Source organism: Mustela erminea, chromosome 19 (genome assembly GCF_009829155.1).
Source record: "Mustela erminea isolate mMusErm1 chromosome 19, mMusErm1.Pri, whole genome shotgun sequence".
NCBI lineage: Eukaryota > Metazoa > Chordata > Mammalia > Carnivora > Mustelidae > Mustela > Mustela erminea.
This window is the reverse complement of record NC_045632.1, coordinates 276020-397915: the sequence shown is the minus strand read 5'-3', so window position 1 is coordinate 397915 and position 121896 is coordinate 276020. Positions and strand designations below refer to the sequence as shown.

The following is a 121896-nucleotide window of genomic DNA, read 5'->3' as shown; positions in this document are numbered from 1 at the left end:
CGTGCCCCCCACCCTTAGTAAAGAGACCTTAGAAAAGTCTCGCTCCGCCAAGTGCGAACACCCACAAAGCAGCTCTCCACAGAACGTAGTGTGAGGGGAATCTGGTGTGAAGCCCCACGAAGCGCCGTATTTTCCCATCTCGTGGCCCGAGCTGCCAGAAAACTGCACCGCTCTAATTGCCAAAGTCTTGGAAGACAAGACTTGTCCCCCCGGGTCCCCAAGCCCCGGGCCCCGCGCGTTCACTACTCCACGGCAGGGCGCGCCTCCCCACACGCGCACGTTCTCTCCCCTCCCGGTGGCAACAGGGCTTTCCGCGGGGCCGCGCCGGACTTTCGGAGGCTGTTGATTGGTCATAGCCCCGGCCACCCTACAGCCAATCAAGCGGGGGAAAGGTGACATCACTCGTTCTCCTCCCCTCCCCCCCCGCCCCGCAAACTTCCCTACTCCCGGCTCCCGACAGCAACAACCACGTGGGGGAGGGGTAACAGAGTAGAACTCGGTGAGGTCATTGCACCGCCCCGGCCGCCGCTGATTGGCTGCGGGGCTTGCGGGTGGCGGTTGGCTGCTACTCGCACCTCCCCCTCGTGCCGCTACCGCCGCCACTGAGAGGAGCCACTAGCGACGCCAGAGCCGGGAATCCGGGTGAGTCGGGGCCCTGGGTCTAAGATGCTCCCGGTGTGCAGGGAGACTTAGAGGAACTGCCCTGTCCGACTTTTTCTCCTCGCCCGGGTTCTTTGGTGCTACAGCACTCTGTCACATGGGAGTTGTAGTCTGCTTTGTACTATTGACTATGGGCCGGAGACGTAAGAAGACTACCATTCCCAGCAAGAATTGCGACTAGCTGGTCAACAAACGCCCAGGCCACGCCTCCTCAGCCTGCTTATTGGACAGCCTATCCCTTAGCCCTTCCTTCTTGCACTTCATTGGTTACTGTCCCTCACAGAGGCTGGGTTCCGGCGTAGACTGCAGGGCGACTGGCTACTGTATTCGTCATTCTGCACTAAGACGGCTTGCGATTGGTCTTGGCTGATGCCCATCACTTATTGTGGGGCAGGGCCCTAGGCAGATCAGGCGGTCGTAGGCTCAGGTTGGTGTCGGTCCCAGAGGGAGGCCGGTCTTGGACTTTGGCCCCGCCCCCTGGCGCTGCCGGGTGGGCGGAATTGGTCATGGCGAATGTCGCTCGTCGTGGAGAGGCGGAGCCGACCAGGCTGCGGATATCTATTGGTCTAGGACGGCGCCGGTCAGCGGGGTTGTGGCCGGTGATTGGCTGGCTGCTCCAGCTGTTGCAGGTCCATTCACCATTTTGTGTGTTGGAGTAAAAAAAAAAAGGGAGAATCGAGAGGGAGAGCTGGAGGGGGGGCGGGGAGGGACCGGACCGGACCGAGCCGGGGCCAAGGCCCCCCGCCCCGAAACCCTGCCGAGCCCGAGGTGAGGGGCGGGGCCAGGGCTGACACGGGCAGGGGGGATTTGGGGTGCTGGGGGCCGAGAGGGGACAGGTGGCAGGGACGGGGAGGGGGTACAGGGGAAAAAAGGGGGGTTGGATGGTGGGAAAGGAGGATAGAGTGGATGAAGTGGTGGGGAGGAACAGTGACAGAAAAGGGGTGACGGAGAGGGGATAGTGGGCAGAGAATGGGTAACAGGAATGGAGGGGTGACAGGACTAGATCAGGGTGACAGGGAGAGGGAGGGGACAGAGTTGGAGGGGTGACAAGGAGAGGTGATGGAGAGAAAAGGTGATAGGTCCAGAGATGGCTGACAGGAGAGTGACTTGGAGGAAGGGGTGACAGAGATAGATGAGGGTGACAAGGATGGGGTGGCTGAGGAGGGGGGTGCCTAGGGCCTGTGAGGAGAGAGGCAGAGGTAGAGGTGGTGACAGGACGGGAGAGAGAGTGCCAGAGAAGCTGGTGCCAGGAGGGCTTATGGGAGCAGAGGATGAGACCCTGAAGAACCAGGGCCTGGGCTGGCCTAGGCTTCGGGAGTTCCTGCTTAGATTCTGAAGGAGGTGAGGAACCACAGGGCCTTGGGTGGGAGTTATCCAAAAAGTGGGGTGGACAGGAAGAGAGTAGGCCCAGGGGGAAAAAAAAAGGCTTGGCTTTTGGGGTGAAGAGGCAGGACTAGGTGGCAGGGTCCAGGGGTGCCAGGCAATATGGTTGTAGGCCCTGGGAGGGGTTATGCAAAGGTTTGTGTTTGGGCAGGACTGGGGCCGGATCTCGGTCCCCAGGACAGTGGCCCAGCGGGTCAGTGGGGAGAAGGTGGTGGCAGCTGCCCAACTCCTGGACACTTGGATCCCTGCCCCAGTGTGAGAAGCCCCGGGCCCTACAGCTCTGCCCGTGAGGACCCCAGGATTGGCCCAGAGAAGGAGCAGCCTTGGATTGTATGGTCCTCAGGAGGAGCAGGCCTCGAGTAGGAGAACACAAGATCAGGGGTCCTGGGGGAGCCGGCAGACTGAGTCAGGGGTATCTCTGATTGTGTTTGGGTTAGGGCCCGGGGTACCCCCACCCTCCCATAGGCCCCCTTTTGGCTTCTCAGCTTCTCTTAGTCACTTCAGAGTAAAGTTTTTTCCCTTTTCTTTTCTCAGGGCAGCTTGAAAGGGGGCGGGCAGTAATGACTGTTCAGGAAGTGGGTGAGGTTGGCCTGCTGGGCTGGGCTTGCCCTGCTTTCTTTGACCTTCTCCCTCTTACCCCCACCTGGAGTCAGAAGTTATATTTGGGGGCCCCCTGGCCCCAGCCAGCTCAGCCACCCTGTCAGAGGCAGCCCAGTGGTGGTGGTGGTGGTGGGGGGGATGCATGCAGGCCAGAAGGGGGGCTGGGCTTGCTGGTCTCACGCTGGGTGCTGTGGAGGGGAGGGGCAGGCTCCCATCCAGTGGGACAGCGAAACCCTGGGGTGTAGCTCTGTGTCCCACTGTGTGATGACGTGTGTGTGCCTCTGTGTGTGTTTTTGTGCGCGTGCGCGTGCGTGTGCTCATGCACGGCCCCGTGGCAGCACGGGTATAAGCTCTTGCCCCAGACGTGCCCCTGCCTGCTCCGTGCCAGGATCTGGGGAGATGGCTATACCTGGCAGGCCTGGGTGCAGAGAAGCGTGGGCAGCCGTCCCTCAGGACTTTCAGCTGCCCACTCCTTCCCACGATGGCTGGCCATGCCAGGCAGCCCAGAGGGCTGGGGGTGGGGGTGGAGAGAGGCTCACATCACAGCCCAGTCACCTCCTTTTTTGTGACTGTGTTCGCATGTGTGTGTATGTGTATGAGTGTGTGTGCTGTCTGGACAGTGACAGTGCAAGGAAGCGTGTCCCCTGGATCATGTGACAGGCGGCACACTGAAATGGTTAGGAGCACAGACTTCTGAAGCAGCCAGATTGCCTGGGTTCAGACCCTAGTTCTGCCATTTCCTGGCTGGATGAATTTGAACAAGTTGCTTGTGTTCTCTGTGCCTCAGTTTCCTCAAGTAGGGCTGTTGGTCATACCTGCCTCTCAGGAATATTGTCAGGATGAAATGGGTTAATAAAATCAAGTTCGGCCCATGGCTTGGCACAAAGCGAGTGCTCTACAGGCATGAACCATTACTACCTTTTTGTGCCCCGTCGGGCAGTTGCACATACCTGCTGTGGCCTGTGTAGAGGGAACAGATATATGTCAGTGTCCCCAACGAGCCAGAGTACATAACTCAGGGGACATGGGTGCCAGTCTGTGTCCAGGTGTCAGTCAGGGGCCCCCATGAGTGGAAGACAGCCAAGAGAAGGGCTTCAGGTATCAGGGACCTAACTAGGGCCTCAACAAGTGGGAAGTCTTGGGGGACACTGGCTCTGGGAGGTTCCTGAGTTGCTCCCGATGATCTCTGTCTGCCCTCCCACCTGCAGGTGGACAAAAGATGAAGCCAATGAAGAAGGCATGTGTCGGCCTCCCAGGTTCTAGCAGTGGCGGCAAGTCCCCACCGGCCACCCGGGCCAAGGCCCTGAGACGGCGAGGGGCTGGGGAGGGCGAAAAGCCAGAGGAGGAAGATGAAGAGGTACAGCAACAGCAGCCCCAGCAGCCTCCGGGGCCAGAAGAGGTTGAGGAGGGTGAGGAGGAGGAGTCCGAGCGGGGCTCTGGGGCTGAGGGGCTGACCCCGGAGCCACACCCCGATGACCCGGCGGCCCCAGGCCCTGCTGAGGACCCTAAGGTAGAGGGGGAGGCAAGTCGCTGGGAACCCTCCCTCAGCCGTAAGACGGCCACATTCAAGTCTCGAGCGCCCAAGAAGAAGTATGTGGAGGAGCATGGAGCCGGCAGTGGTAGCGGTGGGCTGGCCGGGGCCCCTGAGGAGCGGGCACGAACCCCTGAGGAGGCCGGCGCCCTGGGGGTCCCTCCACGGCCACCCACCTCCACCCGTTCCTCTTCCACCGACACAGCCAGCGAGCACTCAGCTGACCTGGAGGATGAGCCCGCCGAAGCCTGTGGGCCAGGCCCCTGGCCCCCAAGTGGCACCAGCGGCGGATACGACCTGCGGCAGCTGAGGTCCCAGCGGGTGCTGGCTCGGCGTGGAGACGGCCTCTTCTTGCCGGCCGTGGTGCGCCAGGTGCGCCGAAGCCAGGACCTGGGCGTGCAGTTCCCCGGGGACCGGGCACTGACATTCTACGAGGGGGCACCTGGCAGTGGTGTCCATGTGGTTTTGGATGCTACGCCGCCGCCAGCTGCCCTCGCGGTGGGCACAGCTGTTTGCACCTGCGTAGAGCCTGGTGTGGCTGCCTACCGTGAGGGTGTGGTGGTGGAGGTGGCCACCAAGCCTGCTGCCTACAAGGTCCGCCTCAGTCCTGGCCCCAGCTCCCAGCCTGGCCAACCAGCCGCCGTCCCACAGCCCCCACAGCTGCCACACCATGAACCTGAGGAGGCCGTGTGGGTGGCCCGTTCCAGCTTGCGCCTGCTGCGGCCCCCCTGGGAGCCTGAGGCCCTGCCAAGGAAGCCCCCTGCGGGCCCTGAGGAGGAGCAGGCTGAGCCAGGGGGTGCCCTGGCCCCCTGCCCTGCTGCCCTGGACCCCAAGCAGCCTGAGGATGCCGAGGTGTCTAAGATCAGCTTTGGTGGCAACCTGGGGACTTGCGAGGAGGGTGAGGAAAAGCACCCGCCAGCCCTGGGCACCCCAGCCCTGCTCCCGCTGCCTCCGCCCCAGCTCCTGTCACCGCCACCAAAGTCCCCAGCTTTTGTGGGCCCGGGCCGCCCTGGGGAGCAGCCATCACCCTGCCAGGAGGGGAGCCAGGGCGGCAGCCGGAGCAGCAGTGTGGCCTCCCTGGAGAAGGGGGCAGCGCCAGCCGCCCGGGCACGCACACCGCTGACAGCCGCACAGCAGAAGTATAAGAAGGGTGATGTGGTCTGCACACCCAACGGGATCCGCAAGAAGTTCAATGGCAAGCAGTGGCGCCGGCTGTGCTCCCGAGATGGCTGCATGAAGGAGTCGCAGCGGCGGGGCTACTGCTCGCGCCACCTGTCCATGCGAACCAAGGAGATGGAGGGCCTGGCGGACAGTGGCCCAGCTGGGGCTGGGCGGCCAGCAGGCGTGGCGGCGCGGGAGGGCAGCACCGAGTTTGACTGGGGTGACGAAACATCACGGGACAGCGAGGCCAGCAGCGTGGCAGCCCGCGGGGACTCGCGCCCACGCCTGGTGGCTCCTGCTGACCTGTCCCGCTTTGAGTTTGATGAATGTGAGGCAGCCGTGATGCTGGTGTCGCTGGGCAGCTCTCGCTCTGGCACACCCTCCTTCTCTCCTGTGTCTACGCAGTCACCCTTCTCACCTGCCCCATCGCCCTCCCCGTCGCCGCTCTTTGGCTTCCGCCCAGCCAACTTCAGCCCCATCAACGCCTCACCAGTCATCCAGCGCACTGCCGTCCGCAGCCGCCACCTGAGCGCCAGCACCCCGAAGGGAGGCGTGCTGACCCCACCAGACCTGGGTCCCCACCCGCCGCCACCTGCCCCTAGAGAGCGCCATTCTTCTGGCATCCTACCCACCTTCCAGACCAACCTGACCTTCACCGTGCCCATCAGTCCCGGGCGGAGGAAGACAGAGCTGCTCCCCCATCCGGGGGCTCTGGGGGCCCCTGGCGCAGGGGGTGGAGGAGCCACCCCGGACTTCCCCAAGAGTGACAGCCTAGACTCTGGTGTGGACTCGGTGTCCCACACACCTACACCCTCCACGCCGGCTGGCTTCCGGGCTGTGTCGCCTGCCGTGCCCTTCTCCCGTTCCCGCCAGCCCTCGCCGTTGCTGCTGTTGCCCCCACCTGCTGGCCTGACCTCGGATCCCGGGCCCTCTGTGCGCAGGGTTCCTGCTGTGCAGCGGGACTCCCCCGTCATTGTTCGCAACCCCGATGTGCCATTGCCCTCCAAATTCCCTGGGGAGGTGAGCACTGCTGGCGAGGCGCGGGTAGCAGGACCTGGGCGGGGCTGCCGAGAGACCCCAGTGCCCCCTGGGGTGGCCAGTGGGAAGCCTGGCCTGCCCCCACCTCTGCCAGCCCCTGTGCCCATCACCGTGCCTCCAGCCGCGCCGACTGCTGTGGCCCAGCCGATGCCCACCTTCGGCCTGGCTTCTTCACCCTTCCAGCCGGTGGCCTTCCACCCCTCACCTGCTGCGCTATTGCCCGTCCTGGTCCCTAGCAGCTACACCAGCCATCCTGCCCCCAAAAAGGAAGTCATCATGGGCCGACCTGGGACAGGTAAGAGATGCCAGTGCAATGGCTGGGTGAGGGCTTAATGGGGAAGGGGCTACTCGAAAACTGGCTCTCGAGAGGTGAGCCCCCCACCTGGGGAAGAGCTCAAGGGGAGATTAGCCTCCTCTCTGCAGAGTAACTCTGCAGGAATTCACATCCAGGCAAGGGACTGGGCTTGGAAGGCTCAGGGCACGGTTTCTGGAGGCCTTCTGTTTGGAATGCACTCCCAAGGGCTCGAGCAGTCAGCAAACCTTTCCAGAGCTTTTGGGAGCCAGGCCCCCACGATTCTCATCGGGTAACAGAGGAACAGAGTTGATAATCGCGATGACAGCTGTCATGTCTGGAGGACTGGTGGGGACATCATCATCATAATAAGCATTGCCTGTGAGTTATCTTGCGAACCCTCAGACACACCCCGTACTGTACCTGGGATTGTTTTCAGCCCTTTGGAAATACTCGCTCATTTTGTCTTCACGAGCCTAACAGGCAGTGGGGGTGGGGGAAGTAGGATTAGGCTCATTTAGAGGCATCTGAGGCCAGGTTATTTCCTTGCCCTGGATCCCACAGTTAGTAAGTCCTGGGCCCAGCCTGCACAGCCAGGCAGGCCAGCTGGCTGGTCCCCACTGGGCCACAGTGCCGGGTTATAGATGGGAAGATGGAGGTTCCAAGGTGCCTTCTGCCTCGGGGTAGCAGGATCAGGACCGGAGTGCTCACCTCATACCTGTGCCCTGGAAATATCACAGGTGCAGTCAGTGCATGAGTGGAGCTGGGGGTGTGCTAGGCAGGCCTCCAGGTGTGAAATCCAGTCTGGCTGCCCTCAGGAGAGGGCATGTAAGCCAAGAGTTGAAGGATGAGTTGGAACCAGCAACCGTGGGCTGGAAGAGCCTCCTAGGAGACCAGAAGGAGCACAGGCGAGCAAAGCCACTGTGGCCAGAGCGCTGAGGCCAGAGCCCGGGAGAGCCAGTGGCCAGGCTAGATTGGGCCTTGTCAGAGCAACCGTCAGGGAGGGTAACCAGTCACCAGCCTGTTCCCGAGCATCTTTTTTTTTTTTTTAAAGATTTTATTTATTTATTTGACAGAGAGAGAGATCACAAGTAGGCAGAGAGGCAGGCAGAGAAAGAGAGGGCGAAGCAGGTTCCCTGCCGAGCAGAGAGCCCGATGCGGGGCTCGATCCCAGGACCCTGGGATCATGACCCGAGCCGAAGGCAGAGGCTCAATCCACCGAGCCACCCAGGCGCCCCCGAGCATCTTTTTTTTATTTATTTCTTAATCCACTGTTGACTGGAGTGGCCTGGTCGTGTGGTAGTTGGTACTGAGGACACAGCCCTGCTCTTACAGGGCACACAGCCCTGGAACAGACAGATCTGTCACCGGACAGTGAGCAGCCAGAGCGGTCAGAGCTGGGATGGGGGAAGCCCAGGAGGCCGTGGGAAGTCAGGAGGGCTTCTTGGAGAAGGGGCCAGGGTGTCTAAAGTGAGATATGCAGGGTGTGCAGAAGCGAGTCTGGCAAGGCCGGCAGGAGGACCAGGAGGCAGAGGGAAGAGTTTGGGCAAAGGCCTCGAGGCCAAAGTAAGTATTTAAAGGAAGTGGAATCTGCAAAACCAAAGGCTCTAAGGGATGGTGAATGCAGGAATGCATGGCTCTGTCCAGGAGCAAGGGTCAGATCCCCGAGGGCCCTCAGGAGACTTGGGAGCTTTATCTTGGTGGCATTAGGGAGCCAAGATAGGCTTTGAGCTGATCATCTGACCACACCTCTACTGTGGAGGGTGAGTTCCAGGGCCAGAGAGCAGAGACAAGGAGAGCAGGGAGGAAGGGGGCTGTGGTGGGATCTGGGACTGGGGCAGAGAGGCTGATGTGGCTGGGATCCCAGGCCCTGACCTCATGGAGCTCCAGCCCAGACCCAGAGCCCAGGGACACAGGCCCCGTGCTTGCCCCTCAGACTTATATGCTGAGGTTGCGAGTTGTGTTTTTTTGCCCTGCCCCCAGCATTTTTTACATTTGTTAGTGTAGTTGATAGGAGCCCATTGCCACAGAAACGGGCACAGCGGGGATTTCTGTCTTTAGCCAGATGAAGAAAGTGAAGCAGAAGGACTCTATCTAGAACTATCCTCTTCTCCCCCCCACCCCACATGCCCACAGCCCCCGACATTGCCTTCATAGCATTGTATCACGTGACCCTCACTGCTGGCATTTGGAGGGGGATGGCACTGATGCAGGGCACCCGAGGCCCACCAGGGCAGACCCAACAGGGGTACCTGTCACCATTTTCCAGATGAGGAAAAGCGACAGAAGAAGAGTCTTCTTTTTTTTGTTGTTTAAATATTTTATTTATTTATTTGACAGAGAGAGATCACAAGTAGGCAGAGAGGCAGGCAGAGAGAAAGGGAAGCAGGCTCCCTGCTGAGCAGGGAGCCCGATGCGGGACTCGATCCCAGGACCCTGAGATCATGACCTGAGCCGAAGGCAGCGCTTAACCCACTGAACCACCCAGGCGCCCATTTTTTTTTTTTTTTTTTTAAAGATTTTATAGAAGAAGAGTCTTGATTGAGATCACCTGGCCAGGGAAGGTCAGGACTGGGTCTTGAACCGGGTCTCCCAATCTCCAGATCATAGGATGCTCACTGCCAGAAGCTCCGGCAGTCCTAATTTCTTGAGCACCACCCATGTGTGCGCCTGCGTGGTACTCGGCTCTCTAAGTACCGCCTAAGCGTTTACTCACCAAATCCTCACAACACCCCAGGAGGCCAGCACCATTAGTACTTCCAGTGTTGAGGAAGAAACCACGCCCCAAGCGGTTAAGTGACTTGCCCAAAGTCACCCCGCTAGGCAGAAGGATAGTCAGGATTTGAACCCAGGCTGTTTAGCCCCAGGCCCTTGAGTCCTGCCACTAACAATGATAACAGTAATAGTAACCAGCCTTTCATTAAACATTTACCACGTGCCCAGCCCCAGGCGATCTCATCGAATCCACCCGATGCTGTGCAGGAGGGATTACCAGCCTGGTTTAGCAGCTGGGCTGAGGTTCAGGGAAGGGAGGCTGCAGGCTGTCTAGTCGTCAGAACTTGTCCAGGGCCTGTCCTGGCAGTTCTGAGCAGCGCCTCCCTAACAACACCCATGCCGAGGTATCCAGGCTGCCCTCAGGTTCCCAGCCAGTGGGTCCTCTTGTTCTTCCCCAGAGGCCTCCCCAAGCCCTTGGGAGGTAAGCACCTTGGGGCCTTCTGCCTCTGAGGCCCAGGTGGGGCAGACTATGCCAGGTGGCATAATGAGGCCGTGGTCCTATCCCTTTCTGCCTGCTCATGCCAAGGCCTGACCCTCACCCAGGGCAGCAGGTGTGAGGGGGCGGTCTGGGACAGCGTGCCTGCTCCTGTCTCCCGCCAGGCATTTGCTTCCTCTGGGGGACGTGCCGGGGCAGGCGGCCGGCATTCTCCACATTCTGTGCATGGCCGGGCCAGCCAGCTGCCACTGCCACCTCCCTCTGACTCTTCCCGCCTGCTCCCCAGGAGAGGAAGCCGCCCCAGGGCCTACAGCCCCAGCCCAGGAGGCCAGATGTCTCAGCCCCATTCCTGGCACGGCCTCCTTTCCAGCTCCCAGCTTCCGCCTGGCTTCCCTGTACTGACAGGCAGTGCCCCCTCTCCTGGGCCTCTGTCTGCCTGCCTTTGAGCCACTGTGTGTCTGTCTTTCTCCCTTGGGTCCCTACATCTGTCTGTCTGGGTCTCTATTCCTGGGCTTGAGTTTCTCTCTCTGGTCTTGTCTGTCTCTTTCTCTCTCTCTCTGCCTCTCTGTATCTTTTTTGGTTTGTCCTTCCCTAGACAGCAGTCCTTTTCTGAGCTTTCTTTCATTCCACCTTTCTTCTGTTTTGGGCTCCTATCTTGGGATCCTGTGTCTCTGGACCTCCCTCCCCTGACCCTCCTCCCCCTCCTCAGACAAACTTGTTGCCCCTCTCCCAGCCTGTGCCCATCAGGCGCTCCACCCCTTTGAGTCTGTGGACAGTTGCTAAGCACTAGGTCCCTCACTCCCTTCTTGGGGAGTGGTGGGAGGTTGTACTGGCCTGGGAGCCCCTTCCTGTTTCTTGACAGATTAATGGCCCACCACTGTCTCTGAAACGTGGTGAGAGGTGTCAGGAGCCATCTACATCCAAGCACCTGTTCCCAAGACAGGCAGGAAGGCGGGGGCTGCATGGGCCAAGCTAGGAGATCCGGCTGTAGGGGAACAACAGGAAAGCAGCTCCTGTGCCCACCCACCTGCTAGAGGGTATGACCCAGATCACCCCGACCCCCCCCTCAATGCCTTGCAGGAGACACATTTGGTGCCAGCTCCATTTAACAGAGTCCCACATGTAGTAAGACCTCAGACACTATGCTTGGCCAGGTGGGGAAAATAAGGACCAGAGAGGGGCCTAGGTTCTCTTGACTCCCCAAATCCATATTCTGCCCAGCAGAGTTTCTGTTTTGTCTCAAACAGGGAACCCCTTCTCTCCGACCAGAAGTCCCTCATCTCTCCCAGGCCCAGGCTGAGCAGCCCTGGGGGATGTGGGTGGGGAAGGCAGACATGGAAGCAGGCAGAGGCAAGGATGAGCAGAGGGAGGTATAGAGTCTGGGGAAGCCAGAGGACAGAGACAAGTCGGTGGCTCGATGCAGGGTGATGAGGGAGGTACGGGTGTGCTTCTTAGTGGAAGTGACATTTGAGCTAAAGCTTGAGGAATGAGTGGATTTCAGGAGAGTGAAAGGCGTGTTCCTGGCAGAGGCAGCCATAGGAAGGAAGGCCAGGAGGGGTCAAAGTGCGTGACATCTCTGTGTCTAGTGGAAGCTGGAGCTGACACTAGAGCCCAGGATTGGCAGAAGGGTGCCAAGGAGCACAGATCTAGGAAAGCCAGCTCGAATGCTGGTAGGTCGGTGAAGAGGCAAAAGTTTAGACCGGAGAGGGAAAAGGTTTGATTTGGATGTTAGAGATCCCTGGAGACTGTCCTGGAGAGGAAGGAGGCCTAGGCTGGGAAGAAGAGGATGACCTGCCAGGAGAAAAGAGAAGGGGCGTTTTTGAGATAGCGGTAGTCAATCTTAGAGACTTCCCTAAAAACCCCAGCAGCGGGAGCTGTAAGGGGTAGGCTGCCTCCTGGCGGCGGTGGCAGCGGTGAACGCCGGGGGGGGGGGGGGTCGCGGGCGCGCGCATGCGCGGGGCGGGGGGGGGCCGGCCCGGAGCCCCCGGCGCCCCGGCATTAATGGCTCCATTAGTGGCCGGGAGGGAGGCGCATTAGCGGCGGCGACGGCGTCTGGCTCCCATTACCACCGGCGGCAGCGGCTGCACCACAGGCGGCTGGACCTTTGCCCGCCGCGCCGCCTCCTCCGCCCGCACCCCGTCCCCTGTTCCCGCTCCCCACGGGGGCCTGGGCCAGGGAACCCCTGTCTCCCTGTTTCCGCAGCAAAGCTTATTGAGACCAGGCACACCTGGGTTCAAATCCCGACCGTGCCACCACCTGACTGCAAGATCCTAAACCCCTTTGAACCTTTTTCTTGCGAAGCAGCCGGGGAAACAGGGTGCACCCGGACTTTGCAGATCCAGACCGGTACCCTGAGGGCCGCGCCCCGGCCGGGTCCGCAAGGAGGGGCACGGATTCCCGCGCCCCAGGGGTAGGCCCCGGGCGTCGGGCCTCCGTCTTTTCCATTGGCTGCCTACGCGTCTGCCGACGCTGATTGGCCGAGACCACCCCCCTCCGTTGCGCCATTAACCCTTAAGCGGCCGCGCCCTTGGGGTGGGTGCCCCCCCCGCCCCCCGCAGACAGCTCGGGTGCCAGCTGGCCAGTGCCCCGCCGCGGCCTGCGTGGGTGTCAGGCCGGCCGGGCGCCCGCCCGCCCTCCCAGCACAAAGCGGCTTTGTGGGGCCCGCCGGGGGCTGGCTGGGGGCCAGGCGGCGAGTGGAAAATCTCGTGAGCGCGGGGAGGGGAGGAGAACGCAGGGCGGCGCCCCCTCCTCCGCCCGGGTTGGGGTGCCTCCCTCAGTCCGCGCGGACCAGCCCTCTCAAGCCTGGGTGTCTGTACACTCCCCTACACCTCCGCCCCTTTCCACCCCCAAACCCACATCCCCCCCTCCCCCGTCCTATCACAATCCGTCTCCCAATCCCTGGGGACCCTCCCCCACACCTCTCGCCTGCCTCTTTCCCTCCTAGTCCCCCTGCCTACCCCAGCCCCGCTCACACTGACTCACCCCAGCGCTATTTTTAGGCCCCTATCCCTCCCGAGCGGCACCAGCCCAATCCTGGGCTCGTTCCCCAGGCAACCCTGGCCGTCGCCGACACCGCCCGGGGTGGGTGGGTAGGTGGGTGTGTATGTGGAGAGCGGGTGAGGGGAGCTGGGGACACAGGGGTGGTGAGCCAAGGCGGGGACCCAGGCCTGTAGAGCAGGGTGGGGAGCTGCGGGGGACAGGGGCGCGGTGCCTCTGGGGCTCAATAAATGGGCCCGTGAGTTCAGAGTGTGTTTGCTTGTCCCTCAGTCTATCAGCATCCCTGGCTGTAAGCCCCAGACCTCTGGGCAGGCCTCAGCCTGTGCCACCCTGGGTGGCAGTTGGTGTCTCTGTCTGGGCTCCCTGTCCCTGGACTAGGGTGTGGGGTAGTGCTGCGGGGGATGTTTGGCGCCAAACCTTTTGTGAAATTGGTGGTGGGTGGTGTAGGGGGTACCTGCTTTGAGTGAAGGATGGTGTTGCACCTCCTCTCAGATGGGGCTGGGGCCTTGGTTTGGGAAACCCCCTCAGCCTTTCCCAATTAGGGAGGCCCCAGTTAGGGTTGAGGATGGCTGGAGAGATGGAGCTGTCTTGGGTTAGGACCTGCTCCCTCTTCTCCACTTCTAATCACCCCCACCCAGGGTTCCTCCACGCTGAACAATGGAAGCTAAGTATAGGGCTGGCCCAGTGCCCAGGGCAGGGGGGCCCTTCCCGCCCGGATTCCGGCCCCTCCCTGCCAGGCTGGGTCCCCACTTGGCTGTTCCCTACCCTGTAAGGGGCCTCTTCCCATCTCTCCTATGTGGGCACTCTGTCTTCTACCAGATGTGCAACCCTCTCAGATGTGTGGGGCCCTCTTTCCCTGCTAAGAAAGGCCTTGCTCTTTTTCTCACCCTACAGAAGTAGGGGAACTGGGGCCAGTGTTTCTCCGAGCTCTGTCCTGGGCTGCATTGCAGTAGGGAAGGGGTTAATTTTCAGTAGGTGACTCACCGGTGGGGAGAGAAGGGAGAGAAGGGGGCAGCGGTGGGGAGATAGCGGGCCACATTGATTTCAGCCTTGATTTCTGCCTCACGTTGCAGTCCCTGGGGCAGTGAGGTAATGGAGGGTCTGAGTCTGGGGCTGCATAGGGAGGAGGGGGCAGTCACCTAATAGTCCCTCCAGTGGCCCCCTCCAGGCTCACAGCCAAGTGTCTGGCCCTGCAGTCTCTGGAGGTCAGAGGGCTACAGACCTTCCCTTCCCCTCTGGGCCCAGATTACTGGTTTCTGTACCCTTTCCATGCCTTTGGCTCTATCAGTGGACGGAACAGGCTGGGAAAGGGATTTGTTTGTGCTTGTCGCTGACTCCACCTGTGTAGGAGCCCACTCTTTGTCCATCGGAGGTTGTGCAACTTTTAAAAGCTGCCTGGGTGTGACCCCAGGCCTCTGCCTCTACTGGATGTGACCCCCAGGCCCATCTTGAGTGATCCAGAGCCTCTGCCTCTCTTCCTGGTGGACCCTAGACTCTTGCATATGTCTCTGTGGGTACTCTCTGGCCTTTCTGTAGTTCTCTTTGTATCCTTGTCTGACCATATTCCTGGAGGTCTGGGAGTGTCTGCCTGGGTCCACCTCGAGGTTAAATTTTCAGTAGTGGAAAGAGCAGCTGAGTTGGAGCACTGGGCTGTTAGGTTCTGGAGGGATGATCTTGCACAATTTATTCAGTTTCTCTGAGCCTCATTTTTTCATCTGAACAATGGACATAATAAAGTGTACCTCCCTAGCGGATGTGAGGATTCAATGAGCAGTATAATACATTCAAGCTCCCAGCACACTGAAGCCCCAGTGTTCACTTCCTTTCTTCCTCCTGGCCCCTTTCTGGAAGGGTAGCTTCCAGCCTAGAGTGGCAGGGCCAGCCCATGGTAGTGCTCTGTGCCCCCACCCCTGCTTGCCTCCTACTGCCTTACTGTGAGGTGGAGGGTCCCAGGTGGCTGCTGAGTGTCAGGCCAGTGAGTAACCATGGTGCTCTGTATCCCTGGGGGGCCAGGGTATTGAAGTAGTGCTTACTGGGCTAAGTTTAGGTAGTGTGGGGGGGGTCAGTACAATGGCATCTGTGAGAGTTAGCCTGTACTGGGGACGGGAGTTGGCCAGGAAGGCCACATGAGGGTGTGTGAAGATGGAAGAGTGTGTGTGGTTGTGTGGGAGGGATGTGGGGTGTGTAGTGTGTGTGATGGACAAGCAGCACTTGTGATTAGATGTGTGAGATAATGCTGCCCGTTTGATATGTTTTTTGTATGATTCATGTGGGCTGGCAGTGAGAATGTGCGTTGGTGAGCATGTATGACAAGGCGTGTATGAAATGGGTGATATGGAGGATGGGTGAGAACGAGTGTGTGATGATGGCTGGAGAGTGAGGGACCCGGAGTGTGGGAGGTTGTACAGACATGTGAGCAGGTGTTCAAGGTGTGTGACTTCGTGTGTGACAGTGTGAGTGTAAGGCCAAGGGTACATAGTACCGTGGGATGTGTATGAAATAATGGGTGTGGTAGGAAAACTCTGTCTATGAAAGGGTGTGTGTGTGTGTGTGTGTGTGTGTGTGTGTGTGTGAGTGTGTGGTGGGGGAAGAGTCTGCTGGTGTTGAGTTGGTAAGGGCTCCCGGTGGCTCGCGTAGCCCTACCGCGCAGTTCTTCTGGCCTGCGGAGCCGTGAGCGCTCAGGCGGGCGTGAGGGAGGCGGGCCAAGCCGCGCGTGAGCGTGTTCTTCGCGTGGACTGGACACACGTAGCGCCACACACAACCCCGGGGCCTCCGCAGCGCGGTGCCGTGAACCGCCCCCCTGGCTCGCTGCCTTTACTGCAGTGCGCCCTCCCTGCCACCCTCCTCCCGCGGTCCCGCCCCGGGCCGGCTTGGGGCCAACCGGAGCCCGCCCCGCCCTTTCCTTATTTGCATATGACTGACGTTCCCCCGGGGCGGCCAATGGGGGCGGGCGCGGCGGGGCCTGACCCGCGCGCGGCGGCGGCAGCCAATGGGCTCACGCGCGGGGGGCCGGGCTTGCGCGGAAGGCCGCGGGGGAAGCGGGGAAGGGGCGGGGGGAGGTGCGGCGGGGGGAGGGGAGCGCGTAGTAGTGGCGGGGCGGGGAGGCGGCGGTGGCTCTGCGCGGGGCTCGCTCGGAGCGCACGGACGCACGCACGCTGGTCCGTCTGGCCGCTCGGAGCCGAAGGTCGACCCGGCGCTGAGCCGCGGGCCCGGAGCCCGGAAAGGCGGGGCGGCAGCACCGGCAGCCGGGGCGCGCGGGGCCAGAGCCGTTACCCGCCGGAGCTGCGAGGGAGGGAGGGAGCGAGCCAGCGAGAGGAGAAGGGAGGGGGCCACCCCCGCGCACGCGCGCCGCGCCCCGCCCCGCCTGCCCCGCCTGCCCCGCCCGCCGGGCACCAAGCGGGAGGAGGGAGAGGGAGGGGGCGGCGCCGATGGCCCCTGTGCCGCGCGCCCCGTGACGGCCCCCGCGCGCGCCAGGGGGCGGGGCGGGGCCGGCGCGCTCTGACCTCCCCCGCCCCCCGGGCGGCGGGAGGCAGGCGGCGCTGTGCGCAGGCGCGCCCGGCAGAGACCCCCCCCCGAGGGGGGCGGCCGGAGGGGGGCGGCGTGGGGGGGCATGCGGCGACGGCCTCCAGCTCCCCCCGGGCCCGAGCGGCAACGGCCGAGGAGCCGGCGGCGGGCGGAGTGGCGGCGGCCACTGAGGAGGCTCGAGCCCCGGCCGGGCCCCCCCGCGCCGGACCATGTACTCAGCCCACAGGCCCCTGGTGCCCGCGTCCGGCGCGGCCTCCCGTGGCCTCGGCATGTTCGGTCAGTAGAGCCTGGGTCCTGGGACTGCAGGGGTCAGGGTGTCGGGGTGCTAAGTGCGGCGTAATGGTGATAGGGGTCTAGTACGAGAGTGATAGAGGCGGAGTACAGGGGTGACGGGAAAGTTACAGAGCTCAGCTGGGCCAAGCGGTTAGTGACAGCAGGTGGGAGTGTAGCGGGAGTGATGGGAGTGAGGCGAGGGGAGTAGCTGGGGACAGCTGTAGTGTTTGGGTAATGGGGTGGCACGGTCCGTTGTCGTTGGAGGTGAGGGGTGCAGAGTAACTGGGTTGGGAGCGTGGATCAGGATAGGGGCAGCATGAGACCTGCTGGTCTTAGGTGTGGAAGAGAGGGGGAAGGGAATGTGATGGAGTAGTGGGGCTAAGAACAGGGTTTGGGAAGTGAGTGAGGCACTGCTTGCTTAGAGCAGAGTGATGGGCTGGAGTGTGTGTGGTGTGCTTTGGAGAGGCAGAAGGAGGGATCCAAGAACCTGGACCATAGTACACTGAAGAGGACTTGAGGGGCAGGACTAAAGGACTCTTCCCCCATTGTCTGCTGGTCCCCTTCTTCCGCACCCAGCAGATGAGGAGGCCCAATGAGAAAGATCTTGGTGAAGAAAGGGACAGGTTGAGGTCCTTGGGGTTGGAGGGCCGAGCAGGCTTTTGTGGTCCCCAGTGCCCCAGGGATTGGGGACAGGGTTCTTAGAGTGTCTTGAGACCCCCTCTAGTGTTGGCTTCCTTATCCCTCCTCTGTTGACTTGACGTCTACTTTTTCTTTTGTCAGCCCCTTGCAGAATGAGGTCTCGAGGCTAGCGTCCTCTATAGAGCTTTCTTAGTCCAGGCTTTTGAAGGCATAGAGGGGTCATCCCAGGTCAGATTGATCCAGATCAGGGGGAGGCCAGGAATGATGGAGACCAAGGCTAGGGCGTTTCCCTTCTCTCTTCATCGTCTTCCCTCACAGGGGCCTCCTCAGCTGGTTCCACTTCCCCCAGGGAGCCAGCAATGAGAGGACAGCCCACTCCTAACCTAGGCCTGCTCCAGGAGTCCTGCCAGGGATGGGTACCAACCCAGGGCTTAACCCTGCTACCACCCAGCTCCTGGGGCAGAAGGTGGGACCCCTGGAACTGCTCTTCTGGGAGGGAAATGGTTTCCTGTGAAAATTCTCAAGAAAACACCTGGCACTTTTGTCTTCCTTGGGCACAGACTTGTAGCAGTTCTCTTGTCTGCCTCATTGTCTGTGCCTTTTCTTCCAAGGGGTTTACCACACCCTCCCCTTTTTGGGTAAAGACGCTGGACGCTGCACCCAAGATAAGCTCAGAGCTTGAGAGGGAGGGGGGCTGGGAGACCTCTTTGTGGGCAGTAGATTCTGTTAAGGGACAGGGGAGACACTGGAGCCATCTGTGCCCAGCCCGGGAAAGGCAGGTCTGGCTCCTTGGGGTATGTGCTATGGGGAGAGAGGCAAGGAGAAAGACTTAAGACCCCACACCTTGTGGGTAATGGAGAGGAAAGAGAAGGGGAAACCAAGCATGGTCTCCTCAAGAGAGAAAAAGGGAGTAGGAGGTGAAGATGAGGGGCTATGTCAGTTAGGGTGGTGGGAATGTGGCATGACTGGGGAGAGTTCCTAGCCCTGCTCAGGTTTTGGGGCCTTGGGAGTATGAGATGGCAGTTGAACATGGCCTGGTTTGTGACAGGAGCCAGTCATTCCTCTGGCCTGGTCCCTGGTGGCAGGGCTGGTGGAGGTGGGGGGAGGGAATGGGGCGTGAGGCCTATTTCCCTTCCCAGCTTCTGTTTTCTTTCGTATAAACCTTGGAATCGTACAGAGAGGAGTTTTTCCTGAGTGATGTTGCACTCATGAGCCCACAGGGCTCTGGGATAGTGGAAGGGGGTGTGAAGGAGGCGTGGAGCCACCTCATCCAGGGTGGAAATGAGCTTGCGTTGGGGTTCAAGGCCAAGGTTTCCTGCTGCACAGCTTAGCTGGCTTCTTCCCACAGTGTGGACAAATGTGGAACCTCGCTCTGTTGCCGTGTTCCCCTGGCACTCCTTAGTCCCTTTTCTGGCCCCCAGCCAGCCCGACCCCTCTGTGCAGCCAAGTGAGGCCCAGCAACCTGCCAGCCACCCAGTGGCCTCCATCCAGAGCAAAGGTGAGGAGTGGGGGGCTGCAGAACACATGGGGATAGCGTCCAGGGAGCCCAGGAGCCCTCTGACCTGCCTCTCTGCCCCTAGAACCTGCTGAGTCGGCGGCTGTGGCTCATGAGCAGCCACCAGGTGGGACAGGGAGTGCTGACCCTGGGCGGCCCCCTGGAGCCACCTGCCCTGAGAGCCCAGGGCCTGGACCCCCCCACACTTTGGGGGTGGTGGAACCTGGAAAGGGTCCCCCTCCCACCACTGAGGAGGAGGCCCCTGGCCCTCCAGGAGAGCCCCGGCTGGACAGCGAGACGGAGAGTGACCATGATGATGCGTGAGTGCCACGAGACTTGGGAAGTGGGAAGGGATGGTGACCAGAGATGGGGCCCTCACTGTCCCTGCCACTCCCGCCACAGCTTCCTCTCCATCATGTCTCCCGAGATCCAGTTGCCCCTGCCACCCGGGAAACGCCGGACCCAGTCCCTTAGTGCCCTGCCAAAGGAACGAGACTCCTCTTCGGAGAAGGATGGACGCAGCCCCAACAAGGTACCTCATCTCTATACCTGTCCCCAGCTTGCCCTCTGGCTGCCCAAGTCTGTTTTGTGGTTCTAACATCTCACTTGGGCCTCTGTGTGCTGCAGCGGGAGAAGGACCATATTCGGCGGCCCATGAACGCCTTCATGATCTTCAGCAAGCGGCACCGGGCCCTGGTCCACCAGCGTCACCCCAACCAGGACAACCGGACCGTCAGCAAGATTCTGGGCGAGTGGTGGTACGCTCTGGGGCCCAAGGAGAAGCAGAAGTACCATGACCTGGCCTTCCAGGTAATGCCTCTTCCGCTTGGCTCCTCCCCAGCTTCCTCTGGTGGGGTAAGTGAGTGGAGGGTCCCTCCTTTCTCTCCCGCCAGGTGAAAGAGGCCCACTTCAAGGCTCACCCAGACTGGAAGTGGTGCAACAAGGACCGGAAGAAGTCCAGCTCAGAGGCTAAGCCTGCGAGCCTGGGGCTAGCAGGAGGACACAAGGAGACTCGGGAGCGGAGCATGTCGGAGACGGGGACTGCCGCTGCCCCTGGAGGTTGGTTGGCTCCTTGGTTGACTTGTCCTGCCCCCTCCTTCCCTGAGAGGTGCCAGCTACCCCTTTGTTTGCTCAGCCCCTACCCCAGAACCCTATGTGCTGTCATTTCATTTGAAGACCCTTACCCATAAGGGAACTGGTAGTTTTCTCAAATAAAAGAGCCAGGGAGGTCCAGACAGATAGAGTTTCCAGACAGTCTTTTCATTATCAGTTGTCATTTACTGAGCATTTACTACATGCCAGGCACCAAGGGGAGTATAAGCTCTATTTCTGAAAGTCATACCCTCGTTTTCCAGATGAGAAGACGGACTCAGGGCGCCTGGGGGGCTCAGTTAAACGGCTGCCTTTGGCTCAGGTCATGATCCCAGGGTCCTGGGATTGAGCCCCACATCGGGCTCCCTCCTCAGTGGGGAGCCTGCATCTCCCTTCCTCTGTGCCTGCTGCTTGTCCTGCTTGTGTTGTCTCTGACAGATACAGTCTTAAAAAAAAAAAAAAGGAAAGTGAGACTTAGGCAGAGTCATTTGTTGGAATTTGTACAAGACTGGTAAATGGTAGAGCCAAAGCTTAAACCCCAGTTTGGTTGATTTCCAGAACCACAGTTGGAAGCCCCTCGTTGGCTGCTTTTGCTGACAGAGTGTCTCACCTGCGTAGTACTGTTCTGAGGCATGTTTTTAGAGTGACCTGTGGGTTCGGGCCTGCAGTTCTCTGAAGGTGGGGTTGCTTCCTCTCTGAGATCTGGGGATGGAGACTCAGGTCCATGGTTATTAGCAAGCGAGCATCACACGACCTTCAGAGAAGGCCTGCTTCCTGAGGAACAGTCCATTAGAAAATGCCAGGCTGGTGGCTCCCAGGTAGCCCAGGATTTTCAAACTTCTTTTGCTCAGGACCTAGAGATATGTGTGGACAGCCTGGGTGCCGCTAAAAGACTTCTTGACTCTGTGACACCTCTCTCCTTATATTGTGCAGTGTCCTCGGAGCTCCTCTCCGTCGCAGCCCAGACACTCCTGAGCTCGGATACCAAGGCTCCAGGGAGTGGTTCCTGTGGGACAGAGCGTCTGCACACAGTGGGGGGACCTGGCTCGGCCCGGCCCCGAGCCTTCTCCCACAGTGGGGTCCATAGCCTGGATGGTGGGGAAGTAGATAGCCAGGCACTACAGGAACTGACTCAGGTCTGGGGGCAGGGGAGCTGGGAAGGGAGGGCTGCCCCCAGGTGATGGCCCCCACTGAACTCTCCTGGTGCCCGCCCTGCAGATGGTATCCGGCCCTGCATCCTATTCTGGTCCAAAGCCTTCCACCCAGTTTGGGGCTCCAGGCCCCTTCTCAGCCTCTGGTGAGGGAGGTGCCCTGGCGGCTGGCGGGCGACCCCCGCTGCTGCCCACCCGGACCTCCCGTTCCCAGCGTGCAGCCAGTGAGGACATGACCAGTGACGAGGAACGCATGGTCATCTGTGAGGAGGAGGGAGACGATGATGTCATTGGTGAGCAGTTGCAGGGCCTAGAATCCTGCCCAGAGAACAACAGGCTAAGGTTTGGGGGGGTGGGCAAAGAGTTGATCTAGGTCTCAGGCTCTTCTTTCTTGTCTTGCATGTTTGTTTATGACTGCAGGCATGTTCAGCTCAGGCCCAACTGAGTAAGCCCAGCCTTGCCCTTGGGAAGCTCCTGGCCAGGCAGGAAACCAGGAGGACAGGGGTGTGGATGGTCATGCCATAGGGCACAGTGTTAGGTGGTGGTACCTGCATGCTCTTAGGCTCCCCCGGTGGGCAGGTGGGCACACCCTAGGTAGAGGAACAACGTTCTTGAACAATAGTTACTGCTGGCAAAAAGGGGTTGAGGTAAGGGCCTGGGCTCCCTGCTGTTCCTCCTGGACAGTCTTACACCCAGCACTTCTGCCAATACTCTTCGCTCCCTCAGCTGATGATGGCTTCGGCGCCACTGACATTGACCTTAAGTGCAAGGAGCGGGTGACTGATAGCGAGAGCGGAGACAGCTCTGGGGAGGACCCAGAGGGCAGCAAGGTGAGAGTTGGGGAATTGCTTCTGTCTCGTCACGGTCCCAGGAAGGGGAGGTGTGTGCTCTTGTGTGCATCACTACAGAGAGATTAAGGCCCAAAGAGGGCAAGCTCCTCACCCCATGGTGAATTGGGTCACAGACTGGGTGAACTGAGGCCTTCAGCCGGCCTTGCTGCCAGGCAGGAGAGGGATGGTCAGGTTGTGGGTGTCCGGGCTCCCTTGATGTGGTCGTGTCCCCTCCTTCCACCTAGGGTTTTGGCCGGAAGGTGTTCTCGCCTGTGATTCGTTCCTCCTTTACCCACTGCCGCCCACCGTTGGACCCTGAGCCCCCAGGGCCCCCGGATCCATCACCTCCAGCCTTTGGCAAAGGCTACGGGCCCACCCCTTCGTCGTCCTCGTCCTCACCTGCCTCCTCCTCAGTCTCAGCCGCCACCTCCTTCCCACTGGGCTCAGGGACCTTCAAGGCCCAGGAGTCAGGTCAGGGCAGCACGGCAGGCCCACTACGACCCCCACCTCCTGGGGCTGGGGGCCCAGGGACACCTTCCAAGGCCACCCGGTTCCTCCCATCGGATCCTGCCGCCTTCCGGCGCAAGAGACCTGAAAGTGTGGGAGGCCTGGAGCCACCAGGCCCCTCAGTCATTGCAGCACCTCCCGGCGGGGGAGGAAGTGTCCTGCAGACGCTGGTCCTGCCCCCAAATAAGGAGGAACGGGAAGGCAGCGGAACCCGTATGCCCTCGGCCCCAGCCCCGTCACTGGCCTATGGGGCCCCAACAGCCCCCCTGTCCCGCCCAGCTGCTACCATGGTCACCAATGTGGTGCGGCCTGTCAGTAGCACTCCTGTGCCCATTGCCTCTAAGCCCTTCCCTACCTCTGGCCGGGCTGAGGCATCTCCAAATGACACTGTGGGTGCCAGGTCTGAGCCGGTCACGGGGTCCCGGGCACCAGGGAGCTCCCCGCTGGGTGTAAGCTTAGTGTACTCGGACAAGAAGTCGGCAGCAGCCTCCTCGCCAGCCCCGCACCTGGTGGCTGGGCCCCTCCTCGGTACTGTGGGAAAGGCCCCTGCCACAGTCACCAACCTGCTGGTGGGCACACCGGGTTATGGTGCCCCAGCGCCCCCTGCTGTTCAGTTCATAGCCCAGGGGGCCCCTGGCAGTGGAGCCACCACAGGCTCTGGAGCAGGCGCTGGGAGTGGCCCCAATGGGCCAGTGCCCCTGGGCATCTTGCAGCCGGGCACCTTGGGCAAGGCTGGGGGAATCACCCAGGTGCAGTACATCCTACCCACGCTGCCCCAGCAGCTTCAGGTGGCACCTGCCCCGGCACCAGCCCCTGGGACCAAGGCAGCAGCTCCTGGCGGCCCCGCACCAACCACCAGCATCCGTTTCACCCTCCCCCCGGGCACCTCCACCAACGGCAAAGTTCTGGCGGCCACCGCACCCACCCCTGGCATCCCCATCCTGCAGTCCGTACCCTCTGCCCCGCCCCCCAAAGGTGAGGCTTGGGCTGAGTGGGGAAGGAGAGGGGCCCCAGGCCTTTGTAGCTGTCTGGCAACTTCTCTCTCCCTTTGCAGCCCAGTCGGTGTCTCCTGTACAGGCTCCGCCCCCGGGTGGCTCAGCTCAGCTGCTGCCCGGGAAGGTACTGGTGCCCCTGGCGGCCCCTAGCATGTCCGTGCGGGGTGGAGGGGCTGGCCAGCCACTGCCCCTGGTGAGCCCGCCTTTCTCAGTACCTTTGCAGAATGGGGCCCAGCCACCCAGCAAGGTAAGGGCATCCTGGCTCCTCCTGTTCCTGTCTCCTCCCCTCCTGGGTGTTGGTTTCTGTGCCATGGTGTCTGTGTCTTTCCTTTGATCTCTCGTGCTTTTTTCCCTTTTCATATGTCTTTCTTGAACTGTCTCTAGGACTGTGAGTGCGTTTTTCTGCGTACTTCGGTGTCTGTGTGCATCTGGATTCTGCTCTCAGTGTCTGTACCTTGTTCCTTTGTGTTTCACATGCCTTGCTGTTTTCTTTGTTCCTTTCTGTCTTAATTCTAAATTTTGTGTTCCCTGTCTTTGCTGAGACCCACCTTTCTAGGCCTGGGTCACCCTCCCATCCCATTTCCAAATCCCCAGCTCACCCCAGCCTGTGGGTGCCCTTGCCCACAGATCATCCAGCTGACTCCGGTGCCTGTGAGCACACCCAGTGGCCTGGTGCCGCCCCTCAGCCCAGCCACACTCTCCGGACCCACCTCCCAGCCTCAGAAGGTCCTGCTGCCCTCCTCTACCAGGTAATGGCAGCTGAGCCCTCACCTGGAGGCCAGGCCAGAGAAGGGTCTGGCGGGGGTGGGCAGCTCACCTTACTGCTCCCCCTTCCTCTCCTTGTGGCAGAATCACCTACGTGCAGTCGGCGGGTGGGCACGCCTTGCCCTTGGGCACCAGCCCTACGTCCAGCCAGGCTGGAACAGTCACCTCGTATGGGCCCACGAGCTCGGTAGCCCTAGGCTTCACCTCGCTGGGGCCCAGTGGACCTGCCTTTGTGCAGCCCCTGCTTTCAGGTGAGGGGCAGTGTGGCAGGTAGAGCTGGGGACCCAGGGTGGTGCGGAGGCAGCCCAGGCCCTAACTGGGGCCCCTGCCTCTCCTGTGTCTCCGTCCCTGCAGGCCAAGCTCCATTGCTGGCTCCTGGCCAGGTGGGCGTGTCGCCAGTGCCCAGCCCCCAGCTGCCGCCAGCCTGCACAGCCCCCGGAGGTCCCGTCATCACTGCATTTTACCCTGGCAGCCCTGCACCCACCTCCTCTGCACCCCTAGCCCAGCCATCCCAGGCTCCCCCAGGTCTGGTCTACACCGTGGCCACTAGCACCCCACCTGCTGCCACCATCCTGCCGAAGGGCCCACCAGCCCCTGCCACTGCCACCCCGGCCCCTACCAGCCCTTTCCCTAATGCTTCAGGTGGGTGTTGGGCCAGCCCAGGGTGGGGTGAGTTGGGGGACTCAGGAGAAGGGCTCCAGACAAGCCTGGCTCAGCAAATGCTTTTTTTCCCCACCAGCAGGCTCCATGACCTACAGCTTAGTGGCCCCCAAGGCCCAGCGGCCCACCCCCAAGGCCCCCCAGAAAGTGAAGGCTGCCATTGCCAGCATTCCCGTGGGTTCCTTTGAGGCAGGTGCCCCTGGGCGGTCAGGCCCTGCAGCTCGGCAGCCCTTGGAGCCTGGCCCAGCCCGGGAGCCCCCTCCCCCTGAGTCTGAGCTTGAGGGGCAGCCTACGACACCGGCCCCTCCACCACCCCCAGAGACCTGGGCTCCCATGGCCCGGAGCAGCCCCCCGCCTCCCCCGCCTGCTGAGGAGCGGACAAGCAGCAAGGGCCCTGAGACTGTGGTGAGTGCTCAGCAGGCCCCAGGGGCTCCTGTTGCTGCCTGGCTCTGCGTTTCAGCCCATCATCTGCTTTTCTGCTCCATTTCGGTTCCCTGCACACCTGTATGACCCATGTTCTTGTTTTCCCCCGGGGGTGGGGGTTGTGGTGGAGCTGGGCCTCCTATGTTCCTTTTGCTTGTCTGTATGACGGAGTCTTCTCCAAGACTGTATGTCTGGGTCAGTCAGCGTCCTACCTCTTTGTTGTTCTGAGTTTTGCACCACTGAGTCTGAATCCAGTATTCTCCATCTCTCTGCTATCCCTACCCCAGGCCAGCAAATTCCCCAGCTCTTCGTCTTCAGACTGGCGAGTCCCTGGGCTGGGTCTGGAGACCCGTGGGGAGCCTCCCACCCCTCCCAGCCCAGCGCCAGCTCCGGCTTCAGCCCCTGGCGGCAGCGGCAGCAGCAGCAGCGAGGGCAGCAGTGGGAGGGCAGCCGGGGACACCCCTGAGCGCAAGGAGGCCGCTGGTACCGGCAAGAAGGTGAAGGTGCGGCCCCCGCCCCTGAAGAAGACCTTTGACTCTGTGGACAAGTGAGCATGGGCTGGGGTCTGCGGCAGCGTGTGCGGGGCTGGCAAGAGTGGGGGGCAGCTGCAGCCTGGGACGGTGGAGGTGACCCTGCTGGCTCTCCAGCAGGGTCCTGTCAGAGGTGGACTTCGAAGAGCGCTTTGCTGAGCTGCCTGAGTTCCGGCCTGAGGAGGTGCTGCCTTCGCCCACCCTGCAGTCTCTGGCCACCTCGCCCCGGGCCATCCTGGGCTCCTACCGCAAGAAGAGGAAGAACTCCACCGGTAGGCGAGTGCGGGCCACCAGGGGAAGGCGGGGGACAGATGGGGGCCACCTCTGCTGAGCCTGCTTCTGTTGGACCAGACCTGGACTCGGCCCCCGAAGACCCCACCTCGCCGAAACGCAAGATGAGGAGACGCTCCAGCTGCAGCTCAGAGCCCAACACCCCCAAGAGTGCCAAGTGCGAGGGGGACATCTTTACCTTCGACCGTACAGGTGCCGGTACCGAGGCAGGCAGAGCTATGGGGGACCCAGCACCTGCAGGAAGGGTGGGGTCTTGGAGATGGGGTTACAGAGGAGAGGTGGGGTGGATGTCGCTGAGAGGAAGGATGGCGGGTCAAGGATGGATTGGGGGGGTTCTGGAGTCTGATAGGGTCCAGAGGCAGGTGCCCTCTCTGAACTCTGCTAGGGAAGAGAATTTGGTGAGGGCTGGGTGGACACTTCAGGCGGGGCAGGGGCTGGCTGCCGCAGTCCCCAAGACCCTGCTGCCTGCTCCACTCCCAGGTACAGAAGCGGAGGATGTGCTCGGGGAGCTGGAATATGAGAAGGTGCCATACTCTTCCCTGCGGCGTACCCTGGACCAGCGCCGGGCCCTGGTCATGCAGCTCTTCCAGGACCATGGCTTCTTCCCATCAGGTGAGTGTGGCTCCGCGTCTTGGCGGGCACTTGCAGAGGTCCTGCCTGCTCCTCTCACCCTGGCCTCCCCATCCCCCACTGTCCTTCTGTCCCCAGCCCAGGCCACGGCAGCTTTCCAGGCCCGCTACGCAGACATCTTCCCCTCCAAGGTGTGTCTGCAGTTGAAGATCCGTGAGGTGCGCCAGAAGATCATGCAGGCGGCCACTCCCACGGAGCAGCCCCCTGGAGCTGAGGCCTCCCTTCCTGGACCGCCCCCCACTGGCACTGCTGCTGCCCCTGTTCCCACTCCCAGCCCTGCTGGGGGCCCTGACCCCACCTCACCTGGCTCGGACTCTGGCACAGCTCCAGCTGCCCCGCCACTGCCTCCGCCTCCAGAGCCGGGTCCTGGACAGCCTGGCTGGGAGGGCCCCCCCCAGCCATCCCCCCCGCCCCCCGGCCCCTCCACAGCTGCCACAGGCAGGTGAGGGCTCCGAGAAGACCCCAGGACCCACAGTACGCCCCTCAGGATATGGACAGTATGTAGGTGGCAGGAATCGGGGGGGCAGGATGGTTCCCTCCTCCCCAATAAAGCCATTTCGTCCTTTTTAGTTTTGGGCGGAATGAGGCCTGCTCCTCTTGTCTATCCCCTTCTCCCCACAGCTTTCTCCCTGTGATGGGGGGCAGCTGAGGGGAAGCAGGGGCACAGTCTCCCTCCACCGAGCCCGTGTATATAACCTGGAGTGTGTTACCTTCAGACCTTTTCACTTGTACTTTATGCAAAATGGCTCATGTGAGGGCTACAAGCTGGTGGGTAGTGTGGGCCTTGGGCCACAGGGAGGTGCCTGTGGAGTAGGGGGAGTTCATGCACCCCTTTTTTCCCCAGAGGGGCTGGACTCAGGTTAGTTTGGGGTGGGGGCTCCTGCACTTTGCCACAGGCCTGGGGAGGGTTCTCTCCCCACCCCCTCTGCCCTCCCAACTTGGGTTGTACTTTCTAAGAAGGTGATTCCCCCTACCCTTGTCCCCATCCCCAGAACAAAACATGTTGATCATGTGCAATATTTCTTACTGTGCCGAGAAGCCGAAATGACCGAAATTAAAGCTGTTTAACACACCTGTGTGGCTGCCCACTCTACAGGGAGAAGGGGTATGGGTTGTACTGGTCCTGCCTTCAGATGGGCAAGAAGCTATACACTAGCTGTCTGCTCCCCCCCCCAACACAGCCCTCACTGCAGGGAGCAATGCCAGGTCGTACCCTGTGGGCCAAGGACCCCGGCTCACTGTGGACTGAGCAGCCTTTCCGGCCCTGGTGCTTGAGGATCACTGTGGCTACTCTGTGTCTTACGCAGACATCCGATAGGAGGGCGTTTGGAGAAGGTGTGAGATGAGGCTCTTACAATGTGGGCAGTTCACCCTGGAAGCCGAAGCTGGACCTGGGGCAGGGTACAGTGTTGTTCTCGGTGCCTCTTGCTGCCCCCTGCTGCCCCCACATGGCCCGAGCCAGCACTGCAGCCAGGCAGCAGGAGCCTTTCTGGGGCTACACCCTGCAGGGCCAGCCTGTGGACTGTGCCTCCCTGGCAAGGTGAAAACCCATGCCCTGTGTGTAGGGAGGGCCACCTGCAATGGGGGGGTCAGGAGGCTTCTGCAGGAAGTGGCATCTAAGCTGAGACCAGAGCACCAGAAGTTCCAGCCTGGGGGAGATCTGCTGTAAAGAGGGGAGGACAGCTTTGGCTGGGCTTTGACTGCTGGGTCACTAGGTTTCCAGAATTCTTACTTAACCTTGACTATATAGGGTAGAGTGGGCAAACTGACTTCACCCAGTGTGTTACTGATGGGTGGGGCCTGCGTTTAGCGTTACTGGTAGTAGAAACCTGCCAGACTCCACAAGAACCAGAGGGCCTAGATGGATCGGCCGATCCCTGCTTTGGGCAGAAACAAAATACCCTCCAGAGCTCCAGGGTCACAGAGGTCGAGGTCGAGGTCGAGGGACCTAGAAGGGCTGTCCCATAAAGGAAGAAACAGGAGACTGAGGAACGAAAATTTAATGTTGGAGAGGGAGAATGCTTAGGGTGTGGCCTCTGGCAGGGCGACCCCCTGGCCCTGATCTTGGGCCAGCAGATGCAGAAGCAGGGAGTGCAGGGCTCGACAGACAGGTGTGTAGCCCAGGCGGCTCAGGTGCAGGTAATCGTACATGTCATGGTGACTTATGGTACCGTCTGAGTGCACAAAGCCGGGGTCGGCATCCAGGAAGTGGGCTCGTGGGTGGCCAGCCAGTGCTGCTCGGACCAGCTCGTTCACCCGTCGGTTTTTCTCACGGAGTGGGTTAGGGTGCTGGCCCCTCGGAAGCAGGCCCTGAGGAAGGGCACCAAGAGTTGTGAGGAGACATCCTACCGGCATCTGTGCTCTGGGCCAAACAGTTCCCCCTCACCACAGAGTCCCCAGCAGTGCAATACACTAGTGATGGGAAAGTGGGGGATTAGCGGGATGATTCCCAATACTGCATCTTAGACCCCAATTCAGCAAGAACCTTTTGGGAGTTTGTATCTTTTCCAAGTATCAATCCTAAAAATATCAATAGCGTGGCAAAGGGTCAATCCCTCTTTCTGAGGAGGAAAGGTTCTGGCTAGAAGTGATGGAGCCTGGATTTGCCCTGGGAATGTCTGACAACTTCTGGCTAATTGTTTTCGGTTTGGCAACACCACCAGAACCTTCAGCAGTTTCTTGAACAAAAGAGGCTAAGGTCCCTGAACGTGACCTTAACTGCAGCTGCTGGGTCTCTAGCAAGCTTTGATGTGAGCTTCTGCCTGAAAGTCACTGCTCTGCCGCCCTGCTCCCCAGAACCAGCTGCGGTTGCACTTGAGGGGGTCCTGGGCCACTGCCATTCTCTTTTCCCTGACACCCCACCCCCCCACCTCTCACCAGCACCACGACGCGGGCCTGGGGCTGCCGCTGGTTCACCAGGTCCACAATGGCCTTGATGCCACCAGTCACTTGCTCTGCTGTGTGCCCATGGTTGTTGGTACCCACCCAAACCACCACAATCTGTGGAAAGAGGCAGGAAGCAGAGGTAAAGGGGGAGGCTTATAGGGGGCTTTCGCTGCCTACCCAAGCTCTGCTCACCTTGGGTCGGATGTGTTCCAGCTCCCCATTCTCCAGCCGCCAAAGCACATGTTGCGTGCTATCACTGCCAATGCCAAAGTTAAGTGCGTGCAGAGGAGAAAAGAGTTCCCGCCAGATCTGTGGGAAGAAGTGGTGTGGGCACAGGGGCGACAGCAGCAGGGACCACCGCACTCTGTCCGAGTGTGCATCAAATGTCAGCAAGGAAGAGCCGGCCCTGCCTTATGGAAGCAGTTTGGTCAAAACCTCACCTGATGCAAACTTAGTCTAGTCTCCCTTTCCTGGAGACTCATAGAAGCAAGACTCGCTTTATGGAAACCCATTCAGCTTGAGTCATGCACTCAACTACTAGCCTTACAGCTGATGAAAACCATTACAGTTTGACCTCACTTAGTGGAAAGGTAACACAACTGAGCCCGCTTTGTGGAGAGCTATTCCAGTTGACTTTCATTTCGCAGAAACACTAGGGCTTTGTGGATAACCATTCTTTGTGAATATCCATTCGGGCTGTGCACTCTCTTAAGCAAACAATAAAGTCTCACCTCAGGCAATCTTGCAAGAAAGCCTCCATCTGACAAAGACAGGTCACCAGTTCCTCATCGGTACAATGTTGCACCTTACACCAAGATTTTGGGTGTGGGATGCTGCCTGAGGCTATTTTGGGTACCTCAGACTCTCTGATCCAGGTGTGTCTGTGAGGGCACAGGCCGGGGTGGGGCAGGGGGACCGGGACGGGTCTCACCTCGCACTGGTGCATTAGCTGGACCAACGAGTCCCCGATAAAGACGACTTCGGGTTCTTTATCTTTGCTGTCGGCCACGAAGCGATGGTGCTATGGGGAGGTACAGGGGAGAGTCCGTGGCACGCGCGCTTCTGGGCCCGCCTCGTTCCGCTTCCTTAGGCAGCACCACCCCGATTGCCCGGTTTCCTAATCACGTACAGAGAGCGGCGCCCAACAGCTGCTCTCCCGAGGCCCTTCCCGGACTCCTGAGTACGCAGGCCGGGTCGCTCACCAGGGACATCCAGCGTCCGTCGCCCTGCACGTCCTGCACCGGCGTGGGCTTGCTGGCCGGGTTCTCCCCTCCGCTCATCTTGGCGCCGCGGCTCCTGCAGGATGGGCGAGCGGGGCCGACCCGGGAGAGTGGGCCGAGGAGCTCTGCCACGCCCACCCCTCCCTTCCCGGCAACAATGGCCGGTCCCGACGCCCGCAGTCCAGCGAGCACGACGCCGGACCCCGGGCGCCGCCTCCTCTGCAGGAGCGGAAACCTTCACTTGGAAGGGGAGGTAGTGTCGGGAGCCCACGCTTCCCCCGCGGCGGTCGTGCAGTGGACTCGTCCAGCGCTTCCAGCCCAGGCCACTCTTTCTCGGGCGGCGGCCGCTGGAGCACCCGGGCGCCTGGGGACGGAGGCGAGAACAGGGAGCACCCGCGGGGGCAGGGAGAAACCACCGCACCTGCGTCAGGGGGAGGGGCGAGCTACCTGAAAGGCCGAGAATTGGCGGGGGTGGGGTGGGGTGGAATCTAGACTCTTTCCTTGAGGGTAGAAACCGTTTGCTATAGGGCGAGAAATGTGCGGAAGGGATCACCAGCTGTGGGTGTGTGTGAGAAAAAGAAAGAGAGAGAGAGATCACCAGCTGTGTGTGTGTGTGAGAGATCACCAGCTCTGTGTCTCATTCACGTGGTGGTTGGGGGAGGGGAGTGAGTGGACGAGTCCATTCCTGCATCCCTTGAGGGGGTGACTCGTACGCACCTGGCTAGGAGGGGACGCTCCCATTTTCTACTTATGTGGGGAGAAAAAAGGAAGATGGCAAAATGGGCAGAGCCTCACTTGTAAGGCTAAGGCACCACCAGGGTTTTAGTGAGCTTATATGTTCGTGTCCCCATCCCAGACCCCCTCTCAAAAACACCAGTTTTTGTGGCATAAAATCTAAACTACATATCTTTGCATTACATACACCACAGGTGCTGCAAAGAGGGCAGCAGAAGCTTCAGAAAGAGAAGGGAAACTAGAGATGCCACAAGGCCCAGGTCCAGCCTGGCGCCCCTCCCGCCCAGCTCATCTTGCAGATTCGTGGCCTCCGTTCCCCTCCCTAAACCCACAGATGTGTCTGGGCTCTGAAACCTACATCCATAGCCAAAGCCACCTAAAGTCGCCCCCCAACGCCCCATATTAATCTCAAGTCTTCCCAGTTCTTCCTGTTCTCAGGGACCAGGTTGGGGGGGGGATCCCCCACCATCCTAAACTTCCTAGTTATATTCCTGTAGCTCTGCTCCCAGATGGAACCTTTCCATCTGTTGATTCTTTCTAGGTAGGTTGATACTGAGATAGTCCTATTTATCATGTTAATGTTTTGCCTCCATCCATTAGCCTAAACAGGGTCTGACTCATAGTACCAAGAACTTGGATGAATATTAAATGAATGGGTCAGATCCTGGCCTCATCCCAGCGTGTTGGGGAAGAGAGATGAGACACAGCTGGGAGAAGGATCAAGGTTGTGATTAAGAGAAGTAGAGGAGGAGGAGGAGGAAGAGAAGGACTCTGAGTGTGAGAGGTTTCCTAGTTGTATTTGAGTTAGGCCTTGAAAAGTCAGGAAGACTGGGTAAGCAGTATTACATGGGTAATATAGCTTATTAGGGCATGGGAAATACTTTGGCCATAGCTTGATTTTAAAGACTTGGGGATGTGTTTCAGGAGGGCGGGGGTGGCACCTGGGTGGCTCAGTCAGTTAAGCTGCCAACTCTTGATTTCAGTTCAGGTCATGATCTCAGGGTCCTGAGCGTCCTGCTCTGTGCTCAGCAGGGAGCCTGTTTGAGGATTCTCTCTCCCTCTCCTTCTGCCCCACCCTTGTTCAAGCTCGCTTTCTCTTTAGATAAATACAACTTAAAAAAAAAAATAATAATTTGAGGGCATGAGCTGGGGTAAGGGCATAGGGAGAGGGACAAGCAAGCTCTCCACTGAGCAGGGAGCCCAATGCGGATCACAATTCCAGGACCCTGAGATCATGACCTGAGCTGAAGGCAGACACTCAACCAACTGAGCCACCCAGACGCCCCATGATAAATACATCTTTAAAAAAAAAAAAAAAAAAGTCTGAGGGAGCAAGTGTAGATAGATAAATTGGAAAGGTGGAGAAGGGCTTTTGGAAGCAAAGCTTAGCAATAAACAGCTTTGAGGCACTTATTTCATTCAAATCGAGAACTGTTTCAAGTTAGGTATATTGGCTCATTTCGTACAGCCACCACATGAAGAAGGAGGTACTCCATCCAACTCCATTTTACAAATTAGGACACTGAGGGTCTCGGCAGTTACACAGTTTTCCATGTCACACAACTCAAACATGCCAGCTTGGGCATTTGAAGCTGGGTAGCCTAACTGCAGATCCAAGTTCTGAATGACTCCACACTGACTGGGGAAGAATTCTGTGACTGCCTGGTGACCGGCTGCACATAAAGGCTACAATGGCCCCTTTTCCCCTTGTGCCTCGCCTCATCGCACTGTCCAGAGAGAAAAGTCCGCTAATAGACATCTGAACCAATCAGCACTCAGAAAGGGGGAGGGCCCCAGTGGGCCTCACAGCCAATTGGTGGATGGGAGGTGTCTAAGGACAAATGAGAGATGTTTCTGACAGTAAGGCTGGAATGGGTGGGACTATAACCGGCACTGGTGCCTCGTGCCTGGCGGGAGCCAGAAGTCCGCGAGCAGGAAGCTAGAGGGAGTGGGAGGGCACACGCATGCGCGTTGTACGCAGGAGGCCCAGCGTGAGGCCCCGAAGAGACCCCAGTACGTGGTGAGCTAGGGTTACCGCGGAAAAGAAGCCACTGCACCCCACAGCCACGTGGGGTGGGTAGGGGGCAGGGTTCGTTGGTCCAGGAGAAGGTGAGATGCTCCACGTCCTGCCCCCACCAACCGTACCCTCCCTCCCTAACCTCAACTGCCCACCCTGGCCTCGTCTCCTACCCTAGGCCACCTGGCTGGTCCTGTGACTAGGCCCCAGTTCCTGGTAGCTCCGCCGTTGCCCCTTCTGCTTTACCGAGGTCTTCTCAGCCTCTCCAACTTCTTTTCTGCTATTTATCTCTTCTGCCCTTCTCCCTTTGCCATCTCTTTCTGCATTCTCCAGTACCTCCTCTATCCTTGGATTTTTCCTCTGTCCACAATCTCTTCCTGGTTCAGCAGATACCTGTGGTCTCATGATCCCGTCCCCCCCCCCCCATCTTTTAGCTATTTCCTTATGTCCCGGCACCCTGTAACCCTCTCTATTCCCTGACATCCATAGCCAAGGACCTTCCCATTCACCGCGACTCCCTTGACCCCACCCAACCTCTCTGACCAAGCCTTTGCCAGTGGCTCCCTCCCCACTATCTTACTCCCATCTCATCTTTGTAAGTAGTATTTCCACCTCACCCCAAACCATCTCTTCTTCTCACCGTTCACTTTTAGTTCCTGATTACCTGTATACCGATGACCATCCTAGCTTTTTCTTCCAGGACACAATGGACCCCCGGGGGCCAGCCCCCCAGCCTTTCCAGCGGCCTGAGAAACCTGGTCGTGTGCGCCGTCGGAAGACCAGGCGGGAGCGCAATGAGGCCCTGATGGGCAACCGCCGGCCATTGACCCGTCAGGATCCTCCTGTGGCCAGTCAGGATCTCCCTGTGGCCGCTACCGCTCCCAAGCTTGTGGTCATAACCCAGGGCCGGCTGAGCCGGGAGCACTGGGGTCTCTTCAACCATGAAGTGAAATCTCTGGACGTGGCACGGCTGCTTAGCTGTGAGTCCCTGGAGCCAGGCACCCCTTCATTCCCCACCAAACCCTCCCCAAGCCCAAGCCAGGTCCAAGAACCAGCCCTGCAGTCAGGGGGCAAGGAGAACCAGGTTCCTAGAGGCTCGGGCCCAGGCCCACCCAGTCCCCCAGAGATCCTTGGCTTGGGAAAGCTGCTGGAGGAGCTGCAGTGCCAGCTGATTCTGCCACAGGCCTTCCCCAGGAGGAACCTAGTGCAAGAAGCCAGGGATGCCATCGTGGGCACCTTACAGTCCTGCCATGGCTGTGTGCCTGACCTCACCCTGGTGCTCCATGACTTCCATCCACCCTTACCAGGTGAGCCTGCCTCCTGCTCCCTGTATTCCCCTTCCCCTGTCTGCTCTAGCTCAGCTGTCCCCCATGCTTTTTTCCTTTGTGCCAGGGACCAAGCCTGGAGGCCCTGAAAGCCAAAGGATGACACGCTCCTGGATCAGCAGCCCCGAGCAGGCCCTAGGGGAGGGGAGGCAGAGGAGGCAACAGAGGACAAAGGAACTTACCTTTGCCATTTCTCACACCTCCAGCACTCCCATGGTGCACAGGGTGAGCCTGGCACCGCCAAAAGGTCCCTGGCCACCACCCTTGCCCTTGTTGCCTTCACCATCTGGGGCAGCCTGGGGCCCCCCAACAGCCTTTGACCTGCTGAAAAGTATCTGGCTCGTAGCCACACCACCCCCTCCCCGGCCCTGGGGGGTCGGACCACAACAACCCCTGCCTCAGCCACCATCACCCTTGTTGCCTGAAACCTCTGCCCTGGACTGGAGCCCCAGCCCTCCTGCCCCACTGCCCAGCCTCTCCTGGGTAGTGGCTCAGAGCAGCCCAGAGGCCTGGTCCTTTCCACCCATGAGACTGTACTGAGGGGGCTGAGGCTGGGCTGGGGGTACTCCTAATCACCTCAATAAAGTACCTTCTACATGATCCCCTTGCTTTTCAGTGAGTAGCTGACCAAGGATAGCAGTTTTGCTTTGCTCTGAGTTCTGGGTCCAAGATGGAGGGGAAGATGCCATCATTTATCACCTTCCTAGGGTTTGAGGAGCCAGAGTTGGGGAAACCTGGGGCTTTAGTCAGTTCCACACATTCACCCAGTGAAGCCAGCTATATGCCAGGAGTATAAGGAAGGAGTGATGATTCTGCCCCGGTGATGAGGGAGTTGTTCAGAAGGGAGCAGACCTAGACCTTTACAAGTCTTAAGATGAGTAAAAACTTACTAGTAGTGGAGGAAAAGAACATTTCAGGCAATACTAGGAATGCTGTTCTGTGAGATAGTATGTGCATGTAGTCCATATGCCTAGGCTGTCCTGGGACCAAGAGTGAGTCACGTCCAGGCCCTGCTGTTGATGGGCTCCTGGTCCCGCAGGCACAGGGACTGCATTTGCAGGATCACGACAGGAGGGGGAGATGAGGCCTGAACCTGACCCCCAGACTTTTTACTTTGGCTCAAGATACATTTTACATTTTTGAATTAATTGCCTACTATTACAAACCAGTTTGCTTTAAAACAAAAGCAAAACCAAAAAAGCCCAACACATTTCTGGCTTCTCTGGGGGAAAAAAAAAAAAGGAAAGAAAGAAAGAAAAGATCTGGCAGCAGATCTACTATCCCTTCTGGCAACAACTGGCTCAAATGGAAGAGCCGAGGCCGCCTGTTCATGGGGCTCATACCGAAGTGTTTCATGCCCTTATGTTTCCTGCCTGGCACCTGGCTTAGAAAGTTTCATAAAATGATATTTTGAGGAGCAGCACATTTTTTGCAGAGGAGGGGGAGGAACGAAGCTAGAAATGTTTGCTGGAATCTGATCAGGAAAAGGAAGCTGAGGGACTTGGATGCTACTCTGTAAAGCCTTTCCAGGGATCCCGTTGCCCACTGGGAAACCATAAGGTTGGAACCAGCTGGTAGGGGACTGAACTGGGAGATTACAGGACTTGGCTGAGGTCTAATGAGAAAGTGGCAATGTTGGGTTTTGAACCCAGGCAGTTGATTTCAGTCCTCTCTGGGCTTCTCACAACACCACCTCTTCTGAGAGGCAGTGAGCAGGTTTCACACCCTGGTGAGCAGTGACTGGACAGGGTCAGGCAATGAAGTGTAGTGGTTGTGGCCCAGGGTTGTGCCATCTCTGTCTTTTGTGACTCAGAACAAGTGGTTTGCCCTCTCCTGCCTCTTATGTCTCTCTGGGCACTTCACGGAGCCCATGGGATCTTGGGAGGACACAGATGAGGATGGCTGTCATGCCAGCAGGGATGAGCAAAGAGGAGTTTGGGGACTAAATTCGGGGGAGGTCAGGACAGAGTTGGGGTCTGTGGGTTGGGGGTCATACCAAGATGGCAGTCTAGAGGAGGAGGAAGGGCTTGGGGGAATGGGAGTTCAGTGTAGGACACGGGGAGCCAGAGGTGTCAGGGACACTCCCAGAGGGGAGGCTGGGGCGGGGTTGAGAGGCGAGGAAAGGGGCGCCCTCTCTCACACCGATTGAGAAGGCGCCAGATCAGGGCACCCCGGCGTAGGGGGCGGGGAGCGTGGCGCCCGGCGGCCCCTTTAATCGGGGACGCGCGCTGGCCGGCCCGCGCGCTCTCGCTGCCGTCGCCGGGCCGGAGCGGAGCAGGAGCCGGAGCCGAGCTGGGGCCGGGGCCGGGGCCGGTAGCGGGCGGAATGGAGCCCCCGCGCGCGCCCGCTCTGCGCCGCCTGCTGCCGCCGCTGCTGCTCCTGCTGCTGCCACTGCCCCCCCGCGCCCGGGCCAAGTACGTGCGGGGCAACCTCAGCTCCAAGGAGGTGAGCGCGCTGGGCCCTCCCCTGCCACCCGCCGGGCCCCCGGGGACAGGAGGGAAGGGAGGGAGGAGGGTGCCGCCCCGCCCCCTGCCGCCAGTCCCCGGCGGTCCCTGGGAGCCGCGGGGGGGAATGGGGCTGGTGTTGGGGGGCGGATGGGAGGACTGGGTCAGTGATGAGGCTGAGAGGGGCTGTGGGGTCGAGAAGAGACTTGGGGGTTATGGGAGGGACATTGAGGTCAGAGCTGGGCGGGGAGAAGGGACGGGTTGGGAGAGTCAGAGTTTGGGGTGGGGGTTGGGGGGGAAACGCCGAGGTGGTGCTGAAGGGACAGCACTTTTCACTCCACGGAGAGCCTTGAGTTCACACTTCTGCTCAGGGTCGGGAGAGGGCCGTTTGGACTATTCCCCAGGACAAGATGGTCTCTGGGACCCCCGTGGGGGGGACATGTGTGTGCATAACTCCTGGAGGGATGGCAGTCAGATGGTGTCTGGGACTGAACGTGGCTGGGGTGGGTATCTTGCCCCCCAGGGTCTTTCTTAGGGCACTGGGAAAATGGGAGAAGTGTTTTGAGGGGACAAAATAACTTGGGGTGGGGAGGCACCTGAGGCAAGAATCCTGGAAAGAAAAGGCAAAGGGATCACAGAAGAATTTGGGAGATAACTTGGTCCCGTTAATGCTCCTTGGGAAATCAGGTACGCAAGGGTAGGGAAGGAAAGTTGGGGCCCCGCGGAGTGGAGGAGAGTTCTCAGAGGACTCAGCAGGACTGGGCCCCTTTTCCAGGACTGGCTCTTCCTGACAAGATTTTGCTTTCTTTCGGATTATGGCCGACTGGACTTCCGCTTCCGATACCCTGAGGTGAGCCTTCCCTGACTTGTCTTGCTGAGGCTGGAGACTCCCTCTGTCTCCCAAGGCAAGGGCCATCCCAGCTCCCCAGACTCCCCAAACTTGTAAAATCTCTGGGTCTGCAGGCCAAGTGCTGCCAGAACATCCTCCTCTATTTCGATGACCCATCCCAGTGGCCAGCTGTGTACAAGGCAGGGGACAAGGTGAAGGCCGTGAGGGTATATGGGGGTGAGGGGGGAGGGTTGAGGCTGGTCAGGGGGTGACCATGTCCCTGCCTTCTCCAGGACTGCCTGGCCAAGGAGTCCGTGATCAGGCCCGAGAACAACCAGGTCATCAACCTCACCACCCAGTACGCCTGGTCAGGCTGTCAGGTATGGGCCCAGTGGGGTAGTGGGCAGGTGCTGAAGGCTGAGGGCCTGGGGGCTGCACAGAGAGGCTTCACCCTTCTTTCTCTTCCCCAGGTAGTGTCAGAGGAGGGAACCCGTTACCTGAGCTGCTCCAGCGGCCGAAGCTTCCGCTCCGTGCGTGAAAGGTGGTGGTACATCGCACTCAGCAAGTGTGGGGTAAGGGGCCTGGATGGCCACCTGGGCCTCCTCCTCCTTGCCTTGCTGCTGGCCCCCCTACCTGCTCAGGACTCCACACTGTCCACAGGGAGATGGGCTGCAGTTGGAGTATGAGATGGTCCTCACCAATGGCAAGTCCTTCTGGACACGGCATTTCTCGGCTGATGAGTTTGGTGAGCATATGGGGACCCGGAAGCCAGGATCTTTGTGGGACTCTAGAGTTGGGTACCTGCTGACACCCAGTCTGACTGAATCCTTTCTTCCTTCTACCAAATCGGCAGGGATCCTGGAGACAGATGTGACTTTCCTTCTCATCTTCATCCTCATCTTCTTCCTCTCCTGTTACTTTGGATGTGAGTCCAGCACATGGTGGGAGTGGTGGGAGGTTGGGAGTTATGGGGGAAGGGTTGGGGGAGGTGGGCTACTCTCCTTTCCTGTCTGTGAACCCCCTTCCCCTACCTCTTCTAGATTTGCTGAAAGGTCGTCAGTTGCTCCATACAACTTATAAAATGTTCATGGCGGCAGCAGGAGTGGAGGGTGAGGTTTAGAGTAGCCCAACTTTGAGTGCTGTCAGAGGAGGGACTTAGGGTCCAGATACCTGGGTCTGAGAGAGGAGGGGCTGGGGGCCTGGACCCTGGGTCTGAGGGAAGAGGGGATGGGGGCCTGGACTCCTGGGTCTGAAGGAGGAGGGGCTGGGGCCTGGACTCCTAGGTCTGAAGGAAGAGGGTTTGGGGGCCTGGACCCCTGGGTCTGAGGGAGGAGAGGGCTGGGGCCCTGGGTTCCTGGGTCTGGGGGAGGAGGTGGCTGTGGGCCTGAACATCTGGTCCCGGAGACGAGGGGCTGGGCCTTGGACTCCAGAGTCTCCTAGGACATCAGTGGGAAGGAATGGTCTAGAATCCTGATAGGGACGAAGGAGGAATTCTGGCCGTCTAGATTGTAGAACTAGGGAACAGCGATGCCCCAATGCAGTTTTTGTCCTTTCCTCCCTCTGCCCATTCTCCCCTCAGTCCTGAGCCTCCTGTTTTTCTGCATCTACTGGGGCCAGTATGCCACCGACGGCATTGGCAATGAGAGTCTGAAGATCTTGGGTGAGAACGAAGTGGGCCGGGGAAGGCTGCCTGGGCTCTCTCTGAGCCCTGTGTCTGACACACCCTCTCCGCCCTCCTTCCAGCCAAGCTGCTCTTCTCCTCCAGCTTCCTCATCTTCCTGCTGATGCTCATCCTTCTGGGGAAGGGATTCACGGTGACACGGTGCCCAGGCTGGGGCGGGAGGGAGTGCTGGGGGGAGGTGTGGCTGGGCTAGGGAACAGGGCACACGGGTGGATCTGGGGGGTGGCTGCTCGCTTCTCCCTGATAGCCCCCACCCCTGCTGTCTCCCCTCATGGCCGGCCGCCAGGGGCCGCATCAGCCACTCGGGTTCCGTGAAGTTGTCTGTCTACATGACCCTGTACACCCTTACCCACGTGGTGCTGCTCATCTATGAGGCTGAGGTGAGTGCCTCCCGCCACTGCCCAGGCCTTGCCTCCCCACCACACACCCCACCCAAGGCTTTTGGCCACCTCCTCCACCGGTCTGCCAGCCCTTCCCCACATCGCACTCTTGCTGGCTCGCTCTCTCCCACTCTGTGATTCTGCCTGCCCATCTGTCTCTCTGAGTGCCTGCCTCCCCTGTTCACCATCTCAGTGGAGCCTTCTTCCTCCTCCCTCTGTCTCTCACTGTCTGTCACATTTATGCTCAGTGTCATGCCTGAGAGTTCAGGAGTCCCGCACACTGGCTCTCCCACTCCCCAGCTAGCTGACCTTGGATGATTCTTGCCCCCTCTAAGCCTGTTTCCTCTTCTGGAAAGGTAGGAAGATCTTACCTATCTCTGGGGGGCTCCTCTAAAACTTTATATCACCTTGGTTGACTTTGGCCCAAATGTGTCCCTCTTAGCCTCAGTTTCCCCCTCTGTGAAGTGGGGTGATAATAAGACCTGACTCACCGAGTTGAAGCAAATGTAACTCTCACGCATGGCAGGTGCCTCGCCCCTTGTTGGGCCCCTGGTAGCTAATGTATTCTCTTCCTCTACCTGTTTCTGTTTCCATTTTGTGCTCTCCTGCTGCTTCTGTCCTGACCAAGTACCTCTGCCCCCTGGGTGCCCAGGGGTGGGCCTGGGGGTCCCTGTGTAGGAGGGCAGGGGGTCAGGGCTATGACAAACCCTCTTCTTTGGGTCCAGTTCTTTGACCCGGGCCAGGTACTGTACACGTATGAGTCGCCGGCGGGCTATGGGCTCATTGGGCTGCAGGTGGCGGCTTACGTGTGGTTCTCCTACGCCGTGTTCATCTCCTTGCGCCACTTCCCGGAGAAGCAGCCCTTCTATGTGCCCTTCTTTGCTGCCTACACCCTCTGGTGAGACATGCTGGGCCCTCAACCCGTCCCTGTCTCCTGGTCCTGGGGCTTCCTGGAAACCACGGTCCATTTCTCAGGCTCTGTTCAGTGAGGCAGCTGTCCCAGAGTCTGCTGCTGACTCATTTTGTGACCTGGAAAAAAAAAAAAAAAGAGCTTCAGGTTGCCTACTCATAAAGAAAGCATTCTCTTGAGCATGCATCAGGCAGTATGTAAGGGCCTTGTATCTGGCACATAGTTAAGTGTTCAATAAAAGCTAGCTGTAATTTTCTATCATTCAAACATGACAGCAGTACAGTAGGCAAATTCTAAGCCTGACTGCCTGTGTTCAGGTCCCAGTTCTAAAGCTTGTAAACTGTGGGACCTCATGCAAATCAAGTAAGTTCTTTTGCCTCAGTTTCCTTACCTGTTTAATGGGAATGAAAATTGTACTTGCCTCATAGCATCATTGTGAGACTTAATGAATTTATATGTATGATACACAGTGAGTCCTTAATTGTTATGCTCTTTTGTTAATTCATTCACCAAACATCTTTTTCCTCTCAGGCACTGGGGATTTGGGGCAGGGTGGAACTGAGTTAAATTCAACCTAGTCTTTGCCTTCCAGAATCTCCCAGGCCAGTGGGATTCCTGCCCCCTTTTAACCTCTGGCTTCTGAAGGTCACACTGGCTTTTCTCCAGTTTGGGACCCACCTGGGCCCTGTGTGTGTGTGTGTGTGTGTGTGCGCGCGTGTGTGTGGCAGGGGAGCTGGGGCCCTGGGGTGGGGACGAGGGCAGGGGCAGTGTCTCTGCTGACCCAGTGCCTCCCCTTCAGGTTCTTTGCAGTTCCTGTGATGGCCCTGATCGCCAACTTTGGGATCCCCAAGTGGGCCCGGGAGAAGATTGTCAATGGAATTCAGCTGGGGATCCATTTGTATGCCCATGGCGTGTTCCTGGTGAGGAAGGGCATCCAGGTCAGGGTGGGAGCCTGATGGGCAGAGGTTGCATGAGACTGAACCTTCTGTTCTTAGCTCTCCTTCCATTTCCTTCACTTCATCCCTTTAGTCACCCAACAGACATTGAGAGTCTGCTGGATCCCCGCAAAGTCCACCCTCTTTTATTCCTTGCTCCCATCTGGCCTCTTCCCCAACCCTTTCCACCCTGCCGCCCCGTGTTTTTTTCTTAAATAAACTCTACACTCAACATGAGGCTTGAACTCATGACCCTGTGATGAAGAAGCTACATGCTGTACCAACTGAGCCAGTCAGGTGCCCAACAACTCCAACAACCCCACCCTCTTTCTTTGACCCCCTCCCACTCCCATTCCGGACCTGTGACCCCAGATTCTCACATTTCCCTTCTGTATCCTTCTGCCTTTCCCAAATCCCTTGGTCACTACTCCTCCCTTCCCTGTCACCTTCTCTCATCTGCCATTATAGGCCATTGTTCAGGAAGAAGCAGGTGGGATGGGCCAGGCTGGGGTCCCAGGGGCCTAGATCTGAGTGATATCAAGAAGATATCAGCACCAAACCTCTTCTTTCCCCTCGATTATATCCTATCTGGCCTTCTGGGAGACAGTTCATGTATCTATATGTTCAGACATCTTGTTTAATTGTCAAACCAGCCCCAGGACAGGATGGGTAATGGTTGTTGAACCCACTCTACAGAAAGGGGAAGGAACTAAGGCCCAAACAGGGGAGGTGACCTGTGAGGGCTCCATGGCCTTTGGTATTAGGGCAGGGACTTTGAGCCCAATCCTTCTCCAGCAGGGGGAGCCAGACAGGAATACAAACATTGATGAGGGCCCTGGAGCCTGCCTGACTCCAGGTGTCCACAATGTGCTCTGGGTGGGGAATGTACTCAGTCACAGATGGCCCCGTCCCCCATCTTCCACCCCACAGTCTGACTTAAGTTAGAGACTCACCTTCCCAGTACAGCCCTTCTGGAAACTCTGCAGGAAGTCAGAAAGGGACAGAAAGAGAAGTGCTGGGAACCATCACTTGCCGAGCTCTGCATCAGGGGTTTGCGTTTCTGCTGTCTCCTTATCTTTCCAAGTAGGCACTGCAGTCCCTTTCCCCCAGGGAGGCTCAGGTAGTTTTATCAACATGCTCCAGATCCCATACTCAATGAGCTGTGGGACGAGAGGTGGGGTATGGGCCTAAACATGGAAATGCAGCGCCCTTTTAGCTATATTTCACCTTCAGCCAGTTTCTTTCCTAAAAAATGCTCAGTTGAGCACAGGTCCACCTCCCGCATTCCTTGTCCCTACTGAGCACAGCCTTGGTGGGGGTGTGGGGTGGGAAGTCATACTGGGCTCCCATGTGCAATGCTAGAGTCACATCCAGTCTCTGCCCTTGTGACCTACTAGACTAGACACATCTCTACATTCAATCAATATTTACAGAGCGCTTATGAGCCAGGTACTGTTCTAGAAGGTATTGGGGATTCAGCAGGGAACTGAACAAATTCCTGCCTTCATGATGCTAGCATTCTAGAATCTACCCAGTATTGTCCCAATTGATCTTTCTATGTTTATGAAAATATTCTGTACTCTGTGCTGTTCAATGCAGTAGCTACTATCCACATGTGGTTACTAAGCACTTAAATGTAGCTAGTGTGAAGACAAAAATTTTCATTGTTTCCTATTAATTAATTTAAACGTAAATAGCTCCATACAGCCAGTGGCTGTCTTACCGCACAGTGAAGGACGCTGACACTTAACCGACCAGCAATAAGTCAGTGATCAGGGCCCCAATGGAGGAAGCATCACAGGAAAAAGGTGCAAGCCCAGAGTAGGTGCCTAATCAAGGCTGAGGGGCCACAGGGAATCCTGGAGGATGTCAAGTGAGGGGAAATCCTTAGGACCCCATGTTTACGGAGCCGGCCTGAGGCCTGGACAGTGTTTCTCCAACCAGCACTTGGCCTCTCGCCCCAGATCATGACCCGCCCGTCTGCGGCCAACAAGAACTTCCCGTACCACGTGCGCACGTCGCAGATCGCCTCAGCCGGGGCCCCGGGGCCCCAAGGGAGCCAATCCACCGACAAGGCCTTCCCGCAGCACGTCTATGGGAACGTGACGTTCATCAGCGACTCGGTGCCCAACTTCACGGAGCTCTTCTCCATCCCCCCGTCCGCCTCCTCCGTAAGCCCCGCGCTCCCGGCGCACGAGGAGCTGCTGGCGCCGCCCCTGGAGTACCTGACCCCGCTCCCGGCCCCGCCGCCGCCCCCCTCTCCCAGACGCCTCAGCCCACCCCCAGCCTTCCGCACGCCCGGAGCCCCAACACCGCGCCGCGACCGCACCCCGGCGCCCGCGCCCACCCTGCCCGACTGGGTCCTGGCGCTGTTGCGCACGCCCCCGCAGACGCCAGGCGCCGTGCCCCCGCCACCGGCCTTCCGCGGCTCTCCCCCCACTCTCCGGCCGCCGCCGGAGTTCGCCCCGCGCGCTCCGACACCGCCCCTTGAGTACCTGGCCCCACTGCCCAGGCGCCCGGCCATCCGCTCCTTCCCTGATTGACACCTGCGCCCGCACCTCGGGAGGGGGGGCTCCTTTGCGGGGAGGGGGTCGGGACTTCGGGGCCGCATCTGCCCCCCGTGGGTCCCGGACGGCCTCTGACCCTGACCCCCCTCCCAGGCCGGGAAGCAGGTGGAGGAGACGGCGGTGGCGGCGGCGGTGGCCCCGAGGGGCCGCGTGGTGACCATGGCCGAGCCGGGCGCGGCCTCCCCGCCCCTTCCCGCTCGGTTCCCCAAGGCGGCCGACCCGAGCTGGGATGGCCCGACGCCGCCCTACCAGCGGCTCGTGCCCCAGACGGCGGCGCCGCACACCGGCTTCACGGAATACTTCAGCATGCACAGGGCCGGGGGCACCGCACCCCCGGTCTGAGCACCCTTGCCCACCCCCACCCCATGGTCCGCGTGCCGGGCCCCGGCCGGGCTCCGGATCCCCGCTCTATCCGGGCCCCAGGGCGCTGCCATCCCAGGCCTTCCCGACCCTCCCCACCCTGCGCGCCCAGGTAGGGGTGCGTACTGTCCCGCTCCTCCCCGCCCCTCCCCCCGACTTTTGTGCCAAACGGTCCCGCGGGAGCCGCTCTCCCCGTCCCCTCCCTCAGCCCCTGCCCCGAGCGGCGCCGGATTCTGGGCTCCCGCTGTTTCGAGACCTACGGCCCCCTGGCCCCCTCCGAGACCTCTGATCCCGCCGGACCCCGGAACAACAGTGACGATCGCCGGGACCCTGCCCGTGACTCTCCAGGACTCCGCGACCCCCAGCCATTGCTCCTGGGACGGATATTGTGAATCTGGTCTCGACTCTGACACCTTCCCTTGGATCTCTGTAACTTCGGACCAAACTCTGCCCACCCCTATCTCCATCCGGGGGCCCTCCCTTAGGTCCCCGGCAAAAAGACTTTTTCCCTTCTTGCCAAAATAAAGCGGATTCGTTGAGTTTTTAATCTATAAAATGGACTCTTTACATCTTTTTTTTTTAAAGGTTTTATTTATTTATTTGACAGACAGAGATCACAAGTAGGCAGAGAGGCAGAGAGAGAGAGAGAGAGAGGAGGAAGCAGGCTCCCTGCCGAGCAGAGAGCCCGATGCGGGACTCGATCCCGGGACCCCGAGATCATGACCTGAGCCGAAGGCAGCGGCTTAACCCACTGAACCACCCAGGCGCCCCCGACTCTTTACATCTTGATAGTTCTCAGAGGCGGGGCGGAGCAGGAGCCATTCCAGGGCCTGGGCCTCAGTGTGTCCACCCGTGAAATGGCACTTTGGGAGGGCCTGTATAACCTGGCCTCGATACGGGCCCCGAATCTGGGAGCACTGGATATCTGAAGCATCTAACAGAACTCTCCTACTGCGCGGCTCCTCTGTTTTTACCGTTCCTTCTCCAGTCAGAGCTACAGGCGCCCTCCAGTGGCACAAACTTTCCTCAACGACCCGTACCCCGAGGCTGGGTCGTGATTTCAGCACTGCGCATGTGTAATTCTCTCTTCGCAGGCCAAGGCGATCACTACTGCGCACGCGTCTGGGAACAAATGGGCGGGGAAGTTTCCGGAAGTCTCTCTCTGTGGAGGGATGGGGTCGAGAGCTCCGCAGTCCTCCTAGGGCCGCTCTGACCAGCGTCTCTGCGACTTCTCGCCTCCTCTCCATCTTTCCTCCCACAGCGGCCGCTCGGCCCCCGCCCCCTCGTCCTCCCAGCGGGTCTTCTTAGGCCGCTCTAGCCCGAGCAACCCCTCGTCTCTCTGATCTGGTCCATCCGGCTCCGGAGGGAGGCGCGGGTGGGTGAGCGAGGGAGTACGTGTATGGGGTCTAGGCCCGAGCCCCTGGAGACGGGCTCCGGCTCCGACACCCGCTCGCGCCCCGCACCCGGCTCTAGGGGTTTCTCTCGGACCTTCCGGGCCTGGCCCGGCACGACCCGCACCCTCTTTGGAGGCCCCCGCTGGGCTGTAGAGCCCTTCGCCCCCTGGGGACCGATCCGTATATAAGGTCCGTTTCGGCCTGCAGTGGCCCGCGTTTATAACTGCTGGACACCGTTTATGGGGTCAGATAGCCTATGGGGACCCGTGACTATAAGGGACTCCCACGGTCCCTAGGGGTGGGCCCCGTCCGGAACGACGGGGGTCTATAGGGCCTTTCCGTAGCTTCTAGAGCCCGTCTACAGCGGCGGTTCCCTTCGAGGGGTCTGCGACTCCTGGACCTCCGTGGTCTACAAGACCATGTCCCGTCTATAGAGGTCACATTTGTAGGGCCTCCCGCCGCAGGCAGGGTCCTCCCCGGTCTTTAAGGCCTGTCCCAGTCTGTCAGAGTCCGTGCAGGAAGAGGCGATGGCCCCGGGCAAGGCTCCGGCAGTGGCTCTGGCTCTATCTTTGGCCCTGCTGGGGTCGCTGTTCCCTGGGGCCCAGGCAGGGGACTGTAAGGGGCAGCGGCAAGTGCTGCGGGAGGCGCCCGGCTTCGTGACGGATGGTGCGGGCAACTACAGCGTCAATGGCAATTGCGAGTGGCTCATCGAGGGTGAGTGGGGCCGCGTGGGTCACACACCCACCCATTCTCTAATTCATTTGTGCACTCTTTAACCCCACTCACCGCATTCCCACACCCCTGTTCTGGTCCGGGCCCTTTGCTCTGAAGTGCAGCCAACGTGGGCCCTGCCCTGGGACGCCTGGAAGCCTGGTGGGGGAGTTGCCCACAGGCCCAGATGGACAGTTACAAGCCAAGAGCATCAGTGAGAGATATTCCGAATAACTGTTAGCAACTTAGGCTCTTAGCCCAACCACCTGCTTCAAATTTGGGTTCCACTGCAGCTTCCTTTCTGTGAGGTCCAGCTTCCCCTCCTCCCAGGTAGCATTCATACTAGTACTGACTTCATAGGGTTGTTGGAATTCAATGAGATCATTACTTAACGTGCCTGGCACATGGTAAGTACACAGTAAATGGTATTAGGGTAATACTGTTGTTATTTCTAAAGTAGTCCGGTAAAGGCATTTTTTTCCCTAGTCATTTACATGCCAGATATTATATTTGCTACTGGGACATAACAGAGACCAAGGCAACCCTAGCATCCTGTGATGACTTGGGGCTTAAAATCCAGTGGGGAAGACAAACACATGAATAGACAGTAAAAACCTAGAGTGGTTGGAACTGTGATGGAGGAACCAGCTGGCCTGGGGGCTGGGAGAAGAGAGAGGGCTTCCTGGGGGAGGAGATGTCTGAACTGACATCCAAAGGACTGACAGGAATCAGCCAGGAGGATGGAAGAGCATTCCAGAGGGAACAGCCTGTGCAAAGGCCCCATCCTTACGCTTATGGGCTCCTGGTCCAGTGGGGGAAGCAGACCCACCCCCAAGGAGTGGGAACCCTGTCTGATTTAGCTTGGCCTGTAGCTAAGACCAAAAGCATGTGAAAGAGGGAACAGAAGGCCCCCCTAGGCCAGGAGTATAGCCCATGCAAAGGCCTGGTAGCAGGAGGGCTGATGTTTTTGAGGACCTAGAAATCTGTGCTATGACACAGAATACGTATCTGTGCTAGGACACAAATATAGGAAGACAAACCGTGAACCAGAGGGTGGAGGACTGATTTTGAGCTGTATCCTGAGGGCACTAGGGAGGTGTCATGAGAAGTCCAGAGGCAGTGGCTGGAGAAGTCCAGGAAGGCTTCTCGGCAGCAGATGTAGGAGCTGGCATCCAAGGAGTAGTAAGAGTATCCGAGGGGAGGTTCTGGGAAAAAGCAAGAGGAGTGATGTCCCAGATCACGCATAGTCTCCCTTTACAGGCTGCAGAGCTTGGTCTTTATTTGGGGACACTGGGAAGTTGTGGGAGGGTTTTGAACAGGGAAGGGCATGATCTGATTTATGCTTTAGGTCCCCATGGCTGTTGTATGAAATATGGATGAAGCCAGTTTCTTGAGGATGAGTTTGTCTGTCCCCAGCATGGGGTCTATTCCTGTCTGGGGGTGTGGGTGGGCACAGGATAGGAAGTATGGTATGTGTTTGATATACACATCATTCTTTGGCCTTAAGGAGCCCCAGCCTTGTTGGGGATGGTAACGCTGGCTGCAGATGTTATTCCTACAGTGCGCTCAGGGCTTGAGACAGAAGGAGGTAGAGGGGTTGGGTAGATGGGTCTAGGGGGATGAGAGTATTCTCTAGGGAGGTCACAGAAGAGGAGCCCTTGGATAGGGTTCTGAGGCATACATAGGAGTTTGCTGGGTGAGAAAAAGGAACAGCTTCTGCGAAGACAAAGAGAGGCTGATGTGTCTCAGGAGCCATGTCTAGGTTTTTCTGGTCTGATCAGACTGCTGGCTGAGAGGTATGGAGGACGCCCCAAGCAGGGGAAGGAAGGCCTTCAATGTGATGCTGAGCAACTTGGCTTTTTCTCTTGACATTGGTGGGGAGCCACAGAAGGATCTTGAGCAGGATTTAGAGCCACCTGCCTGGTGGGGGCTGGCCTAGAGACTTGGTATGCTCATCCTGCAAGAGAGGAGGAAGTGGAGAGGGGCCGAGAGCAGAGAGGTGTTTAGGAAGTTTCACTAGTGAGATCTGGGGACCACCTGGCTGGACGTTGGAATAGGGAGTCTGGGCGACTTCCAGATCCTCCTTGATCTCCCATGCTTCCTAGTGCCCGTCACCTTTGAGAACCAGCATGTTGCCCCATCTTTTAAAAAATAAGCACTGACCCACTTCCTTTTGTACCACATCCACACTTTATCGTAGGCAGTCCTCATAATATCCTCATGAATAAAGAGGCATTCTGCTTTTGAAAAGCAGGGGTTTGGGGTGCCTGGGTGGTGCACCTGGTTAACCGTCCAGCTCTTGGTTTCAGCTCAGGGTTGTGAGATTGAGCCTCGAGTCAGGCTCCTCACTGAGCTCAGCATGGCATCTACTTTGGGTTTCTCTCTCCCTCCCCCTCTGCCCCTCCCTCCTGCATTCCCCTCACCCCTGTGCGCACATGTTCTCTCTCTCTCAAATAAATAAATCTAAAAAGAAAATGAAAAGCAGGGAGTTTTGGGGTTGAACCTCTGTCCAGGGGTACATGGGGTGGAGTCTGTGTTGGGTGGAAGCAGGAGATCTTGAACTTAGGGAGGACCTTGGAGAAAGCAGATAGTGAGCTGGCTTCTGGCATGCCCTTGACAAAGATGTACTTGTTGTGATTCTGGGAACTGAGCTTTATATTTTGGTTGAGGCTGGCAAGATTCTGGGAGGTCTGGTTGCCTGGTCTGGTGCAGTGGTTCTTCTTCATTCCCCAGACCATGGTTTGGGTCTGTGTGATGTTCCTGGGGATTCTGGAGGGAGAGCTGCTAACTTCAGCCAGCTTTCTTTCTTTCTTTCTTTCTTCTTTTCTTTTTTTTTTTTTTAGATTTTATTTATTTATTTGGCAGAGAGAGAGCACAGCAGGGAGAGAGGCTGAGGGAGAGGAAGAAGTAGGCTCCCTGCAGAGCAGGGGAAGCCCAATATGGGACTCAATCCCAGGACTCTGGGATCATGACCTGAGCCAAAGGCGGTGGCTTAACCAACAGAGCCACCCAGGCGCCCTTCAGTATTCTTTTTTTTGTGTGGTTCTTCAGTCCTTCATCCAGCATTTCCTGAGCCCTCACTCAGTGGCAGGCACTGTGCGGGTTAATGTCAGGGAGGGACCCCAAGATGAGTTAGGCCTAGGCCCTGCCCCATGGGCCTCCTTGGCTGCAGAGGATACAGACGCAGACATAGGTGGTCCTGGCGCAGAGAAATGAAGGTTATAATGGAAAGCGAGAGCCCCCAAGATAGGCACCTAACCTAGCAGTGAGGGGGGGGCATCAGGGAAGGCTTCCTGGAGGAGTTTGCTCTTACCAAGGGAGTAAGTGCTCCAGAGAGAGAGGCTTGTGCAAAGGCCCAGCTCCTGATGGAGTTACAAGGAGTAAACTGACGTGAGACAAATGAGACTTCAGACTCCAGGTTAGGGAGCTGGGCTTTGTTCTGGGGATGGTGGGGAGCCATGGAGGGCTTTATTTTATTTATTTTATTTTATTTTATTTTTTTTTAAAGATTTTATTTATTTATTTGACAGAGAGAGATCACAAGTAGGCAGAGAGAGAGAGGAGGAAGCAGGCTCCCTGCTGAGCAGAGAGCCCGATGTGGGACTGGATCCCAGGACCCTGAGATCATGACCTGAGCCGAAGGCAGCGGCTTAATCCACTGAGCCACCCAGGCGCCCTATTTATTTATTTTTTAAGATGGCATGTGAGCAAGTGCAGGAGAAGGAGGGGTAGAGGGAGAGAGAATCCTTTTTTTTTTTTTTTTTTTTTTTTTTGGTGCCAAAACCAAGAGCAGAACCAGAGAGAGAGAATCTTCAAGCAGCCTCCACGCTTAGCTGAGGTCGTGACCTGAGACACATAACAACTAAGCCATCCAGGTACCCCAGCCATGGAGGGCTTTTGAACAGGGTAGGGCCAGGACCAGATGCCAAGTGGGGACAGTCTCTCAGGGACCCTTGTCAGGGCAAGACGGGAGGCCAGGGAGGAGGCTGAATCAATGAGCCTGGGAAGAGACAGCGAGGCCTGGGAGTCACCATCTTGAATCTTCCCATCAGCCTTGGTGGGTGGGGAGAGTATCTTCATTTTACGTAAAGGAAACCGAGGCTCAGAGAGCCCGTGGAACCAGCCCAAGATCACACGGCTAGTGAGTGGTGTGTGAGCATCTCTAGTACGCAGGGGAGTGTGCTGAGGGACATCGGGGAAGGGGCTGGCCCAGTGTCCCCCAACAGGTCAGGAGTGGAGCAGGAACCCAGGTCTAGTTTCCCGAGCCCCCAGTGTAAGATGTGGGATGGGGGTTATGGAGGGCTAGGCCTCTCCCGTGGTCCTAGCTGGACGTCCGCTGGGACTGCGGTCATCTGAACACTCACCTGGGCCAGATGTCAATGAAAGCTCCCTCGAGGGGCTGGTGGTTGCTGGCTGGGGTTGTCAGGTGGGATGCTGGCCCGCGCCCCTCCCCCCACCCCATGTGGCTTTGGCTTGTCGGAGCTTGACAGCTGTGTTCTGAGAAGGAGCATTCTAGGATGTCCAGGTAGAAGCTGCGAGGCTTCTCTGATCCAGCCGTGCAAGGGCCAGAATGTCCGCTTTGCTGCTGTGTGTCGGTCACGCTAGTCTCTTGGAGGGTCTTCCCAAGGTACAGGGAGCGAGGAATCAGCCCTCCCTTCTTGATGGGAGCGGCCAAGAAGTTTCAGTCAGCCTTAGGACTGTTACAACTCTACTTCCCAGATGGAGAAACAGATTCAGAGAGGTTAGGAGACTTGCCCAAGGCCACACAGCTAGTAGCTAGTAAGTGGCAGAGCCAGGAAGTGAGCCCAGGCAGGCTGGCTCAAGTCTGTGCCTTTAGCTACTACAAGAAACCGAGCGGAGACCTGGGGAGGTGGGGAGAGGAGCTGTGGTACTCCAAGGTTTGGCCCATCCAGGGGGAAGAAACTGGCCTCTTCCCTGCCCCTCAGGCTTAGTGTCGGAGGCTTACAGCTCTGTGTGACCCCCCGGGGTTGGGTTCTTTCTGGGGCCCTTCAGCTTGGCCGCCGGAGTGGTGGGAGGTGTTCAGCCTGGTCTCAGGAGTCCTTTCTGGGGCTGACACTGTAATTCCTTCTCTGGCCCCCATCTCCCTGGCTGTCACTGCTCTGGTTTCCCTGGGCTGTTGAGACCAGGGGGCCCCTCGAAGGCAGAGCTCAGGTCTGACTTATCTTTGGGCCTTCAACATCACCAGGCAGGCCTTGGTATTTTGGGATGGGGTACATGGAGGCACAGGAAGAGGGTCCACATCTGAGCCCAGCACCCTCTACTCTCCCTGCTCAGCCCCAAGCCCCCAGCACCGGATCCTGCTGGACTTCCTTTTCCTGGACACGGAATGCACTTACGACTACCTGTTCGTGTATGATGGGGACTCTCCCCGAGGGCCCCTGCTTGCCAGTCTGAGTGGGAGCACTCGGCCTCCACCCATCGAGGCCTCCTCAGGCAAGGTTGGTGGGGCCGGTTGGTGGGGGTCTCTGGCTGGAGTTCTGGGTGGACTTTGGAGGAAGGGGGTTCGATACACAGAAGAAAACAAAAGAGGGGGAGGGGCAGAGACCCAGCAAGAGAGAGTTGGCAGCAAAGAAGGGTGGAGAGAGACCCAAGAAAGGAGGCGGGGACGCGCCGGGTGGGGTGGGGATGGGAGCAGCCCACCCCCCAGTCCAGTCCCCGGAGCCCCTGCAGCCGTGCCCATCTTGTGCCTGCAGATGCTGCTGCATCTCTTCAGCGACGCCAACTACAACCTTCTGGGATTCAATGCCTCCTTCCGCTTCTCCCTGTGCCCTGGGGGCTGCAGCGGCCGTGGGCAGTGCCGGGCCCCTGGGGTGTGCGCCTGCGAGCCTGGCTGGGGGGGCCCTGACTGCAGCCTGCAGGAGTGTTCAGCCTACTGCGGCAGCCACGGCACCTGCGCCTCGGTGAGCCTGTCCCCAGCTGTGTGTCCCCTGCCCCCAGGTGACCACACCTACTGCTCCATGTGCCCCTGCCTGAAACTCCCTGGCCCCTTCCAGGACAGCCATCCCTGCTTAGGACCCTGCTGTCACCCTCAGGACTCCCCTCTCCTCCCAGACCCCACTCCCATCTGCCCTCCAGCCCCGCCTTGCCTTCATCTGGGACCCCTCCTGTGCCTGCGTCCACCCTTCCTGCCTGTAACCTACCTTTCGCCGGTGAACCTACCTGCCTTCCCCTTGCCCGCCAGACTCCATCATCCCACCCAGTCACTTTTTCTGGCCTTGGGCCCCCAGCCCTGACTTCTGCCTGCTGACCACTGACCTTGTGCCTCAGCCGTGCACACACAGCCTTGGGACTAGATCACATCTTGAGCCCTCCTGCCTTCACCTCCCCAGACTGAGGTCATCCAGCCTAGGCTGACCTTGCCCTCACTGCTGCCTTCTCCTCCAGTCTCTCTTGCTGTCTGTCCTCATTTTCCTCTCCAGGGCCTTCTGTCATTCCCATTCCCTTTTCTTGATGGTCTGTCTGCTTTTTCCTACCTCTCTGCTTCTCTCTGGTTGTGTCTCTATGTTCCTTTCTTCCTCTGTCTGTTGGCCTGTCTCCTTCCTGGCTGTTACTCCATCTCTCCTTTCCTGTCCACCTTTTTCCTTCTCCCTTTTGGTCCCGTGTGCCCCCCCGGCTTCATCTCTCCTCCCCCTTTCTCTCTTTCTTTCTCTCTCCATCCTTGCCTTTGTGTGCCCGTCCCCCTCCAGCCTCTGGGACCATGCCGCTGTGAGCCTGGCTTCCTGGGACGCGCCTGTGACCTGCACCTATGGGAGAACCAGGGGGCTGGCTGGTGGCACAATGTGAGTGCCGAGGACCCCACCTTCTCAGCCCGGATTGGTGCGGCTGGTGCCTTCCTGTCCCCACCAGGGCTGCTGGCCATTTTCGGAGGTGAGCTGATGGGGCATGCATCTGGGGTCTAGCGGCCTGTGGCCAGGGCCTGAGCCCATCTGTCCCTCAACAGGCCAGGACCTCAACAGCGCTCTGGGGGACCTGGTCCTATACAACTTCTCTGCCAACACCTGGGAGCGCTGGGACCTGAGTCCTGCCCCGGTATGAATCCCTGTTGCCCTCCGCCCCCAGGCTGCCTGACTCCCCCTCCCCCCTCAGAGGCGCCTGTCCACTCCGGCAGCCCCAGCTAGGGCACCCTAGAGCGACCCCACCACCCCATACGCCCTCAGCCTTGCTGCTTGCTACAGGCCCACGTCATCCTCCCAGTGCCACTTTTCTACGTTTGGCTTTCTTTTTTGCTTCCTGTATCTCCTTTTTTGCATCTTACTCTTCTGTGAATCTCCTGTCTCTTTCTCTTGGTTTCTCTCTCCATTTTTGTTTCTGCGCATTGGTCTTCTGCTCTCTCTTGGTCTGTGTGTCTCCTCTGGGCTGTCTATCAGTCTGTCTTTCCCTCTGCTTTTCTCTGCCATTTCCCCTATCCCCTATCCCTAACCCCCAGCCTCCTTTTTTTTTTTTTTTTTAAATTTGTTTTTCTTTGCTTGTGTCTGTCTTGCTGGGTCTGTCTTCCTTTCTCTCTTTGTGTATCTCTGTTTTTTTCTGTGTCTCTACATCTCTCTCTCTCTGGTTGGCTTTCTTGTCACTCTGTGTCACCATCCTGTCTCCCGGTCTCTTGCCTACAGGCTGCCCGGCACTCCCACGTGGCTGTGGCCTGGGCCGGCGCCCTGGTGCTCATGGGCGGCGAGCTGGCTGATGGCTCCCTCACCAGTGACGTGTGGGCCTTTAGCCCGCTGGGCGGGGGCCACTGGGAGCTCCTTGCACCACCTGCCTTGGGTTCCTCAGGGCCACCAGGCCTGGCAGGTCACGCAGCTGCCCTGGTGGACGATGTCTGGCTCTATGTGTCCGGTGGCCGCACGCAGCACGACCTCTTCTCCTCTGGCCTCTTCCGTTTCCGCCTCGATGGCACCAGTGGAGGCTACTGGGAGCAGGTGATTCCGGCCGGCGGGCGGCCCCCTGCCGCCACTGGCCACTCCATGGTGTTCCACGCGCCCTCACGCACCTTGCTGGTTCACGGTGGACACCGGCCCTCCACTGCTAGGTGAGTGACCTGCTCTGCAGGGCCAAGCCTGGCCTGGTCACCTGGGTCTTCAGTCTTTAGTGGTGTTTGCCCATTGATGGACTTTCTCAGTCATCCGGGCCTTCCTTCCTTAGGTCATTCCCTAGTTCACTCGTTCTTTTATTTGCTCATCTGCTCACTGACTCTCTAACCCTTCATTCAGTCTCTTGGCCACTTACTTCCCACATTCTCCCACCCATCTGTCCGCTCATCTACGCCCTGCTGGGTCAAGGCCAGCCCTGGCTAGATGATATGCAGAATCCAGAGATGACCAGACCCAGGTCCTGTCCACTGGGAGGCGGGTGAGGACATAAACCTCATCACGCCAGTCTCACCCTGACCCATCATGGGGCTCTTGAGAGCCTGGAGAAGGGAGAGAAGTCCTTCCTGCCCTGAGGCCCTCCTCTGCTCCTACCGATAGGTTCTCTGTGCGGGTGAACTCCACTGAGCTCTTTCACGTGGATCGGCGCGTGTGGACCACCCTGAAGGGCCGGGATGGGCTTCAGGGCCCACGGGAGAGAGCCTTCCACACAGCCAGTGTCCTGGGGAACTACATGGTGGTCTATGGTGAGGAGGCTCCCTGGTCCTGCCTGCCTGCCTGCCAGGGCCCCACGCCCACACTGAGCTGAGGCTCCCTGCCTGAGGCTCCCCACCTTCGCCAGGCTTGCCAGCTGTGCCCCTTTCCTCCTTTCCCAGGGGGCAATGTGCACACCCATTACCAGGAGGAGAAGTGCTATGAAGATGGCCTCTTCTTCTACCACCTTGGCTGTCATCAGTGGGTGTCGGGGGCGGAGCTCGCCCCCCCAGGAACCCCTGAGGGTGAGTGGCCCCCTCTGTTTTCCTGAGAGTCACACCTCCCTGACAGTGAAACTGGGCTTTGGGCAGGAACTATGTTGGTGCTCGTAGGGTGAGCCAGATGTGCTGTTGGAGCTGGGCTCTGGAGGCCAGCCTGTGCTGGGGGCAGCGTGGGGCCTCAGTTGCCATGGAGATGGGAGGCCGCCCCAGAGCATTGGTCTAGGCTCCAGCCAGCTTTTGTCCATTTCCAGCTGCCCCAGGGAACCGTCTATGTTTGACCTTAAAGGTCATAGAGTGGGCAAGTGGCAGAACCAGGATGGCTGGCCCCAGGCAACCATTTGTACAAAAATATCATTTAATCTCTCTGTGCCTCAACTTGCCCATCTGTAAAACGGGAATGACAGTAGCACTTAAACCACTGGGCTGTCGTGAGAGCAGTTGAGATGGCACGAAGAAGGAAGACTGCCTAGCCAAGGGCTCAGTATGTTGACTTTATGAAGGTGCCAAGAAGGGGGTGTGGAAGAACCTTTCAAACTCCTTAAATCAGACTGCTTAGAGAATCAGAAGGAAGCCACAGGTCCTGAGCTCGGAAAGACACTTGTACACACAAACCGGGCATATCATTTCAGGGCGCTGTGGACTTCAGGAGACCCATCTCCTCTCCCTGCTCCACTGGACAGAAGAGCAAGGACAGAGAAAGTCATAAGGAAGGGACATTGACATTTAAGGGGTAGGCTGAGTGAAGGGTTCCCCATGGAACCCTGTTTGACCGTCAGGAATAAAGCCTTGGCCTGGCATTCAAGACCTCGAATCCAAGGCTCTTCTGTTGGTCACCGACCATTTACCCATCATTCAGGACTCTTAGTTCTGAGTGACAGGCTCCAACCCAACCAGCTTGAGCAAAACCAAGTTTCTTAGCTCTCTTGAGTGACAGCTGGCTTCAGTCTGGCCTGGGTCTGGAAGTTCACAGGTTGGCATCAGCTAGTTCTCTTTCAAGTTTGCTTCAGTCTGTGGCAGGTTTGTCTTTTGCAAATGGTCGACAGCAGCCCTGGGCCTATATACTACCCCTTTAAAAGGCCCAGAGGGAGGAAGCACATGCCTTTTCCCCCAAAATCGTAGGAATTAGGTCCTCTTCCTGAATGAGTCCCTGACATGACAGGCCTGGGCTACACCCCAGTGTCGCTAGAGGCTGGGTTAGCTCAACTCGACCTGTGGACTGTGATGGGAGAGGGTGGTTTTCCAGAGGACGATCAGAGGCTGTCCCAGGGTGGGAGGCTGATGCCAGACAAAACCAGGTCAGAGTCCAGCGGCCTTGCCTCATGGCTCCCTGAGGGCAGGAAGATGGTCTATGTCTAGAGGAGGAAACCAAGATAAAGAGAAGTTGCTTCTCCTACTCAGTGCCACACAGCTAGTTGGACCCGTGATTTGAACTCAAGTAAGTGGAAGACCTAGGAATGGAAGCCAGGTTTTTCTGACTCCGAAGATCAGGCTCTGTCATCAAAAGGTGTCCCGGGCAGTGGTGTGGGGACGCGTTCAATAGAAGCAGGAAGTCGGGGGCTGGACTGGGGCATGAGACAGTTGGGACAGTCCTCCTGGCAAGGGAGCCATGAGCTTGGGAGACTGGTTGGAATCTCATGTCCTTGGGTTGGCGGGGGGTGGGGTGTCTGTATTCTAGGCCGAGCAGCACCTCCCAGTGGGCGGTACTCACATGTAGCAGCTGTGCTTGGAGGCAGCGTCCTGTTGGTGGCTGGGGGGTACAGTGGCCGGCCCCGTGGGGACTTGATGGCCTACAAGGTGCCTCCCTTTGTGTTCCAGGCGCCTGCTCCGGACGTGAGCACTGGGGTGATAGGGAGAGGGTGGCTGCTTGGGGTGGGGGGGAACGGGGAGGAGGCATGGTTCCCAGGGAGGTGGGAGCAAGTTGGGGTGGGTGCCTGGGAAAAGGACTGGGGGTCCCTGGGGCTGAGGGCAGAGTGGATAGGGGTCCTTAAGGTGTCAAGCAGTTGGGGTTCCCTGGGATCATCAAGGTGGGTATGAGGGAGCAGGCTCCCAGTCTGAGGAGCGCCCCCCACCCCCGTGTCTCTGCAGTACCACTTAGACTATTGCTCCATGTACACGGACCACAGCGTCTGCTCCCGTGACCCTGAGTGCAGCTGGTGTCAGGGGGCCTGCCAAGCCGCGCCACCTCCTGGGACTCCCTCTGGGGCTGTGAGTGACCATCCCAGTGCTCTTTCTCCTCGCACGGAGACTCGACCCTCAGTGTCTCCCTCTGTCGAAACCCAGTAGAGGACTTTCTTCCATTTGGGAGACTTGTTTTCACACGAAGCTTGGCACTCCTGACCTCTGACCCCTGAACCTCTGGCCCATCCTGATCCTTTTGAACTTACGACCCTGCAGAGCCCCTAGGTCCTGTCCACTCGATCTTTCTCATTCCAGTTCATTTTCAGTTCCCTTCTCCGATTGCCTGCTGCTTTCTACCCTGTGACTCTTGAACCTGCAGCACTTCCCAGGTCCCTGTGAAACCCCCGTGGACAGTAACCCCTGTCCCTCCCTTCCCTGCAGTGTCCAGCTGCCAGCTGCCTGGGCCTGGGTCGCCTTCTGGGTGACTGCCAGGCCTGCCTAGCCTTCAGCAGCCCCACAGCTCCTCCCCGGGGGCCTGGCTCCCTGGGCTGGTGTGTGCATAATGAAAGTTGCCTCCCCCGGCCTGGTGAGTATGCAAGGGTGGTGTGGGATGGAGCGGTGCAGCACCCCACACTGACCGCCATTCCCGCCCTCCTCCTGTCCTCACAGAGCAGGCCCGCTGCCGAGGGGAGCAGATCTCGGGCACCGTGGGCTGGTGGGGGCCTGTGCCTGTCTTTGTCACATCCCTGGAGGCTTGCATCACCCAGAGCTTCCTGCCTGGCCTGCACCTGCTCACTTTCCAGCAGCCACCCAATGCCTCCCAGCCTGACAAGGTGGGGAGCCAGGGGATGGGGCCCAGTGTGTGGTCCTGGGGTTTTCATTGTTCAAATGGTTCTATACCAATCTTGTGGTTGCATAATAAGCCTTTACATTCAAGGGTTTGATCTTCCTTATTGCATAAGAGGGTTTTTTTTTTTTTTTTAAGATTTTGTTTATTTATTTGACAGAGAGAGATCACAAGTAGGCAGAGAGGCAGGCAGAGAGAGAGAGAGAAGAGGAAGCAGGCTCCCTGCTGAGCAGAGAGCCTGATGCAGGGTTGGATCCCAGGACCCTGGGATCATGACCTGAGCCGAAGGCAGATGCTTAACTGACAGAGCCACTCAGGTGCCCCATCATAAGAGTTTTTTAAATTGTGCTAAAACACACATCACATGAAATTTACCATCAGCAACATGAAGCACATTCACAGTATTGTGCGATCATCACCTAGTTCTAGAACATGCTCGTTACCCCATAAAGAAACTCCAGATCCATTAAGTAATCCCTCTCTGTTCCCCCTCTCCTCCAGCCCCTGGCAACTGCTAACCTTTTAGTGATTTGTCGTTGGCAATCCGCTAACTGTGAATTTGCCAACTCTCGTATGTCGTGTAGCTGTCCCCAGCATCCCCCCAACTCGATGTCACCCTGAGTCTCTCCAGAAGATCATCTGGGATTTCTTTTATATCCTTGTAGGTCTACTTATTCAGATACATGCACATGTGACATTTAATTCTTTTTTTAAAAAAATATTTTATTTATTTATTTGATAGAGAGAGCGAGAGAGGGAACACACGTGGGGGAATGGGAGAGGGAGAAGCAGGCTTCCCGCCAAGCAGGGAGCCCGACGTGGGGCTCGATCCTGGGGCCCTGGGATCAGACCTGAGCTGAAGGCAGACACTTAACGACTGAGCCACCCAGGCGCCCCTAACTATTATTATTCTTCTTCCCCCAAAAGTAATATTCCAGTCTCACTACACTGCCACTTCTATTTTTTTTTTTCTTAAAGATTTTATTTATTTACTTGGCAGACAGAGATCACAAGTAAGCAGAGAGCAGACAGACAGAGAGGGGGAAGCAGGCTCCCTGCTGAGCAGAGAGCCTGATGCGGGGCTCAATCCCAGGACTCTGGGACCATGACCTGAGCCAAAGGCGAGGTTTTAACCCACTGAGCCACCCAGGCACTGAGCCACTTCTGTTTTTTAACATGTCCTGGCAAGCTTCTTAGAACTTAGGAAACACCCTCAATTTTTTTTTTTTAAGAGTTTTGTAATACTCCAATTTAGATTCTAGAGCTGTAGTGCTATAGTTTCCTTAAGTAGTCCTTTGTTGACGAATACTTGGCTTATTCCATTCTTTTGTAATTATAAAATGATTATAAAATGCATGCGAATAAATCATGTAGTATGTCTGTCACTTTGAATGTTGGATCTGGATTCTCTCTCTCTTTTTTTTTCAAAAACTCGTGTGCTGGTTTATTATATAACCAAGAACATGTTACATAGGGTGAGGTCTGGAAGGTTCGTGAGCAAAGGAGCTCTGTCCCCATATAGAGCTAGGGTCTGGGAGTTCACAGGAGCTAGGGTGTGACCCCCCTGCTGGCATGGGCTGACATGGGCTGTGTTCACCAACTTGGAAATTTCTCTGAACCCTGTAGTTCAGGGACTTTTTAAAATAGCGTGGACTCTTAAGGGCTTTGGTGGAAAGTGGAAAGGTGGACTGTTGGGGAAGAAGCTCTTGAAAGGTCTGGGGTCTCGGAGTTTGATGAAGGAGGTGATGAGCGGGGGGGCCGGGACCGTGCTATCTATTGTCCAAGTTGGAGTACTGACTCCCGAGTGCCCCTGGCCTCGGTCTCTCATTTGAGGCAAGAGGGAAGGAAGTTGGGGTGCCTGATTTTTTCTGGTTCTGATGTTTGCCTGAGAGGCGTGGCCACCATGGGGCCACTCGGAGAGGCACTCACGCATACCTTTCTCCCCGGCGGGCCCAGGTCTTGATCGTCCGCAGTACAACCATCACCCTGACGCCCAGCCCAGAGACCGATGTGTCCCTGGTCTACCGTGGCTTCATCCACCCCCTGCTGCCCGGAGGGCCTGGAGGGGCGGGGGCTGAGGATGTAGCTGTGTGGGCCCGGGCCCAGCGTCTGCACGTCGTGGCTCGGATGGCCCGGGGCCCTGACACGGAGAACATGGTGAGGGTGCCTGACCATTCAGGGGGCTGTTAGTAGCAAATATGGGGAGTGGGGTATATAGTGCAGGGAGGGGCTGGGGAGAAATCAGAGGCATGGGACATATCCTTAGTGGAGGGAGTGCCCTGGGGCTTTCAGTTATGAATGGAATTGGGAAGGAATTTTGAAGAAGGTGTGGAAGGTCTGAGTTACCAAGTCAGACGCCCCCAAGGAGGCCATGGGTGATGGTAGTGGGATTAGTTGAGGGTTCTCAGAGGTTCTTGGGGGTCTAAGGAACTCTGAAGCCCTCTTCCTCTTCCCAGGACGGAGGTGAGGTGGGTTTGGGGCTCTTGGAGGTTTCAGGGGTTGGGTCAGCTGGAACGTTCTGACCCCCGTTATCTGTCCCTCACCTGTACCCAGGAGGAGGTGGGGCGCTGGGTTGCTCAGCAGGAGAAGGAGACGAGGCGGCTGCAGCGCCCAGGGTCTGCTCGCCTCTTCCCGCTGCCTGGCCGGGACCACAAGTACGCAGTGGAGATCCGGGGCCAGCTCAATGGCTCAGCAGGCCCTGGGCACAGCGAACTCACTCTGCTGTGGGACCGGACTGGCGTGCCAGGTGGCAGCGTGAGTACTTTTGCCCGGGCCTCAGACCCCTGGAGCTTTCTGAACCCCAGGCTGCAAATTCTAACTCTCCTGACCTAACCTCCCACTCCCTGACTCTTGACCTCTGGGCCTCACCTGGAGCCCTCCAGACACCAACCTCTGACCCTCAGACTCTAACCTGATCTCACATTCTGACCCCCCCTGCCCATATCTCTTACTCCACTTGCTCTGACTTCTGCCCTCTGTGCTCTGCTCTCTCATCTGGATGATCTCAAACCCCAATCCCCTTTTGTCTGCTCCTCCTAAAGCCTGACTTTCCATATGCTTGAGTTCTTGACCTTGTCTCTGAACACTTAAGTGTTCAGCGCTCAACCCTGACCCCTACCCCGGCCCTCAGCTCCCGCCCTGGGTGGACCCCTGGCCCTCACGTGAGCCCTTCCCCCAGGAGATCTCCTTCTTCTTCCTGGAGCCCTACCGCTCTTCAGCCTGTTCCTCCTACTCCTCCTGCCTGGGATGCTTGGCAGACCAGGGCTGTGGCTGGTGCCTGAGCAGCGCCTCCTGCCACCTACGCCAGAGCGGGGCCCACTGCGGGGACGACTGGGCCGGCGGGTCCCTGCTGGTGCTGGTGCCTGCCCTCTGCCCGCTCTGCGAGGAGCACCGAGACTGTCATGCCTGCACTCAGGTGCCTGCCAGGCCATGGAGGGGAAGTCTCAGGGTCAAGGCAGCCGAATTAGGCGACCAGGGGTGGGGGCGGGGGTGAGCCCGCTGGAATTGGCACCGGCATCCAAGGGGTCCCTTGTGTACAGTGCGGGGAGACAGGTGGGCCATTGTCCTTGATCTGCAGGTGAGAGCCAGGTGGGGAGCAGAGGAGAGGGGCTAGAGAGTGGGCTCCTGGCAGTCAGGACTCTCGCAGTTGTAAGGGTGAGAAAACCCCAGTTAGCACCTTTTTACCGGAGGGGCCTTTATGGGCTCGGGCCCCAGAGCCCAGAGATAGGTCTTTAGGTGTGTGGTTTAGACAGTGTCGTCGGCGTCCACCTTCTCCATCCTATATCCTCGCTTCCCTTGGATGTTCACTTCTTGGGAGAGGCAAGGGAACCACAAGGGCCTCAGACTTTCATCCCCCTCCTTAGCCCCCCCCCCCAAGTCCCAAGTAAGAGAGAGCACCTTTCTGTCCCCACCCCCCTTACGCCCCCAGCTCAGCGGAAGTCCCAGAAGCAGGTTTTGTTGGCTCTGGTTGGGTCTTGTGCCAGTTCTCAGAACCATCTGGGAGGCTGGGGTAGAGGGGCGGGAGTGTGGCCCCTTATCTACCTCTGGGGCTTAAGGATCCATCAGCTGCAACTGGACCAGACACAGGGGTTCTTTGCCCCAAAAGGAGGTGGATGCTGGGAAGGCAGATCCCATGGATGCCATTGGCTGAAGGAGGAAGTCTGGAGAGACAGGCAGCGGCGGGGGGAAGGTGGCTTGGAGGGGTGGTCTGTGGGGTGGGGCAGGTAAGGGAAGCAGCTGCTTATGGATCCCAAGGTAGATGGCTAAGCTGGGCTCTAACTCCTTCTTTAATTCCCCAGGACCCCTTCTGCGAGTGGCATCAGAGCACCAGCCGCAAAGGGGATGCCGCATGCAGCCGGCGGGGCCGGAGTCGGGGTGCCCTGAAGAGCCCAGAGGAGTGTCCCCCACTCTGCAGCCAGTGAGCCACCTGGGCCCAGGGAGTGGGGATGTAGGGAGCTTGGGGGAGCTGGTGCACAGTTTGACCTGCCCCTGCTCCCCACCCCCAGGCGCCTGACCTGTGACGACTGTCTTGCCAACTCCAGCCAGTGCGCCTGGTGCCAGTCCACGCATACCTGTTTCTTGTTCGCGGCCTACCTGGCCCGCTACCCGCATGGTGGCTGCCGCGGCTGGGATGACAGGTGTGGTCTGGGCAGGGGGGTGAGGCTCACAGAGAGAAGGGCAGGGCGCGGTGGGTAGGGCTCGGACACCCCCACCCACACCTGTCGCCCCACAGTGTGCACTCGGAGCCTCGGTGCCGGAGCTGTGACCGCTTCCTGACCTGCCACGAGTGTCTGCAGAGCCACGAGTGCGGCTGGTGTGGCAATGAGGACAACCCCACGCTGGGCCGGTGAGGCCGGGACCACAAGGCTGGAGGGCTGGTGTGTGGGCAGGGTGTGGGGCTCTCTCCCGCTCTGATTCTAATGGCTGATTTTCTCTGTTTCTTCCCTTTCCCTCTCTTTTCTCCATCTCCACCCTCTCCCTGTCTTTGTGACTGGTTTCTTCTCATCGTTCCTCCTTGTCTTTCTGTTTCTGTCTTTCCTTCTCTCTCCCATTAACTATTTTCCTGTGTGTCTCTCCCATCCCCTGGTTGCTTGTCACAATTCCTCCTGTCGGACTCCTCTGGCTGGGTTTCTTTGTCTCTCCTTCATTTCTGCTGTGTCTTTCTGTCCATATTCATATGCCTGTTTCTCTTTCTCTGATTGGTCCCTTTCTGTCTGTCTCGATCTCTCGATTCTTTATCATCTCCCTGTTCCTCCCTCTCCTCTGTCCCCAACCTCCCACCCCCCCAGGTGCCTCCAGGGAGACTTCTCAGGGCCACTGGGTGGGGGAAACTGCTCCCTGTGGGTGGGGGAAGGCCTGGGGCTGTCGGCGGCCCTCCCTGCCCGCTGGGCGTATGCCCGCTGTCCTGACGTGGATGAGTGTCGCCTCGGCCTGGCGCGGTGCCACCTGCGGGCAAGCTGCCTGAACACACCCCTCAGCTACGAGTGTCATTGCCAGCGAGGCTACCAGGGTGATGGCGTCACCTACTGCAACCGCACGTGAGCTGGGAGGGATTTCCATGGAGATGTCGCCCTGGGGCTGGGGCACGTGTAGACGGAGGGAGGAAGCCATTGTTGTGCTGGGGTGCCTCCCTGGGGAACCAGCATCCCTGTGAGCCAGGGGGCTTTACCTTGGGGGTTAGGCCCTCATTAGAGTGACGGGGTCTCCAGTGTAGCACTAGTTACTGTGGAGACGGGTCACTCCTGGACTGCAAGCCACAGTCTTCTGCGTTGCCATGGAGATGGAGGAGGATCGAGTTGAAAGGGATTTTCACAGAGAGCAGATCCCTGGTGGTGACATGTGGTTACCATAGAGACAGGAGTTACTACGTGGGACGCCCACAGAGTCCCGGACCGGTGGCAGCGGGGAGAACAGGCGATGGCCTGGGATGGCGTTGTTGTGGAGAGGAGGGGGCGGACTGGGGTGGGAGGTGGGTGTGACTTGGGTACTCTGGCCCCAGCTAGCCTTGCCCCCCCCATGCCCTCAGGTGCCTGGAAGACTGTGGCCATGGTGTGTGTAGCGGTCCCCCCGACTTCACCTGCGTGTGTGACCTGGGCTGGACGTCGGACCTGCCCCCGCCCACACCTGCCCCAGGACCTCCTGTGCCCCGTTGCTCCCGGGACTGTGGCTGCAACTTCCACAGCCACTGCCGCAGGCGGGGGCCTGGCTTCTGTGATGAGTGCCAGGGTGAGCGGCCTCCTCCTTGACTCCCGGGGCTGGCCTCAGAGACCCTCCTCAGGGCTCTAGTGTCCTTCCTCTGCCTGGGCTTCTGGGTCCCCCAACCCAGCTAGCGCTCCTCCTGCCCCATGGCCTGCAGACTCCACACGGTTTCAGTGCCACCCATGTCTTTGGTGGGGGCTTGGTCTCCCTTCTGGGGGTGTGCAGTACCTCCCCAGTCTGGGTTCCCCCAGTCACCGTGGTCTGGAGCAGCTGTGTGGGGTCAGGGATCGGCTGAGCATTGTAGGGCTCCTCTTGCCCTTGACCTGACTCCGTGTCCTACCTGCCCCGGGCCTCCACAGACTGGACGTGGGGGGAGCGCTGCGAGCGGTGCCGGCCCGGCAGCTTTGGCAACGCCACGGGCTCGGGTGGCTGCCGGCCGTGCCAGTGCAATGGGCATGGAGACCCGCGCCGTGGCCACTGTGACAACCTCAGCGGGCTCTGCTTCTGCCAGGACCACACTGAAGGTGCCCACTGCCAGCTCTGCTCCCCTGGCTACTATGGGGACCCCCGGTGAGCCAGGGGCCCACCAGGAGGGCCGGGGGAGGATTAGGGATGGGATGGGACAGGACGGGACCCGTCTGATGCTCTTGCTCTCTCCTCCATCTACCCAGGGCTGGTGGCTCCTGTTTCCGGGAGTGTGGGGGTCGTGCCCTCCTCACCAACGTGTCCTCAGTGGCGCTGGGCTCACGCCGGGTTGGGGGGCTGCTGCCTCCAGGGGGCAGGGCAGCGAGAGCCGGGCTGGGTCTGTCCTACTGTGTGTGGGTTGTCTCAGCCACCGAGTTGCTGCAGCCCTGTGCCCCTGGGACCCTCTGTCCCCCACTCACCCTCACCTTCTCCCCTGACAGCAGCACCCCCTGCACGGTGAGTACCGAGGGCACCAGGGTTCAGGCCCATGTCTCCCATGCCCAGTCCGAATCCGCAGATGGACCCTGACCCCGCATCCCTGTTCCTTTATCCTCCAAACTTTAAGCTGTCGTCTTTAGATCACAGACCTTCATTCCGGAGCCCACAGACCCTCCCGTTCCCCAAATCACCTGTTTCCTGGGCCTCCCACGCCCCAGTCCAGGCGTGCTTGGTATTTGCAGTGTGTGGGTCAACTCCGACCGGTAGGTTGTGGCCGCCTGGAGCTATGTGTTGAGAGAGAGGCTCTGTGCGAGAGTGCCTGATCCCTGAGCCGTGTCTGCTGTGAACACAGGAGGGGGATGGTGGCCGCAGTGTGACTCTATGTCCGGAAGTTTCAGACGGCCCATTTTCCTGGGCTCAGAGTGTCTTCCCCTCTTGAGCTCCTCCTCCTCCTCCTCCTCCTCCTGGACCCCACACATCCCTCTTCCTCACCTCTTCCGTCCCCTGAACCTTCATTCTGTGCCCTCCACCTCCAGCTGAGCTACGTCCTGGCCTTTGATGGATTCCCGCGCTTCCTGGACACTGGCGTCGTGCAGTCGGACCGCAGCCTCATCGCTGCCTTCTGCGGCCAGCGGCGGGACAGGCCCCTCACTGTGCAGGCCCTGTCGGGTACGGGGTCTGGGGAAAGTGGGACCCTGTCCGAGGCTGTGTAGCCCTTGCCCCTTACACTGTCTCCCAAGGTAGGCTCAAAGCCCAGCCTGACTCTGCCCCTGACTCCCTGGCTGATGCCGGCCCTTGTCACATCTGGGTGGCAGAGAGGATTGCCCTGGCTGGGCTGCCTGTCTGGGGAGAAGGGCTGAGTGGGACAAGTCTCTGGGGGACACAGAATGTAGTGTGGGAAAGCCCTTGCCCCCTCCTCAGCCTGGTAGTTCTCAGCCAGAGGGATTTTGCCCCTTGGGCCCTTTGGCTCTGTTCTGGGCAGGGGCCAGAGGTGCTGCTCTGCAATCCGCAGTGCCCCAGACACCCCACAGCCAAGACTCACCAGGTCCCATGGCGTTGGCAGCACTGAGGGTTTGGGAAACTGGCTCCAGCTGAGCGAATTGCTATAGAAATGATTCATTACCTGTGGCAGTTGAGGGGCCCAAGTTTGGGAAATGTTTCTGTTCGCCTCATAGATGAGTGAGATCTCCAAGGTTGGGGCAGGTAGTTGGCCGGCTGGCTCGGGATCGCGTGCCACCTCAGTCCCTCCCCAGGGAGCCGCTAGGACTGAGGGGCCCTCCATTTCATTTCATTTCATTCAGCCGTTGGGAGCACCCACAGTGAGGCACGCCTGAGCTGGGTGCCGGGGGTTCAGCAGGGAACAGGGGGATGCAGGCCCTGCCTTCAGGCACCCATGGCAGGGGTGGGGTGCAGTGGGGGACAGACAGCACTGAACAAATTACAGTCAGAACAGGGACGCCTCTGCTAAGGGACAGAGGAAGTGGGAAAGAGCAGCCACCTGGCCGGTCTGGGGAGTTGGGGAGGGCTTTTTCGTAGAGGGATATTTTCCTGGAGGTCTGAAGGGGTCCTTGTGTGCCGGGGTGAGAGGGGGTGACTTCTCCAGGCCAGAAGAGCAGTGGGTGCCCAAGCCCTGAGAGGCTGGAAGGGGGCCTGCTGTGCTGGAGTGCTTAGGGCTGGGACAGTGGGAGTCCTTGAGGTCAGAGGGCCTACAGCCCCCCTCCAGCATCATTTTAATGAGATTGTATATGCATATGCTCTGTCTAATTCCTGCCCCCTTCCCCACTGCTAATCTCTTTGTAGGTAGACCTCGCTTTATGTCTGAGCTGTAGGGAGCTGTGCAGGGTTTCCAGCTTGGTTTTGAGCTGCCGGCATGGGATTGGGATCAGAATTTGATGGGTTGGGTGAGGGAGAGGGTGTGCAGTGTGTGGGGGAACAGTGAAGCATGACACTGATCCTAAATGATAAGGAGTGCCTTGTTGCCCTGCCCGGTGACACCAGATTCTCTCTAACCCCGGGGATAGAGTCGCGTCCTGGAGCCCGGCCCGGCCACAAGCTTCTGGCCCCTCTCCCCGCACAGGGCTGCTGGTGCTGCACTGGGAGGCCAATGGCTCCTCATCATGGGGCTTCAACGCTTCTGTGGGTTCTGCCCGCTGCGGGTCGGGGGGCCCCGGGAGCTGCCCGGTCCCCCAGGAGTGTGTGCCCCAGGATGGAGCCACTGGTGCTGGACTCTGCCGATGTCCCCAGGGCTGGGCTGGCCCCCACTGCCGCATGGCTCTGTGTCCTGAGAACTGTAGTGCCCACAGTGGGGCAGGGACTTGTAACCAGGTATGGGGGGAACGGGCAAGCCACAGGGGGGCGGGGGTGGTACACCGGCTCCCCTGAGCCTCCTTCTGCTGTTCCCCAGAGCCTCGGTGTGTGCATCTGTGCCGAGGGCTTTGGGGGCCCCGACTGTGGCACAAAGCTGGATGGTGGGCAGCTGGTCTGGGAGACCCTCATGGACAGCCGCCTCTCAGCCGTGAGTTGTGGGTGCCACTGCATGGAGGTGCCATGCTGCCTGATTCCTGGATGGTTCTCCCCTTCCCTCCATCCCTGGGACCACCCCTCAGCCCCGACTCCCAGCCTGATCCCACGCGTCCCCCACCTCTGCCCCTAGGACACTGCCAGCCGATTCCTACACCGCCTGGGGCACACCATGGTTGAGGGACCTGAGGCCACCTTGTGGATGTTTGGGGGCCTCGGCCTGCCCCAGGGGCTGCTGGGAAACCTGTACAGGTGAGGACAGCCTCCGGAGGGGGTAGGGGGATGCCTGAACGAGAGGAGGTCACCTCAGGAGATGCTGACATGTGTGTCACATATGAGTTCCCTCGGGTGTAAACAACAAAAACAAAACCAAAAAAACTGGTGTTAACAAAAACCTCTGGGGGCGCCAGGTGGCTCAGTTCGTTGGGCATCTGCTTTCGGCTCAAGTCATGATCCCAGGGTCCTAGGATCAAGCCCCGAATGGGACTCCCTGTTCAATGGGTAGTCTGCTTCTCCCTCTGCCCCCCCCCCCCACCGCTTGTGTGTGCACTCTCTCTGTCATGCGCTTTTCCTCAAATAAGTAGATAAAATATCAAAACAGCAACAACAACAAAATCCTCTACAGGTAAAAGACACCCAAAAGATGCTGGGATGCCTGTCACAGGAGGCTCACCCTTATTTGGGCAGTTGCCACCCCAGGGGAGGGACGTAAGATGGTTGTCACAGGAGGGGCACACTAGGGGATTTGGGGATATACCTGGGGGAGGTGACCCCAGGTCATGAGGGGATGACTGTATGGTGAGCTTCCTTTTCCGCCCCTTGGTGCCAGGTACTCAGTGAGTGAGCGGCGGTGGACACAGATGTTGGCAGGAGCCGAGGATGGGGGCCCGGGCCCCTCACCCCGCTCCTTCCACGCGGCTGCCTACGTGTCTGCTGGGCGTGGTGCTATGTACCTTCTGGGGGGACTCACAGCTGGGGGTGTCACTCGTGATTTCTGGGTGCTCAACCTCACCACCCTGCAGTGGCGGCAGGAGAAGGTGAGCCCCTCTCCCTTCCCCAAGCGTGTCCCCTCCCGCCCCCCCACAAGCTGTCTCTAGCAGGGCCCACCAGAGTTCTCCTGCCCATCTCACCCCGACGGGATGCAGCTTCCCCCAGAAGGTACATGGCACTGAGCAGGCAGAAAAGGCAAGGGGGCCTACCGCACCCCTGCTGGGACCATGGCGAGTTAGAAGCTTGGGGTCTGACAGCTGCGGGCAGCTCACTACCTCCTTATCTGTTCAAGGGGAGTGTGGGGAGTTCTGAGTCTTGTTTCTGCCTGGAAGCTGAGCCCTAACCTCTGGCTCCTTGGTGACCTCTGCCCTTTATCCTCCAGGTGCCCCAGACCGTGGAGCTGCCGGCGGTGGCCGGTCACACCCTCACTGCCCGCCGAGGCCTGTCTCTGCTCCTGGTGGGTGGGTACTCCCCTGAAAATGGCTTCAACCAGCAGCTGTTCGAGTACCAGCTGGTGACTGGCACCTGGGTGTCCGGAGCCCAGAGCGGGACACCCCCAACGGGTAAGGCTGGGGACAAGGAGGGGACAGCACCTTGAATGCCAGGCCATCCAGGCTTTGTGGAGGCTCTCTGACCACTGCCATACCCTGTGGTCCCTGCCCCTTAGACCTTGTTATGTTCCCGTCTTTCCCCCACACCCACCCAGGTTCTCAGACCCACTCTTGGGAAGTTCAGTTTCCTGCAAGAGGCAGCCCACCGCCTGCCCAGTGACAGTGGGTTTCTGCATTCCTCTCTTAGGTCCTAGATCCCTGCCCCTCAGGCATTCCCCTTCTCCCTTCTTTGCTCACTGTATCCCCCAGGACATGCAGGTAACCCCATCTCCCCCTCTTCTCTTGCTGGGAATCGCAAGTGCTGGTCCTTTTGAGCCGAAGCAGGAGGCGGGGGTTGACAAGAGCTCCTGCCTGGTATGGGAGCCTAGGAAGAAGGGGAACCTAGGAAAGTGGGAGGGCAGTCCTAATTACCAGCCCTCCCTGCACTGTCTGCTCACTTGTGCTCCCCAGGTCTCTACGGTCATTCTGCGGTGTACCACGAGGCCACTGACTCCCTCTATGTGTTTGGGGGTTTCCGCTTCCACGTGGAGCTGGCTGCCCCATCCCCTGAGCTCTACTCCCTGCACTGTCCCGATCGCACCTGGAGCCTGCTGGCCCCTTCCCAGGGGGCAAAGGTCAGGAAAAGAGGCATATACAGCTTGATCGAGAGGGCAGGAAGGGCCCCCCACCCCAACCCAGTGCCCCAGGGACTGGCTGAACCCTGGACTGCTAGTCCCCTCCTTTACAGTCCCCTAGACTCAACTGTGCCCCCATCACATCTCCCCTTCTTCCATCACTCACTTGGAGGGAAGCATCCTAGAGCAGGAGGTCAGAGGCCTAGCTTCTGCCCCAACTCTGCCCCACTGTTGGTGTGGCCCTCCAGTTCCCAGCCTCCCCTTCTGTAAAACCTGGGACTGATGCTTCTTGTGGTGGCCGCCTTCAAGGCCAGAGGAGATAGTAGGTGGGAGTACGTGGTCCCTGGATGTACTGGTTAGAGATGATTGAGTGTTCCATCTGTGAACATATTTCCTTTTGGGGACTGGACTATAAGGGAGGCCTGAGCCTCCCCCTAGATGTCCTCAGCCCAGCTGACCAGGTCACATGAGAAATGTGGGATTCATCTCAAGCAGCCTGGGCCAGGTTCCTCGGGGAACAGCACAGGGCATGGGGGTTCCAGGAGTTTGAGAGAGGGAGCTGGCCCTGGGGGCTGCTCTGAAGAATGAAGGAGGTCTTCTGGAGGAAGGAGCTGAGATTTGAGGGAGGTTGGGTTGGGTAGGGCTGGTGGGGGCTGAGGTGTGGGAGGGTGGTGGGTGGGCTGAGAGGTGAGTAGAGGAATGTGGGCTCTGACCGGCCATTTTGCCGGTGTCTCCCCAACAGCCCCGCCCCCGACTTTTCCATGCCTCAGCCCTGCTGGGGGACACCATGGTGGTCCTTGGGGGGCGCTCGGAACCTGATGAGTTCAGCAGCGACATTCTGCTCTACCAGGTCAACTGCAATGCCTGGCTCCTGCCTGACCTGACCCGTAAGTCCAGCGCCCCCCCAGCGGGCCCTGGGGACGTCCCGTAGGAGCTCTGGCCCTGTCCTAGGACCCCACTCATCCGGAGTCCCTCTGGCCCCGTTAGACCCCCCAGAGTTAAGCAAAGCTGCTTAACTCTCTGTTACTTAAATACCCACAGAGATGCCTGCCTTCCTTTTCTTTTCTTGGGAAGTTTGTTTATTGTTTTGATTATAAAAGTAGTAATAGGGGTATCTGGGTGGTTAAGCATCAGCCATTGTCTCAGGTTATGACCCCAGGGTCCTGGGATCAAGCCTTGCATCAGAGCCCTGATCGGCTCCTTACTCAGTGGGGAGTCTGCTTCTCCCTCTACTGCTCCCCCTGCTTGTGTTCCTTCACTGTCAAATAAATAAATAAAATCTTAAACCAAAAAAAAGTAATAACAGTCATTGTATGTAATTGGTGAAATAAAAAGGAAAAAATCCTCATGATCCCACTTTCTGGAGACACCCCTGTTATACTTGGGGGTGTTTCTTTCCAGTCTGTTGTTGAGAGGCCAGAAAGGGGCTTGGACCTTGTCTTTTTTGCTTCCCAGCGTGACTGTGTACGCCTCTGGACCTTTTCCGTTTTGGTTCTCTCTCTGGCCCTCGGTCTCTAATTCCCTTTTGCCCTTAATCTATATTGTTAAATGCTCTGTGACTTTTTCTTTCTTTATTTTCCCCTGGAGCATTTTTAAAAATTATTTTTAATTTTTAAGAAGATTTCATTTATTTTTTTTTGAGAGAGCGTGAGAAAGCACTCTCTCTAAAAAAAATAAATGAAATCTTAAAATTAAAAAAAAATTAAAAATTCTCCAGGGGAAAATAAAGAAATAAATATTTTTAAAATTTTTTTTTTAAAAGATTTTATTTATTTGTCAGAGAGAGAGAGGGAAAGAGAGCGAGCACAGGCAGACAGAGTGGCAGGCAGAGGCAGAGGGAGAAGCAGGCTCCCTGCTGAGCAAGGAGCCCGATGTGGGACTCGATTCCAGGATGCTGGGATCATGACCTGAGCCGAAGGCAGCTGCTTAACCAACTGAGCCACCCAGGCGTCCCTATTTTTTTTAATTTTTAAGAAGATTTATTTTTTTGAGAAAGAGTGAGAAAGAAACTAGGGGCAGCACCAAAGGGAGAGGCAGGCTCCCCACTGAGCAGGGACCCCCGATGCGGGGCTTGATCCCAGGATCCGGGGATCATGACCTGAGCGAAGGCAGAGGCTTAATCCACTGAGCCACCTGGACGTCCCCTTTTCTGGAGGATTTTACAGACTTGAGGTGAACTTCACATAAGAAAAGGAACAGTTGTGAAATTGACGATGCAGCGGCATCTGGCGCCTTCCCCATGTGCGACCTCCTCTGTTGGGTTCCAGAAGCTTGCTCCCTTTCCTTATTCCATTCTTTCCACTTCCTTTTCCTGTTTGTCCCTCACTCTCTTGTCCTGCCATCTGTGTTCTCTTGCCCTGTCTGGCCTTACGTATCTTCTCTGTCTGTCCATCTCTGCGGTCCTCAGTCCGTTGCCCTGCTCGGTGTCCCTCTCTGACCGGCCTCTTCGTGGGGCTCTCTTCCCTAAGTCTCTGAACAGTCTGTCTTTTCCCAGGCCCAGCCTCCGTGGGGCCCCCGATGGAGGAGTCCGTGTCCCATGCTGTGGCGGCAGTAGGGGGCCGTCTGTACCTCTCAGGGGGCTTCGGGGGCGTGGCCTTGGGCCGCCTGCTGGCCCTGACCTTGCCCCCTGACCCTTGCCGCCTGCTGCCCTCACCCGAAGCTTGTAACCAGTCTGAGGCCTGCACCTGGTGCCACGGGGCCTGCTTGTCTGGGGACCAGGCTCATAGGTAACCGTGGTGACCAAACGGCACATGGTGGGCAGTACCCGTGCTCCCCGAAGGGGGTTCCGTGCTAGGTCAGGCTTGCAGTGTGCGGGGGTGCTCAGCAGTGTACTGTCCAGGCAGGACACTAGCTCATGTGGGAGAATGGACAACCACACCACAAGCAGGGTCAGGCTGGGGGACCCTTGAGTGAGAAGCCTTGCTTGTGGGCTGGGGTGTCATCCAGGAATGTTTCCTGGAGGAGCTGGGACCGAACTGGGTCCCAAATGACCAGCGAAGGTTCAGAAGCGGGGCTGTGCCCGGTGTATTTTAGGGACCTTCTATGCTGGGGGAACATGAGACTAGAGCAGTGCATGGGGGCAGCTCAGAAAGGGCTCCCAGAGCCTGGCTATGGTGCTGGTCTTCTGTTTGGGAAGCCAGACATCTCAGGAAGCTGAAAGGGCTGACCTTGGTTCAGCATAAACTCTTTTGGCTACATGATTATCCTGAACTGGTATGAAGCCACTAATGGCCTTGGCTTGTCCCATTAAATGTGTCACTGTGTTTGCTTCTGAATTATTAAAAGATTTGATTTAGGTGCTCCCCCAGATTCCACTAGGAGTGTTACGTAACAGTGGATACACCCACTGCTTTTCTAAAATCTGGAAAGTTCTGAAATGTGTGCCTTCAGGTATTTGGGGTAAGGGATTATGAATCTCCACTGTGGGTGATGGGGAGCCAGGAAAAGTTTGAGCAGGAGAGGGCAGGGGCAGGCCTGGACAGAAAGCCCCCGGGCTGTTGGGAAGGAGCCAGTGGTGAAGGGAGGCTGTGGAAACCTGGGAGGCCAGAGATGAGGAGGAGGAGGAGGCTGGAGAAGAGGCCTGAACTGGGCAAGGGGCTGCAGGAGTGGCGAGTGGGGGACACCTTGGTGGCTGAAGGGGCAGGGGAGTGTAGGATATTGTCTAGTATCCCTGGCCAGAGTGGCGGGGGATGGAAGACCACGGCCAAGTGGGGTGGGGGAGAACAGGTTGGGGAGGCCTGGGCTAAGACCAGTCCAAGATGCATGTGGGGGTACCCTGCGGGACGATGTCCAGGAGGCACCGGGAAGAGGCGAGGGTAGGTGGAGGGGGGATGGGGTCTGTTGGGTGTGCTGAGCCAGGCCTCATGCCTCCCCAGGCTGGGCTGCGGGGGCCCCTCATGCTCCCCCATGCCTCGCTCCCCCGAGGAATGTCGTCGTCTCCGGACCTGCAGTGAGTGCCTGGCCCGCCATCCCCGGACCCTTCAGCCTGGAGATGGAGAGGTGAAGGGGGTTGGTCTCAGGGATTTCAGCTGGGGTTGGGTGGGAAGAGCCGGGTCAGAAGGGGTGCCAGGGACCCTGAGGACCCCAGCGAGCCCATGTTGCCCCCTCCAGGCATCCGCCCCCCGCTGTAAGTGGTGTACCAACTGCCCAGAGGGCGCCTGCATTGGCCGGAACGGGTCCTGCACCTCGGAGAATGACTGTCGGATCAACCAGCGAGAGGTGTTCTGGGCCGGGAACTGCTCAGAGGCGGTGTGCGGGGCGGCAGACTGTGAGCAGTGCACCCGAGAGGGCAAGTGCATGTGGACGAGGCAGTTCAAGAGGACAGGTGAGGCCAGCTAACTCCCCACGAGGACAGGCTGGGGTCCTAGCCTTTGGGGGCCCGAGGAAGGGCAGAGCTGGGGAGAGAGGCTGGTGGCCTGAACCGGGCTCTGACTCCTGTGCCCTCAACCCCAGGGGAGACTCGCCGCATCCTCTCAGTGCAGCCCACATACGACTGGACGTGCTTCAGCCACTCCCTGCTGAACGTGTCCCCAATGCCAGTGGAGTCATCGCCCCCGCTGTCCTGCCCCACCCCCTGTCATCTCCTGCCCAACTGCACATCCTGCCTGGACTCCAAGGGTGCGGATGGGGGCTGGCAGCACTGCGTGTGGAGCAGCAGCCTGCAGCAGGTACCCCTGCCTGTCCCCCTGTGCCTCTGCCCTGCTTCCTTCTCCGCCTCCCTGGCTGTGGTCCCTCTGTGGGGACCTTCTCCTTCCTTGCCTCTCCTCTCCCACCAGCATCTCCTCCTTCCCTCCTGGCCTCTCGAGTCTCCCTGTCATATCTGCTTGGACACCACATCCTTCTGGACCCTGCAGCTGGGTTCACGGTCCCCTCCATCCTTCCTGTGACCGCTCATGCCGTCTCACCTCTCCCTCCCCAACCTCCACGCTTGCCTTCTCTGTCCCTTTCTCTGCTTTTGGAACTTCGGGTTGTAAGAAACAGAGACCCCCCTCGGTTTTATTACACAGAATTGGGGTAGGAAGTCCTGCGGCTCTGACCTTCTGGAGCCCTGAGGTCTCTAATTTCAGCCATTCTCCATTGTCTGCTTTCTGCCCCCAAGTTCTGCCCACTGGGAGGATCCCAGCCTCCACGCTGTGGAACACACCCAGCAGGTCACCAGGGCCAGGCGGGCAGTGCTCCCCCTCGAGGTTCTCTCTGTGACCCCTCTAGTGTGGGTCTTTAACCCATTGAGGCCTCATCCCCACGCCTGAGTCCTTGTGGTGATACGGGTTCTCCCCAAATAGCATGAGGATGCCCGTCATCCATCTCTGTGAGCACTCCCGGGCCCAGAAGTCGATGCCAGGGAGCCTGCTGGCCGGTACATCCCGCCCGCCCAGCCTGTCAGTAAGGCAGGAGCCTCTAGGGCGCTGCACGTGGCAGGGAGGTCACTTCTGTCAGGGCTTTGGACTTCCATGCCGTGTGCCAGCTCTGGAGTGTTGGCTCTGCTTCTCACAACCCCGACAGCACAGATTGGACAAAACAGATGCACAGAGCAGCCCCATAAGGAGTGGGCTCAAGGGCTGCTGTTATTTTAACCCCCGGCAGTCGTTCTTTTGAATGATTTTGGCTTCAGAGCCTGGGATGGGCAACAGAGTACTCCCTTCCCTGGCTTCTTTTCACCAAGTTCTTTTTTTTTTTTTTTTTTTAAAGATTTTATTTATTTATTCATGAGAGAGAGAGAAAGGTAGAGGGAGAAGCAGGCTTCCCACTGAGCAGGGAGCCTGATGTGAGACTCGATCCCAGGACCCTAGGACCATGACCTGAGCAAAGGCAGATGCTCAACTATCTGAGTCACCCAGGTGCCCTTGTCACCAAGTTCTTTTTTTTTTTTTTTAAAGATTTTATTTATTTATTTGACAGACAGAGATCACAAGTAGGCAGAGAGGCAGGCAGAGAGAGAGGAGGAAGCAGGCTCCCAGCTGAGCAGAGAGCCTGATACGGGGCTCGATCCCAGGACTCTGGGATCATGACCTGAGCCGAAGGCAGAGGCTTTAACCCACTGAGCCACCCAGGCACCCCTTCACCAAGTTCTTGACCGAGCCCCTTCCCTGTGCCAGGTGCTTCGCCAGGTTGTAAGCACCTGTCGGGACAAACCAGAACCCCGCTTCCAGGACTTAACGCTCTTGCATCTCTCCCGGGAGCACAAGGAATGCAATTTACGTGTTGGACAGCATCGCCTGTGGCCACTAGGGAGGTCACAGCGAGAAACGCTGTACAGACTGGGGACTTGTGCTCCCCCGGTCCCTCCCCTCCAGATAACCCCACAGATATGGAAGCCTAGCTCTGCTGGTTGGGCAAAGCTTAGCTCACTGCGGGCCGTCAGCGTCTGTGGGCTTTGAGCTCCGGCCGCAGTGGCAGGGCTGTTTATTTGAGGATCGTGTGGTTGCTGAGTGCTGTCGGACAGCTGGGACTAATACCCATCTTCTTATACTTCCGGCCCGAATAGTAAATAAAATGCTCTGACATCCTGTGGTAAGTTCCCAAGAGTCTGACCCTGACCGTGCACCTTGTCTGGGCTCCAGGACGTGCTAAGTGATGGCGCATGAGCTGCTGGGCAGCCCCTGGCCACAGACTCCGCTTCCCAGCTTAGCGCGGGAGGACCCTGGGCCCCAACAGCCAGCTCCACGTTTTTCCTAAGTGGCAGTGGCTTGCAGCCCCGCTCCTGTCGCTAATTTCTGTCTCTGCTGGGGTGGTTGCCTCCCTTTGGTTGTGAGAAACAGCCATGAGACCTAAGCCAGGTGGGGAGACTGACACCCCCAGTCACACCAACATAGTGGTACCTGTTAGAGGTCAGGGTGCAAAGCGCAGCCAGGCCTGACAAGGGACTGGAGACGGAGCCTGGAAAGCTGCCCCCCACGCCCCTGCCTCCGCCGGCTTGGGGTGTGTGATCCTCTCAATGCTTCCTTCTGGATCTGCTCTTTTCCTGCCCCCTTCTTCTTTTCATTTGCTGTGATTTACTCATTCAATCAGCACCTCTAGGCCTCACCTCCAGTTTCAATGATGCCACCAGCCTGACTCCCCTTGTGGACTCCCAGTTACAAATGCTTGACAAAGTGGTGTCCACTCTGGCCCATCGGCTGTGGCCAGAGAGGGGTGAGAGCTCCTAGGGAGGGGTGAGATCTCCTAGGAGGGACTGTGGTCCGGGAGGACACCGAGGATGTCTTTGATCCTCTTTCTCTCCCTCTTTCTTGCCCTGCCCCCCCTTCTCATTTCCCCTCCCCTGTACAGTGTCTGAGCCCCTCCTACCTGCCCCTGCGATGTATGGCTGGAGGCTGTGGCCGCCTGCTCCGTGGACCCGAGAGCTGCTCCCTGGGCTGTGCTCAGGCAACCCAGTGTGCCCTGTGCCTGCAGCGCCCCCACTGTGGCTGGTGTGCCTGGGGGGGCCAGGATGGGGGTGGCCGCTGCCTGGAGGGTGGGCTCAGCGGTCCTCGTGACGGTGAGCTGCGCTAGGGGTCGGGTGAGAGGGACTGCCCTTGGGCTGGGGTCTGGCGTGGAGAACCTGGGGGGCACTGGGGGCTGTCTCGGAGGTGGGGGTCAGGGGAAGGTGGAGCAAAGCCCCAGGAGGCTGGGGGGGGCGTTGCCACAGAGGCACTCAGGCGGAGCTCTGCGTCCCTGCGCCAGGGCTGACCTGTGGGCGGCCTGGGGCCTCCTGGGCCTTCCTGTCCTGCCCTCCTGAGGATGAGTGTGCAAACGGGCACCATGACTGCAACGAGACGCAGAACTGCCACGACCGGCCGCACGGCTATGAGTGCAGCTGCAAGGCGGGCTACACCATGGACAAGTGAGGTGGTGGGGGCGGGGCCTAGGTGACTTTGGGGCAGGGGGTCCTGTGGGAGTGGGAAGGCACAAGGCGTGGAATTCACGCTGGAAGGGGTGAAGGGCCAATGCATGGAGGGGCCACGTTGGTGAGCTGAACACGGCTTGCTCGGAAGAGAGAGGGTGGCAGGCTAGCCCCTGAGGGAGATGGAGGCGACCCCGGAGGGGGAGCGTGGAACAGCCCAGGGATGAGCCACCCGTTGAGGGCCATCTAGTGGGTGGTGGGCCGGCCAGAGGCTTGAGGACCCATGCTGGGCCCTGACCCTCCACCCCCCACCCCTGCAGTGTGACTGGACTTTGCCGCCCCGTGTGCGCGCAGGGCTGTGTGAACGGCTCGTGTGTGGAACCTGATCACTGCCGTTGCCACTTTGGCTTCGTGGGCCGCAACTGCTCCACAGAGTGTCGCTGCAACCGCCACAGCGAGTGTGCAGGGGTGGGGGCCCGCGACCACTGCCTGCTCTGCCGCAACCACACCAAGGTGGGCTGCCCTGGGCCTCAGGCACACCCTGGGACAGAGCCTGGGGGGCTTTTCGCCCACGTGCTAGAGTTGTGAGCCTTACTCTGAGCCCTGTGGAGCCAGCCCAGGGAGGATGTGGGGAGACTTTGGGGACACTGTCTGAAGTTGTGTCAGAGAGGGGCCACCCTGGAATAGTGGACAGAGTTGGTGCTGGACTAGGGAGGCTGGGCCCATGGGGGGAGGACACAGCGTGGTGTAGGGAAGGGCTTTCTGAGCTCAACGCTTCGGGCTGGATGGGCAAGAACACCATCCCCTTCCCTACGCCCCAGGTCGCTGGCACGTGAGGGTGGAGGGCTAACTTGCACCCATGTGGGGTTCAGGCCTGAAACCCTGAGCCTGAGCCCCTGTTGCACTCCCATGGTGCTCCCTGAGGCTGCTTGTTCGCTCCCCAGCACCCCCACCGCCACCACTCACCACCTGCTCTGACCACCCCTTCCCTGGTTTCCAGGGCAGCCACTGTGAGCAGTGCCTCCCCCTGTTCGTGGGTTCAGCCGTTGGGGGTGGGACCTGCCGGCCCTGCCATGCCTTCTGTCGTGGCAACAGCCACGTCTGCGTCTCCAGGAAAGAGCTCGAAATGGCCAGGAGGGAGCCTGAGAAGTACTCACTGGATCCAGAGGAGGTAGAAGCCATGGTCCCAGACTCCTGGGTCTCGGGAAGGAAGGGACTGGCCTACGCCTCTTTGCGATCACCCTGTCTTTCCTTGGCCAGATTGACAACTGGGTGACCGAGGGGCCCAGTGAAGATGAGGCCGTGTGTGTGAACTGTCAGAATAACAGCTACGGGGACAAATGCGAGAGCTGCCTACACGGCTACTTCCTCCTGGATGGGAAGTGCACCAAGTGAGAAGGAGGGGGCCCAGGGACCCTTGCCCTGCCCACGGGGAATGACTCCGGGAGCCACACCCCCTCCCCAGTTCTTTCCTTTGGGCAGAAGCGGACAATATCCCCAGGGAGGCCCCAGGCCGAGGCTGAGATAGAGGCCCTGAGCCAGACCCAGGTGGGAGACCCCCTCACTCAGAGGCTGGTGCTGACATGCAGGCTACCGAGCACCCCCGTGGATGTCGGGGGTAGAGAGCTGCCAAGGGGCAAGGCCTTGGGGTGGCCTCCCACCCCAGGCCTTCCTTCCGAATGCTCAGTCAACCGGAGTCATTCCAACCCCGTTTCAAATCCTCAGCTTACTGCTGACTGGCTCCACAGCCTTGGGCAAATGGCTTGACACCCCTCGCCCCCGGGAACCTCAGTTTCCTCTTCTGGCTTGGAGCTTAGATTCAAGTTCACCTATGCAGTGTCCAGCCTGGAGCCCTGTGGGCCAGGGGAGCTCTGTGACCCCCATCTTCTTCTCTACCTTCCTCAGATGCCAGTGTAACGGCCATGCAGATACGTGTAATGAGCAGGACGGGACAGGCTGCCCGTGTCAGAACAACACAGAGACGGGCACATGCCAGGGCAGTTCTCCCAGCGACCGTCGGGACTGCTACAAGTACCAGGTGAGGCTGGAGAAGTGAGTCCCAGGCCAACGGCCCCACACCCCGAGAGGCCCACTCATTTATCCAACACACATTTACTGAGCACCTACTATGTGCTGGGCCGTGTGGGAGGCACTGGGAAATGCAGTAGGGACCAAAATGGGCAGGGCCTACTGTCCTTGGGAAAGTTACATTCCCATGGAAGAGTCCAGCAACGAATGAACAAGTCAGTCAAATGCAGAGTATGTTAGTGATGAGCAGTAAGGAGAAAGGAGGGCCAGCACTGTGGAGTGGGAATGGAAGATACGATGACCCAGGGAAGGCCTTGGTGAGAAAGTGACACTTGAGAAAAGATCTGATAGAAGTCAGGATACCAGACAAGCAGCCGTGGGGGTTATGGGCGAGCAGAGAGTAATCTGGGCAAGATGATCAGCCAGTGCAAAGGCCCTGTGGTGGGATGTATCTCAGGCTGGTAGGTGAGGCCAGCCCATCCTGTGCTCTGTTTGGGCTTTCTGCAGTCCCATGCGTAAGTCCTGTTTACTGCCTGGGTACAGAGGAACGATCTCAAGTTCAGCGAGGTTAAGTCATTAGTCTGAGGCCACACAGGTAGTGAGGAGTAGAGGCAGATTCAACAGAGCCCTTCATCGCTACTCCTGAGAGTTCCAGAGGCCTCCATATCAGGGTGCTGTGGTCACTGGGGCTGACGGGAGGGATAGCAGCATGGAGCCTAGGGTTCTGGTGGCCTCCACACTGTGTCAGTGAGGCCCCAGGGGAGGTACAGTCACAAGGAAGCTGCTGGGGACTGAGGGAGCCTGGGGCAGTGGCTGCTCCACAATTGGTACAGAACATCAGGACTTGGAGGGTGGCCGGGTGCTGAGCTCAGCCCTGATCGCCACCCGACCACCCCCGTGCCCGCAGTGTGCTAAGTGCCGGGAATCATTCCATGGGAGCCCGCTGGGTGGCCAGCAGTGCTACCGCCTCATCTCTGTGGAGCAGGAGTGCTGCCTTGACCCCACGTCCCAGACCAACTGCTTCCACGAACCCAAGCGCCGGGCTCTGGGCCCCGGCCGCACCGTCCTCTTTGGCGTGCAGCCCAAGTTTACCAATGTGGACATCCGCCTGACACTGGATGTGACCTTCGGTGCCGTGGATCTCTATGTGTCCACTTCCTATGACACCTTCGTGGTCCGCGTGGCTCCCGACACAGGCGTCCACACCGTGCATATCCAGCCACCTCCACCCCCACCGCCTCCCCCACCCCCTGCTGACGGCGGAACCCGGGGGGCTGGGGACCCAGGGGGACCGGGGGCTGGGAGCGGGTCAGGCACTCCGGCCGAGCCACGGGTGCGGGAAGTGTGGCCACGGGGCCTGATCACCTACGTGACCGTGACGGAGCCGTCGGCTGTGCTCGTGGTTCGTGGCGTGCGGGACCGGCTGGTCATCACCTACCCACATGAGCAGCACGCTCTCAAGTCCAGCCGCTTCTACCTGCTCCTGCTGGGCGTGGGGGACCCGAACGGGCCTGGTGCCAATGGCTCGGCTGACTCGCAAGGGCTGCTCTTCTTCCGTCAGGACCAGGCCCACATCGACCTGTTTGTCTTCTTCTCTGTCTTCTTCTCCTGCTTTTTCCTTTTTCTTTCACTCTGTGTTCTCCTCTGGAAGGCCAAACAGGCCCTGGACCAGCGGCAGGAACAGCGCCGGCATCTGCAAGAGATGACCAAGATGGCCAGCCGCCCTTTTGCCAAGGTCACTGTCTGCTTCCCACCCGACCCCACTGCCCTAGCCCCTGCCTGGAAGCCTGCCGGGCTCCCGCCACCCACCTTCCACCGTTCCGAACCCTTCTTGGCACCCCTGCTGCTGACCGGGGCCGGTGGGCCCTGGGGACCCGTGGGAGGAGGCTGCTGCCCTCCAGCCATCCCCGCCGCGACCGCTGGCCTGCGAGCTGGGCCCATCACCCTTGAGCCCACTGAAGATGGCATGGCTGGTGTGGCCACGTTGCTGCTCCAGCTGCCCGGGGGACCCCAGGCACCCAACGGTGCCTGCCTGGGTTCAGCCCTCGTCACGCTGCGACACCGGCTGCACGAGTACTGTGGGGGTGGCGGGGGCGCCGGGGGCAGTGGGCATGGGGGTGCTGCAGGCCGGAAGGGACTGTTGAGCCAGGACAATCTTACCAGCATGTCCCTCTGACCCACAGTGGGGCCCTCAGCTGTGGCAGCTGGGTGCCCTGATAACGCCGCCCTGGACTTGGAGCTCCTCTGGGGGCCCCCAGACACCATGTCCTCAGAGACCTCTGGCTCCCTTCCTCTGGGGCTCCCCAGACAGGGCATTTGACGTTCTGCATTTAACAATTATTTATTGAATACTTACTCTACGCTGTTGAAGGTGCTGGGCAGAACAGAAACTGAGACCTGTTCCCTGACCTTGTGGGGCTTCGGTTCTTGGGGGAAACAATCAGTGCGTGTCCATGCTTGCACATGCGTGCGCACACACATACACACGAGTGTGATCATGTCTGTGAAGGACAGGTGCCAGGAGGGGATCACGGGATGTGGCCGTGAGGGACCGTGGGATAGGTTTGGTAGGGCATTCAGAGAAGCTGGGCCCAAAGACCGAGAGAATCGGCTACGGGGAGAACTCCGGGAAGGAGTTGCAGGTGGTGGGGCCTGGGGACAAGGAAGGCCGGATTAGTTGGCACTGAGACAGGTACCGTCAATGGCTGAGTTGGGGGTGACCTGACCTGACATGTCAGGTCCCAGGTTTATTGTCCGAGGGGCGCCAAATGTGTGGGTCCCCTAAGGGGAGTATGCAGATTTCACTCACTCTCAGGGTTTTGCATAGCTCCAAATGCCATGGTTTCCTCCTGGGTAGGAAGCAGAGTCTTGGGGAGTGGCTGAGATGTCCCCAATATGGAGGGCTTGGGGGTGAGGCCTCTGGGGAGAGAAGACTGAAAATGTAGCCTAGGGTTAGGTTTAGGGACCAGGGGCATGGGAGGCCTGAACAGCCTGCACTGTGGTTGGCTCCCCAGTGGGATAATTTCAGGGCAGCTGTCAGGCGGACCTCAGGCTCTGGGTTTGTAGCAGGGGTGCTGCCGAAGTTCAGGGTGGCATCAGGGGGGCATGCAGGTTCCTCCCAATTGGAGGGTTCCATGAAGCTCCAAATGGCAGGGTTCCCTCCTGGGTGGCAGCAGTAATTCTGAGGTGTGGCTTGGGGATTCTCAATCCGTCTCAATCCGTCCCCACAGGGGATGGAAGCCTGAAAACCCAACCTAGGGTTAGGGTTAAGGCCTTGGGGTATGGGATGCCGGAACATCGGGTACTGAGGCAGGCTTCCTTGAAGGCTGAGTTGAGGGTGATGTTCTGGCGGCCCACCAGGCTCCTAGATTGTGGCCAGAGTTGCACTAAAGGTGAGGGTGCCTTAAAGGTGTATGTAGGTATCTCCCGCTCTGAGGGTACTTTGCCAATCTTAATGGAATGGTTTCCTCCTAGGTGGCAGGCAGAATCCTGGAGCATGGTATTGGGGTCCCCAATCTGGAGGGTGTGGAAGCCAGGCCTCTGGAGATGGAAGCCTTAAATGCCAACCTAAGGTTAAGATTGGGGCCCTGGGGCATGGCAGGCCCAATTTGCTGATACTGATGTGGGCTGACTGGGGGCTGAGTTTAGGGCAGGGATCGGGTGGTTGCGATAGTCTTCGGGTTTGTGGCCGGGGGGCCACTGATGCTGGGGTTATCCTCAGGGGGCCATGCAGGTTTCTCCTGCTGAAAAGGTTCTTCGTATGTACAAGTGGCTCGGATTCCTCCTGTGGCAGGCAGAGTGTGGGAGTGCAGCTCAGTGATCCCAACCTGGAAGGCCTCAGGGCCAGGCCTTTGCAGACGGAAGCCTGGAAACCCGTTCTAGGGTTAGGGTTAGGGCCTCTGGGTATAGCAGGCCCAATTTGCTGGCACTGAGGTGGGCTGTCCTGAGGGCAAAGTTGAGGGCAATGTTCTGGCAGCCACCAGCCTCCCGATTTTGTGGCCAGTTTGGCCACTGAGGTGGGAGTGTCCTCAATGGTGTATTTAGGTTTCTCTCGCACTGTGGGTCCTGCACAGCTCCAAATGGCGTGGTTTTGACAGTGGCAGACGGATTCCTAGATTATGGCTCAGAGGACCCAAATCTGGAGGCCTTGTTAGCCAGGACTCTGGGGACTTAATATCATAAATCAAACATTTTTTTATGGTTGTGGCCTAGAAGCATGGAAGACCCAATAAGTCAGCACTGAACTGGGCACCCCAATGGCTGAGGTGGATGTGGGTTAAGGGGCACATCCAGCCCCGGGGTTATGTCCCAAGGGGTGCCCAATATGGGGGTGGCCTCAGGGAAGTTTGCAAATTTCTCTCACTCTGAGGCTTTTACACAGCTCCAAACACCACAGTTTCTTCATGTATAGGAAGCTGAGTCTTAAGGTGTGGCTGAGGGTTCCCAAATCTAGACAGCTTGGTGGTGAGGCCTCTGGGGACTGAAACCTGAAAACCCAGCTTGGGTTAGGCTTAGGGTCCAGGGCCATGGAGAGCTTGATCTTTCTGCACTGCAACAGTCTCCCCAGGGGGATAAATTGAGGGCAGGTGTCAGGCTGCACATCATGCTCGGAGTTTGTGGCCAGGGTGCAGCTGAAGGTTGGGCTGACCTCAGTGGGCATGCAGGTTTCCCCCATTTGGAGGGTTCTGTGAGATCCAAATGGCATGGTTCCCTTCTGGGAGGCAGCTGTAGTCCTGAGGTGTGGCTCAGAGGTTCTCAATTCGAAGGGCTTGGGGGTCAGGCCTGTGGGGGAAAAAAGCTTGAAAACCCAACCTAGGGTTAGGATTAGGGTCCTGGGGCATGTCAGGCCTGATCTGGTGCTGAGGCAGTTTCTCTTGAGCGCCAAGTTGAGAGTGATGTACCAGTGGCCCATTAGGTCTAGGATTATGGCCATGGGGGTGCCAAAGGTGAGGGTGCCCTAAGGAGGCATGCAGATATCTCCCGCTCTGAGGGTACTGCACTGCTCCAATAGCCATGTTTTTTTCCTGGGTAACAGTTGGAATATTGGAGTATGGCTCCAGGGTCCCCAGTCTGGAGGGCTTGGAAGCCAGGCCTCTGGAGGCAGAAGCCTGATAAACCCAGGATTAGGGTTAGGACCTAGGGGCATGGCAGGCCCAATTTGCCAGCGCTAAAGTGGGTTGACTTGGGGGCTGAGTTTAGCGGACTCAGGTGCCGCAGGAGGCTCCATGTTTGTGGCCAGGAGGGCCACTGATGCTGGGGTGTACTCAGGGGAGAATGCAGGTTTCATCCTCTCTGAGGGTTCCTCTCAGGTCCAAAAGGTTTAGTTTCCTTATGATGGCATTTGGAGTCCTGGGGTGTAGCTCAGAGTTCCCCAACCTGTAGTGGATGAAGGCCAGGCCTCTGGGGACAGAAGTTTGAAAACCCAACCTAGAGATAGGGGTAGGGCCTCCTGGCATGTTAGGCCCAATCTGCTGGCACTGAGGTGGACTAACTTGAGTGCCAAGTTGAAGGGGATGTTCTGGAGGCCAATAGGGCCTGCGTAGGAAGCAGACTAATGGAGTGCGACAAAGGGGCCCCAAATCTGGAGGGCTTGGAGGTGAGGCCTCTGGGGATAGAAGCCTGAAAATGCTGCCTAGGGTTAGGGTTAGGGACCAGGGGCACGGTAGGCCTGATCTGCAGGCGCTGAGGCAGTTTCTCTGGAGCACCAAGTTGAGGGCAGTGTTCCAGCAGCCGATCAGGCTCTGGGATTGTGGGCAGGGAGGCACCGAAGATGAGGGTGTCCTAAGGGGGTATGCGGGTATCTCATGCTCTGAGGGTACTGTGCCACTCCAAACTCAATTTTCTCCTGGGTGGCAGGCAGAATCCTGGAGAGTGGCTCTGGCATCCCTAGTCTGGAGGGCTTAAGGATCTGGCCTCTGGGGATGGAAGCCTGAAAAGCAAACCTAGGGTTAGGACAAGGGCCTAGGGGCATGGAGGCCCAATCTGACAACACTGAAGCAGACTGCCCTGGAAGCTGAATTTAGGTTGGGGCTCAGGTGGTGTGTTACTCTCCGGGTTTGTGGCTAGGGAGACCACCAGTACTGGTGGTGTCCTCAGGGGATGCATGCCTGTATCTCCCATTTATATGTTCTTCACTTGTCCAAATGGCTCTAATTCTTCCTGGGTGGCAGTCAAAGTCCTGGGGTGCAGATCAGGTTTCCTGACCAGGAAGGCCTGGGGGCCAGGCCTCTGGGGATGGAGGCCTGAAAGCCTAACCTAGGCTTAGGGTTAGGGTCTCTGGGCATGACAAGCCCAATCTGCTGGAGCTGAGGCAGTCTCCTCAAGGGCCGAGGTGAGGGTGATGTGCTGGTGGCCGTGAGGCTCCGGGTTTGTGTGTGGGGGTGGTCACTGAAGGTGGGAGTGGCCTCAGGGTTGTATGCAGGTTTCCCCCAGCTCTGAGGGTTCTGCACCGCTCCAAACATGACGGTTTCAACATGCATGTCGGTGGAGTCCTAGGGTATGGCTCAGGGGTCCCCTATCTGGAGGCTGTGATGGCCAGTCCTCTGGGGATTGAACATCATAACAACGTATGTTTAGGGTTAGGGTCTAGGGCCATAGAAGGCCTGATCAGTCAGTGCTGTGGTGGGTACCCTCAATGGCTGAGTTGGGGGTGGGGTCAAAAGGCAGGTCAGGCCCTGGGTTTGTCCCCCAAGGGGTGCCGAATGTAGGGGTGGCCTCAGGTGTCGATGCAGATTTCTCTCACTCTGAGGGTTTTGCACAGCTCCAAATGCTACAGATTCCTCCTGGGTAGGAAGTGGAGTCTTGGGGTGTGGCTGAGGGGTCCCAAATCTAGAGGGCTTGGGGTTAGGCCTCTGGGGACAGAAGCCAGAAAACAACCTAGGCTTAGAGTTAGGGCCCAGGGGCATGCCAGACCCAATCTGCCTGCACTGCAGTTGGCTCCACAGTGGGATGACTTCAACGTGGTGTCAGATGGCACATCAGGCCCCAGGTTTGTGGCCGGGGCACTGCTGAAGGTCAGGTGACCTCAGGGGGTTATTCAGGTTTCTCCCACATGGAGGGTTCTGTGCAGCTACAAACAGGGTGGTTTCCCTCTGGGTGGCAGCTGTAGTCCTGAGGTGTGGCTCAGGGGTTCTCAATCTGCAGGGCTTGGGGGCCAGGCCTGTGGGAACAGAACCCAAGAACCCAACCTAAGGTTAGGGTTAGAGCCTCAGGGTATGGGATGCCAGAACTTCCGGCACTGAGGCAGGCTCCTTCGAGGGCAAAGTTGAGGGCAAATTTCCAGCAGCCTGTCAGGCTAAGGCGTAGTGGCCAGAGGGCACTGAAGTTGAGGATGTCCTAAGGGGGAATGAAGGTATCTCCTGCTCTGAGGGTACTGTGCCACTCCAAATGGCACACTTTGCTCCTGGGTTGCAGGAGGAATCCTGGGGTATGGCTCTGTGGTCCTCAATCTGGAGGGCTTGGGGCCCCGGCCTCTGGGGATGGAAGCCTGAAAAGCCTAACTAGGGTTAGGATTAGTTCCTATGGGCATAGCTGGCCCAATTTGCTGGTACTAAGACAGGCTGCCCTGGGGGCTGAGTTTAGGGTGGGACTCTGGTGGTGCTTTAGGGCTCCAGGTTTGTGGCCACGGAGGCTGCTGATGCTGGGATTGTCCTCAGGTGGGCATGCAGGTTTCTTCTGTGCTGAAGGTTCTTCACATGTCCAAATGGCTCAGTTTCCTCCTGGGTGGCAGTCGGAGTCTTGGGGTGCGGCTCAGGGTTCCTGGCTGGGAAGGCCTGGGGTCCACGTGTCTGGAGACAGAAGCCTGAAAACCCAACCTAGGGTTCGGATAAGTGCCTCTGAGCATGGCAGGCCTGATCTGCTCTTGCTGAGGCGGGCTTCCCTGAGGGCTGAGTTGAGGGCGATATTCTGGTGGCCGTTATCCTCCAATTTTGTGGTTTGGAGGGCTGCAGAAGGTGGGAATGGCCTCAGGGGTGTATGCAGGTTTCTCCCACTCTGTGGATTCTGGACAGCTGCAAATAGAACAGTTTCTACATGTGTAGGAGGCGGAGTCCTAGGGTATGGCCCAGAGGACCCAAATCTGGAGACCTTGTTAGCCAGGACTCAGGGGACTGAATATCATAACCCAACCTATTTTATGGTTATGGCCTAGGGACATGGATAGCCCAATTAGTTGGCATTGAGGCAGGGACCCCCAATGGCTTAGTTGGCTGTGAGTCAGGGGGAATTTCAGGCCCAAGGAGCACCAAATGTGGGGGTGGCCTCAGTGGTCCATGAAGATTTCTCTCACTCTGAGAGTTCTGCGCAATTCCAAACACCACTGTTTCCACCTGGGTAGGAAGCAGAGTCTTGGAGTGTGGCTCAGGGGTCCCAAATCTGGAGGGCTTGGAGGTGAGGCCTCTGGGGACAGAAGCCTGAAAATCCAAACTAGGGTTAGGGTTAGAGACAAGGGGCATGATAGATCTGATCTTCCTGCACTGTGGCAGTCTCTCCAGGTGGAAAAATTGAGGGCGGGTGTCAGATGACACATCAGGCTCTGGATTTGTGGATAGGGGCACCACCAAAAGTCAGTGTCCTCAGGAAGGCATGCATGTTTCTCCCCTTCAATAGCTCTGTGCAGCTCCAAACGGCATGGTTTGCTCCTGGGTGGCAGCTGCCATCCTGAGGTGTGGCTCAGGGGTTCTGAATCTGGAGGGCTTGGGACCAGGCCTCTGGGGATGGAAGACTGGAAACCCAACATAGGGTTAGGGTTAGTGCCTCAGGGCATGGCAGGCCCAATCTGCAGGTGCTGAGGTGGTCTCCCTGAGGGCCGAGTTGAGGGCAGTGTTCCAGAGGCCTGTCAGGCTCTGGGACTATGCCAGGGAGGCAGGTAAGGGTGTCTTAAGGCCATATGCAGGAATCTCCTGCTCTGAGGGTACTGCTCTGCTCCAAACAGCACTCTTTCCTCCTGGATAGCAGGCAGAATCCTTGAGTGTGACTCTCGGGTCCCCAATCTGGAGCACTTGGGGGCCTAGTTTCTGTGGATTGAAGCCTGAAAAGCCAATCTAGGATTAGGATTAGGGCCTAGGGTCAAGGCAGGACCAATCTGCTGGCACTGAGACAGGCTGTCCTGGGGGCTGAGTTTAGGGCAGCACACTGCTGGCGCATTAGGTTTAGGGTTTGTAACCATGATGGCAGCCAATCCTGGGGATATCCTCAGGGAGGAATGCAAGTTTCTCCCACTCTGAAGGTTTTTCGCAGGTCCAAAAGGCTTGGTTTCCTCCTAGGGGGTAGTTGGAGTCCTGGGTGTGACTCAGGGTCCCTAACCTGGAAGGCCTGGGGGCTAGGCCTCAGGGGATGGAAGCCTGAAAACCCAACCTAGGGTTAATATTGGGGCCTAGGGGCCACAACCAAGACTCTCACAGGACAAACAGAGCACAAACCTAGCAGGGAAACATAGAAAGCAAACCCCAAGTTCACAACACTCACACACACACACACATACACACACACACACACACACACATGTGCGCACGCACACACAATGCATACAAAACACACAATGCACACCACACACCCATCCAAAACCATGCACTGCAGACATACACCATTCACACCCATTTCATCGACCTCCAATGCAGCAGTCACCCCCAAAATGCCCCCTACGATTTACACATATAGATCACCTGCATGGAATGGTGATGTTACACGCAAACTCATCAAAGGCACACACAGTCCATATCCTACCAAAACTCACACGCACGACAGACACCACACTCCTACCTCATGGACGACACACTCCCCTCGCCTCAACCTCACAAACACATCACACGTGCACCTCACACACACAGCACGTATGTCAAATGGACACATGGCCAAACACCCACCCAAAGCCTACAGGCATGCACTCCACAAAAACGAAATACGCCACAAGCACACAGGCAGACATCACCCATGCACCACACAACTACATAGGCAGGACACACACAGGGCACCCAAAACGTCCCAGGACACCAAACGTGCATACCACCAAGAAATTCCAGAAATGGAACACACAATACCCAGAAGAGTCACACCATACCTATAACACCAACAGGGGTAAGGCTCCCAGGGACAGGATCCACCCATATACCACACCCACACATAGACCATGAAAAACCATGAACACCACACACAGCACTCAGAGGACACACACACACACACACACACACACACACACACACACACACACACACACACACACACTGGAAGGACAGCAGACATAGGCAACACCTCCCTCACTGGCACAGGACACCTCCAACAGGGGTAAGGCTCCCAGGGACAGGATCCACCCATGTACCACACCCACACATAGACCATGAAAAACCATGAACACCACACACAGCACTCAGGACACACACACACACACACACACACACACACACTGGAAGGACAGCAGACATAGGCAACACCTCCCTCACTGGCACAGGACACCTCCAGCAACCGGCATCCCTACAGAGCCAACACACACCTCATGCCATCCAAACTGTGCCCAGCAAAAACACCCCCCCACACTCCACACTGATACCACTTGTTTAACACACACCCAACCGATTCATACCACTCATCCTTGTCCTGTCTTGCACATGTCCATCACAAACCAGATACACATGACACAGACAACATAGAGAACACACACACACACACAAACCCACATCATGAGACCACACATATGACCCTATGCTCCACACTCACTACACCTATTCCACCCAGAACACACACCACCCATACAAAACACAAACGCACCAGCACACCACCAAGACACTCCACTCCACGATGGGCAATCAAGTCACCTACTCCCCTCACCCACACTCCACAGGCAACCAAGGAATCACGGCACTTGCAGCACCCACGATCCACGCATCCACTGCCTACATATCACAACTCTACCCCTCACCCACACCTCACATCACTACACATGGACCACAGGAATTCCTTATATTCATCACACACACCCCAGACATATGCCAAACACACAGTGAACCCATGCCAAAACTGACACACACAGCCATCGGTTACATGGATCAATGCACACTGCACAGACAGCATAAATTATGTGCATACACTCCATATGCAGTGGTCACATCACAACACCACTTCTATACAAGAAGCTCATAACACTTAGCCCACCTAGAGGCACGCCATGCCCACACCACACAAACACCATACACACATCACGATTCACCACGCACACCAGGCATCTCCCACAAGCATACCACACAGAGACCACATTAATGGGCCCCACAAGCACACCATGCACACACCATAGATACCCCAAACTCAGCCCACCTAGTGCACCCTAATCTACACTGCACACACACCAGAAGAAAAGAACACAAACAACCCACACACAACACATACCCCACTAACACAGTGCATGGATATCATGAATACACAACACCTACCCCCCACCCATAGGCACTGGAGAAACATCAAACATCCACCATACGAAACACATCTCCATCACACACCAACGCCATGTAAAACAAGACACACACCATATCCATCAGACTCGTGAACTGCATGCACTCAACACACCTCTAACAGAGATATACTCACTTATGAAACACAACTATGGAAAACACACAACCACCTCAAGAGTCAACACCTGTCAGATTCAAACCACGCTGAAACAACACTGACCACACAGTCACACACACACACAAACACAGAGTTCTGCTTCCTTCTTGGGTGGCTGGTGTCAGCCTGCTTATGCATAGCCAGGCTGTCTCCTTCCACAGGCTGACTGACATGCCTTCATGAGGAAGAGGAGATTGTTCACACCTGTCCAGAATGCTGCATGGCAGGGCGTGCTCTGAAAGAGCCCTTGCCTGGTAGAGTGCACTGAGTCCCAGTTCCAAACACTTGAGAGTCGCCCCCCAAAGCACCCCAGCTCTCCCTGAGCCACTCCTAATGGTAGTCAGTATGGGAAGGACAGGAAAAGGAGCCAGGGCCAGAAGCATTCATTGTCTTTTGGCAGAAAGGACCCAGGCCACATGTTGACAGGGCTCCCAGGTGTAGCCTCTGGAGGTTCCCTTTGCCCAAACCCACAGCTGATTCTTATTCCTGATATGGGGACCTCGCTAGGAAAGTGTGCTTGCTAGTCCCTTCCTTTTCGACATCATCACACCCTCCTCTGTACTGAAGAAATCTGGCCCTTGGTATCCACTTCCATGCATTGCTTCTCATTGCACACTAGCTTTAGGCCCGAGGCCATTCAAATCCTGTGTCTCAGTCAACTGGGAGTCTGGCCGAGACCTCAGGCCTCTACATTAGGTTGGGCCCCAGGATCTGCTATAATCTCGTCTCAGAAAGACATGGACATGGGGAGGGATAGCGGATTGTCATATGGCAGCAGAGGCTGGGCTGGAGGTTCTCAGAGACACCTGGTCACATTTCTATAGCAAAGGGAAACAGAGTTAATACAATTGTCAGATTGATTTCATTCCCATTGAAATGGACCACATGGGCCCTCCTGTAGCTCTTCTCCCAAGCTTGCTGAATTTTGAACCTTCCTGTGGCTTCCATTCCTGGGATATGGAGCTGTCATTCACACAGCCAGCACTCCTTGGTTGGTGGCAAGTTTCCCTTGTGGTCCTGTGCTCAGAGCAGTCAGGCTCAGATATTGCCAAGGAATCTTGGGCTCCTGCTTTGGATTGCATGCTACGTGGCTGCATGGAGGAAGGACTGGAATGGGTGGTCAGCTGGCTCTATTCTTTGACTCCCTCTGATGCCTCCACTCGGAAGACCAGATGGCGAGGGCGGGCAGAGTATTCTGCCAGTCCTGCTGAGGCCTTTTCCCGAGCATATTCAGGGAATATTGACCGAATGCCCAGTTGCAAACACGGGAACTTCCACAGAGAGTAATCCACCACTGCTTCCCCTGAACGACTGCTATCTCTGGTCACTGGCTTGAAGGGTGGAGAGATATCTAAGGCCAGACAGGTTTCCTCTTCTTCCTAAAGGATGAATGGAAACATCTGGCTGACCAACTCTCTGGTGTAGCCAGAGGGGATTTCCCGTCGCCTGAATCCAGACTTGTGTCTTAGTCCTGAGAAAGCCAACTCGTTGGGAGATTGGGCTAGTGCTTCCATTCTGAACTTTGTTGATTCATTAGAAAGACAGGGTTGGGGTGTGCTCATAACTTGGGGGAGGGCAGAGTGAGAGAATCTCCATGGAGACTCCCCACAGAGCATGCAGCAGGACAAGAACGTTCCATCCCACCACCCATGAAATCATGACCTCAGCTGCAACCAAGAGTCAGATAATTAATGTTCGGGTCTGTAATCAAAGGATTGAGAGTGATAAAAAGCAAAGGTCAAGCAAAGCTTTTTCGTGCCAAGCATTGAGAATCAAACTGACCAGTCAGGGCTGTCTGTTGGAAAGAGGCGACCCCTCCCAGCCTCACAGACTAACTTTTTTTTTTTTTTAAGATTTTATTTATTTATCAGAGAGAGAGAGGGGGAGAGAGCGAGCACAGGCAGACAGAATGGCAGGCAGAGGGAGAAGCAGGCTCCCTGCTGAGCAAGGAGCCCGATGTGGGACTCGATCCCAGGATGCTGGGATCATGACCTGAGCCGAAGGCAGCTGCTTAACCAACTGAGCCACCCAGGTGTCCCCAGACTAACTTTTATAGAGGTAGCTTAGCCAGCCTATACACAGGTGGCCAATGAGATTGCAATACACAGAGAAAACTGCACAGTCATGCTAGGTCTGCCACACAGCAAGAACTGCTAGGTAACACACGGGTGGGCAATTGAATTTCATTTTACCCTAGTAGATATTTGCGCACCCTGCTGATTAGATGTCTTCACCTGGCCTGACCTGCCCTTTGTGTCTAGGCTTTGCAATTAAGTTCCTCTGGGAGGGGTGGGGTCAATCTAAGTTCACTATATAAACATAGAATGACTCCCTCTGGCCAAGCAGGCCCTTATATTCCCCCCTTTTCTTTGGAGATTAGTCAAATCCTTGACTTTTCAGCCAGTTTTATGTTCTTCTGTTGTAAGGGGTTATACTGAGCATGTAAGTCTAACATTTTATTGCTCTAGTTTTCTTCTGTACATATGACACTAGTGCACAGTCAGCTGATGAGTTAGCCATTTACCGCTTTGTATAAACTTCTCCCATTTTTCCTAATTTTGTTCATCTAATTTCCCACCTATACTTTACATAAACAGGTAATGGTAGGAGCAATAATACACTAACAGGTAACAATAGGAGCAACAATAAACTCATAGTATTTTGAGTCTTAACTTTAGTCCACGGTCAGCAGGGTCTATTGGCTGCGGCTTCCATCTTTGGGGGACATCCTTGTCCTCGGCTCGTTTGACATGACCCATGTGAATCCAGGCCCTGATGCCTTCCTCTTTTATTGCCATGGGGGTAGTCAGGATGACAGTAAATGGTCCCTTCCAGCGAGGCTCCAAGTTCCCCACTTGGTGGTGACGTATCCAAACCAAGTCCCCAGGTTGGTAAGGATGTGGTTCCACCTCTGCCTCTGTCTCAGTGTGGGCAGTTCGGATCCCTGCGAGGGTTCTTTTTAAGACAGACTATAATGCCTGCAGTGATTGGAGTACAGACTGATCAGTCATTTTTGCTAAGGCCACCTCTTGTAGCCGAGGGTGGGGGTGTGTGTGTCTCCCGAACATTATTTCAAATGGGGTCACCTTGTTTAAGTTGGGTGTACATCATGCCCTGAGGAGGGTGAAAGGAAGGAGATCCACCCATCCACCGCCAATCTCCAGAATTAGCTTTTTCAAGGTCTCTTTAAGAGTCCTCTTCATTCTCTCTACTTGCCCAGAACTCTGAAGCCGGTAGGCACAATGTAGTTTCAAATTAGTGGCCATGGCCTTGGCCAATGCCTGTGAGACTGAACTCACAAATGCAGGGCCGTTGTCTGACCTGATCGCAAGAGGCAGCCCAAACCTAGGAATTATTTCTTCGAATAGCTTTTTGACTACCACTCCTGCTGTCTCATGTTTGGTGGGAAAAGCCTCTACCGAGCCTGAAAAGGTATCTACAAAACTAACATATACTTGTGCCCATATTTTCCGGGTTTCATTTCTGTAAACTCTATTTCCCAATAAACTTCTGGTTCCTTACGTCTTTCTCTTTTCCCTCTTCCCATTCTAGTTCCTCCCACATTAACTGCCTGGCATTGAGCACATCTATCAACTATATCCTGAACCATATGCCCTAATTTAGAAACCTGGAACTGCTTGCCTATAAGTTCCTTGAGTTGCATGTCCCTAAATGAGTACCCTGATGTATCTGGTCTACTAACTTCTTACCTAATCTTTGAGGAAGAATTAATTTTCCTGTTTTAGTCTTAGCCCAGTCCCCCTTCATAGTCCAATTTAACCCATTTTTTAAAAAAGATTTTATTTATTTATTTGACAGAGAGAGATCACAAGCAGGCAGAGAGGCAGGCAGAGAGAGAGGAGGAAGCAGGCTCCCTGCTGAGCAGAGAGCCCGATGCGGGCCTCGATCCCAGGACCCTGAGATCATGACCTGAGCTGAAGGCAGCGGCTTAACCCACTGAGCCACCCAGGCGCCCCAATTTAACCCATTTTTGTAAATACTTTAAATCTTCTGAATAGTTCGGTTTTTCTGGTGGGACAGGAGCTCAGAGTGTAACCAGCTCCTGCACTGTTTCTTGGGCTGCTTGCTTTGCGGCTCGGTCTGCTAATTGGTTTCCTTTTGAAATCAGATCAGTCCCCTTTTGGTGTCCTGGGCAATGCATAACGGCCACCTCTTTCAAATAGCCTGGAGGAGAGCCAATATTTATCCTCTGTTTTTAATTCCTTTTACTTGTGCTGTTCATAAGCCCCTTTCTTTATAAATAGCCCCATGTATATGGAGAGTAGCAAAGGCATACCTGCTGTCCGTATAGATGTTGGTGGTTTTACCTTTGGCTATCTGCAGTGCCTTGGTGAGTGCAATCAGCTCTGCTTTTTGTGCCAGTGTTCCATGTGGCAGGGCTGCCATCCAAAGTTCCTACTCAGGGGAAAGCACCACAGCCCCCGCATACCTCTTTCCATCCACCTTGTAGCTACTCCCATCTGTGAGCAGAGTCATCTCTGCATCCGGAAGGGGAATGTCTCTGAGGTCCAGCCTTACTCCTGTGACTTGAGTTAGGACCTCCCCGCAATTGTGTGGATGGTCATCCAGGTCCTCTGGCAGCAGTGTGGCTGGATTTAGCACCGCTGGGGGCTGGAAGGTCACTCTTGGCTCGTTGAGGAGGGCCTGATACCCTGTCACTTGGGCGTTCGTCATCCATTGGTCTGGTGGAGTCCGAAGAAGGCCCTTGGTAGCATGGTTGGTGGTCAAGATGAGATTTTGACCCAAAGTCAATTTACTTGCATCCTTGACTAGGAGGGCCGTGACAGCAATTATGGGAAGGCAAGGGGGGAACCCAGCCACTACTGGATCGAGTTTCTTGCTAAGATAGACTACTGGCCTTTGCCAAGGCCTCAGAGTCTAAGTCAAAACTCCTTTGGCCACCCCTGCTTTTTTATCCACATACAAGTGAAAGGGCTTGGTAACATCTGGATGGCCAATGTTGGGGCACTCAGTAAGGCTGTTTGTAATTCACAAAATGCTCCTTCTGCCTCAGCTGTCCACTCTGTCATAGTGGGCCCCCCTTTTGCCAGTTCGTAGAGAGGTCAGGCAATCTCTGCAAACCGAGGTATCCACAGCCTACCATAGCCCACCATCCCAAGAATCTCCCTCACTTGTCGGGATGTGGTGGGGCAGGGGTATCAGGTGATCACCTGTTTCCTGGACTCAGACAGTGAATGAACTCCCTCGTGGAGATCAAAGCCTAGATAAGTGGTGTGGCTCTGACAGAGCTGTGCTTTCCTTGCTGACACCCAATACCCTTTTTCCTACAGAGTCTGTAAGAGAGCTCTTGTCCCCTGAAATCATGACTCATGGTCCTCAGCGGCTATCAGCAAGTCATCAACATACTGTAACAGAGTGAATCCCGGATTGGAGGTTCTGTACTCACACAAATCCTCGTGTAGGGTCTTGTCGAAGATGGTGAATTCTTGAATCCTTGGGGAAGTCTTGTCCTGAGCTGGCCTTGGAATCCTTCCTGTGGGTCGGACCACTCAAAAGCAAAAAGAGGCTGAGTTTCCTTTGCTAAAGATATGCAGAAAAATGCATTCTTGATATCTAAGACAGTATACACAGTTCTTCTGGGGCCCAGGAGGGAGAGTAGGGTATAGGGGTTAGACACCATTGTGTGGATATCTTCAACCTGTTTATTAACTTCCCGCAAGTCGTGAACGGTTCAGCTCTCCCCAGTCTCGGCCTTTTTGATGGGCAGCCAAGGTGTGTTCCATGGAGATTTGCAAGGAACTAGGATCCCGTCTCCTTGGAGGCGGTTAATGTGTTTTCTGATCCCTTCCTTTGCTTCCCGAGGGAGGGAGTACTGCTGGACGCGACAGCCATAGCCATAGCTTTTAATTGTACCACCACTGGAGGCTGTCCCTTGGCCAAGCCAGGGGGCTTCCCTTATGCCCAGACTTCGGGAAACTCAACCTGTAGGGTTTGGAGAAGGCTCCCCCTGCTTTGTCTCCTCTGGTTTTGAGACTGGCTCATAAAGGAGGTATTCATCTACTGCTGCCATAAGCACCTGCACAGTGGGTTTTCCCAAGGTTACAGTCATGTTTCCTTCTGAGAACTGAATGCCAGCCCGTAACTTGCGGAGGAGATCTCTTCCCATCAAGTTATATGGGGCATTAGGGAGGACCAGAAATCGGTGTTTAACTAACCTCCTGAGGCCAAATCTAAAGTCCTCTCTGTTGTCCATTTATGTCTCTCTGTGCCATTTGCTTCTTGTACCCAGACTTCCTCTCCAGATAGTTTTCCCATAGGTTTAAGTAATGATGAAAATTGGGCTCCTGTGTCCACCAAAAAATCTATTGATTTCCCCTCCACTTTAATTTTTACCCGAGGTTCGGGGAGGGGCTCCGAACCATGGCCCCTTCAGTCTCTGGTAGCTAGCATGTCCATCTTCCTTTCAGGGCACTCCCTGGCCCAATGTCCTTTTTCCTTACAGTAAGAGCACTGATCTGAATCTAAGTCTTCCAGCCTGCCTCTTCTGTACTTGGGCTTTTCCTTCCATTTATCATCCCCTATCTGCTTTTCCCTTTTCCGTTGACCTCTTTTCTCCTGTCTACTTCCCGCCTCATGTAATGCCAAAACCTTAACCAGTTTTTTTGTCTGTTTTTCATCCTCTCGTGCATCCCTGTTGTTAAACACCTTTTCTGCTATTCCCACTAACTCAGTCAGATTCTTCCCTTCAAATCTTTCAATTTCTGAAGCTTCCTCCTTATATCTGGGGCTGACTGACTCACTGTCCTCTGATTTTTGGGTACCTTGGGATTGGCCGGACTATACATTTTATAGGCTTCAATAAGCCTTTCTAGGAAAGCTCCTGGAGACTCATTCCTACCTTGAGTCACCGTACTAAGTTTAGATAAATTTATGTGTCTCCTTGCAGATGTGCAGAGACTTCCTAGTAGGGCCTGGTTGTAGAAGTGTAGGCTCTCCTTACCCTCATTGGAGTTTGGTCCCCAGTCGGGGGGTTCCCTTGGGTAGTAGTCCTCCATCCGCTAGGGATCAAGGTCCCCTCCAAGTCTCTCAATTATCACCTTATGGGTCTCTAGAATGATGTGATCCCTCTCTTCAGCGTTAAAGAGAGCCATAAGGAGTTGTGGAATATCCACCCAGGTGGACTGGTGGGTAAGAAAGACAGTCTCCAAGAGACCAAATAAATCCTGAGGGTGGACAGAAAAGGATTTGTGTTGGGCCTTCCAGTTATAGATGTCAGAAGAGGAGAAAGGGATATGGGTTAGGTGGGAGCGACCTCTCCTGTCCGGTGAAACAACCTCAAGGAGAGGCAGCATTGGCGAGGTAAAGGGAGGCAGAGGGGGTTAGGGGAAGGAGAAAAATCAGGGCAGTCTTTCTGCTTGGTGTCCCATAGGTGGACCCTGACCGCGTATGAGGTAGACTGGTAAGGGCGTCTCAAGAGTCAGGTTTAGCGGACAGATTGGTGGGGGGGATTCTACAACCTCCACATCTGACGGAGGTAGAATGGCCTTCTTCCCTGGTTCCCCCTCATCTTTCAGTTCTGGTATTGGTGATCTGATCTGCCTTAGAGGGAGAGAGATGGTTTCATTAGCAAGGGGAAGGTGAGACTGGAGCCATGACGGTGGCTCTTCTTTTTAAATTTATTTTCATCGTAACAGTATTCATTGTCTTTGCACCACACCCAGTGCTCCATGCAATCAGTGCCCTCTCTAATACCCACCACCTGGTTCCCCCAACTTCCCACCCCCCTCCCCTTTAAACCCCTCAGATTGTTTTTCAGAGTCCATAGTCTCTCATGGTTCACCTCCCCTTCCAATTTCCCTCAACTCCTTTCTCCTCTCTAACTCCCATTTGTCCTCTATGCTATTTGTTATGCTCCACAAATAAGTGAAGCCATATGATAATTGACTCTCTCTGCTTGACTTATTTCACTCAGCATAATCTCTTCCAGTCCCGTCCATATTGCTATAAAAGTTGGGTATTTATCCTTTCTGATGGAGGCATAATATTCCATAGTGTATATGGACCACATCTTCTTTATCCATTCATCCGTTGAAGGGCATCTTGGTTCTTTCCGCAGTTTGGCGGACGGTGGTTCTTCTATCAGATATAGCCAGGCCATGATGTATGGTATCTGGTCTCGATAGAGATCAAAGACCTCACTCTGGGTAGTGTAGATCTGTGCCAAGGCAAACATTCCTTCTGGTGGCCACCCTGTGGAGAAAGTGGGCCACTCTAATTGACAGAGTGTTTTTAGTTTTCCCGGGTAAACCTTGTCACCTGACTGGGTGGCTTTACCTTGAAAATCCTTGAAATGCTGGAGAACAAGATTTAGGGGTGTCACAGGTCTCTTACTCCCAGCTTGCCCCATTCTCCAAACACAATAAACAACACAACAGACAACAAAAAAAACAAGACAAAGACAACTGCAGGCCCAGTAATCCTCATCCAGAGCCTGCTGCTGGGGCGTACTTCCGTGGTTCCCTGTAAATACAACAAACAGCACGACAGACAACAAAAGGATAAAACAAAGACAACCACAGGCCCAGTAGTCCTTAACCTGCCACCGGTGGGGACTTCCTTGATCTTTCAATCGCTCAGGGGGACTCGAACCACCTGTCTACCCAGGAGGACTCAAAACCCCTGATTGCCCAGGGGGATTCAAACCCACTGACCACCTAGGGAGTCTTGAACCCCCCAACTACCCAGGGGGACTCGAACCCCCCATCAATCTACCAGTGGAGGGATGGGGTGTCCCCGCATCCACACCAGCCCTGGGGAGCATGGCTGCATCCAGCTTCTCCCTGGTGGGCTATACCCTGGAGCTCTGCAACCAGACAGACAAGATCCCAAGATCTTACCTCCAGAGGCTTTCCCAGAAATTCTGATGCTGGCTCAGTTCTCCCTGATTGATCCCGGATGAGTCCCCAATGTTAGGGTCCATAATAAAAGGTGCGAGACTGATAAAAAGTGAAGGTCAAGCAAAGCTTTATTTTGCGCCAAGCATTGAGAATCAAACTGACGTGTCATGGCTGTCTCTTGCAAAGAGGCGATCCCTTCCAGCCTCACAGACTAACTTTTATACAGGTAGTTTAGCAGGGCTATACCAATGTGGCCAATGAGATTGCAATACACAGAGAAAACTGCACAGTCATGCTAGGTCTGCCACACACAGAAAAAACTGCTAGGTAACACATGGGTGGCAAATTGAATTTCAATTTAACCTAGTAGCTATTGGAACTGATTGTGTTGAAAACATGAAGAGTCGCGTACAGGGCCCTAGTCTTGGTCATCCATACCGGTGAACATAGGAAGGTCTGTATTCAGGAAAATCCTTCAGGTGGATACCCATTTATGGCAATGTCTTCCCAGTTGAGGAAAGAAGGTAGAAAAAGGATGGACTCTTGGCCTTTTAAATAATGTGGGTGAAGTGCAGACTATGGCACTTAGGAGTCCAAAACGTATATTGGCGGAGCAAGAACTGTGGTCATCCATACTGTTTACCTCTGTCGAAAAAACTTCCAACGTCGTGAGGGAAGTGTGCTTTAGGACGGACTCGCGACAAGGTTGAGGCTGTCGAATGGTGGAAGCTGTTGGAACTGACTGTGTTGAAAACATGAAGAGTCGCATACCGGGCCCTAGTCTCCGACGTCCATACTGGTGAAGATAGGATGGTCTGGGAAAATCCTTCTGGTGGACACCAGTTTTTGACAGTGTCTTCCCAGTTGAAGAAAGAAGGTAGAACAATGATGGATCCTGGGCAGGTTGGAAACTGTGAGTGAGGTGTAGTCTTTTGGCCTTAGGTGTGGAGATCGTATATTGGCGGAGCATGACCTCTGGTTATCCACACTGTTTACCTCTGTGGAAAACGCTTCAGTCGTCATGAGGGAAGTGTGCTTTAGGACGGACTGGTGACAGGGTTGAGGCTGTCGAAAGGTGGAAGCTGTTGGAAGTAACTGTGTTGAAAACATGAAGAGTCGCGTACAGAGCCTTAGTCTCAGATGTCCATACCGGTGACAATAGGAAGGTCTGTGTTCAGGGAAACTCCTTCAGATAGACACCCATTCATGGCAGTGTTTTCCCAGTTGAGGAAAGAAGATAGAACAAAGACAAACTCTGAGACATTTGGATACTGTGATTGAAGTGCAGGCTACGGCTCCTCAGGGTCCAAAATGCATATTGGTGAAGTATGATGTGGTCATCCACACTATCTACCTCTGTGGAAAACGCTTCAAACATCATTAGGGAAGTGTGATTTATGATGGAATCACGGCAGGGTTGAGGCTGTTGAAAGGTGGAAGCTGTTGGAACTGACTGTGTCAAAAACATGAAGAGTCATGTACAGGGCCCTAGTCTTGGATGGACATACCGGTGACGATAGCATGGTCTGTGTTCAGGGAAACTCCTTCAGGTGGACACCCATTCGTGGCAGTAGCTTCCAAGTTGAGGAAAGAAGATAGAACAAGGACGGACTCTGGGCAATTTGGACACTGTGAGTGTCGTGCAGTCTATGGCTCTTAGGTGTCGAAATCGTATATGGGCAGAGCACGACCTGTTGTCATCCACACTGTCTACCTCTGTCGAAAACCCTTCAAACGTCGTGAGGGCAGTGTGCTTAGGATGGACTCCAGACATGTTTGCGACTGTCGGAAGATGGAAGTTGTTGGAACTGACTGTGTTGAAAACATGAATAGTTGCATACAGGGCCCTAGTCTCAGACGTCCATACCAGTGATGATAGGAATGTTTGTGTTCAGAGAAACTCCTTCAGGTGGACATGCATTTGTTGCAGTGTCTTCCTAATTGAGAAGAGGAGATAGAACAAGTACGGACTCTGGACATGTTGTACACTGTGAGTGAAGTGCAGTTTACAGCTCTTGGGCGTCGAAATCATATATTGGAAGAGCATGACCTGTGGTCATCCACACTGTCTACCTTTGTCTACAACACTTCAAATGTCATGAGAAAGTGAGCTTTAGGATGGACTCATGATAGGGTTGAGGCTGTTGAAAGGTGGAAGCTGTTGGAACTAACTGTGTTGAAAACATGAAGAGTCACGTACAGGGACCCAGTTTTGAACATACATACCAGTGACGATAGGAAGGTCTGTGTTCAGGGAAACTCCTTCATCTGGACACCTATACGTGGCAGTGTCTTCCCAGTTCAGGAAAGAAGATAGAACAACACGGACTCTGAGGAGGTTGGATATTGTGAGTGTAGTGCAGTCTACGACTCTTAGGCGTACAAATCGTGTATTGGCAGAGCACGACCTGTGTTCATCCACACTGTCTACCTCTGTTGAAAACACTTCAAATGTCGTGAGGGAAGTGTGCTTTAGGACGGACTCGAGACATGTTTGCGACTGTTGGAAGGTGGAAGCTATTCGAACTGATTTTGTTGAAAACATGAAGAATCACGTACAGGACCCTAGTCTCAGATGTACATACCCATGACCATAGAAAGGTCTATGTTCAGGGAAAATCTTTCAGTCGGACACACATTCATGGCAGTGTCTCCCAGTTGAGGGAAGAAGATAGAAAAAGGACGGACTCTGGGCCGTTTGGATACTGTGAGTGAAGAGCCGCTCTAGGGCATCCAAAACGAATACTGGCAGAGCACGATCTGTGGTCATCCACACTGTGTGCCTCTGTCGAAAATGCTTCAAATTTCATGATGGAAGAGTGCTTTTGGATGGACTCACGACATGGTTGATGCTGTCAAAAGGTGGAAGCTGTTGGAACTGACTGTGTTGAAACATGAAGAGCCGCATAGAGGGCCCTTTTCTCGGAAGTTAATATCGATGACCATTGGAATGTCTGTGTTCAGGGAAACTCCTTCAGGTGGACACCCATTCGTGGCAGTGTCTTCCCAATTGAGGAAAGATGATAAAACAAGGAGGACTCTGGGCAGTTTGTATACTGTGAGTGAGGTGCAGTCTATGGCTCTTAGGCGTCGAAATCGTATATTGGCAGAGCACGACCTGTGGTCATCCACACTGTCTATCTCTGTTGAAAATGCTTCAAACATCGTGAGGGAAGTGTCCTTTATGACAGACTCATGACAGGGTTGACGCCATGGAAATGTGGATACCGTTGGAACTGACTGTGTTGAAAATATTCAGAGTCGTTTACAGGGCCCCAGTCTCAGATGTCCATACCGGTGACCATAGGAAGATCTGTGTTCAGGGAAACTCCTTCAGACGAACACTCATTCATGGCAGTGTCTTCCCAGGTGATGAAAGAAAATAAAACAAAGACTTGACTCAGGGCAGGTTGGATACTGTGAGCTAAGTACAGGCTATGGATCTTAGGCATCCAAAAGTTATACTGGGAGAGCATGATCAGTGGTCATCCCAACTCTCTACCTCTGTCGAAAACGATTCAAACATCGTGAGGGAAGTGTGCTTTAGGACATACTCATGACAGTTTTGAGATTGTCAAAACATGGAAGCTGTGGGAACTGAATGTGTTGAAAACATGAAGATCCCAGTCAGAACCCTAGTCTCGGAAGTCCATACCGGTGACCAAAAGAAAGTCTCTGTTCAGTGAATCTCCTTCAGGTGGACACCCATTCATGCCAGTGTCTTTCCAGGTGAGGAAAGAAGATAGAGCAAGGATGGAATCTAGGCAAGTTGGACACTGTAAGTTAAGTGGAGTCTATGACTCTTAGGCTTCATAAACTTAGACTGGAAGAGCATGACCTGTGGTCATCCCAACCGTCTACCTCTGTCGAAAGTACTTAAAAGGACCTGAGGGAAGTGTGCTTTAGGACAGACTCTCAACAGTTTTGAGACTGTCAAAACATGGAAGCTGTGGGAACTGACTGTGTTGAAAACAAGAATAATCGCATACAGGACGCAAGTCTCAAAAGTCTATATGGGTGACCATAGGAATGTCTGTGTTCAGTGAAACTCATTCAGGAAAACACCCATTCGTGGCAGTGTCTTCCCAGGTTAAAAAAAAAAGATAGAACAAGGACGGACTCAGGGCATGTTGAATGCTGTGGGTAAAGGACAAGCTATGGTTCTTAGGCTTCCTAAATGTATACTGGGATAGCATGACCAGTGGTCATCCTAACTCTCTACCTCTGTCGAAAATGCTTAAATTGACATGAGTAAAGTGTGCTTTAGGACGGATTCACAACAGTTTTGAGACTGTCAAAACATGGAAGCTATGGGAAGTGAATGTGTTGAAAACGTGAAGAGTCGCATTCAGAACCCTAGTTTCAGGTGTCCATTCCAGTTGTCATAGGAAAGTCTGTGTTCAGTGAAACTCCTTGATATGGACATTCTTTTGTGGCAGTGTCTTTCCAGGTGAGGAAAGAAGATAGAACAAGGACAGACTCAAGGCAGGTGGGATACTGTGTGTTAAGTACAGGCTATGGCTCTTAGGCTTCCAAAACATATACTGGGAGAGCATGCCCAGTGGTCATCCCGCCTCTCTACCTCTGTTGAAAACACTTCAAACATCGTAGGGATGTGTGCTTTAGGAAAGACTCATGACAGTTTTGAGACTGTCAAAACATGGAAGCCATGGAAAATGACTGTGTTGAAAACATGAAGAATCGCGTTCATGGCCCTTAGTTTCGGAATTCCATATCGGTGATCATAGGAAGCTATATGTTCAGTGAAACTCCTTCAGGCAATTACCCATTAATGGCAGTGTCTTCCTGGGTAAGGAAATAAGATAGAACAAGGACGGACTGAGGGTAGGATGGATACTGTGTGTTAAGTGCAGGCTACATCTCTTAGGCTTCCAAACTTATATGGGAAGAGCATGAGCAGTGGTCATCCCAACTTTCTACTTCTATCAAAAATGCTTAAAACTTTGTGAGGGAAGTGTGCTTTAGGAAGGAATTGTGACAGTTTTGAGACTGTCAAAGCATGGAAGCTGTGGGAACTGTGTTGAAAACATGAAGAGTTGGGTTCAGGGACCTAGTGCCAGATGTCCATTTCGGTTGCCATCAGAAGGTCTGTGCTCAGTGAAACTCCTTCAGGTGGACATCCATTCATGGCATTGTCTTCCCAGGTGAGTAAAGAAGATAGAACAAGGACGGACTCAGGGCACGTTGGATACTGTGAGGCACATGCAGGCTACAGCTATTAGACTTCCAAAACGTGTACTGGGACAGTATGACCAGTGGTCATCACAACTCTCTACCACTGTCGAAAGTGCTTAAATCGACTTCAGTGACATGTGCTTTAGGATGGACTCGCAACAGTTTTGGGACTGTGAAAGCATGGAAGCTGTGGAAAGTGAATGTGTTGAAAACATGAAGAGTCGCGTCCAGAACCCTAGTCTCGGGAGTCCATACCGGTGACCAAAAGAAAGTCTGTGTTCAGTGAAACTCCTTCATACAGATGTTCTTTTGTGGCAGTGTCTTACCAGGTGAGGAAGGATGATAGAACAAGGATGGAATTAGGGCAAGATGAACACAGTAAGTTAAGTGGAGGCTACGACTCTTAGGTTTCCAAAACGTATACTGACAGAGCACGACCAGTGGTCATCCCAACCCTCTACCTCTGTCAAAAATGCTTCAAACATCATGAGGGAAGTGTGCTTTAGGACAGACTTGTGACAGTTTTGAGACTGTCAAAACATGGAAGCTGTGGGAACTGGCTGTGTTGAATATGTGAAGAGTTGGGTTCAGGGCCGTAGTCCCAGAAGTCCCATTCTGGTTACCATAGGAAGGTCTGTGTTCAGTGAAACTTCTTTGGGCGGACTCCTATCTGTGGCTATGTCTTCCCAGGTGAGGAAAGAAGATAGAACAAAGACGGGTATGGGGCGGGTTGGATACTGTGAGTTAAGTGGAGACTATGGCCCTTAGGATTCCAAAACCTGTACTGGGAGAGCATGACCAGTGGTCTTCCCAACTCACTACCTCTGTGGAGAGCGCTTCAAATGTCGTGAGGGATGAGTGACTTAGGACGGCCTCACGACAGTTTTGAGACTGTCAAAACATGGAAGCTGTGGGTACTGACTGTGTTGAAAACATGAAGAATCGCCTACAGATCCCAAATCTCGGAAGTGTATACCGGTGACCATAGGAAGGTCTATGTTCAGTGAAACTCCATTAGATGGACACCTATTCGTGGCAGTGTCTTTCCAGGTAAGGAAAGAACTTAGGCCAAGTTCAGACTCAGTGAAGCTTGGATACTGTGAGTTAAATACAGGCTATGGCTCTTAGGCTTCCAAAACGTATACTGGCAGAGCATGACCAGTGTTCATCCCAATTCTCTACCTCTGTCGAAAATGCTTCAAAAGTCGTGAGGGACGTGTGCTTTAGGACAGACTTGCAATAGTTTTGAGACTGTCAAACATGGAAGCTGTGGGCACTGACTGTGTTGAATACATGAAGAATCGCGTTCAGGGGCCTAGTCTCGGAATTCCATACCAGTGACAATAGGAAGATCTGTGTTCAATGAAACTCCTTCAGGCAGACACCCACTCCTGGCAGTGTCTTCCTAGGTAAGGAAAGAAGATAGAACAAGGACGGACTCAAGGCAGGTTAGATACTGTGTGTTAAGTGCAGGCTATGTAGGTTTCCAAAATTTATACTGGGATAACATGACCAGTGGTCATGCCAACTCTCTACCTCTGCCGAAAATGCCTCAAACCTCGTGAGAGAAGTGTGCTTTAGGACAGACTTGTGACAGATATGAGACTTTCAAAACATGGCAGCTCTGAGAACTGAGTGTGTTGAAAACATGAAGAGTCGCCTACAGGGTCCAAATCTCGGAAGTCTAAACCAGTGACCATGGGAAGGTCTGTGTTCAGGGAAACTCCTTCAGGCAGACACCCATTCGTGGCAGTGTCTTCCCAGGTGAGAAAAGAAGAAAGAACAAGGACAGACTCAGGGAAGGTTGGATACTCTGTGTTCAGTACAGGCTACGGCTCTTAGGCTTCCAAAACATATACTGGGAGAGCACGCCCAGTGGTTATTCCAACTCTCTACCTCTGTTGAAAACACTTCAAATGTTGTGAGGGAATTGTGCTTTAAGACAGTCTCGTGACAGTTTTAAGACTGTCAAAGCATGGAAGCCGTGGGAAATGACTGGGTTGAAAACATGAAGAATTGCTTTCAGGGCCCTAGTCTTGAAATTCCATATGGGTGCTAATAGCAAGTTCTGTGTTCATTGAAACTACTTCAGGGGAACACCCACTCGTGGCAGTGTTTTCCCTGGTGAGGAAAGAAGACAGAATAAGGATGGACTTCAGGGAAGGATGGATACTGTGTGTTAAGTGCAGGCTATGACGCTTAGGCTTCCAAAACTTATACTGGAAGAGCATGATCTGTGAACATCCTCAGCCTCTACCTCTGTTGAAAACGCTTAAAATGACGTGAGGGAAGTGTGCTTTAGGACAGAATTGTGACAGTTTTGAGACTGTCAAAACATGGAAGCTATGGGAACAGACTGCATTGAAACCGTGAAGACTTGGATTCAGGGCCCTAGTCTCAGAAGTCCATTCCGGTTGCCATATTCCTATGGCTCTGTGTTCAGTGAAACTCCTTCAGGTGGACACCCATTCGTGGCAGTGTCTTCTGGGATAAGGAAAGGAGATAGAACAAGGATGGTTTCAGGGCAGGACGGATCCTATGTGTTAAGTTCAGGCTATGGCTCTTAGGCTTCCAAAACGTATACTGGCAGAGCATGACCAGTGGTCATCCCAACTCACTACCACTGTCGAAAATGCTTCAAAAATCATGAGGGAAGTGTGCTTTAGGACAGACTCGTGACAATTTTGAGACTGTCCAAACATGGAAGCTTGGGAACTGACTGTGTTGAAAACAATGAGTCGCCTACAGGGCCCGAGTCTCGGAAGTCTATACCGGTGACCAATGGAAGGTCTGTGTTCAGTGAAACTCCTTCAGGCAGACACCCGTTCGTGGCAGTGTTTTCCGGGGTAAGGAAAGAAGATAGAACAAGGACGTATTCAGGGCAGGATGGATACTGTTTGTTAAGTTCAGGCTACTGCTCTTAGGCTTCCAAACGTGTACTGGGACAGTATGACCAGTGGTCATCCCAACTCTCTACCTCTGTTGAAAACACTTAAATCGACATGAGTGAAGTATGCTTTAAGATGGACTCACAACAGTTTTGAGACGGTCAAAACATGGAAGCCGTGGGAAGTGAATGTGTTGAAATCACGAAGAGTCACATTCAGAACTCTAGTCTCAGGAGTCCATACCCATGACCAAAGGAAAGTCTGTCTTCAGTGAAACTCCTTCATACAGACGTTGTTTTGTGGCATTGTCATACTAGGTGAGGAAAGAAGATAGAACAAGGACGGATTCAGGACAGGTTGGATAGTGAGCTAAGTACAGACTATGAGTCTTAGGCTTCCAAAACTTACTCTAGAAGAGCATGATCTGTGGACATCCCCACCCTCTACCTCTGTCGAAAATGCTTAAAACGACATGAGGGAAGTCTGCTTTAGGATGGACTTGTGACAGTTTTGAGACTGTCAAACCATGGAAGCTGTGGGAACTGACTGTGTTGAAAACATGAAGAGCCGCGGTCAAGGCTCTAGTCTCGGAAGTCCATGCCGGTGACCATAGGAAAGTCTGTGTTCAGTGATCTCCTTCAGACGGACACCGTTTTGTAGCAGTTTCTTCCAAGGTGAAGAAAGAAGACAGAACAAGGGTGGACTCAGGGTAGGTTGAATACTGTGAGCTAAGTGCAGGCCATGGCTCTTAGTCTTCCAAAACTTATACTGGAAGAGCATGATCTGTGGTCATCCCAACTCTCGACCTCTGTCAAAAACGCTTAAAACGACGTGAGGGAAGTGTGCTTTAGTATGGACTCGCAACAGTTCTGAGACTGTCAAAACCTGGAAGTTGTGGGACTGACTGTGAGGAAAACATGAAAAATCTCATACAGGACCTTCATCTTGGACGTCCATGCCGGGGACCTTAGGAAGGCTGTGTTTCCTGAAACACCTTCAGGTGGACACCCGTCCATGGCAGTGTCTTCCTTCCCAGTGAGGAAAGAAAATAGAACGAGGACGGACTCAGGGCATGTTGGATACTGTGAGATAAGTGCAGTCTACGGCTCTTAGGTTTCCAAAACGTGTACTGGGAGAGCATGACCAGTGGTGGTCCCAACTCTCTAACTCTGCCAAAGATGCTTAAGGCGACGAGAGGAGAGAGTGCATTAGGACAGACTCGTGACAGATTTGAGACTGTCCAAACATGGAAGCTGTGGGAACTGACTGTGTTGAAAACATGAAAAGTGGCGTTCAGAACCCTAGTCACAGAAGTCCATCCCGGTGACCATAGGAAAGTCTGTGTTCAGCGAAACTCCTTCAGATGGACACCGTTTCATGGTAGTGTCTTCCCAGGAAAGGAAAGAAGATAGAACAAGGTTGGATATTGTACTTGAAGTGACCAGAGATTTGGGGGCTGACAGCATTTATTAGCATTTATAAGAAAAAAAACTTAAATTAAATTTAAATTAATTTAAATTTATAATTTAAAATGAACATTAAAATTAAAAATTTAAATAAATACATTTAAAGAAAAAATGTATTTTGAAAAAGGGATCTAAAAAGCGATGAAGCAAACAAATTACAAGACAACGGACAAAAATTGAGGGTCTCAGTCATTTCATGAAATGTCCATGGTTTCTGTGCTCTAAGGAAAAGATGAAATTGGTTAGATTGCATCAAAACCCATAGAAACACATAATGATGTGCTGCTTCTATGAGATACAGAATCAGCTCCCCAAGGCAGAAACAAAATTCGATAGTATTGAACAACTCAAATTGAACAACTCTCCTACCAACCTAGAAGGGGACATCCTAACGAGTATAAGAAGTGATGGAGAAAACATTGAAGGTATAAGAACTGGAAAAATGAGTGAAATTTGTAGAGAAAGATATTCTAAGAGAATGGACAAAGTATTAGAATCAGGAAGTGAATGAATCAAAGTCATCGGATATAAGTTAACAATTCAGAAAAATTCATTGGAATTCTATGACCTACGAACAAAGGTTGAAAATCCTATTGATGAGAGCACCAAAACGAGGACTTCATCTATCCAAAAACTTTATACAGTCTCTACCCAGCAAGTCTCCACCCAGAAAACCATCGAAGATGACTCAGGGAATTTATGATCTAAATCAATGGGATGTCCAATAGGTTCATATGTTACCTAGGTTAATAGAACAGGCTCGTAGATTGAATGACTGGTATTGTAAAGTTTCAGTGGACCCCACCTTGATGGAGAGATTCAATGCAATCCCAGTTTCCTAGCTAGCAAGTGCCTGTGGACGTGGATAAGCCAATTCTTCTATTTCCAAGGAAGTGAAAAGGACTCGTCATTCTCCAGCAAATCTGAAGAAAGAAGCGAGAGCAAGAGTGAAGGAGAAAGAGACTGAGAGGAGAATCTGATGGGATAGGATTGATTACAAATGGACTCTTGAAATGACCAGAGAAAACAGAACAACAGGGCAGACGACCAAGCAGTGCTAAACGACGTGAATATCCACATGAAACATCAGAACCTAAAACGCTCTTCCAGACTGATGTAGCCTAAATACTTAAGAGGACATCAGAAGTTTTCTGGAAGATACAGTAGGAAAACATTTGGAGGATCTGGGGGAGGTGGCAGAGATGAGGGCAACAGGACACCAAAAATGGGAAGCACAAGAAAGGTTGGGAAGTTGGTCTCTACTCATTACAAGTTGAAAAACAAAAAATCTTCCACACCAAATGAGAAGACTAACACTAGGAAAGGCTCTATTGAAATACCAGCTGAAGAGCTGTATACAAATCTAGATAGGATAACTAGGATTCAAGAAAGAAAGGTAGGTAACTTCCAAACAATGAAAATCCTGGAACAGAAATATCCCAAGGAGAAAACCATCAGCCAATAAACACATGAAAATATTCCTACCATCCTCAGTGATCACAAAAGAGCAAAGGAACACACAATGTGTTCGTGTGAACACAGAGAAGGCAGACCCAAAAAAGTGTGGCTTTATCCAAAGGATTGAATCATGAACAACTGATTGAATCATGGAGTGGGGCACCTGGGTGGCTTCATTGGGAAGCATCTGCTTTCTGCTGGGGGCCTGATGCCGGGGTCTTGGGATCAAGCCCTGCCTGGGGCTCTGTGCTCAGCAGGAAGCCTGCTTCTCCCTCTCCCACTGGCCCTGCTTGTACTCCCTCTTCACTACTTGGGCTCCCTCTCTCACTGTCTCTCTTGTTCTGTCAAATCCGTCAATCAATCAATTCCTTCAATTCAGTAAGGAAAACTAAAATGTTGATGCATGGGGTCCTCATGAACGACAAGAATATTGAGGGTTGTTTGATGATTTTTTAAAAGATTTTATTTCTTCCTTGAACAGACAGAGTTGAGAAGGAGGTAGAGAGGCAGGCAGAGAGAGAGAAAGGGGCAAACAGGCTCCCTGCTAAGCCAAGAGCCAGATGCAGGGCTGGGTCCCCAGTGCTGGGTCCACAGGCTGGTGCCTCCCCAGGTCCATCGTGAAGCCCTGCAGCAGCTCTGACAATCCCGTGGGGATCTCCCTGCACATACTGTCTGCCCCTCCCCACTGGCGGGCACCTGGGCACCGCCCTCGCCCCCTCTCTGGACCGATCTGCAGCCTCGCCCCGCCAAGCCAGTGCTCAGATGGCGCTGGAGGCTCTGCTCGCTGCTAGCGCCGTGGCTCTTGGGGCTCAGCTGCTCCTGGCGGCAGGGCCGGTGGTGGCTGAGGGAGCCCGGCGCTGGGAGGGCGGGCAGCATCTCGGGCTCCTCCTCCTTGCCCCAGGCCAGTTGCTTCTCTCCCCACCCCTCCCACTCTCAACCATTGTTCATTTCTGTGAAGGGTTTTCCTTGTTCGTTTTAGGGAAAAAGCACACGTGAGTAGGAGAGGTGGGAAGGGCAAGAGCAAGAGAGAGTCCTAGTGGACTCTGCCCTGAGCCCAGGGCTTGCCTCAGGGCTCAATCTCAAGGGCCTGAGATCACCACCTGAGCCAGAACCAAGAGTTGGGCACTTCCCTGAGGGTGCTGCCCAGGTTCCCCTCAGCTGTTGCTGACCAATTTCTGGAGACAGGCGCCTGCGTGGCTCCGTTGGTTGAGCGACTGCCTTGGGCTCAGTTCATGACCCCGGACTTGTAGAATCTCATCCCGCCTCGGGCTCCCAGCTCCTTGGGGAGTCCGCTTCTCCCTCTGACCTTCTCCTCTCTCATGCTCTCTCTCACTCATTCTCTCTCAAATCAAGAAAGAAAAGCTTTCAAACAAATGTCTTGAGCCTTGTTTTATGGGCTTGAATGGGGTTGATCTCCACGAGTTTTCTCATCAGATGCAGACACCTTGAGGATGGCCATGTCTTTCTAAATGGATCCTTTGTTGTTCTGAAATGTCTTCTTTCTCTGTTCATTCTATCAGGTGTCTTTCTATCGTCTCTTGTCAAGACCTAGAAAAATCAGCCTTTTAGGATTCGTTTGTGTGTGGTCTAGCCCTTTTCATCATTTTCCTTTTTCTTTTAGATTTATTTATTTATTTGACAGACAGAGATCACAAGTAGGCAGAGAAGCAGGCAGAGAGAGAGGAGGAAGCAGGCTCCCCGCTGAGCAGAGAGCCCCATGTGGGGCTCGATCCCAGGACCCTGAGATCATGACCTGAGCCGAAGGCAGGGGCCTTAACCCACGGAACCACCCAGGCGCCCCTCATCATTTTTTTTTCTCACAAAATCTAGACTAGCCTCTGCATCCTTCTATGTAGAGTTTCTTTTTCACTGACCTATTGAGGTCTTTTCTTTCAATAGAATTGTAGTCATTCATTCTGAAGGTCATTGTTGAAATGTTGAAGTGGAAGTATACTACCTCGTTAGTCATGTTTTCTTTTTCCTGTCTGTACCTTCTTCCCTTTTGAACTGCCTTCCTTTTGATGACCAGAGTGATTGGGAGGCTGCTCTCTGCCTTCTATTATTAGCTGTCACACGGGCAGTGAGATATTAGTAGGTAATTCTGACTTTTTATCAAATGATTCTCCCACTTGTTGAGAGAATGTGTAGAGTCAGCTTTCTTGGAGGGATCATTTCATCCCGCTCCTAACTCATGATCCTTACTGGGTCTCTACTGGATATTCTGATTTAGCCAAAAGAACTCTTCCCTCTGGCTGGTTGGAACTCCATTGACCTCTAGTGTTGTATGAGTTTTGGCAACCATCTGGTTCAGTTGCCTTGACTCTTTGTTAGAACCTGGGCCACTTTCTTAGACACACACTGCTTCCTATGGAGCAAGGACTCAAGAGGACTCCAGTGTGTATTTCCAAGAGCTTGTTTTCTACTTGACTTCCATCTTCCTTTTCATCATTCCAGCCTTCCTGAATTCCAATCTCTCTTTCCTCACACCAGCGAGACTCCCATCTTTTCCTTGGAATCTCCTCCCCCCCTCCCACCATCCAGAACTCCTCTAGGTGAAAAGCCGAGTGAATCCTGGGGCTCAGTTTTTGTTTGTTTGTTTGTTTGCTTGTTTTCCTTTTCACAGGGTTCACAAATGTGCATTCCTTTTCAAAGTTTTAGAGTTAGATCTATATTTATATCTATATCTATATCATCTATATCTATATCTATATATCTATCTATATATATATAGTTAGATAGTTTTCTTTTTTTAATTACTTTTTTATTTTTTCAGCATAACAGTATTCATTAGTTTTGCACCACACCCAGTTTTCCAAGCAATCCATGCCCTCTCCAATACCCACACCTGGATCCCCCAATGTCCCACCCCCGCCCCTTCAAAACCCTCAGATTGTTTTTCAGAGTCCATAGTCTCTCATGGTTCACCTCCCCTTCCAATTTCCCCCAACTTCCTTCTCCTCTCTAACACCCCTTGTCCTCCATGATATTTGTTATGCTCCACAAATAAGTGAAACCATATGATAATTGACTCTCTCTGCTTGACTTATTTCACTCAGCATAATCTCTTCCAGTCCGTCCATGTTGCTACAAAATTTGGGTATTCATCCTATCTGATGGAGGCATAATACTCCATAGTGTATATGGACCACATCTTCCTTATCCATTCATCCGTTGAAGGGCATCTTGGTTCTTTCCACAGTTTGGCGACCGTAGCCATTGCTGCTATAAACATTGGGGTACAGATGGCCCTTATTTTCACTACATCTATATATTTGGGGTAAATACCCAGTACTGCAATGGCAGGGTCATAGGGAAGCTCTAGTTTTAGTTTCTTGAGGAATCTCCACACTGTTCTCCAAAGAGGCTGCACCAACTTGCATTCCCACCAACAGTGTAAGAGGGTTCCCCTTTCTCCACATACCCTCCAACACATGTTGTTTCCTGTCTTGCTAATTTTGGCCATTCTGACTGGTGTAATGTGATATCTCAATGTGGTTTTAATTTGAATCTCCCTGAGGGCTAGTGATGATGAACATTTTTTCATGTGTCTGATAGCCATTTGTATGTCTTCATTGGAGAAGTGTCTGTTCATATTTTCAGCCCATTTTTTTATATGATTGTCTGTTTTATGTGTGTTGAGTTTGAGGAGTTCTTTATAAATCCTGGATATCGACCTTTTGTCTGTACTGTCATTTGCAAATATCTTCTCCCATTCCGTGGGTTGCCTCTTTGTTTTCTTGACTGTTTCCTTTGCTGTGCAGAAGCTTTTGATTTTGATGAAGTCCCAAAAGTTCATCTTCGCTTTTGTTTCCTTTGTCTTTGGAGACATATCTTGAAAGAAGTTGCTGTGGCTGATATCGAAGAGATTACTGCCTATGTTCTCCTCTAGGATTCTGATGGATTCCTGTCTCATGTTGAGATCTTTTATCCATTTTGAGTTTATCTGTGTGTACAGTGTAAGAGAATGTTTGAGTTTCATTCTTCTGCATATAGCTGTCCAGTTTTCCCAGCACCATTTATTGAAGAGACTTTTATCCACTGTATATTTTTTCCTGTTTTGTTGAAGATTAATTGACCATAGAGTTGAGGGTCCATATCTGGGCTCTCTACTCTGTTCCACTGGTCTATGTGTCTGTTTTTACATCAGTACCATCCTGTCTTGGTGATCACCGCTTTGAAGTAAAGCTGAAATCAGGTAACGTGATGCCCCCAGTTTTACTTTTGTTTTTCAACATTTCCTTCATGATTCGGGGTCTCTTCTGATTCCATACAAATTTTTGGATTATTTGCTCCAGCTCTTTGAAAAATACTGGTGGAATTTTGATCGGAATGGCATTAAAAGTATAGATTGCTCTAGGTAGTATAGACATTTTAACAATGTTTATTCTTTCAATCCAAGAGCATGGAATGGTCTTCCATCTTCTTGTGTCTTTTTCAATTTCTTTCATGAGTGTTCTGTAGTTACTTGAGTACAGTTCCTTTACCTCTTTGGTTAGGTTTATTCCCAGGTATCTTATGGTTCTTGGTGCTATAGTAAATGGAATCGATTCTCTAATTTCCCTTTCTGTATTTTCATTGTTAGTGCATAAGAAAGTCACTGATTTCTGTACATTAATTTTGTATCCTGCCACGTTACTGAATTGCTGTATGAGTTCTAGTAGTTTGTGGGTGGAGTCTTTTGGGTTTTCCATATAGAGGATCATGTCATCTGTGAAGAGAGAGAGTTTGACTTCTTCATTGCCTATTTGGATACCTTTTATTTCTCTTTGTTTTCTGATTGCTGTTGCTAGAATTTCTAATACTACGTTGAACAAGATGGTGAGAGTGGGCATCCTTGTCATGTTCCTGATCTCAAAGGGAAGGCTGCAAGCTTTTTCCCATTGGGGATGATATTTGCTGTGGGTCTTTCATAGATAGATTTGATGAAGTTCAGGAATGTTCCCTCTATCCCTATACTTTGAAGCGTTTTAATCAGGAACGGATGCTGGATTTTGTCAAATGCTTTTTCTGCATCAATTGAGAAAACCATGTGGTTCTTCTCTCTTCTCATATTAATTTGTTGTATCACATTGATTGACTTGCGAATGTTGAACCATCCTTGTAGCCCAGGGATGAATCCCACCTGATCATGGTAGATAATCTTTTTAATGTGCTGTTGGATCCTATTTGCTAGGATCTTGTTGAGAATCTTAGCATCCATATTCATCAGTGATATTGGTCTAAAATTCTCCTTTCTGGTAGGGTCTTTGCCTGGTGTGGAGATGAGGGTAATGCTGGCTTCATAGAAAGAGTCTGGAAGTTTTCCTTCTGCTTCAATTTTTTGAAACAGCTTCAGGAGAATAGGTGTTATTTCTTCTTTGAAAGTTTGGTAGAATTCCCCAGGGAATCTGTCAGGTCCTGGGCTCTTGTTTTTTTGGGAGGTTTTTGATCACTGCTTCAATCTTGTTACTAGATATCGGTCTGTTCAGGTTGTCGATTTCTTCCTGGTTCAATTTTGGGAGTTTATAGTTTTACAGGAATGCATCCATTTCATCAAGGTTGCTAAGCTTATTGGGATATAACTGTTGATAATAACTTCTGATGATTGTTTCTACTTCCTTGGTGTTAGTTGTGATCTCTCCCTTTTCATTCATAATTTTATGAATTTGGGCTTTCTCTCTTTTCTTTTGGATTAGTGTGGCCAATGGTTTATCGATCTTATTTGATTCTTTTTCTTTTTGTTTAAAGATTTTATCTATTTATTTGTCAGAGAGAGAGAGAGAGAGGGAGAGAGAGCGAGCAAGCACAGGCAGACAGAGTGGCAGGCAGAGGCAGAGGGAGAAGCAGGCTCCCCGCCAAGCAAGGAGCCCGATGTGGGACTCGATCCCAGGACGCTGGGATCATGACCTGAGCCGAAGGCAGCTGCTTAATCAACTGAGCCACCCAGGTGTCCCTTATTTGATTCTTTAAAAAAACCAGATTCTAGTTTCATTGATACGTTCTACTGTATCTTTGGTTTCTACCTAATTGATCTCTGCTCTAATCTTGATGATTTCCCTTCTTATGTGTGTTGTTGGTTTGATTTGTTGTTGATTCTCCAGTTCTTTAAGGTGTAGAGACAGCTGGTGTATTCTGGATTTTTCAATTTTTTTGAGGGAGGCTTGGATGGCAATGTATTTCCCCCTTAGGACCGCCTTTTCTGTATCCCATAGGTTTTGGACCAAAGTGTCTTCATTCTCATTGGTTTCCATGAATTGTTTCAGTTCTTTGATCTCATGGTTGATCCAAGCATTCTTAAGCAAGGTGGTCTTTAGCTTCTAGGTGTTTGAGTTCCTTTGGAACTTTTCCTTGTGATTGAGCTCCAGTTTCAAAGCATTGTGATCTGAGAATATGCAGGGAATAATCTCAGTCTTCTGGTATTGGTTGAGTCCTGATTTGTGACCCAGTATGTGGTCTATTCTGGAAAAGGTTCCATGGGCACTTGAGAAGAATGAGTTGTTTTAGGGTGGAATGTTCTGTATATATCTATGATGTCCATCTGGTCCAGTCTGTCATTCAATGCTCTTGTTTCTTTATTGATTTTCTGCTTCAATGATCTATTTCTGAAAGAGGCATTTTAAAATCTCCTACTATTAATGTATTCATATCAATATGACTCTTTATCTTGATTTACAGTTTTCTTATGTAATTGGCTGCTCCCATATTGGGGGCATAGATATTTACAATTGTTAGATCATCTTGGTGGATAGTCCCTTTAAGGATTATGTAGTGTCCTTCTGTATCTCTGACTACAGTCTTTAGTTTAAAATTTAATTTATCTGATATGAGAATCACTACCCCAGCCTTCTTTTGAGGCCCATGGGCATGAAAGATGTTTCTCCATCCCTTCACTTTCAGTCTGGGTGTATCTTTAGGTTCAAAATGGGTCTCTTGTAGACTACATATGGATGGGTCCTGTCTTTTTATCCAATCTGCAACCCTGTGTTGTTTTATGGGCCCATTTAGGCCATTTAAATTGAGAGTGATTATTGATAGATACGTTTTTATTGACATCGTGTTACCTTCGAAGTCTTTCTTTCTGTGGATTGTCTCTATATTTCTGTTAAATGCTATTCTTAATATTTTTCCTCTTTTATAGTACCCCCCTTAATATTTCCTGCAGTGTCGGCTTGGTGGTTGCATAGTCTTTTAAGCCTTGCCGGTTTTGGAAACTATTTATCTCTCCATCCATTTTGAATGTCAGTCTTGCTGGATAAAGTATTCTTGGCTGCATGGTCTTCTCATTTAGTGCCCTGAATATATCTTGCCAGCCCTTTCTGGCTTGCCAGGTCTCTGTGGACGGGTCTGACGTTATTCTGATGGGTTTTCCTCTGTAAGTAAGGAGCCTCTTTGTCCTAGCGGCTTTTAAGAGATTATATCCACAATTCCTCAATTTGATTATCAGGTGCCTTGATGTTTTTCTGGAATCTATAATCTTGGGTGGAGACCATTCGGCCTCTAGTACATGAACGCTGGTTCCATTCGCGAGATTGGGAAAATTTTCATGAAGAACTTGTTCCACTATGTCTTCTAGACTTCTTTTTTTCTCCTCCCCTTTAGGGATTCCAGGAATTCTGACATTGGAACGTTTCATGGCATCATTTATTTCCCTCATTCTGTTTTTGTGGCTTCTAAGCTGTTCCAGGCTTCCTCCTGATCCTTTCTATTTGTTTGTCCTCCAGATCATTAATTCAATCTTCTGTCTCAGTTACCCTAGCTTTGAGAGAATTTAGATTAGATTGGAACTCATTGAGAGAGCTCTGTGAACCTCTTCCCTGTAGCTTTCAGCTCAGCCCTAACATTGTGAACATTTTCCCTGGTCTCTTTCATTTCGGCCCTAATCAATTCCGTTTGGTCATCCATGGCTTTCTCCAACCTAGCTATTGCCTGGATAATTGTTAGCCTGAATTCTCTTTCTGACATATTGTCTCTGTTGATAACCATTAGCTCTGTTGCAGAAGGCCCATCCTCTGTATTTTTCTTCTGTTGGGCATTCCTCCTCCTAGTCATTTTGGTGAGAGATGACTGAACGGATGTTGCTGGATGTATTGACCATGGTGCAGTCAAGGTGCACTCTGGAATGCTTCTGAGCAATCAGGATTCCCCACCCAAACGAGAGAAAAAAGAAAAGAAAAAGAAAAAGAGAGAGAAAGAGAGAGAGAGAGAAATACAGGGAAAAAAGGGAAGATAAAAGAGAAGGTTAAGCCCAAATTGGCCCCAAGGTAAGATTTAGGAAGTATACAAACAAAAACAGACCAAAAAAAGACTGATAAAAGTATATGACAAGAGAGAGAAAAAAAATATATGCAAATAAAGGAAGAACTTCGTCAAAAAGAACCCCAAGTATAAGATTTATATACTATCAGGACAAACACAAAAACAGAAACACTGGCAGAAGAAAAAGATGGGAGAGAGGTGATGAATTCTGTGTGGGTGAGGAAGGTTGTTTTGATTCTTCCTGGATGTATCTTGATATCTTTGTTAAAGGACTCAACTTTCCTAAGATAAAGGGGGATTAAAAATTGGTTTACCTATAGGGGTAGCATTGATTGGGGAAAGGGGATTACCTTGAAGTTTAACTCTAAAAAAATAAAAAATAGAAATGCAAAAGAAAAACACTGGTGTATGAATCAAAAAGTTCAGGTTAGAAGGTTATTATCAAATTTGATGTACTGGACATCTCACTGTGATGGTAAATAGGTTAAAAAATTATGTATTTAAAAAAAAATGAACCAGAATAGTGGGAACGAGTTAAAAATAAAAGTTGTCCTATGAAGTAGTGGTGGTTGTTCTCTTGTCTTTTTTTTTTTTTCCTTTCCTGGTTGGTTTTCTGGGGGACGGGCCTGCCACTTAGGTTTTCAGTCAATGATGTTCCCTGAATTAAGTCCTCCCGCCCCGCTCAAGTGGGTGGGCTCTGAGGAAACTGTTTTTTTCAGGCTTTTGTTCTCTGGAGGTTTTTATGTTTGTTCACCTTTTTTTTTTTCCTTGCCTTGACCGCTTTTGATGGTTTTTGTAGGTTTGGAGGAAAGCAAACTGCACCCTGACCTACCTCTGAGAGAAAAGCCTCAGTCTGGCTGTAGAGCCCAAATAAATTCCCCCTTGGCTCCTGGCAGAGCAGGTTCTGAGTCGCGGTCCCTGGGGATGCAGGATCTTCTGTTTGTACCCCAAACCACGGCAGCAGCAGCTGTCTGGGCAACTCCAGACTGCCAGAGAGATTCCAAGCAGTGGTCGCACGCTGAGATTTTCCCACTGTCCTGGGCTGGGAGTGCCTGGTCTTTCTGGGTCTAAGAGCGCTGGGCTTGTGCGCACCTCTCTCATGGGAGTGTGTGGGGTTCGTGCTTGTGTCTCAGGCTCTGGTGGAATGGTGCAGGTCTAAGAGCGCGGGGGCTGGGGCGGGTCTCAGGCTCTGTAGCACCTGCCCTCTGGCTCTGGAGCCTCTGCTTTCTGGCGAGTTTCCCAGCCCCTCACAGGAGCCGGACCCCACGCAATCTCGGGCTTGCTGGTGGCTCAGGACCAAGACCTGGTTTCTCCGCCCCACTTTCTCTGGCTCAGCACCAGGGGAGGCTGTCCTAGGTCTGGGGACTTAAGCCCCTGTCTCTAGCGGCCCTGACTCCCGCAATTTCCCCCCGCGATCATTTGCTCTCTTTGAGTGCTTTCAACCGGACTCCTAGTTAATGCTGGTCCTGACTCCTAGTTAATTCAGGGCACTCTCCGATTGGGGTATGACTTTCCAATCGGTTGCCTCTGGTGGCTCCCTCCCCCTTTTGTTTATCTTCTGATATCAGTCCGAAGATCCCACTCCTCTTTACCTGCCCACT

At 55.3% G+C, this 121896-nt stretch overlaps 5 protein-coding genes across 19 annotated transcripts; 4 read left to right on the top strand and 1 right to left on the bottom strand.

Annotated features, from left to right (window-relative positions):
- The first annotated feature begins 529 nt into the window (after window positions 1-529).
- CIC (capicua transcriptional repressor) lies at window positions 530-27752 on the top strand. Of its 6 annotated transcripts, none has more exons than XM_032325992.1 (21): window positions 530-642; window positions 3852-6668; window positions 18659-18808; window positions 18891-19125; window positions 19208-19337; window positions 19433-19615; window positions 19699-19864; window positions 20831-21033; window positions 21116-21341; window positions 21775-21878; window positions 22124-23360; window positions 23440-23627; window positions 24008-24129; window positions 24230-24396; window positions 24500-24787; window positions 24885-25210; window positions 25516-25775; window positions 25876-26030; window positions 26110-26241; window positions 26530-26661; window positions 26758-27752. In XM_032325992.1, the coding sequence occupies exons 2-21, from the start codon at window positions 3863-3865 to the stop codon at window positions 27123-27125; spliced, it is 7578 nt and encodes a 2525-aa protein (XP_032181883.1). In that variant the 5' UTR covers window positions 530-642; window positions 3852-3862; the 3' UTR covers window positions 27126-27752. The 6 variants fall into 6 exon arrangements, with proteins under 6 accessions (XP_032181883.1, XP_032181886.1, XP_032181885.1 ...); XM_032325994.1 differs by lacking the exon at window positions 530-642 and adding an exon at window positions 704-1428 and having other exon boundaries at window positions 25879-26030; XM_032325993.1 differs by lacking the exon at window positions 530-642 and adding an exon at window positions 705-1428 and having other exon boundaries at window positions 24888-25210.
- Window positions 27753-28661: 909 nt separating this feature from the next.
- PAFAH1B3 (platelet activating factor acetylhydrolase 1b catalytic subunit 3) lies at window positions 28662-31199 on the bottom strand. Of its 2 annotated transcripts, none has more exons than XM_032326006.1 (5): window positions 30768-31199; window positions 30497-30586; window positions 29758-29874; window positions 29557-29679; window positions 28662-28989 (listed from the first exon to the last, which is right to left on the bottom strand). In XM_032326006.1, the coding sequence occupies exons 1-5, from the start codon at window positions 30843-30845 to the stop codon at window positions 28702-28704; spliced, it is 696 nt and encodes a 231-aa protein (XP_032181897.1). In that variant the 5' UTR covers window positions 30846-31199; the 3' UTR covers window positions 28662-28701. The 2 variants fall into 2 exon arrangements, with proteins under 2 accessions (XP_032181897.1, XP_032181898.1); XM_032326007.1 differs by having other exon boundaries at window positions 30695-30799.
- A 515-nt stretch (window positions 31200-31714) lies between these two features.
- Window positions 31715-35487, top strand: PRR19 (proline rich 19). 6 transcript variants are annotated; one of them, XM_032326005.1, is made up of 3 exons: window positions 31715-32061; window positions 34238-34844; window positions 34930-35487. In XM_032326005.1, the coding sequence occupies exons 2-3, from the start codon at window positions 34244-34246 to the stop codon at window positions 35400-35402; spliced, it is 1074 nt and encodes a 357-aa protein (XP_032181896.1). In that variant the 5' UTR covers window positions 31715-32061; window positions 34238-34243; the 3' UTR covers window positions 35403-35487. The 6 variants fall into 6 exon arrangements, with proteins under 6 accessions (XP_032181896.1, XP_032181895.1, XP_032181893.1 ...); XM_032326004.1 differs by lacking the exon at window positions 31715-32061 and adding an exon at window positions 32830-33543 and having other exon boundaries at window positions 34236-34844; XM_032326002.1 differs by lacking the exon at window positions 31715-32061 and adding an exon at window positions 32830-33629.
- Window positions 35488-35542: 55 nt separating this feature from the next.
- On the top strand, window positions 35543-45518 carry TMEM145 (transmembrane protein 145). Of its 3 annotated transcripts, XR_004281487.1 has the most exons (16): window positions 35543-37307; window positions 38082-38156; window positions 38270-38347; window positions 38429-38515; window positions 38606-38707; window positions 38796-38880; window positions 38989-39060; window positions 39176-39244; window positions 39715-39795; window positions 39879-39957; window positions 40103-40196; window positions 40922-41094; window positions 41906-42026; window positions 44006-44212; window positions 44702-45080; window positions 45177-45518. XR_004281487.1 is itself a non-coding variant. In XM_032325999.1 (15 exons), the coding sequence occupies exons 1-15, from the start codon at window positions 37188-37190 to the stop codon at window positions 45255-45257; spliced, it is 1524 nt and encodes a 507-aa protein (XP_032181890.1). In that variant the 5' UTR covers window positions 35543-37187; the 3' UTR covers window positions 45258-45518. The 3 variants fall into 3 exon arrangements, 2 of the variants coding, with proteins under 2 accessions (XP_032181890.1, XP_032181889.1); XM_032325999.1 differs by lacking the exon at window positions 44702-45080; XM_032325998.1 differs by having other exon boundaries at window positions 44702-45518.
- A 644-nt stretch (window positions 45519-46162) lies between these two features.
- MEGF8 (multiple EGF like domains 8) lies at window positions 46163-82987 on the top strand. 2 transcript variants are annotated; one of them, XM_032325989.1, is made up of 41 exons: window positions 46163-47076; window positions 52369-52532; window positions 52788-52994; window positions 53781-53961; window positions 54035-54123; window positions 54702-55117; window positions 55557-55702; window positions 55832-55954; window positions 57606-57760; window positions 58016-58135; window positions 58490-58634; window positions 58718-58881; window positions 60852-61052; window positions 61449-61649; window positions 62074-62310; window positions 63194-63312; window positions 63401-63532; window positions 63628-63741; window positions 64184-64432; window positions 64921-65120; window positions 65453-65663; window positions 65765-66014; window positions 66533-66665; window positions 68074-68321; window positions 68401-68511; window positions 68650-68768; window positions 69346-69553; window positions 69889-70069; window positions 70568-70731; window positions 71474-71618; window positions 73226-73457; window positions 74607-74730; window positions 74842-75055; window positions 75184-75398; window positions 77998-78205; window positions 78391-78550; window positions 78871-79063; window positions 79551-79721; window positions 79811-79941; window positions 80456-80588; window positions 81486-82987. In XM_032325989.1, the coding sequence occupies exons 1-41, from the start codon at window positions 46890-46892 to the stop codon at window positions 82752-82754; spliced, it is 8370 nt and encodes a 2789-aa protein (XP_032181880.1). In that variant the 5' UTR covers window positions 46163-46889; the 3' UTR covers window positions 82755-82987. The 2 variants fall into 2 exon arrangements, with proteins under 2 accessions (XP_032181880.1, XP_032181881.1); XM_032325990.1 differs by lacking the exon at window positions 62074-62310.
- Window positions 82988-121896: the final 38909 nt, after the last annotated feature.

What these genes read in the sequence shown, in the direction of transcription:
- PAFAH1B3 (XM_032326006.1), bottom strand. Translation starts at nt 30,845, where the DNA reads ATGAGCGGAGGGGAGAACCCGGCCAGCAAGCCCACGCCGGTGCAGGAC. An exon ending in ACGGACGCTGGATGTCCCTG is followed by an intron (nt 30,587 to 30,767) that starts GTGAGCGACCCG and finishes ACCTCCCCATAG; the next exon opens with CACCATCGCTTCGTGGCCGA. An exon ending in AGCTAATGCACCAGTGCGAG is followed by an intron (nt 29,875 to 30,496) that starts GTGAGACCCGTC and finishes TTCTTCCCACAG; the next exon opens with ATCTGGCGGGAACTCTTTTC.
- MEGF8 (XM_032325989.1), top strand. Translation starts at nt 46,890, where the DNA reads ATGGCCCCGGGCAAGGCTCCGGCAGTGGCTCTGGCTCTATCTTTGGCC. An exon ending in GCTGCTGGCCATTTTCGGAG is followed by an intron (nt 53,962 to 54,034) that starts GTGAGCTGATGG and finishes GTCCCTCAACAG; the next exon opens with GCCAGGACCTCAACAGCGCT. An exon ending in GGGCAGGGACTTGTAACCAG is followed by an intron (nt 68,322 to 68,400) that starts GTATGGGGGGAA and finishes GCTGTTCCCCAG; the next exon opens with AGCCTCGGTGTGTGCATCTG.
- PRR19 (XM_032326005.1), top strand. Translation starts at nt 34,244, where the DNA reads ATGGACCCCCGGGGGCCAGCCCCCCAGCCTTTCCAGCGGCCTGAGAAA. An exon ending in CTTCCATCCACCCTTACCAG is followed by an intron (nt 34,845 to 34,929) that starts GTGAGCCTGCCT and finishes CCTTTGTGCCAG; the next exon opens with GGACCAAGCCTGGAGGCCCT.
- TMEM145 (XM_032325998.1), top strand. Translation starts at nt 37,188, where the DNA reads ATGGAGCCCCCGCGCGCGCCCGCTCTGCGCCGCCTGCTGCCGCCGCTG. An exon ending in GCAACCTCAGCTCCAAGGAG is followed by an intron (nt 37,308 to 38,081) that starts GTGAGCGCGCTG and finishes CCCCTTTTCCAG; the next exon opens with GACTGGCTCTTCCTGACAAG. An exon ending in TGCTCATCTATGAGGCTGAG is followed by an intron (nt 40,197 to 40,921) that starts GTGAGTGCCTCC and finishes CTTTGGGTCCAG; the next exon opens with TTCTTTGACCCGGGCCAGGT.
- CIC (XM_032325992.1), top strand. Translation starts at nt 3,863, where the DNA reads ATGAAGCCAATGAAGAAGGCATGTGTCGGCCTCCCAGGTTCTAGCAGT. An exon ending in CATGGGCCGACCTGGGACAG is followed by an intron (nt 6,669 to 18,658) that starts GTAAGAGATGCC and finishes TTCTTCCCACAG; the next exon opens with TGTGGACAAATGTGGAACCT. An exon ending in CTGCTGCCCTCCTCTACCAG is followed by an intron (nt 24,130 to 24,229) that starts GTAATGGCAGCT and finishes TCCTTGTGGCAG; the next exon opens with AATCACCTACGTGCAGTCGG.